Source organism: Drosophila simulans, chromosome 3L, assembly GCF_016746395.2.
Source record: "Drosophila simulans strain w501 chromosome 3L, Prin_Dsim_3.1, whole genome shotgun sequence".
NCBI lineage: Eukaryota > Metazoa > Arthropoda > Insecta > Diptera > Drosophilidae > Drosophila > Drosophila simulans.
In genome coordinates this window covers 14,027,990-14,141,189 of record NC_052522.2, presented here as the reverse complement: position 1 = coordinate 14,141,189, position 113,200 = coordinate 14,027,990, and the positions used below count along the sequence as shown (strand labels likewise).

The 113,200-nt window shown below is 39.5% G+C and overlaps 3 protein-coding genes across 3 annotated transcripts; 1 reads left to right on the top strand and 2 right to left on the bottom strand.

Moving 5' to 3' along the window:
• The first annotated feature begins 10,976 nt into the window (after positions 1–10,976).
• LOC27206228 (putative RING-H2 finger protein ATL21A) lies at positions 10,977–11,911 on the top strand. The gene has a single exon (XM_016169566.3). The coding sequence runs from the start codon at positions 11,125–11,127 to the stop codon at positions 11,653–11,655; it is 531 nt and encodes a 176-aa protein (XP_016031846.1). The 5' UTR covers positions 10,977–11,124; the 3' UTR covers positions 11,656–11,911.
• A 234-nt stretch (positions 11,912–12,145) lies between these two features.
• Positions 12,146–100,818, bottom strand: LOC6738031 (frizzled). Its single transcript, XM_016171478.2, has 5 exons — positions 99,411–100,818; positions 70,858–70,977; positions 63,776–63,970; positions 63,256–63,481; positions 12,146–14,016 (listed from the first exon to the last, which is right to left on the bottom strand). The coding sequence occupies exons 1-5, from the start codon at positions 100,080–100,082 to the stop codon at positions 13,484–13,486; spliced, it is 1,746 nt and encodes a 581-aa protein (XP_016031844.2). The 5' UTR covers positions 100,083–100,818; the 3' UTR covers positions 12,146–13,483.
• LOC27207942 (histidine-rich glycoprotein) lies at positions 50,796–51,329 on the bottom strand. Its single transcript, XM_016183568.3, has one exon. It carries the CDS (start codon positions 51,220–51,222, stop codon positions 50,941–50,943), a length of 282 nt encoding a protein of 93 aa, XP_016031845.1. The 5' UTR covers positions 51,223–51,329; the 3' UTR covers positions 50,796–50,940.
• Positions 100,819–113,200: the final 12,382 nt, after the last annotated feature.

The window sequence follows — 113,200 nt, the reverse complement described above, 5'->3', positions numbered from 1 at the left end:
GGCGTTGACAATGTTTGTCAGCCGGGCAGGCAACTTTGACATGGCGTCAACAAATGCAGACAGACAGCAGCCACGCCCCCTTCTGTAACCCACTATAACCTACTTCCCACTGGCCCCTAATCCAGCTGGGATCGGGATTGAAGTGGATGGGATGGGGCGTCTAAGTTTGAAAGAATCCTTCAAGTGGCACTTTTTTCTCTTTTGCCTGTAATGAGCTCCTCTTGGACTACGCTTAATTGTGGTTCACTCTAAAAAGGGGGACGCTGTTAATTTGCGAAGTATACTTATATCACAGAATATAAAATAATTTAATCTTAGCCTATTTTATTATGTATATTAAAAAAATTTTAATTTATCTTAATATGCGAAATATTTACCTCTTTTATTTTTTATAATTTTATTTTCAGTGCATCCCACAGATAAGTTTGCGGAGATCTGAGGAACCGCTCGTATTGTTTGCAACTAAACCTAAAACTCCAACGGCCAAGTTCCGAGTACTTGCAATGAAAATCAAACGATAAGCGGCAGTTTTTCCCGCACAGTTTTCCCAGTCTGTTGGAGCAATTAAAAGAAAAGTTCGTTTCAATTGGAAAAGGGGCTAAGAGGAAGACAACTTCTGCGGAAGTAGTAAACTGGGTGGATTAAGTGTTTAGAAGAGAGCTTTTCAATGCAAGCAAGATCCACTTGACGGTCAGGGCCAACATTGTTGTAGTCGATTTAAACTTAATTTTTATCAAATGAAAAATAATGACAGCGATAAGTTATGTGCGAATTTCATTACGAAACCTTTAATGTATGCCACAAAATTTAATTCTTTACTGTTAACCCATATGGACAACTTTTCCATATGCATTTCCAGTCACGTCCAGTGAGTTTTCCCCCTTTCTCTATTCCCCCCAAAACTTCACAGACCCTACTTGGCTCCACTTTGCAGTTTTCAGGCCACACAATTAGCAAATGGAGGAGGGTTCATAACTCAAGTCGAAGGGGAAACTATTTAGCATGTTACTACATATTTTAAATATATTCCCGTCACAGTGCCTAGTTCTGAGCCACCAGGGTGACCCGCATTTGGAAGCCAAGTTGGACCTAAAATCGGACTTGGATCCAGGCACGTGCCAGGGAAAAGTTGCCAACGCAGGCAGAAAGAAGTAACTTTTCCTTGCCTCATTAGCATGCGACACCAAAGGGCATTAAATCACATTTTGCATTTGACGCAGCAGCAACTTGCAATTGCAACCGTGCGGCACTAAAAAATAGGGTGTTTTCTGCAAGATATACAAAAAAAAGACAACCTATGAATTCTGATGACTTGCTCGAGTTTTCATGTGAGGCGCATGCCGGATAACAGCAGTTCGAGATGAAGCCGTGAAGTAAGAGCCTGGGGATCAAACACTTAAAAAAATTTTACATAACTTTTTCTGTTAGATTGTTTATGTTTTTTAATTGGAAATTTATAATTAGTATAGTCTTTGCATGCATAAGAATGTAAACAGAATTTGCAAATATGAAGATATATAATGGATATATATATAAAGGTTTCTGGCCTTATTAGCTGTTTTTGCAATGGTTTCGTTGAAAGTCCTCTTCCCCATCCCGCGAGTCACGTATCTATCTCGCCACCGCACATCCTTCTCCCTTTCTCCGCTCCATTGAATATCTCTTCTGCGGCTTGTTTGTTTTTGTTTGGTCTCCGTGTTTGCTCGTGTATCGCTCCTTTTATCTGGTCCCCACTGCCGCGTGCAGGATGCATTTGGAATCCGTCCGTCCCGGCGGATCCCGGATCCTTGTGCACGTTCCTAGCTACATTCCCGCCTATATTCGCCCCGCAGGAGTAATTCCAGTCTGCAGTTGGCAATGAAAACGTCTTGCATGTGAAATTGACAAAAAGCAAGGAAACGGGCTAAAAACATGTGAGCGGGTTTTGCCGCCGTTTGCGACTTGCAGATACCCGCTATGGAATTATTGGTTTCTCTTTTGTGAGTTCTCGAGGTTTTTTGTTGAGCTATGAGTTGCAAAAACGTATTCGAAGATTGGATAATAGCAAACCGAGTAGATGTTTTTATGCTGAGTGATAAAAACAAGGAATTATTTCTTAAGTTTAATTAATTACAAAGATAGAAAGTCTAGAGTTTTTTCATTTCGTTTGAGAAAAGATAATATCGAAAGTACTACAGGTACAATAATTCCAGGGTAATATAAAGAAGCTGGCGAACTCATCCACCGCTAACCTGAAACTCAGAGTTCGCCCTTGAGCTATGAAAACATAAATATAACTCCCCGTTCATGAAATTCTTTCTCCTCGGCTTTCCTTTGGGGCAGAAGTTGTTAAGTTGTTGGGAGCGGCATTGAAAGTGGCCAAAGGATCGACAGAATGGAGCCTGTTCAGGACGAACCCGAAGGGCCAAGGACCGGACTCAGCCCCGATCCGAAAAATAAACTTCCTGGCCAGGCACTTTAATTTCTTTAATGCAGCCGTACTTTGCTTGATTTTGCGGTGCACTCCAGCTTTTTGCCATTCACTCTGCTCCATTGGGAATTTATTTTCCTTGGTTTTCCATTTAGTTATTTGCCCTTTCGCTGGCTGTTGTCCTTTCGTTGTGATTGCAAATATTTTATGGTTTTAATTTGTGCTCGTGCATGGCTTGAAAGTCTTCAGTTATTTGCCAGGCATTTCTTGTTCGGAACTTGTATTTCATTTTGAGGTTAGCCTGAACAACTCATCGAGTGTTTGCCGCTTCCTTGAGGTTCATTTCTTGCAGTTGATAAAATAATAAATTTGTTTTGTTTATGCTGTGGTCTGTTTGTATGAATATGAAATAAGCATAATATCAAAACAAGTAAAGAAGCGCAGTTGAGTGAATGGATTTAGAAGGTTTGCTTTTGATAGAGTGATTGGTTAACAATTTTTACTCTTAATTCTTTTGGGTTTTTTTATATACTAAAAAAAATAATTGGCCAAGTTCTTTCTCGTTCGTATACATTTTGTTTAATTAGCTCTTCTTTGAGATTTGACCTTTGCCCCAAAATCATTTATCTTGTGTTGCCATCTCTGATTCCCGGTAGAAAGTCTTGTAGCCATAACTAAAACGAATTCAATTAATATGCAAAGTGGGTTTGTCAAAAACAAAAAGCTGGACAGCCAGTAAAGTGAACTTTAGTTCATTCCAGCTCAGACCAGCGATTCAATAATTAAAGCGTAGCCATGAAAATTTACCCACACGCACTTGCAGGGAAAAATCCGCCCGAAGAGACCGGTCTTCTCGTCAAGAAAATCTTCAGGTAAGCCAAACTGATAATCACTCAATTTGCTTGAGGGCACAAAACTATGAAGTTAACTCAGCTTGTCGAAAGTTCCACGCAGTGGAAGTTGTGTTTTTAAGGAGGGCAGGCACTTACAAAACTGTTGATACTTCCAAATTTATTGGGATAGAATATTTTTAAAAATTATAATAAAAAGTATATTATTAAAGAAACACAATATTTTTAATTTTGAAAATCTGGAAATGTACAGAATAATATTTTTTTCGTAAATCAAATATATATCATTAATTAGATTAATACATATTTATAATCTTTTATTTTATTATCTCATAAAATAAGGACAGGAAACTCTTTTTTTTTTGTAGTGCTGGCAGTGTTATCAAGCCAAGCAAAACCAAACCAAGGCGAAAAGCGAGGCAGAGGCATCCGCAGAAGCCAACGCCTGCGAGCCATTCGAGAAGAGCAAGTGGAGTGCACCAAATTGGCATTACCCACTCAGAGGACAAGAGCTTGCGGGACGGGATGGAGCGGATTGCCATGAAAAGTAAATGTGGCAAGCGTAAACATTGCTCGGCGCTGGGGAACAATGGTAAAATCCCCGCCCCCGCTCATTTCTGCCAGAAAGATGCATAATGCAAAGGCAAAGCAGCCGAAAAGAGCCGTAGAAAAAGCCAAGAAAACACAGGAGAAAAATTAGTTACGCCAAAAGCAGAAAACGGGAGGGCAGTTTAGGGGTACCGACTTGATGATGCTATGCTAAATGCTTGCGGGACACGAATATCATGCTAGTAAAAAGGTGATGGCCAAACGGGGTCGGGGGCTTTCGTGGGCTAAGAGGGCCCTCAGGTTCTTTAAACCAAGCTGTCATACAACAAGAGAAGCGCTTGAAGTTGTAAGTTATTTAAAACTTATACTAAAAGAGTGAAATAACAAAGGTAGAACTATATGCGAAATGTGGATTAGCAAGAGGATTCATTTCTAAAATAAAATATTACTAGTTTCTTAATAAATTAACTGTCTGCTTATTAAAGTCAGTCAGCCCCAACTTCTGTTTTAAAAACTCGAGAAAGCTACCCTATTTTCCAAGTGTATTTTCTATTTTGGGGCACTATCGTTATAGTGGGATTTTTATTCTGAGTGCACAAACTGTTTCTCTGGGGAACATCGAAATATCAGGCTTGCTGCTTTTTGTAGCATTCAGCGAGAGATGGAAAGTCGTGAAGCCGAGTGGCAGCCAAAATGTGACCAGAAATAGTGCGACACATGCTAAATAAGCCGGGTGGCCCAAAGGGGCGGAAGAGGGCGTGGCCGTGAAGGGGTTTAGCGGACGGATTTCGCGCCTAAGCTGCGTTTGATGGCTGTTGGTGGCTGATATTTGCCAACTTGGTCGCCGACGACTTCTGGATGCCACCAAAATGGCAGAACCGAGTGGCTTAGAGGATCCAGAGGCTCCGATGGCTGAGTGGATGCAACAATGTTGCCTCGTGTTGCCAGTCGCAACACTTGGCCGCGGATTTGGCGACAATGTCTCTCGTATGCTCCGCAGATTTCTAGCTGGCGACAAGTTATCAAGACGAACGTGACTGGCAAATAGTTTCGGTTTAACTTCTGTTTCCAGCAACGAAAGTTTTGACAAGGGTCTTAGCAATGTTAGTGGTCCAAAAGGGGCGGAGTGCTGCAGGGGTACAGCATTGGAATTGAGGTGGAAAAACTTCTGTGGCTACATTGGACACACATTGAAGGTGGAGCCATGAAAATCGGCAGACATAAATGTGCATAAAATTTGGGGACATTTAAGTAACAGCGTTGGTAAAGCAAGGGTTTCTTGTAACAATAATTCCCTAAACATGTTATAAAAACAAATGAAGTCAATTAAAATACACAAGTAAGTACAGAAGCACAGACACCTACAAATGATGGCTTTCAAATCGATTTTATTCAATCGAACTGAATTAAGTATCGTCCTATTCTTGACGGTTGAAGTTGTAACGTTTAATCTTATCAACGAATATTTATTTTCTGCAAAAATCCAATTAACTGCGTCTTGCATTTGCTAAATGCCCTATTGACAGGAGACCCCTTTCCCACATTTTCTGGGTTCTTGCTCCACTATTTTCCTTGCGTTCCTTGATTCGTTTTCCCCTGCCTTCTCTCTACAATGAATTTAGCAGTCGGCCCTGTTCGACATAATTTATTTTTGTTGCTGCTGACCTCCTCAAAATGAAACCATGAAATTTGTAAGTGTCGCCAGAACTGCCTGCCCGCCTCCTCCAAAGTCCCAGCTCCACTTTGCACTTACAGAACCCTAAGCTCGAACTCGAGTCGAGCGTGGCTAATGAAAAGAAATATTAAATTCTCACGTTCCAAGGCAAATGGAAAAAGCAGCGAGAAACGAAAATCCCTGCAAGCATATTCTACAAAATAAACCATAAGCAGATGGGTGGAGGGAGGGTTGGAGGGTAAAATCGCCAGAAGAATAGAACCAAGTTGTTCTCATACACAAAAGGTAAATAAAAATTGCAGGAAACCTCGACTCTAGACACTCGGCTCTGACCTTTCAGCCAACTCGAAGACGAAGTCAGTCAGCCATTGAGCCAGTCTGGAGTTGACTTGCCCAGCCCGACGCTCCACTGCATCGTTAAAGTCCAAAGGCAAAATAAAACGTGATTCATGTTACTTATCACCCGCACAGCATCGACCATCAAGAATGGCCAAGGGAACAGTCGAGCACAATGGTTTCCTGGTCTGCGTCTTTGGCGTCGCTTCCTTTTGCACTCAAAAAAAGGTTACAGGTTCTTCATATTATAAATAATATTATAAAATAATAATATATCATTTCGAAGGGACCAACTTGCATTAAATTAGTTCTAACTCTAAATATTTATATGACCCAGTTATTAGATTCTGTTTGTCTGTAAGGTATTTCTTCAAGTGCAGCCTCTTCCCGACTCTATTTCACTGTGGCACTCCAATCTGCACCTTTCTTGGCCATAAGTTGCCCTGTGGCATATGAGGCTCCCCAGTTCTGCTCCCCGCCCATCGCCATGTACTTCATCAATGCCGCGCGCCGAGGCCAAGAAACAATTTTGAAATTTATGCTCACGACCCTTACTGTTCGTCCGCGATGGCGTCTTCGCCTCCCCTTTCCCCCGTTACCCCACTGCACCAATGGAAATTATTTTCATATTTTTCTCCTCCACCCCCTTTTATTATTTATTTGCGCTGGCCGCGCATAATTCCGTCGGGCAGGAGAAGTATTTCTATATTCTTAAGATCGTTAATGAGTCTCCATTGTTTGGGCGATCAACTCGATTGGTGGCGACCTCTGACAGCTGGCTTCGACATGAGATCACTCCGCAGCTCAATGGGTTTTCATTAGGTTTTTTGGCCAGATTGGGCGGAGACCGACAACGGATCTCTATGGAGTACGTGGAGCGAAAGGCATTTAATTATTTGGCCGCCTTGTGGTGCTTTCGTGAGCCTTTAAAAATAATGAATGCTGCAGGTCATGCCATAAACGCTAATGCTTTTGCTAATTGATCCCTTGAACAGTATTTAATGTTACAACTTGTACGGATTTTTATAGTTCATTTCTTATAGTTCAGGCCATTAACGGCTTATAAAGCTAAGTGAAAAAATCCTTGCCTTAAATTTATTAATAACAAAATTTACAATTTTGATTTTCCTTTTATTTACTTGTTTTTCACAATTCATCATAATCTAAGCGCCTTAAGCAATTTCTGTCTTACAGCCTTATACATTTAAAAGTTCCTAATTGGAAAAACTCCTTATCACTTTCCTCTTCTTTCATGTACCATGTATTTTTGACACATTTGGAAGGCGCGAAAGGCGCGAAAAAGAAATTATGACAATTAAGGCAAGCTCCTTCGGCTTTCGCAGTGTAAATCTGATTAGAACCCCCCCACTTCATCTTTTTGGCCACATGCTGTTTCGGCATTTGTGGCTCTTTTGTCGCAATTGCTTTAATTACTCAAAGGAAAAGCCTTATGAGTGCCACCTGCTGCATAGTTTATGTCCCATTGGAGACTCACCTCCCAGCAACCACTCAGCAGGAGTTCTTGGCCCAAACTGATTTATGGCCAAAAGAGGAGAGGAGACAAAAAAAGAATAGGTGGAACTTTATCAATAAGCCACACAAAAGTTGGCCAAAAAGGGTTTTATCGCACAGAAATGTTTTCGAATGTGCAGCCAACCCCAAATAACTATAAAATTTGACAACTTTTTGGCACAACCCCCACCAATGAGCAAAACTATTCATTCTGATAAACAACTCGATTCGATTATTTGCGATGCCATTAGAATCGATTTTCGGCCAAAACTTTTCGACAACTGTCATTAGGCATTGTTGGATTAGCCGAGTGTGGGGTGGCCGGTGTGTGCGAAGCGGGGAAACTTTATCAATTTGTGGGTGTGGCTGCCGCATAATGTATGCCACCCCCTGGAACTAATGAAAGCTGGTTTTCCCGCCCCAATGACTCATCTCGATTTTGGTTTAATTCCGGCTTCCATCCACGTTTCTCCCAGCTTCGATCCCTTTCGATTGTTTGTCTTCATTTTGCAGTGCTTAACTTTGATTGACATTCATGCTCTATCATTTATTCATTTTCGGCGCCGAAAAGTTTTTCTGCCTTCGCCGCCATTCCTTTTGAAAATTTAATTGACTTTTCCCGGCGAAAAATTAGCAGCTACTTCATGGCCACAAAGGCAAATATTGAACCAACACCCCCCGTATCCACCCTTTTCTCATCGAGATTTGTGTGGCATGGAGGGGTGCCGACTTGTTATTTGGCCCGGCAATTAACTTTCTTTTGTTTGCGGTGGACTTGCAGCCTTTTGTGTGATTTCAGCTAGTCGAAAATGGCGTCGGTTGGTTGGCAAAGGGGGTTCTTGGGGGCTAAATCCCCCCTATGGCAATAAAATTTCATTGCTAGTTGAGCGCAGCTGTCGAAATTTTTGTACGGTTTGAAAATAGGTTGGTGTGTGTGTCGCAACAAACTGAAACCCATTAAATTCTATTTGATATTCAAAGAAAAATTCATCTTGCTAATATCTTAAATACAAATTCCATCTATTTAGGAGTACACAAATAATACATACAAGTTTTTATTTTAATTTTAAATATTTAGTCATTTGCGAAAAAGTAAATAGTATGAAATGTGTTCATTAAACATGTTGTACATGTAGGTAGTATTAAATTTTGGTATTCATTAATTTCCCATTCTTGAGAAGAAATTTTATCTGAACATGGTTGATCGCTTTTGGAAGCCTGTTCTTGTATTAGTTAATTATGTTAATCCCATTGAATCAATTTCCTGTCGAACCAATTCCATTGCATACTTTTCGGGTCTCGTTTTTGTGTCGCCCAACGTTGGGGAATCGCCTTAAGCTCTCGCCAGCAAAACATTAATTAAGTAAACTATACTCCGCCCTCCAGCGTATTCTTCGTGGGTCCATTTGTGCAGTTGCCTAATTGAAAATTGCAATTAAATTGCAAACTCCCCCAGGCGTTCACAAAGCGGCTTCCGTTCAGGCCAATTTTTTTCGTCCTCAGTTGTGTCGCAACGAATTTGGCAATTAATTAAGTGTAACTTCTGTTTGGTCTTTTTAAAAGCTGTGTCGATTTGGTGCAACTGACTTTGCCACCAATAATTGAGCATAAATATAGCATTCTTATGCACAGATCGATTCCCTGTTATATACTTGTTTAATACTTCATTCTTAACCATTTAAATAAAAGCGTGGTAATTCTTTTGCAGATATTCCTTGGGTTTGTTCACCATGATGATTGTGAAACTGCTGGAATCGAATTCAAAATGATGTGTGTTGAAATTACAGGCGACTTGATTAATTCGACTTCTGTGAAAGATGATAATCTCTAATTATTCCTTGGTTTCAAACAAATGTTGTAAACGCGCGGCCGCATAAATGTTGTATATCGCATTCCGAAATTCCTAGCAGTGACGATTATTTTGTTAAACCATTTCCACGGCCTCAAGTTCTTTTTTTTATGGTTCCTTTTTTAGTAACTTCACATCTACTCATATGTTTTGCTTTATGATTTTCACGCCCGCATTTTGCGGTAACAACTGCACTGCAAATAATAAAACTCGGATGAACTGGAACTTGAAACAAATAACGGAGAGCAGATACACTACTCATTGCGAAAATAATAAATAAACAAAAATATGCCTAAACAATTTTTGCTGTTCTTATTTATTCAATACGACAAAGTTTTTCATCGGTATTTTAAGATGTAAAGATAGTTTAAGTAATATAGCAAGCCCTCATTATTCTTTTTCTATTCTGAGAATAAGTTCATTAAAATTTAATATTTTATCACAGAATCGAGTGTATTCGAGTCGGCGAGCAAAAGATTCGTCCTGGTTCAGAAACATTTTTTGCCACATTAACGCCTGCACACGCCCGCGCCATTTTGTGGCCGTGTGCAGCCAGCTTTTCCTATTCCCTCCATTCGGCTTTTCCCGCCCCCAAGCAGCTAACGCTAACACACATACTCACATTCGCGAAACCCACACATTAATAACTTTTTTATGGTGGTCGCATAAAAACGCAACAAAACTCACCGCCGAACATTGGATTCCATTTTCGTGTGCAGTTTTCTGTTCTTTTTCGCCGTGTTGCTAAAAAAGTTTTCTGTGTGGCTGTTGTAGTTGTTAAATCGCACACGTGTTTCGTACAACATTGCCATATCCTTCATATCCTTTAATACATGTCCCTCTGCGTGGGCGGCCAGAGTGATTTCCCCCAACTACTTTCCCAAATTTTAACTGCAATTTGTTGCCAAGGAGCTTAGCGTCTATATATAGTCCACGACGGAAAAAATGTTGTCCAATTCTAGTTTGCAGGAAAAAATAGAACCCGATCACAGTTTGCTTACGTGGAATTAGAATTAAATATTTAAAAAAAATAATACAGGATAAAGTGGTTCAAAATCAAATGGAAATATTAGTATTTAAATCTATAGCTTGTTTAATCCAAAATTTTTATTATAAATCTATTGATTTTATTTAGGGTACTTACTTTTATTATTTCAAATTATTAAAAGTACAATGTATCTTTTCATTTCAAGCTTGTATTATTTTTTTGCTGTGTGACATCAGCATCCCCCCAGAAAGTACAGTCTTTAGTTTAGATTTTATTTTGGCCTTTTCACCGTACACATGTGTTTCGAATGCTTTTGTTTTTGTCTGTTAGTTTTTCTTTTTTCAATGTTTTTCATGCCTTTTTGCGGTTTCTATGGGAGAGTATTTAGAAAACAAGTGTAATCAAAATTATATGGGCGTGGATTTCTCGTTGCGACTCGTAAATTTCAAGGCTTACGGCCATGTGTTTCAAGTGTTTGGTGGTGGGAGGTGTAGAAAAAGTCGTGCAACTTGGCCAGCGGGTGTTGGCAAGTTATGATTGAATTCGAGCTGCTTTTGTGGCCATGGTTTGTCTGCCCGCTTACATGTGTAGTTGCTTCTAATGGGAAAAGTTTTATACCAACAAAATAGAGGTGAGAAGAATCGGGATTTTTCGAGAACTCTTAGAGGTGAATGGGTAACTTTATTTCGAAAAATGTGCTGGCTGTTGAAACCTGAAGCCTTGGCTTAATATTGTCGGAAATATACATCAGCAGAAACTTGTAAGGGTTGCTTGAAAAGTTATCCAAAATTATATGTTTGGAAATACACTTCAAATTTAAAAACAACTTTGTTATCACACATTCTATGAATTCAACCGCTTGACTAAAAGTTTTTATATCATCCTGACAAAGTTTTAAAAGTAACAACTTAGTAATCTAGCTTGCAAGAAAGATTTTTGCCATCACAATACACAATGTCGTCGAACAGCTCGGAGTCCCTGAACGAGATTAAGTCTCTTGTGGGAAAGATGATCTTCATGCAAGTCACCGAACATCTTTTCCTAAGGGCGCAGCAGTTGCTGGATTCTGAAGCCACCATAGAAGAACGTGTCCGCAGAATGGAGGTCCTTAACAACAACATGAAGTGGTTCAATTCCGAGCGTACACGCATCCTAGAGCAGTTGCAGCTGAAAATATCCGGTCAGATTTCGGTAGAGCATCTTAATGCGATGAACATGAGTGAGAATGTGTTTGAGCTGCGCGAGGGACTAGACGGACTCAGCCGTAGGATGGACAGTATGCAAGAGGACATTAAGTGCCCGATTTGCCTCTCACCCTGGTCTTCCAATGGCAGACATCGCGTGGTCTCTCTCCGATGTGGACACCTATTCGGGAATAGCTGCATCAGAACTGCCATCCGCAGATCCCATCGGTGCCCGATATGCAGGCGTAGGGCTCTACACGCTGATGTGCGCAGGATATTCAGTCGACGAATAATGCATTAACACTGGAAACCACTGCGTTCTAGTTCAATGTTTTTCATGTTTGGTTCTACAATATTTATACATTCAAAATGTTTCAATTACTTTTTTAACAAATAGCTTCGATAAAAAATCAAACAGCAAAAGCGATATTAGAAATGATCCAGAGTAAGGAAACGCCTTTCTATCAGAATGCTATTTAAGACTTGTTCATCTTACAGCTAGAATGAAATTATAGTATTTCCACAAATAAATAATAAATAGAAATTAAATTACAAAACGTTAAGTTTAGTTTTATGTCTTAGTGAAAAAAGTAAAAGCTCTTAATTTCCTTTTTAAATATGAACGAATTTAAATAAAAAAAAACTTAAATCAAGCCTTGGGGATACTTAATTCTCATCAGGCGTTGTGCTACGCAAATAACTTAAGTAATTGAAAAACCGCGAAAAGGTTGCTTTGGTCAACACCAGCAATTGCATAAACATTTTCCCAGTCAAATTAAAAACACTTCATATTTCAGTCTTTAACAATAAAATAAAGTTTTATTTTTGCATTTTCCGTTTGTGTTTGCCATTGAATGCTTCAATGATGTTCTGCATGTTTTTATTTGTTTTATACACTTATAATTGTTCGCTTGCCGCTGGGCATTCGCTATGTTACACCGACTATCGATAATTGCTATAATTAATATGCATTTCCATCAGCTTAAATGCTACACAAATCTGGCTTGGACATAATTTCACGTATTACTAGTGCCAATTTAAATTGAGGACTCAATTAAATGCGCAGAAAACAAATGCTCAACAGTTGGCAAACATCTTCCATTCGGTGATTTTTCATGTGTCTACAAATATTTAAATGGCAGTTTCAACTCTTATTTAGTTGGGGTGAAGGGAAAAATTTCCATAAAGTGGCAACAAAATTTTTGCGTGTTTTGTTTGTTTGTTCGCTTAAGTGCTATGACTACAACGTCATTTAAAAATTGAATTAAAAATTATTCCATTACGCGTTTAGAATTAATTAGTTCAACAAATATACAATTACAGTTAGAATTACAAATACAGTTAGAGTTATAGTTAAAATTATAATAATCATATTTGCAGTAAGTTTAGCACATGGAGGACATTTATTGCTACATAATACATTTATATAGTTTATGGTTTCCTTTTTGTTTATACATAGATGAAGCATAGATGTGAGCACCAAACTGCATGGTTATATGTACGGATTGTGTGCTCTATATGCATAATTATTATGTTTGGGTGGAAAATAATTTCTTCTGTGACTAATAAATGAAATCTGAAGCCTTGGCTTATAAAATCTACTGCAGAGCAGCCGGGGCTCACATCCATTTAATGCCTGACGTTCATACCGTTATCGTAATACTCTATTTATAGCTACATTCTCATTAATTGTAGGGCACATTTAAAGCTTTCAAAAAATCGGAACCTAACTTAAAACTTGCGTCAAAAATGAAATATCATAGGTGCTACAGGTTCGTATACCGCGATAGCAATGAAATCCTACAAAATACAACTCGACTTAGAGCTAGAGTCTCAACTTATACGCGTAGTTTTGGTTCAACAAGCTTGCTTTCGTATCAACTAATGTACTTTTAATTCAAACAATAGCCTAGGGTCAACTTTTGATTTTCTCTTTTCATGGATTTTCGGGGACATATGCAGATGATGAACTTTATACAAAGCCACTAAGAACTACGACTGCGTGTTATTTTTTTTGTTTTGGGCATAGGGAACGTCTATGTGCTAAACTCTAAGTAACTCTCGTTGGCCGCCTCCGGATCGGGAGTAAGGGGCGTGGACTTGGCCCCGCCCGCCGGACCCGTCTCATACTAGACGTACGCCTGCGCCCGGGTCCGGGGCTCCTTGCCCTGCAACCTCTCCACGAAGTTCCGCCAGCTGACCATCGTCTTGCTGGAATACAGCCAAACGCTGGAAGTGACCCCCACCAGCATGGAGCAAAGGTACTTGACCATAAAGATCTGAAAGATGGGGCGGGCTTCTGGAGATCCCGGCGCCCTGGCTGCCGGGCACGGGATTGAGAAGGGCTTGCAGATGTCCCTGTGCCATTGGATCATCCACTCGTCAAAGTTGTAGTACTCGTAGAACAAGCAGCCCAGTAATCCCACGGCGGGCAGGATGAAAAGTCCAGAGAAGAAACCTATTCGCAACATCAGGCGCTCCAGTTTGTCTGTCCTCTTTCCGTCCGTTTTCATGACTGTCCGGATTCGGAAAAGCGAAATAAATCCGGCCAGCAGGAATAGTGCTCCGATCGAAAGATAAATGCAGAGTGGAAGGATCAGGAAAGCGCCCAGGGAGTGCGTGTCCAGCTGACCCACGAAACAAACGCCAGAAAGGATGTCACCTGAAAGTTGGATAAAACGAAAAAATGTACTATAGTATTTAATGTATCTATATAAAAGTATCGTATTTTAGGTATTTTATTAAAAATTATTAATAGTGCACACTCTTTTATAAGTAAATATGAATTAGTCACTTATTCTAGCTTTCAAACAGTTTTTTACCTTTCCAGGCTTGCAAATGATGTCAGCCAAAGTGATAATTCATTATTTATTAAGACAACATGTAAACTCTCTTATTGGGACACTTCCAACGAAACCCATTGACCTTTTAAGCTAAACATTAATTAATGTCAACAATTGCGAGGGATATGAGTTGAAAATACCCGTTGATTGCCAAAGGGGGAAAAGCGGGAGATAAACAATGTTTAATTTTACCATTTCATGTACCTCTTTCGGGGTAAATATTTACTCAACGATAACCCCAAACAGCAGCGTCTGTGGGGCCACTCCACCCCTTTTTTAGTTCAAAGTCAATGCGCCGCTTTTTTAAACATTTTACGAGCGGTTAGGTTGCACCACCTCTTGCCACCAACCGATCTCCCCCGCTCATTAGCGTTATTTATAAACATGTTACAATATACCCAGCTCACACCTGCCCCCCGATTTCCGTACCCCAAATTAATCCATCATTCGTTCGGCGTGCCATATTTCCGCTCATAAATTATCGATTAGCCCCTCGTCAAAGCTTCTGCCTTTTCGCTCTTTTTCTCCTTATAGGTGACATGTTAATTTCGGTTTCCCTGTGAAAACTGGTCGCGCCTTTCCACGCTGCGGCGGCTGGGAAATTCGCCACGCTTCGTTGAGTTGAAAATGTTTTCAATTAAAGCGTCTCGCACTCTTGTTTTAATGTATTAGTAATCAACATTTTTTGAGATATGTTTTATATAGAAGTTTTTAAACTAATTAAAAACCCTTCACAAGTTGCAACCAATTTTTACATTTGTGGTTTTTACATTTTTTATTTAACTTTTCTAAGCGGATTCCGTGCCAAGTAATCGTTTTCCAAGCCCCAAACATTATAGCCCCGATATAATGGTACCGCCTATAGCATAAATCCCTAACCCATCGATGCTCTGACATTTATAGCCATTGAATTCGCATTCTCAACGCCAGATGGCGCCTTTACAAATCGCCAGCCTTTGAAGTTATCTACGAGTGGAAGCCTGAAATATAACTTTATACCATAAAAGTCATGTCATGCTGACAAACCAAGAGCCTGCCTTTGATAGAAAGAGAAAAAATAGCTAAATAGAACAAGAGAGGGATACTTGGGACTGGACCGGGCAAATTAAGCGAGTTGGAAACCGGGAAAACGCCGATAAACGAATACAATAAATAACAGCAGGCAGTCGGCAATATCCTCTGTGAAAAAGAATTTACGAAGAAGAATTCTTCGCCAGTGAAAATTTAACCAAATGAAATAAACGAGCTAATCCCACGTATACAACTATTGAATATAAATCACAATTCTGGGTCCGAATGTGAATCGGGATCATATCCCGAGCTCCGATACGAAATGCCACCTGCCGTTGGCTTCTTTCGATTTCCACCAACTCAATCGCAGTTCCAGTTTCCCTTCCGATATGGATCTTAATTTATATCTGAGCCTGAGAATGGTTTGCAATCCGAATGAAATAAAATCAAATGAAATGCACCAGCCAGGGAAACCGGACTTTCGGTCTCCGATCAAGTATTGATAAATGAAGAGCAGGGCCTATACACAGAACCAGTTCTATTCGTGTCCTTATTGCTAAAAGTATCACTGAGAGAAATTTCAGAGTTCCCAACAATCAATTAGTTACGTCTACTGATAAAAATCATGTTTTTGATATTTAAAAAAGCGAAATGTATGTCTTGACTTTTGCGTTATGATTTTAGTTCTGATTCCTTATCAAGTGCTCATGTCATTGTGTTGTTTTTTTTTCTGTCTGCACCTTTTGAAACCAGTTTTGTACTTTTTCACTTAATTCAGCTTCATTTTGGAAAATTGTGCGCGGCACAAGTTGCTGTGACAATTTCTGGGGTTCTGCAGTTGAGAGGCTGCCAGGAACTGAGAGATGCAGCAACATCGCAGCAGCAAGAGCAACATGCCAGTAGCAGCAGCAACAATGCATGTCAATTGTTTTGTATGGCATGAGGAATGCATGTTGCACTGAGAGAAACGGGTTCCTCCGGGGAAAAGACGGGATTGAGGTGACTTTTTCAGCTGTCAGCCAGTCTGTCAGGTGTTCTTCGCCCTCATCTCCTTTTCCTTCTCTTGATGAAGTGCATGCAGCAGAATTCCATTTTTAGCCAATACCCCATTGCATTTCATTATGAGAAGAAGCCGCATTTGTTGCCATTGTTCTGGTTGATAATACTATTTAGCTTTGGCAAGACAATAATCACAAAAGGTGTTAATATGTTGGCCCAAAACTGGAATTCAGACACCAACAATGTTATACCATTGTTCAAGTAAGATATTAGGCACTACTTCTTCAGTAGAAGACTGGACTGCTTTCAGACAGAGAGTGACTTTTTGTAGCTTTATTTTCTGGTCTGGGTGACAATTCCACACAATTGAAGTACTTGTCTTGATGGATTTACTTGAAATTCAACACATTGTGCAGCAAGCAAGGTTCAGCTCATGGGATACTATTGACTTTAAGAATAGTTGAATAGTCCTTTCAGATACATGAAAGCACTATTCAATTTGACGAAATCAATTGACATTAGAATATGAATTTTAAACATTTTTCCCGAAACTAATATTAATTCCACCCGACACATACAATTCACGATACAGATAACTGAGAAGCATTTGCATATTTTGCGCTTCTTCTCATCAGGTGCCCTCTTTCTGGTTTTCAGTTTCCGCAGCAAAGTCGATCTCATATGACATTTCACCTGCTCACCAGTTCCTGTCGCCGTCAGCCCCCGGAACTCCCTGAAAGGCACTATCTGCCTCATATCTATGTAAAACTCTTGTACACATGCTGATGATGAAACTGTCAACTGTCATTTAAAATTTTAATCGCATGTTCTGTCCGTCCCCCTGTGCCCGTTTGTGTGTCTCTTTTCCACACACAGTCGGCGATTATTGTCGCCAGCAGAAGACAGCAGAAACAACGAGAGCTGAAGATTTTTAATTACTATGGCACCACAGCCCCTTTTGCTCCCTTTAGCCCCTTTGGCCCCCATTGCACCGACTGACAGTTGCTTATCGCGGAGCTTTATAAAAATAATATGGGGAGACGGAGCAGGCGTCATTGGCTCTTTGCTTTCATTGCTTTTGCTCGGCTGCTCCATTTAGATAAATGACACATAAATTAAGCAATTTTCCTTTTATGCTACCCGCTACTCGGTTGCCAACTGCTCGGGCATGCTGGTAAACTCAAAAAGCAAAAATGCTTGATTATTCGTCAATGAAAGCCGAAGATTTATTAAAAAAATCATCTACTTGTGGAGTAATATCAAATGCAATTGGCTGTATTTTAAATATTTCTTATATATTTTTTATTATTTGGCAATGATACCCAAAGTGATACGCTATAGTCATTAGTAGTTATGCAGTTTTAGACATGTTCAATAGCCAATCAATTTGTATTTAAGTAACTTGCTAACTTATGAATTGATATTCTTTCACACATATATTTTATTCAGCATATTTCATAATGTACTGCAGGGTATTTTCTACACAATGTTGTGTTTCTTATTCACTTACTTCTTTCTCCTTTGTTCATGATAAAATAATTATAAAACAATTGTCGAGCTGTTATGTTGGTTCCCCTACTCTTCGTATATATGTGTATAGTCCACCCTCTTTAACCCCCCTTATGATCGTTCGTTGGCTATTTGCTTTTTGTTGGCGTTGACCCATCCGTCGATGGGTTTGTGGGCCTCCAGGGGTGTTGAAGGGGAAGGGAGGGCTAAAGCTGGGGCACATCTGTTTTAGTAACGAGAATTCTATCTCAATAAAAGTTTATTTGCTCTCTTAATGCGTTTTCTTTCATTATTTTATGGACAATGCTTCTCAAGTGTTAGATAAACATTTTGACAACAAAGTCATAAAATTGCAATGGGTAATAATGACCCCACTTTGTGGGGTTAAGGAAAAAGATGTCTGTTATGCAATTTGTACTTTTACAGTCGCGTTTAATTTGAACTTATATGGAGGTTTTTAAATAGTGGATATATACATGAATCATTATTTAAGAAATCGTTCACGTAATGGACATTTTGATTACATCTTAAACTCACTTAAATATTTCGGCGAAGTACAAGAATAAACCTTTGCCAAAAATATAAGTTCAACAACCTGTTGCACAACCGCTAAATTTAAGGAAAAAACTGTAACCAAGACGCAGAAAAACGAAAAAAAAAAACAACTAAAACCTGCGACACGCGACATTAAAAACGTGGCAGGCAATAAAAATTGAGGTCAACAGCAACGGCAGCTAATGAATAACAAAGAAAACGCTAACTGGCGGGTGGAAAAAAAAAAAAACAGCAAGGGGGAAAAAGAGTTGCCGTGTCGCATAATTTCGCATTGAAAATGTCAACAGCAAAACGTTGTTGTTGCAAAAACGTGGCATAGTGGAAGGGGGAGTCACTCTTATCAAGATGCGCAATTAAATATGGAAATGTGCAACGGAGAAGCGAAACATACAAAATGGAAAATGCAGAGTAAAAACAGCAAGAACATTAAATCCGCACACGCGACAAGTGTCATTAGCAACCCACTGCCCCTAAAAAAGGCACAAGTTATTATTTTTTTTTACAATTTCATGTCATTTGGTCACACATTTTATTTAGTAAAAGTTCATGAGGCAACCGCAGAGGTGGTGTTAAAAAAAAGGTGCACATTAAAAAAAGCAAAAAATATATAAATTTAAAATTTGCTGGATACTATCGCGAATTTTAAAATGTTGAAATCGGCTTGGAATAATTCTATATTTTAATAAATAGGTATTGAACAATTATTAAATTAATGAAACTATGAACAAAATATATTTTCAATTTAATTCATTTCGAATTTTCATAATATATTATTTCTTATGTGTACACATAACGTCTTCCTTGAGTTACATTAAGTGGTGTTGTTTTCTGTTTGGTGTCTCTCATTTATAGTTGCTGCAAATATTTGAAAGTTAAACATTGTACGGCTAGGGAGGGGTACTATAAATGTTTGTCCCAAAATTCGTTGGGAATTTATATAACGTGTCGACACCGGCGACACCATCAACAACTAAACCAGCAACAACAGCGACAATTAGGAACAACAACAGCTGGCGGCAACAACATTGGCCAAGGTTCAATTCGGTTCACACACTGAGACAAGGCAAACAATTTCAATTTGCATGTAGAGGAAGCCCCAAACACAAGTACTAACTCACACACACCAGCACAATTGGATGTCGAAAGTTCAAAGTTGTAAGCAAGTATGCTCAAAGTGGGGCGGAGCCTCCCAGAGTCGAAAGAAAATCTTTGTGGGATCAAAGTCAAAGGAAAAAATTCCTAATATGTATCTGTCAAAGTTTAATAATCAATAATTAAATAATAATATTATTAGGAATAATAATAAAATTTCAACAATTTGAATAAAGTCACCCTTATTTAGTTGAGTGTAAGCAGATTTAGTTATTAATTGACTAGTAGAATGGCTGCGTTATTGTGGTAACACTGTGGCTTTGAAGTGTTCTGAAGTGGACCAAGTTTTGCGCTAGGTTGTGCGGCATGCAACATATGGAATGTTGCTGATTGTTGAATGAACATGTTTTGTTAGTCGTGTTAAGAGAGGAAATTGTAGTGGTTCAAGTGGGGTAGAGCCTTATAATTGCATACAGAAATGCACCAGCATCCCTTCCACCTGCCATCATACGGATCTTTATCTTTTCAGCTGACAGTAAAAAAAGTACTTCTCCATTCGTTGTCCTCGGTTTTCCATTCTTCAAATTGCACTTCGAAGCAATAAAAGAAGAGATTTGCCTTTTGTTGGGACACCCTACTTTTAAACATAGATCTTGCCCTCCGCCCCAATGCACAAAGCTAATGAAATACGAATGGGTTTATGGACACAAGTGTATACAAATGACATAAAAATTAAATTAAAATCAAATTAGTTAAATGTTTTAGTTCAAAGTTTATGAAGTATAATATTCCCGCCAAAATTTATTCCCTGGCCATTTCCGGTACACATGGCGTATACTTATTTTAGTTCAGTGTGGACTCTGCACCTATACCTCGCTCATTCGCACTGACAGCGCTTTTCAGCGCCGTAAGCACACTGACACCCAATCTCACACTCGCGTCATATCATCCCATTCGTTTTGTGTTTCAGCATTCCTTTATTTCGTTTTTCTCTTTTGCGTCATATTTAAATGAAAGCGAGCAGGTTAGGAAAAAAAGAAGAGCTGCTGGAGCGATAGAAAGGGGAGACAAAGCTTAGATAGAGACAGATAGAGGTAACCGCAGGCAGTGAGCTTGGGGCATATGCTTGACATTAAGTGCGGCGCCCCCTGTCGGCGAGCACTCGCATTCTCATAATGCGCTGAAGGTGGCAAAGTAATTAGTGAGCAGCCGAAAGAGCTCTACTTTCCCATCCCTTCTAGCTTAGCCCTTCTTTCTCCAGTCTTTTCCAGTAATTGTGGACGTGGTCATGCACTTGCTGTACACATTAAACAAAATCGTACAAGTTTTTAATTTTTTCAGTATTTGAAAATTCTAAAGTGTCAATCGTACACTGTTAAAAATGAATACGCTTTTGTGAACTGCGTGGAGTGCTTCCTAAGTTTAAATTTTTACAACATTAAGCAGGCTATAAAAGTTTGATTCTTAAATTATAAAATTGGACCTTAAAAATTATATACCAAAGTTTTAATAAAGTGTTAAAAATTCTTTCTTTGTGTGCATTTTTTTAGGGGTTAAGCACAGTTTTTCATTCCCCCTTCAGCAGAAGAGTGTCCCCTTTAACAGCCCCCTTAACATTTTCCTGGCGCACGTGCTGCGGAAATGAGTTTTGTGTATTTCACTTTCCATTTTCCGCGTCTTCTTCCACTCCGTGCTACCTGGGCAATAAAAAAGGATTAAAATTTATGAAATTACTTCGGTTTTTGGTATTTGTGGTTGGTCGAGAGGGGAAATAGAATTGGAACGTGCTTGTGGGTTAACTTTGGGTTAAGCTCAAGAATGTGTGATCCATAAATAAGGGTGTGGCTTAAAGAAGTGGGGGTCATATGACATAAATCGTGATATATGGTGAGTTCTTTTATCAAGTTCCAGATATGCTAGGTAACAGAAATGCTCTTCATCTTTTTTACTTAAAACAAATTTTGAGGTGACTCCACAAAAACTTTCAAAAATATATATACAATAAAATCATTTAGATATTTGATAAGCAAATGCACAGCGGAAGTAACGAGAAAACCAAAATCTCTGTTTTTAATTGGAAAGCTAGTGAGACCGGAAACTGATATCCAAATCCTTTATTTGCAGATTGTTGTCCCTGAAATAACTCCTAAATATCCTTTTATTTTCTCCACCTTCTGCAGATTTATTTTCTTAACTCTACTTGGCATTTTAATTTTTAGCTTTCCATTTTCCGGACAAGAAAACAGGGCAAAATAAATCTCCTCGCTCGTTTTCTTATTACTGGCCCACGTTCGCGTGCGGTTCCTGCGGCTGACCCATAAAACCCTTTTCCGCATCCTTAACCCGCTGGCCCCTAAGCCAAACTTAACCCTTTCGTGCCGACTGTCGCGTGCTGGCTGTGAGCTTCAGCTCAATTATCCAGCGACACGACCACGCATAAAAAATCAGGCAGCGCAAAGAGCAGCAGAAAAATGTTCATTAGGGGAAATTCCATTTAACGAAATTGTTTTGGGCTCGAGTTTACTCTGTTGGCGGTACAAACACTTGGCTCCCTCGTTCAACTTGAGTGCTAAAAATGTTAAATGTGATTTTTAAGGTGATGCTGTAGAGAGGAGATTGTAACGATTATTGTTAGGGCGAGAAAATCGTACAGCTAAGGCAGTAGGAAATGCATGCAGATTTGTCGGTTAACTTGGATAAGTACTGGCACATTTTCTAGCAACATAAAACATTTTAATTTAATAATATCATTTATTAAACATATATAAGCTACATATTAGTAGAAATAAAAAACCTCTTGCCTTAATCAGATTTTCCCCTTAAACTCTATACCAAGCGGCCACAAAGTAGGCGGGTCACAAAAAGAGGACCTAAAGCCGGCAACATATCTCCGGAGAAAAGCTTTCTTTTAGCCACAGCAGTCAACACCAGCGGTGTTGAGACCCACGAGGAACCAACCAACCAACCCATCGAGGTAAGCGGTGTCTTCCGCTTTTCACAGCCCACTCCGCTTGGAAAACAGTTGGGAAACTTTCCGGGAGTTTTCCCCAAGAGTTTTGCTTACATTTGCCGCCACATCCTGAGCGCAGGTCTTAGAACAAAAGGCGCCGAAATTCCCGAAGTGCGGAAAGAAAAGCGCAACGCAGGGCAGGTCCAAAGAAAAATATCAAGTATTATATAATATGTATTAACACGGGCAAGAGACGCATATGGAAAATAAATTAGAAAAGTTCCAGTTTGCTCTCGCCTCTCACAAAAGCGCAGACAAAACTTTTGCCCATCCACACAGAAAATCTCTATAGGAAATTTATTAATATTTTATCAGGGCTCCGAAGAACAAGGGCTCTTGTATACATTCAATTAAAAGTTGCTTGGGCAACATTTGTTTACCATTTAGTGTCCAAAAAAAACGAAGGGGAAATCAAAGTTTATGAAGGCGTCAGATGCGTAAACATAAATAGAAATAAATTCAAATCAAAACAAGTAACGTTGAAAGGTCAAAGCCCAAACCACCAATTTGTTTTCTGCTTCCTGACTGAACAAAAACATTGTATGGCTCCTGCATTTGTAATGAGACTTTTTCACTGGTTAAAAAAAGGTTTTGGGTATCAATGCAGTATATTTGTTTTGGCCGGAAGGCCACAACTCTGATTGATAGCAAACAAATTTGGGGGGTTAGACCTATTCTTGTTTTTTTGGTTTCTTCTTTTGCATTGGTTTCTAATCCTATTTTGTGGATCTTGAAATTAAGGAAAATTAACGAGCACAATAAATCTATATCTTTTAATTTATATCCCATAGCACAAGTGTATTATATATAAACCATAACTCTTTTCTATGCAAACATACTTAATAACTTGGCTATTAGATTAAACAATTAAATCTCTCTTTAAGCAATATATTACCATTATGACTATCATACATAAAAAGTTTTATTTCCCGTTTTCAATTATTCGGAAAATTTGTAGCTTGCATTATTGCCCATTTAAAACTCGTCCACACTGCAATTTGCTGCTCTTTTTCTTGTTGTTAGGGCCTTCTCACCCTTGAGTCTGGAGGGATGCGCAGCACAAATTATTAAGAAACATTCTAGCAAACTGCAGGCAAAGTTGGCAACAAAAGGCAGCCCGCTTAATTATACACACCATTAATAACTAAAACCAATTTGTATGCTCTGCAAGGGCAAAGTGGTAAATGGGTTGCGCAGGGGGTGGGGAGAGAGGATGTGCTCCTAGAACTGAAGCTCATGAACCACCAACTGCACCCAGTCGCCGCCACCCACACACATGCAATGCATGCCGTATAGACCATAAATCAACGCACAAAGGAACAATAACAAAGAGTGGGGAAGCAAGCAGCGACACATGAAGAAGATGCACTGAGGGCGAAGCAGTGCGGCCAAGCAGTGCAGGATAAGAGAAAGAAGAAGCACCGCAACAAGTGAATGCAATTTGTACTGCGGGACTTCCCCTGAATGGATGACAAAGGGAGGAAGAAGAGGCACTGCACTGCACAAAAAATTAAGCAGCAAAGATTGTTTGTAAATTTAGCTTAAGGTAGATCGCATATATTATTTTATTAGTAAATTGAAACTGTTTAAGAAATTGCATACCTTCCTATTGCTGAGAAACAAATTAAATATAAATATATTAAAATTAAATTCTGCCAGAAGGATATTGTATGAATCTAAAACAACGAATTTTCGTTTTCAAATGCCTTTCAGTGTAATAGTTAAAAGCGGCAGCATCAGCAAGTACAATAACTGCCAAACAACAATAACCGAGAAAAAACCCGTGTTGCAAATAAGCAATATTGATGGGTGAAACGCCCGCCAGGGGGCGCCAAGACAATGCCAAGGCGGTTGTGGGGCAAAAACGGGTGAAAGGAAGCCAAAAGTCGGGCCAAAAAGGCAAGAAAATGCAAAATGTGCAACTAACGCGGTAGTAGCTGGCACACACACACACACACACCAAGACTAAGACAAAGGTAAACAAAGTTCCAACAATGGATGGTGGGGAATCCTCCCAAATTCTAAGCAGCTTTTGTCGTAACTATAAACCGCTCCGCAGGGCAAAAAGTTTCTCTTCTTGACCGCCCACAGCCCTCCGAAAATCTCCTTGCTAGTTTAGGTCGTCCTCTTTTCTTTTTTATGTGATTTTATAGTATTTTCGGGTTTTCCGTTTCTTGTTTTCCATTGCGGCATCATTATAGGGTAGCATTCCAAAACTGGACAGCACAAAAGCGGAAAATCCCGGAAAAAGAAAGGAAAATTGTGGGGGAAATCGCTCTAGTCGGGCAGCTGAGCTCATTAAGTTCAAGTGAAGCCGGGCTCAAGCGGAGCTAGCTCCCTCTCTCTCGCACTGTGCTTCCGTCTCTGTCGCACCCGGTGCTCCTGAAATGTTTTGAGGATTTCCTTTTCGCCTTCACGCTTTTGTGAGTTGTTCCTGTAACGTGTAATTAACATCTGAAGTGTTTGTTGTTCTGCTTTGTCTGAATGGTGAAAACTGGGCTGGCGGAAAGGGGAAGGCACAAAGAGGAAATTGTTGCCATTTGAAGGAGTTTTGAGTACCGGGGGAGACGCTTTTCCTTTGACAGGCTTTCGAGGGGCTCCATGTTTGCAGTTCGCCACTTTAGCTTAGAAGCATTAGTTTTGAAATTAAAGTTTTAAGGCTGAGCCCCAATCAACAATTTGAGTTGAAGTTTTGTTTTTTTCATTATGATTTATTTAAATACTCAAGAATAAAATCAAAATTTAAATATTCGTTTGACTCTCTCCAACATTTATAATTCCCCTCACATTGCACGACCATCTCGGGCCAACTGCATTTAGTCTATTTCAAACTATTCTGTGAACTATCAAAATGCACTTAACACAATTGGCAGACTCAAAAGTTCAAAGCTGTAAAACTAACTGAGGGACTTAGTGCCCATTCCCTGACACATTTACAACTTTCACCCTACTTTTCTAGTTAACTATTACCAACAGGTGCTGTTCCTCTTCCGTTTTGTCGATAGTTTGACACAAAAGTTTTCGGCTCATTTGCGTAAAAGTTATTAAAAGGAAGAAAAGGGAAAAGTCGGAATTGAAAAGCTCTCGTGAGATATACACTTAATTACAAGGCGTGGCATCTTGATAATCAGATAAAAATGTTCTTACATTTTAGGAATAACAATTAATTCGCTTTATATTAAGTATTTAAAAAAAAAAAAATAAAATATTCTATTCACATTAATATTCATATTGTAATTACATTCAGAAACTTTTTTAGGTTTTCTCCCAGTGCGCTTAAGTTGATTATGCAATTTGTCTCGCTGTCAAAAGACGACTTTAGCCCGCATTGATGAGAGAGATAGTCGCTGTGTCACCGACCTGCCACGCCTTCTACGGCCCTCACATCCTCTTATGTTGGCTTCCCGATTGGCAAATGATTAATAATCGAAATGTCAACGCTGTCCCTCCGTTTGTCTGTCAGTTAGAAAGTCAGTTGACAGTTTAATCAATTTGTGTGTTTCGACTTTTCCAGCTGAAATCTCCATGCGGGTACAAAATTAACTTAAGTGGCAGACAGAGCGGCTGAAAAGCAGGATAAATACATAGAAAATTTATATAAAATGTTGACCAAACAAACAGTTTTGAAAAGTTTACCCAGCAAACAATGGGAATTGTCGGGCATTGTTAGTTTGGCGAGATGAGCAAATCGCACAAAGGCATTCGACATAAGGAAGAGTATAACAGCTGTGCAGGGTCTGGAGATATATCCCACATAAGCTCCGTCCCCGAAAAACCCCTCTATTAGCTTTGTTTTCTCAACAAACAAACGACGAAAGACGGCGGGTGGCAAAGAAAATAAACAAAAATTATGACAAACCAAAGCGAAGCGAAGGAAGGAAAAAATAATAAAAATGCTCAAGAAAAATAGCAAACCGGAGTTGAAAAGCCTCGTATTTATATTTGTGAGTGCACAGCAACATTTTATCTTCAACGGGTGTTTTCAAGATATATAATACCGAAATGGAAGTGTGCAAACTAAAGTACCTATCACTTATAAAGGGGTAAGAAAGAAATGTCTTATTATATTTCGATTCGGTGATCTAGTAATTGCATAAGAGCAACTTTAAAATATTACTATTTTTTTACGTGTCTTTGGGCTTCCAGTGGGTGGGCAACTGCTAATAAACCGGCCCCTGTATGAGGGGACAAAAAATGGAGGGGAAAAAGTCAGCCCTCTGCATGCATTAGACATAAAAATTCCAAGACATAAAGCCAACTAACATGTAACCAGGTTAAGACCGAGGGTGACAAGGGAACTGAGCATTAAGCACATAAATATGAGGACTTAATGTCTGTCGGGGCAGGGTTTTGATATGGGGAACTCGGGGGTGTTATTTTGTGTTGGCGTATGTGCCAAACGATAGCTTTCGAATTTTAAGCATTTTACAGACTTATTAAAAAACGTGCACAACTGTCTTAACAAGCCGCTAAAGCAAATGCTAACAAGAAATATAAATTTTTATTTAATTAGGATTCCTTAATGGCTTCTGATTTTTATTTAGAAAAACAACAGTTTAGTAGGCATATGCCAAATATTTTGCAACATTTCCAAGGATAGAAGAAGCCAACATTTTCTTTCCATTGTTATTCATACAGATGTTCCATAATGTTGCATTTAACTGCTATAGACAGCTTTTCACCTGTAGGAAGTCGGTGTTCGTCCAGATCAGGAAACCACCCAATACTAAGCCCAAAGACAACAAATTTTCCCATTGCCTGCTGTTATACACACTGTTATACATCGCCCATCAGCGTCCAGTGCAGATGCTACTTGAGTTTCCCACCTCCGAGCCTCAGATCTCTCCACCCATCTTACTAGCTGATGACGTTGTCCTTGCATGCAAATTTCTCGGACTGCTGCTGTTTCCACGACCCTGCCTTCGAGCCCTCTTCCCCAATCAAGCCGTAATGCCCTTCTATGGAGAAGTTATGACCCCTACCTGACTACTGGCAAACATACGTTTATGACTGCATACCTGTGGTCAAGACACTAGTGCTCGCATATTTTTTCTAGACCCTCCTAATTAATTACAATCGCCTGTTTTATATGTTACTCTAATGATATTAAATTTCATGTCGCAGATCGCAAGGTTACGATATTTAATATAATAATATTTACAATATTTTTTCTTGGACCTGGGTATTTAATATCTTAACTAAGAAATATTTCTGGAACGAACTGGAAATCTTTGGACTTTTTCGTGAGCTTATACTTTTTGCCCCCTGCTGTTAGCCTGTTTGTCGAGGGACATCTTTGCATTCGTGAGACGCCCCCTCATCAATGCCCCGAACTCTCCGAAAAATGTTACGTTTTGGCAGGCGGAAGCTGACAGTTTTGCTGGGTTTACGGGGGGTCCGGGAGGAGGTGTTCACAGAAGGGGACAAACAGGACCGGAGTGCACACATGTAAAATGGCCAGCCCTGACTAAACATTCACATCAGACCCAGAGTCGCAGGCAGAGTCAGACACATATGGCCAAAACGGTATGGGGAAAAAAGCACAGACAATAGATACAAGAGCTGGCTGGCTGAGGGGCAGGAGGGAACGCGTGGAGGAGCTACATATATCGGGCGATTTCGGGGGGTTTTACGGGGTATAACTCAGTGAACAGCCGTTGACCATTGCCTGACATTTGAGCCATGTTGTCAACGTTCGTACGATTGTTGCTGCAGAAGTTGTTTGCTGTTGTTGCTTGCATCCATTATGGCTATTTGCTACTAACCCTGTGTTCCCCCAACCGCCTTCCTATTCCCCTTTAGCCCACCATATGTTTGCTTTTTGCCAGTTTTGTCTCGTTTCATTGGAAATTTTGTTGGCTCTTGTTTGAAGCTTATGTGGACATCTCTTTCTCACCCCCAAAAATCTTCTTCAACGTTTTACCTCTTCCTTTGCCCCTCCCTTTGATAGCAACTCATCATGAAAACAATTTAGCATATGCCTGGCTCACTTAGTTGTCTGTAATAAGCTACTACTCAGCAAGTAGTTCCCTCTTTTTCCACGGCTCTAGTGCCATCTCTTTCCACTACCGTGAAGTACATCAAGTATGAGCAAAAATAGCAACAGCAGCTGGCTTGTTTGTTTTATCTTTCCACAAAATTAGTTACAGACGACAACGACGACATCGCAAAACACTGTCCACTGCGAATGTCGTCCGTCATCTTCAAACAGCTGTCACCGAGTACCTCTCTTTCTAGCCCCCATCTCTCTCACTCTTTCTGGCTGATTGGTGCTCTATATGGCTATGGCCTAATGGCCAACCTAATAAGTGCCCAAACATACTCGACTTGGCCATGTTTTGGCCATTTCCCATGTGCCTCATTGGCAAATTATCAACTTGACCACACAAAAGCGGAGAAAGGAAGATATTTGCGGTCTGCGAATGACATCCACGTCGGTTTGTTCGCCTGATGGAACGGAAATTAACCGATAGATTGCTTAGCTAACCTCGGCGGTCTTTAATTTTTTAATTAATTGCTTGCCACGATAGTCCAACCAAATGGGAAATAGAGCGCGAAATTAAATGGAAAGAGAAACTACAGGGGGAAAAATGGATAAATCAAAAATTTGTATATTTAAAAGGAAATTAAATTTTCCGTTGCTTGGGGAAAATATAATATCGTGAAAGGATCCTCCGAAAACATAGAATTCGGTAATTTTGTATGATTTCACTTGTAAATAAAGAAATTTTGAAATTAAAGCACCAGAAGATGCCTGGCCATTAAAATTCCTAAGTTATTTACAACTTTTATTGGTCATCACTAAAGTAAAAGAACTTTAAAGTGATTTTTTTAACGTCTGTGCCTGCTTTTTTTTATGTCTGCGTCAGCGAAAGGCGGTTGCAAATTAATTGTTGCCTCATCGCTGCACGTTGCTTAAAATAATAGTTATAAGTGGCGGCTAGTCTGCGGTTCCACCGCCCTCCTTTCCACCGATTTTTTCCCCAGCGACAGAGTCTCGAATGAAAAGCCATAAAAAGTGCCCCAGCCAGACGACACTTCTCTTCGAAAAGGGGAAGTGAAAAAAAAAGGGAAGACGAAGGCTGAGATATCCTATAACAATGGCAGGAGACTGCGCTGGCCAGGAAGCCTCTGCAGTGGCAATAATTGTCATCATCATCATCTTCATCTTCTGGTCAGTGGCAAGTGGGCGGCTCTCTTCCACATCCCCAGTCCACGTTACAGATCCAACTGCAAGACGACAATCAAAGTCCATGACAGAACCGCAGGAAAGAAAAGCAAAGTAAACTGAAAGCAAGTTAACCAGCGACATTTTTGAGATGCCGCAACGAAGGCAAAAGCCTCCAAGAACAAGCAACTAAATGGCAAATCGCTGGGACTTGCAGTGGGCTAAGTAAAACCGGGAGAGGCGCAAAAAGAATGACCAAACATGGGTAAAAGTGCCGGCCAGGGGCGGAGGCATCGGGATTCGGGGGCTCTGTGTTCGCGTTAAGTGGAATGCGATTGACAATAGTTGTAGAACAGCTTTAGTAACAGCTTGTAATACTATTTGTATATCAGTGTTGCATAAGAGATTGTTAAATACCTGAGTCCTAATACCCTGTTAGGTGAACCCTTGACTATCAGTGAGCTAAGTACGATAACTTGATTCATTATTGGATTTTTATCGTATTTCCCTTTTGCAGCAGTAATGCTTTAACTACGCCCTTGTCTTAGCTCCCCACTGGACTGCGCCCACAGTTTTCTAGTTGTCCAGTCCTCGGCGGTGTGTTGTGGGCAATCAAAGCAATTGCAGAGCCCCAACTCAACGCGAATCCCATCTGATTCCCAATCCCATCCCGATTCAGATCCCAATTGCAAGTGTCGCTGGCAGAGAAGCAGAATAAAGCAACTGATGCGATGAGATGACAACGGCAGAAGCTAAACCAGCTCAAGATGGATTTCGGGGAGGTGGACGGGGCAAAAATAATGAGCAGTGTAACCCTTTTGGTCCAGCTAAGAGGCGGCAAAAGGAAAATTAATTAAGGCAAGGGGCCGAGCGATTGAGGCGTCGCACTCAACGTTGTCCACGCTGACACCGAAAAAAATAAGGTCACATTGGTAAACGTGATTTCATTTAAATTTTCCCAAAGCTTCTAGTATCTATTTGTAAACATTTAAACTTAATAGAGGTCTAAAATGATACTCTTCTGGTATCAATATTCAATCAGTTTTCTATCAGTACTATCTAGTTTCTCATATTTTTGTAAGAATGGAGATTTTTCTTCGCCTGCACTCAGAACTGGAAGTCCAAGTTGATGGCGTCGTCGGGTGGGTTGTTTGATTTCTGCACGACCTTCGTATGCGGCTATCGCGAGCCTCACATCTCGGACTCTTTCAATCTCAGGCCTAATAAATCTTCAGCTCAATCTTGGTCCACGCCTTATACTTCGGAATTGAGGGCCATGCCATGAAGTGGCTTCTGTTCTACTCTAATTTTTATGCATGACAAGGCCCACAAAAGTCTTTTGACCAAAATGTTTGGCCCACCTCAGCCCCTCCATATCCTTGGTCATCGGCGTTTTAAGTCTCCTGCTCTCCACGTTTTGTTGAATTTTTCATGCGTTGCTCTTTGCAGACCGCCTCCTTTTGGGGCGGGAGAGTTTTCATTAAAATTTGATTAAAAATAAATTATTGGTTATTAAAAATGATTAGTTTTGGCCAGAACTTCCTCCGTTGGGAAAATTGTTAAAGGAATGGGTAGGGGACTTGGCTCTCCTTTAAATTCAGACAAAAGCAATAATGAAACTGTTAATGTGCTTGCAAAATTAATGAAGCGCTGCGGAAGTTGGCAGCAAGTTGAGCAAGATAAGCGAGGGGCGATTGATGCCATCCAGGAGAAGATTTTCCAGAGCCATTCCTCGGAGTCCTTTGGTAAATCAACAAAGGTCCTCTGGGAGGGTGGGGATAATTGAAAATTATTTGGACCCTAATGTTGTGGACAAGAAAGGTCGGCTTAATTATGCATAACTTTAAAATTTGATTAAAAGATTGTTGCTTCTTACGGGCAAGGATTTTCAGAGTATTTTCAAGAATCTCGAGAAAATATTGCGAAAAATTAATAAAATTTTAAACTTAAGAGTTTCATGAATACACTTGTAATGTATTTATGAAATCGTTTTAAAATATGTGTAAAGGAATTAATACCTACTACTTTTCAAAATTAAAAGCGTATTTCAATGACAATAAAAACCTCGTTTATCTTTATATAACACTTTAACAACCTCGAGTTAAGTGACAATTGCAAAATGCAGTTAATCAGCAAGCTTTTCCCGTTGTCAGGTGGGCCGGTTTACCTTTTGACAGGTTGACAGGTGGGCCAAAGTGAGCGTATAACAGTTACGGCTCCCTGACCACTTCGCCATCTTGGCCACGTCAAAAGCCAAACTCAAAAGCCAGCGCCGAATTGCACTTGAAATGGCCGCGTCAAAATGTCGCTCACAAAAACAGGAGGGAGATGGCTACAGCGGGATAACTGCATCCCGGCGAACGAGTGAGAGGGACAAGTGATAGACAACTGCAGATGCAGATGGAAAGATGGCAGCCCTGCAGATAAAGATACTAACTTTTATCACTGAGGGAAATATGGGCATACATACTGAGTTGGTCAATATAACATTCATAAAATGACGTAATAAAGACGGTTTATATTCGAATTACTTTTGATTTGATTACATTAAAAATTCAACAAGGGTGTTCACACTCTGACTTATCGCCGGATGGGTACTTATGATTTCAGTGCATTTTGCTATGGAAAAATGGCTCAGTAGATCGGAACAGAGCAAACAAATGGAGTAAGCCAAGCCTGGGATTGGGCAATTTTTCACACACCAAAAAAAAATTGAAGAAAACACGAAATCGGGAAAATAAGGAAAGCGGCGAAACTTTGTACGCGCAGCGTTGTACAACGATTTGTTATCTCGGCATTTGTATCTAAGCGTTGCAGTTAACGGTACTCAGACACACTCAGACGCAGCCACGCACCAACTACAAGTTGTTTTAGCAGTTTTTGCAAGTGCTGCCAAAACATATTGGGGCAGAAAAACACTTTGCCAAAAAGGCAAAACGATGTCATGCACATATTTTTAACTGCAGTGGAAAACTTATCTAAATTTGCAAATCAACAGTGTTTCGAAGAATCCGACAGATGACTTCCCGGCTGTACACCGAACCGGATCTTATAACGGGATCCAACCTAAGGATCCTGCCATATCATAACCCTACACATGTTTAACATGCACAGTATCAGTGTGAAAGGGAGACAATCAAGGGCCCTCAACTCTCATGCATCTGGCCATTAAAAATGATTTATATGCGGCAGCGCAAAAAATGAATCGTATGCATATATATCCCGTATTCATAAGCCGAGTTTAGTTTGTGCTGCTGCTTTATTGATGTTAATTTATGTATGTTTCACTTGGCTTTCTTGCCACGCATGTCTTTTGAGCTCTCGAGAGCTGCAAAGTTGATTTACAGCTGCAGTTTGGGTTGGGTTGAAGTTGGGATTGGATTCGGATTCGTAATGGGTTGGGTTAGTCCCGGGTCTACGGAGTCTAGAGTCTAGAGTCCACAGTCTAGGTGGGTAGTCGCTTAATTGGTCGCCACCTAGCCACATGTTGCGCCATCTATGTATGCCGTGGAGTTTCGATTTCAGTTTTGGCCCGGTAATGCGAGACGCACTTTCAAAGCACACAAAAACAAATGCAACAAAATATTTATGATTTATTTGAATAGGCGTCTTAATGGACGGCTTTGCATCGGCAATAAATGGCCTATTGATAAAGTTGTGTGAATTATTTTCCATAATTTGGCTGCACAACGGCATCTAATGTTAATGTTTTTCTGTTCCACTTCTTAATCATGATTTTTTAAAGTTCAATTTGAAATTTATTGCTTTAAATCACATATGAAGTCGAATCTTATAAGAAACTACTATTTTTGGCATCTAATGGATACATTATCATGATTGATTCTAAGAATGCCATTCTTTCTAATAAATGGCTTAAAATATACTCTACATTCTATTCTCCATTAATATAAAAATTTAACACAAGTAAATACTATCCACTTGACAGGGCAACATAAATAAAGTTCTGAACCAGTAAGCGATCCCATCAGGCAATTTATGTGTGTCCGAAGCCAATTCAATATGACTAATGGAGCCAAGATCATTTTAGATCTCTTCGGATCACCAAATTCAGCTCACACACAGAGTGGCCTTTTATTTCATATACACAATCATTTCAGTGGTGCCAGTGCTTATCTTTTATGTAAATTTATGAACCAGTCCGGGGCCACTCAAAAAAGTTGACTGGCAATAATTATGATTTCTTCAAGTGTGCACAAGCAACTAAACATACAGACCGTATATACGCGTCAATATAGTGTTGCATATATTTTTTGTGGATATATATTTTACACAAGTCATCATGGCAAGATGTCTATTGACAGCCCAGCCACACAGAGACACTTGACGGGCAGCTCGAGTGGCTTTTTGAGAAACCAGTCTCGAGTGCGTTAGAATACCAGCTTAAGTGGGCAGTGGAGGAGTGGCGAGAATCGGGGCGAATGCCACAGGAGGGATATGACCAGGGATCAAGAGGAGCTCTGGTCTTGTGCTGAGCCATCGGGAGATATTCCCATTGGCAAGCGCCGTACTTCAGATGCCGTCAGTCCGCAAATGGAACTGAGACTCAAACCGAGACCGAGATTGATATTGCCCAGAAACCGAGGATGATACAAACACTCAGAAAAAATAGTGCTAATAGAGAGAGAGATATATATATTCTTGTATATAAATATATGTTTTTATGATTGCTTTCTTCTTATCCTTCTTCTTATTCTTATCAATCCCAAGACCTAAACACATTGCATTTCTTACAGTGAAGTACACACCTAACCGGTTTCGTTTACAAGAAGATCCTCTCGGGCTCCTAAATAGCTATGATTAAATTTATATAGTTATAGTAGCAGGGCCTTCGGCTGTCCAGCAAAATCAAAGTAAAATTAACTTTATGGCATAATTGCAGGGGAAACAAAGTGAGCTTCTGCGTCCCCAATTGCACTTTAAACTAATTCATAAATCCGACCGGAGTCGAGACCTCAAGAGCAGGCCTAATTGCCACCATTTGTGGTCCCATGTGCCATGTGCGATGTCAAGTGAGTGCCGGCTGAGAGGAACTCGAGTGCAAATCGATGTTGGTAATCTAGCCAGTAAATATATATATACATATATAAATATTTAGTGCCCTCTGCTGCCAGAGTTTGTGTGTTTATCGTGTCTAATTATGGCAAATTAGCCAGAGTAGTGCCATAAATCAATGCGGGTCTCCTGGGAGGAGTAGCTCTACTCACTCGTTCGGGGACATAGGGGTCAATCAACGGGTAACTCCTGGAATTTACATACCTGAAATTAAAAGAATTTACAGAACATGGAGTTAGAGATTTCACAAATACATGGATTTTAGTTTTTAAATATTATTGGATAAACTATAATGCTTTATTTCGAGTGTGTTCATTTTATGTTCATTCTCTATTCAACTTATTTACCACAATCTTTTTTCTAAATGCCGATTCTTCATGGTCACTAGAAAAACCCCTCATCCCGGTGAGGGGTTAAGACGTGTAAGTTGGACAGTGGGGGTTAAAGTTGGGGAGAACAACAAAAATGCAGCGAGCCAAATTTGCTTGACATTTACAACTGGCCAAGTTGGCCAACTCGCATTGGGTATTTACTGCCTGATGTACTCAGTCGACTCACCGGTGAGGAGGAGCTGTGCCATTTTAAGTGTTTATAGGTATTTATTTTTATTGTTTTTATGCTTAACGATTTTTTAAGTGGAGTGCAGAAGGAACGTGAAACAGCAGCCAAACGAGACTTGTATGCAAAGTGCTCTGGACTCCGCTTTTCCCCATCTTTTCAACCGAACAGTGTTCGCTTGAATTGTTGTACTTTTTTTTGGCCTTGTTGGTCGGTTGGCATTTTCTGTGGCTCTTCTTGGTCGAGTTAACAAGGCGCAACAAGCAGGCGGCATAGTTAAAGCCGGTGGCCAAAGTCGCCAAGTCCCCAAAGCCAGGGGGCAATTTAAATGACCAAAACCAGAACCAAAACTGAAAAGAATACGGCGCATTCCTTGGCGGGCAGCAGATTTATGTGTCCTTTGTTCTGGCGATTACAATGCTCTCGCGTAGCCGCAACAAATTTTCCCTTTCAATCGGCGCACCATCGCCCCGGCAATATTTCAATTAATTCGTGGAAAATGCGCTTACAAAGAAATATCATTAATGGGCCTTTTGTCAGGATTCTGCAGACACTGGTGGGAATGGAAAATTAATGAGCTTCGATATCGTCCTAGATTCTTGTAACAATAAGACCTTGTTTAATCATTTCAACGAATGCTTAAACATTTTAAATGTTGCATAACCAAGGCTGCAAAAATTAATTTTCTCTATAAGAAGCATTTTATAGAAATCATGATGACGCTCATTAGCAATTTTTCCTCACATTTAACACTTTCAATTCGATGTCATCTTGCCTCTGGCCTTTAACTCTCACCTTTTATTTCACATCTATTTTTTCAACATGGCCAAAGCATTTTAATTAGTTGACGCATTTTCACTTTTTATTATTTCATGATTCATCTTAATTTATGAGAGCCAAAAGAGCAACAGCGACGGCAAAGAATTGTAAATTATGCAAGTAAAGTTGCCATCCAGGTGAAGCCCTCAGACTTTGCAGCTTAACTTTTATTTCCACCCAGAAGTGGCGAAAAAGTGACAGAAAAAAGAACGTGAAAAGAAAATTATTTAATTATGTGTATAAAGTTCCACTTGTCATCCTGTCAAAGGCGTCGTGCTGTAATTTGACATTCGAAATTAATTATAACCGAAAAAACGAGGCAACAAAAAAAAAGAACCTGTTTCTGAGGTTAAAGTTTGGCAAATTTTCCGGGCCATAAGGAAAATGGTACGAAATTAAATTTCTCCATTAAACCGACTGATAATCTGCAAATAAAGACGAGGGTAGACATTTCCTTGGCCCTGTCCTGACCGCTCCAACTGATGACCCCTTGTTAACGCACTAATCTAGCAGATTTTTATTTTATTTCTTTTTCTGCCTTTGCTGCCATACTTTCAGCTGGGCACAGTGGACATAAAAGCTTAAGGAATAATAATGGAGGAGTGCAGATACATATCCCATGTCAACATTAATTAGGGTCCGGTATTATTCGCATCTAATGCCGGGCAATATTGTCCAGGGTCCAGATAAACATATGACTCCCAACCAGGTTGGTTTTGGGGACAGCGCAATTAAGATGTTTAGCATTCAGAATATTTTTTGGAAATGAGAGGAGACAAAGGGTTTAGCTATGCCAACCAACTAAGTCGAGGGATTTGTTTTGACAAGCATTTTTTGCTAATTATCTGTTAAGTATGCCTTTTGTTTAATTCCTTGTCATTAATTGTTTACGGTCACTTTACAGGAGGTTAAGACTTCCGGGAATAGTTTAGGAACAATAATATTTGTATTACTCTTAACTTTAAATTCACTTTTGCGTTTTAATTGACTTGATTATTTAGCCTTGCGAGTTATATGTTAAGTACACACTTTGCTCAAGTCGTAGGCAAATTAAAGCCCAGTTCCTCTTTAGTCCCAAATGTAAACAGCTTAATAATAATAATGAAAAGACAATTTCTGCTCATTCCACGTCAGTTTCCATCCCATTCTTCCATAGCCATTCATAATTTAAGCCGATTTAAAAAGTGGCGCCAGTTAAGTCGACCGTGGGCGTTCAGACGACACAGAGTGGGCGTGGCATTGGCTTGCATCACGGCTCACAAACACAATAGGGAAAAGATAAGGCGCTTTAGATGCGACAGCTTTTTGCCCAACTGGACAGATGAATATATGGCTACACATAGAGAAAAATTACTAAATATATTCACGTTCAATTTGGCGTTGTTAATATCATATATATTTATTTATTAATCTTTAAAATTTATTCTAAAATATTTACTTTCCTTTAATGCGGTGGTAGCTTTCTGCACAAGTTCTTGAAGTGTAATTAACATGTTTAAATGATAGGATGAGTTTTGCAAAATGAATATGCTTTACTTTAAGTGCTTTATCCAAAAACGGGCCAGAATATGTTGGAGTAATTTCATCCGATTATTACATTTGAATGAATGTTTTCACATCAATGTGAAATCTGTTTTTCTTTTGTAAGTCCGTTGGAGGGAAAAGTCAAGTGATTAGGCAGAGAAGGAAGTTGGCCGCGCTTTAGTGTGATTTTCCATTCCACCCAGATAGTCCCGTTCCCAGGGTGGAAGATATAACTTTTTGTTCACACATCGCCGAGATCGGAGGAGAAATGGGAGGGGCTTTCTGGCGGTACTCGGCAGTCGGCTAAGTAACCACCATAAATAATGCCAAGAGCAACAATCGAAGCTGAAGCAGCTGAAACTAACCCAGACAATGGCAAAGCTTTTTTGGCCATTACCGTTGGATGTCTCTTGTTTTTTCCCACTTCCCCGGTGCTTTTCGCTTTTTGATATATGGTAAGGCATTGATTTTGCCTATATAAGAGTATGCGATATAATGTCCAATTAAATTCTAAAAAAAGAGCCAAAAACAAGAAGCAAACATCGATGGCAGTTAGGACTACCAAACTGGGTCTCCTCATAAATTTATACAATTTTATGCCTCCTCCACTCTCGCGTTCTGTCTGTTTTATTTATTTTATTGTATAAAAAAGGCGCTCGACTTCTGCATAAAACTTTTCGCCTCTTTGGCTTTATGGGGCTTCTCGGTTGTTGCTGCTGCTTCTTTTTTTTATACCCCTCCCAAATCCGCTGCCTCTTTCCATGTACGTATAGTATACCAATCGTCGAGGCTGAGGGCATAAATCTTGACTTAAGGCGCCATAGATCATTACACGACTGCAACCAAATCGTATAGAAGGAAGGCCTGGACCTTGGTGAACCCAAAGGTGTGGGGGGCAACTGGGCTGGATAATTCCGTCTGTGCACTCAAGCGGATTATTAAATATTAAACTTTATTTGAACTGTCCTTTGACAAAAGGTCAAATATGACAACGACCGGCCATAAATGGTTTCATGCTTGATTTTCAAAAGCAATTTAAAACTGACACGTGTTTTAATAAGATGAAAACTTTAGGAATGGTAGGGCTTTAGAAGCTTGACATTTGTGGGAACAACAACATTTTTTGGTAGATAATTATGGCCATTTTGGTTATTTAAGCCAATGAAGATCTATGTTGAGTTAGGTCCAGGCAAAATGTAATTTTGCAAAAATATGCAGTCTAATGTGAAACTGTTTAATAATTATTAGGGGGGATTCCTTTGAAAACCCACTTTACCCAGGCTGAATAAACTTTTCTAATATGCACGCCCCAGCAGAGCGGAATTATGCCTGCGTACTCACCCACAAAAATCGTGTAAGCTTGTCAGCAAACTGTCTCCTCCCACTATTCATGAATCGACCCTCTCTTTCTTCACCGACGTCGCTGTCTCTCTCTTTTTTTTGCATATTTCGTTCTCCTCGGGCCAACTCAAATATTCACCGTCGTCTGCAACTACATCGAAGCAATTAAAAAGTTCTGCACAAGTTTAATCAACAAATTTCCCACACACTTCCATGAAAACTAAGTGAAAAAGCGCGTGCGTGGCCTTTCCCTCTTCGCAGTTCTCATGTTCGTGCATTTCATTTCACACATGAGCAATTTCGAGAGAGCAAAAGTTTAACAAGTTGATTGGCAAATTCAGAGGCGGAGGATATTGCTTAGCAACTTTGTGGCATGCTCCAAATGCTCCCAGCATGGGCAACATATTTACAATTCGTCAAAAGTCAACGGGAGCGGGAAAAAAAATGGCAGGAAATTAGCTTGAAAGGGGCCTTTGACTGTTGCAGAGAAAAAATAAGGTTTAGATCAGTTACATTTGCACTGTCATTTTGCCATCCAACTACTTAACTTTCAATAAAAATTTTGTTTAATTATTATATGTAATAAACCTTAAACTTTAAGCAACCATTTTTAATTATATTTGTTGTCATTTGGTTCTATCTTTTTTTTTTGCTACATGTAAGAAGCTGAGGCGCATAGGAAAATGCTGGAAATTAATTTGCATTGGGCGCATGCGCAACTTGTCTGCGAAATCTGAATGTTGAGTGTTGTAGTTGCATGCTACGCCGCGAAAGGGAGGGCCTTCTATGCCCCATCTCCCTCTCTTACGACCACTACATTTCCCAGTTGGCTTCCTCATTTGCCTGATGCTGTTGTAACATTTTAATTATGCCTGGCCGTTAGTTGTTGCTGTAGATTCTGTTGCACTCCGTCTCGAGTGGTTCTACCTCTTTCTGCCGCCTCCTTTCCGTCTCTTTCTTTCATGATAGAAGAGCCTCGTAAATTGCAGGCGCAAATAAATTTGTTTGAAATATGTTAAAGGAGTTTCAAGCGAGACGCCCGTGAGCTGTTCTCTTGGCCAAATGAGCAGTTTAATAGCTTGCAGCTTGTTCTCGGTGTTCAGTAAGTTGCTAAGATTACAGTTATCGAGAAATCGAGGGACGGAAGAACTATAAGCGAGCATATTTGGCAATTTTTATACTAAATTCTAATATATAAAGTAGCATACAAAGTTAACTTCGTATTTAAATTAATCAAAATATATGGAGTAAGTGTAACTTGTACGTACGTTGTTAAGGCTACTTACTCATAGCCCTTATTTATTTCTATAAAATTTTACTCCGCTGACAGCAAAATATTTGTGTGCCATAAAATAATTAGTTGTGATAAACTTTGATTAAAGTTCACCCCATGCCCCTGTACCTTTTCCCTGCCACCTTCGGTAGTCCTGCAACTAACTAACTGCCTTTCCCACAACGTTTTTCCGCTGACTTTTTAAACTATTCCCACAAATTCCACCATCCCCCTAGCCCGGGAAAACACTTTGAAAAGTCGCAGTTACCCGAGGCATCGCTGGATCCCTGGATCTTGGCCATGATGGGATGCTTTTGGCCAGGGGCGTGGGGGTGTTAATGCCAAATGCAGTGGCACCCGCAACTGAGCCGCTTGTTGGCCAGGTTGGCTGGCAGCTTTTGCCATTGGAGTCGCAGTTGCTGCAGCTGCAGGCCACTCTGCCAAAGGCTGAAAGAGTTGGCTAAAACAGGGGTGGGGTGTCGAAGAGGGGCCTAAAGTCCCCGGGCCAGGCCAAAACCGCTTGTCAATCGTGTGGCACGTTTCGCTGTTGCGCTGGCTGGGTGCTCGATAGAATTGCAGCATTATTTCTGCATCTCCCCTGTCCAGGCACGTTTTCTATTTTTTTATCATTTTCCTTCTCTCTGTTTTTCAAGCCTTTTCCGCACAGAGTTCAAGATCGCTGTGGGCCGATAATGTCGTCCGATTCTTCGTGGTTTCTTCGCTAACAAGTCTCCGACTTGTTGCCGTTGTTGTTTCATTAAAAATGATTGATTGCCAATTAATTGAACTTTGCCGATATGTTAATTAACAAGCAATCGAATACATTCAACTGCTTTTGCTCAATTTTCGTTCATGATTTATTAATAAACTTTGATTAAATCACAATACACTCTTCGATATTATTTACTTAATGCACTGCCAACATATTTGCACGAATTGGATTTTTATTTTTAATTTTGATTACGATTGAATCTTTTCTCTGTGACTTTACTTAAACAAATATTTTTATAAAACGAAATCATATTTATTAAATTGCAAAGTCAATGCAATTATTTATTACCTATTTGAATTATATATTTAAACTTAGAATCAACAAAAACCGACATTTATAATTAATAATATAAAAATGTCACAGAATCTTGAGTGAATAGTTTGCTCGTCTTGATTTTATTCATGTTTTCATTTAATTGCAGCTAAAAACACGCCAAAATGGAGCCACTTCTTTTCTCACTTTTAATTAAAACATTTCACCCGCCAGATAAAATAAACTATTTTATTTCCCATCTCGCAAAGCATCTTAGGTATGTATATATCACACAAGAAAAGACCACGCTTCGTATGAACAATTTCGTATGCAGTTTCCTCAGCAAATCCTCCTCTTCTTGTTGCCAAAAACTTAAACATTTTTATGTGTGCCGAAAACTTTTCGGTAAAACTAAAAGTGCAAAAAATATTTTCACACGCGATAAACAAAGCGTTGACGATGAAGAGGACGCTGGGGTGGCAGAGCAAACAGCGCTGAGGTAAACCGGGCAAAATATCACTAGAGCAGCAGCAGAAAATAAGGAGAGTATCAGGCAGCGCAGTTCACCGGGAAAAAATACGGAAGATGACAACTTGCAACAATATTTGATTATCCAAGTAATTCAGTTAATTTGTATATTTTTTGTGCGCTAGGTATTTAAGAATGGTGTGGTATAGGTGTGGATTGGATGAGGCGATAGCATAAATAATCAAGTGTTTAATTGGTGATTTTCTTTCAGTGAAGTTAGAGCAGCGGAGCTTGGTTTACCTGAAGTGAACCTCAGACAAACATGTCGAAGTGGCCGACCGACAACAACAGCAACCTAAGCAACAACAATAACAAGGCGACACTGCCAACAAATTGTGTCATGTCATGTAAAAGAGGTTTTTTTTATAGTGCAGAAAGTTGGCTTTTATGTATAGATTTTGCTTAAGCGCGCGGCATTTCTTATGTCTTTTCACACTTTCCCGGCCCAAAGGCATTTTACAGGGGTGGTGGGAAAAGGTGTGAGGGGGTTGTTGAAAAAGAGCAAAAGAACGAAAAAGCCAATACAACGCAAAAACAACACAAAAGCTGTAAGCGAACACCTTTAAGTGGTTAACTGTATGAGTTACTTAGACACTTTTCTAGGTTGGTTAGACTTGGGTGTAACTAAATTTCTAAGATGCCAACATCCAACAAAGGTGTGTGTGAGTTTTTGGGGTTGTGCGGCTTCGACTTGGAAATATGATATTATCTTGGGGTCGGACCCGAGACTCGGAAAATGTGGTCATAAGGTTAAGCTGCGATTGGAAAAGTGGGCTAATGCGATGGGAACTGAACGAGAACTAAAACTAAAGTTTCGTATTTATTTAAAGGTATAACAAATTCTTTAATACTGAACTGCTAAACGATGGATACGTTTTTTCTACATAGACTTTATTTTATGTTTTCCTCATAGAAAGTATCTATTTTGGTATTGTCTTCGTAATAATTTCAGACTAAATTAAATGTTCAGGCATCAACCGAGTTCATCAACCATATACAATTCACAAACAATTTTCTAGTCACAACTGATCTTTTCCAATCTACATCACGAAACTTCAAACGAACAATTAAGACTTCTCAGAGCTGTTATAGTATGTGTATGCAAATTGTGGCCCGAAACCAAATTAGTGGCAATGAGCTAATGAACAAAAAGCACTTCAACTTCAAAGACACATCACAGACCATCTGCCATTCATCTTCATCTTTCAGTTTCCAGAGCTGTCCGCGATCATTTCCATTTCAAATGTTCTGAGTTCCATGCATGAGCTCTACGTTCAGTATTTCCTCATTTGCCCCTAAACAATTTCTAAGAAAAGCCGAGACGATGGCGGCATATCAAAAGGGCAGACCAGACTAACCTGGCTCCTCCCATCCCCCCCACCAATCCAAATTTTTGCTCTCATTTGTTAATGTGGCATAAAATGTATTTTGCATGGTCTGATGAGGATAGCAAATAGTTGGATGGATGGAAAGATGAATGAACGACGGTTGTGTCATCGCTTGTCTGGGATTCATTAGAAAACAGTGGGAATCCTAAACCAAAATCATTAGTTTAATATGCTTTTAGTGCGAACACTTACGGAAATATTTTAACACACCTACAAATTCACATATCTTATAACTCGTTTTTAGTTACATGCACGAGAAAAGTTGGATATGACTTTTAAATTCAATAATTATTTTTACTTGAAAAGTTTAATGCGATTATATTTAATATTTTTTACTAATATAAATATCCACTACAAAAAGGTCTTTTCCAATTCTTCCCACACTGAAAATCCCATTCAGTTCCTAAAAAGTGCCTTTGCTTGTATATAGATCGTAAAGTTCATTCTTTCATTTCCTTTATAAATCCCACTGTCCATCACGATTGCTTTGATCTTACTTAATGGACAGCAACGTTTGCATCTCATTCAAACGAAATTTATGATCAGCAACTAGGGGAAAAGTGCAAGTGAAAACGAAAACGAGCGGAGGAGATCGGTGGTGAGATCGAACATTCCGATTCAACGGAAGCCCCGAGCACTTGAGTAATCAGTAGGCAGTTAACACAACAAGCCAATTAATTGAAAACAAATTGCCCATTAACTTGGCCAAAAAACAAACGAAAAGTAAAACGATAGTCAAGTGAGAAACGAGCGTGCGATCGGTAAACGAAACCAAAATCACTTGGCGATCGCTTCGATTACAGACCTGGTCATACTATATACGTATATAAAGAGTGGTGGAATGGGAAGGGGGGATGTTATGAGTGGCACAAGATCGCTTGATCAAAAATCGGACCAACATCAAACAGACGGCCGCTTCAATGGCTTGATTAATGTGGCCCACATCAATCAGAGTGTACTGGAACTGAATAAAAAAGGGGGGAAAGGGGTTTTCCTTCTACATAAATACACAAATCTTTTTCTGAGGCGGCGCCGCACAAACAGTTAAAAAGAGACGGATATAGGCTGGTTAAAAGGAGACAGCCATTGGAACACCCACACAATGTTGTTTGGGTCGAAAAAGAGCCAAAGGCTTTGTCAAAATAAATGAACAAACATAAATCGGGTAACACCACAAGAAACCACAAGAAACTTTAAAGTTTTGTTCAAAGGAAGTCTCCTCCAGTATTTCTTTCTGTACCAAAGTGACGACTGATCGAGTCAGCAACAGCACTAAAAAATAGAAACAAAAAAGTAGCAGAGAAAACAATGCAAAGACAAAGCCTTAGAGCCACGGAGTTGCTTAGTTTAAAGATCACGATCTTCCACAGTCGCTCGAACATTTGCCAAAATGAGCAAAAAGCTTAAGCCACGGCAACAACAAATCACGTTTGTGATCTTGACTTTAGACATCAGAGTTGGGCCAGAAAAGAGCACAGTGCATAAGAAAAACAAAATTAAAAAAATAAAATAAGGCTAAGCGAAACTGAACCGGCAAATAAAGCCAAAGAAAAGTCATTTAAATGGCCTGGAGGCATAAAGCCAAAGCTGGAGTCTCCTTATTTCTAGAAACCAATACAATGAAATCCCCAGAGAAACATTTGTTGGTCGTGCAAGAAATGATCAGAGGTGGAGGTGGAAACAGGGTTAAAAGGGTTGCAACTATGGGAAAAAGTCTTTAAAGCATAAGTGTATATTCAGACAAAATGCTACCAATTAACTAGGTTATATTTTATATAAAATGTTTGGAAATTTTAAAATAGGTAATATTGTACATCAGATGTGCATAATTGTGAATCCCCTTTTAGAATCTAAGCCGCTGAACTTAGGCCTAGACAAGTTCTACTTGTTTGGACTGCTCTTGTCTTCCTCGCCTCCCTATGTTTTTTTTTTTTATTTTGGGTTGTTTGTTTGTTGCTACTCTGGTTGTTTGTGTGGCAGTGTTCTAGGTTTGGGGAACCTCGGCTACACATGCAAAGTGTTGTTTGTGCTGTTTCCTATTGGTTCAAGTTGTCGTTGTCGTTGTTGGTTGTTGTAGTTGCTGATTGCCGGTTGTTGTAGTTTGTTGACTGTTGGAGCGATTTGAGCTACATGACAATGAGATATTGGGAACACTGCTCGCACAATGGCAATGAGTTCATTTAGGCTTTTTTGCTTTTGTCTAAATTTTAAGGTAAGTCTTGAATTCATGAACTTTTCAGTAAGCTTTGTAAGTCTTCTTGCCTACCATCAATCGCTAATGTTCAGCAATTGTCTGCTGGTTTATTGCCCTTTTGGATTCGTGCTCAAAATCATAATCAGTATTTGGTATTCAATTGAGTAACTCAAGTCTCCTTAATTAGAGACAGAGTCTATGGGGAGTTCCTCTTCCTCCTAACCGAAACGAAAAAGGGAAAATAATTTTCCAAACAAATGGCGAACAATCAAATGAAATGCTCATCCCAGCAACTCCCAGCCAAAGCAGGAAAATGGCAACTCATCAATTTTCCACATGTGATTTATTAACTAATTTGCCACAACCGCATTTAAATACGCTTTTCACACAGGCACGTACCGCATACAAAAATGAAGGCAGGCTTTCTCGGCTGAACACGAGTAAGAAATGGTGATGGCACGTGGAAATTCATTAGACAAAAATGCCTTTCATTTTCTTATTTTTCACATTATTAGCAGGGCGTTGAGAAGGGAAAATGGTGCGGGCATTCCAACCTCTTGAGAAATATGCGAAAATCATGAGCCGCAGGTAAGTGTTTGGGCATTAATTATAAGACTCGGAGCTCTCAGGGAAATGCAACCGATGCGAATTAATGAATGCCAATGAATTATTTTCCAAACTAATTCCTAAATGTAGAAAACTTATAAGGCATAAAGTATTTAATAAAACTACGGTAATGCTCATACAAAAATGCGTTGACTAGCACTGTACTTGCTACTTAATACATGTATGAATGCAATTTGTATGCCCATTAATATCGATATTTGGGTTTTTTCATATTTTTGCGGGACTTGCCCCCTCCCGTTGCCAGAGTTCCTCCCACTTTGGCTAATTTTATTTTTATGACTTTTATGCGCTCCGCTCTTGCGTTTTACCGATTTCCCTCTTTTCCTTGCAGATTTTCTTTTGTTTTTGGCCAGACTTCACTTGCATGATTTATGGGGGGGATTTCTTTGAATTTTTTTCGCCCTCTGTCTGCAGTTTCCCTACCCTTTGATCCCCTCAGCACCCAATGCTGTGCATTTGGCGTTAAAAATATTGCCAACTTGCCATAAATTTTATTGTATTTTGACAAGTAATAAAAATGCAGGCCACAAGCCGAAAAAATATGGAAAAATAAATAAAAAAAAGGCAAACAAGAAAATGCATTTCGAGGGAGATAAGAAAATATAATGCGCTGGATGGAGAAAATCTGAATAATGGATGGAGGTTTTGGAGGCTAAGAGATAACCCATTTTGAAGCTAATTTGCATTTTATATGCGAGAAGAGTCGTTGGGCTTTCGAAAGATTTTGACAAATCTCATGTTATGTAATTCGTCTTCGGATTGGTTTTGTTGAAAGATTTATTAGCAAAACGGCTGGCGTGGGGTAAAATATTTTTTTCTTCAGCCTTGTCTATATCCAAAGCTAATTAGCATCATAAATTTGGTTTCTTGTCATTACCATTTGAAGTTATCACTCAATCAAATTTATTGTGACTCAAACCGTATAAAGACAATAAAAGTTAAGTCAAAATTCGATTTTAAATTCAACTTGCTTACTTTGTGCTTAGTTTTTATGTATTCGAATTTGTATTTGCTTGGTTTCGTTTGGTCAAAAGTGGGACATTAATAGTCGGGCTTTGACTTTTAATGATTGCCCGTCGAGATCTTTATAGTTTTATGCATTAGTATTTGAGCAGAGTGGGTATAACGTTTTTTTTAGCTTCAAACTAACAATTTTATATGTCAGGTTCTGTTTACGACATCAAGTATTTAGAGAGGCATTGATCAAAGAAAATGTAAATCTATTACTATAAATAAGAGAGCCATAAGATATATGTTTTCCCGCTTTAGTACTTTAGCTTAACCGGCATGCAGTCATTACTTATGGGCACTTCATCATCCCGCAAATGGCTCTCATCCAATTAAAAGCCACAAAATCCATTAGCTTGTTTATATAAATAAACTTTCCATATCACCTCTTACATAATCGGCCATCTATTTTCCTGGCACACAAACACCGAAGCCTTCGAAAAGTTTTTCAATTTTCCTGGACAAAATCGTATAAAAACAAATCTCAACGCTGCGTGTAATTATCATAAAGCGGAATCTTGCAGCGCCAATACGATGCCCATAACTTGTTGGTTAGCTTGGGGTCTATTTGAGGGGGAGTTGTGGCGTTTTCCTCCTGATTTTCCCCATTTGCCGGCAACATAACGATGTAACTTTCAATTTGCGTAATTTTCAAAGTGATTGCGATGAAGAAGCGTGGCCAACTGATCCCTCACCTAATGACTTTTGCCGTGTGAGTCTATCAGATATGTTTGCCCAAAAGCCCAAGTGCCGAAAAAAATCAGTAGAGGCGCTGTCTAGGGGGCGTGGTCGCATGTCCGTGAGAGCGTGTCTGTGTGTAAGTGCGCTGAGGTGCACGCTTGTCATAAAATGCCGCTTATTATGTTGGCTATTAATTTTTACAGCCTGGACGCGACGGTCGGCATCCAATGGACTGTGGCCGAGTCGGTTTTTTTTCGGTCGGACCTGGGGGTCTTGACAAAATGTTAGAGATGGCTTGTAAAAGGTTTGGGGTACGGCAAAGTAAACTATTTAAAGTTTTTAAATGAAAGATTATTTGCATAAAGTTATTATTCTAATCAAAGTATATAGGTTATTTTTATGTACTACTCAAATATTTTCAGAAGAATGACAATTTCTGAAATGATTTACAATAACTGCTACAGGTAGAGAATACTAATCCGCAACACTTTTTGATAATCATTTAAGAAATTTTATTGTACTAAAGATCACGCTACCATCACTAGGAACTGGAAGAGGCCTAAAAGGCTCCAAGTCGAAGGAAACTTGTTGTTGGCGCTCCATGGCAATTTATGACAAGCAGGCGAAATGGGCAACGCTCTTTCATTCTTGGCCTTCCGAGGTCTTGGCCACGGCTTCCATATCGCGGCTTCTATCGCAGATGTACAAATTTATTTTTGCGCTTTCCCAGGGGCGGGGTATTCAAGAGGATATGGCTGAGGAACTGGGATCCAGCCCATCATTAGTACTAACAAGCGACATTACGCGGCCTTAGTTTGGGAGACTAGTTTTTCGGAATGCGTACTCGATATGGAATGGCCTTTGTCTTTGGTTCGGGTATGTTTGTTTATTTAATGAGAAGTTTTGGTGGGGAATTTTCATAGGACCGTGTGAGGGTAGGCCATAACCCCGTTGTCCCACCGTACTTATCGTATTTTTGACTTTTCATGGGTTTATTAAATTATTAGAAGTAATCCTGCGAACTGAATTCCAGAAATTGCCCTTGATTGTTATGTGAATGGGCTTATGATTAGTCCCTGCTGTTGGTACACGATGGACTGTGAGTACGGTAATGGGTTTATTCTCCCGATTTGATTGCGCTCTATGCCAGTCGTTCTTTGTGGCTTCATGTTATTGGCTTGTACTTTAGTTGGGTAAACTCATTAATGGACCATCAGGTCGAATTGGTGATCAGTGTATGAACATTTCATTACTTACACTCTGCATAATTCTAGTTTATGGTGTGGAACTGCCATAAGTACATACCTGAAAGAAGAGGAAATTAGGAAATTAGTACTTCGTCTGTCTGTTGGTGTGTGCATTAATAATTGGCAGTTTATTTTGTGAAAGACACGACAGAAGCCATTGTTTGAGAGCTTTGAACTGAGATTAAATTATGAATCAATTATAATCCCTTAAAATAAGAATACTTTCACTCATCTATAATAACAAATGCTACAATATTTCTCAAAAACAACCGAGTAATTATCATTATGACTCAATCATTCACAAATTTTTCACTTTTCTCGTGGTGTGCAATGTTTTTCCTGTTGCATAATCACTTAAAGTATCTGACGGATGCCCAAGCAACTCGTATTTCTATTGTTTTCTCTCATCTTTCAACTCGCTTTTTCACCGGCAGAGCCAACACTTGGCCAACTATGTAAAGTAAACATTTTAATTACGAAAAAAGCGAAGTAACTTTGACTTGACTTCTTTTCCTCACCCACTTGCTGTTGTTTTTCCAACATTTTCAACTTACGCGGCAAACTAGAGTCGACTTGCCATATAATTAAATACAAATAACAATTAAGATATACGAAGTTGGCAGGCGGCTCCATTTGGGGCTAAAGCATGGATCAGGCTAGGCCTGTGGCATAGTTTAAGTTTTTTAATTAAAAGCAAGCCACGCGGTTTGAGGAATGGTTTCTTTTCAGACGCAACATTTATGAATTGAGACGTTAATTGTCATCTAGTCAATTTAAGGGGGAGGGGCACTTTACCATCAAGCCTGTCAATTTTCAAGCTGTCCCATGAAATTGTCAAAAAATCGTTGATAGCCAGACCCCGAAAATGTTCATATTTAATTGACAGTCTTGGACCAAAAACCTGAAGAGAGTGCTCGAGTGTCACTTACTGCTACCAATTCCATTAGCGCGACATGTCAATGAGAGAGCTATAGTATACTAAAAACAATTTGGGGTATGTACATTAAGTAAACACTCCACATTCTATTTAATATTTAACATTGAAAGAATTTGTTAAAAGTTGTTGAGAAAAAGCTTTTGAAACATTTTAAAATTACTAGATCACTTAAGTCCTAATATTTTGAAGTTAATTCTTCAGCTTGTAAATTATGTATAGGGTATTTTCCTACCACTTAATCATTTTTCTAATTTTTCCTGTTTTTTCAGTTTTTACCTTTGGGGCGTTTCGGCGTCGGTCGCTTGACTTAATGGCAACATGTTTTACAACATTATTAGACAGGCCAAAATGGAAGCGGTTTTTTTCGGATTTCTGGTCGACAACTGGCAAATTTTAATTACCAATATTTTCCAGGTGTCGATACCCATACGACCCACGCCGGGGGCAGCATTTTACATTTTATGACAGGCCATAACCCACAGACAAATAAATATGAGCGGGTATTGAGAGACCCACTCTATATGGTAGCTGCTGTCTAATTAGCGTTTTGTGACAACCGCAGAAAAATAAAAGCACTTCGAAATGGGTTTGTAATTGGCAAACATTTTGTTTGACCCACCCGAAGCGAATCTAAGCCGTACTAAAATTATATTTAATTTCATTTGTATTTATCGGCTTACAAAATTGTTTTCGTGGGTGGTCTTGTTTTGTGTTTGTGGTTGCCAATAATCTTCTTATTGGATTAGAATTTCTTGAATTATTGAGTTTTAAAATTATTCTTGATTCCTTTGGCTTTAAAATCAGCTTTATATGTATAGAGCATTGTTCAATTACGTTTTGCTGAAATCTTTGCGTCATGTCAATCAAGATAAGATTAGTTGTTTTTATTTTAACTAAGTGCGCAGTACAGGTATTTTTGCAATGCAAAAAATATAAATAATATAAAAGATTCGTACATTAATTGTCATGTGTAAAGCTAACTAATTGAATGCATTATTTACCCGTCTTCAAATAAAACAGCAGGCGAAAATAATTGTCTTTGTAAGTCTAAGTGGTTTTAATAATTTTTTTTTAGTTTTTCTTTTTGTACACTTTATGTAATAAATTAAATTCGCTTATAAACACTTTCATTATTTCGCCGCCTGATGGCGAAAGATCTTCCTTCCATTCCATTGGACTAGCAGTGGTGATGATGATGTCCATGGTGAGGACCATGATGATGGTCAAAGTGGCTGCCGTGGTGGTGATGATGATGATCGAAGTGGGGCGGCGGTGGCGGAGGTCCATAGTGGTGGTGGTGGTGCGGCGGGGGTCCGTGGTGGTGCATTGGAGGTCCGTGGTGGTGATGGTGGTGCACCGGAGGCGGTGGGTGATGGTGGTGGTGATGATGTCCACCTCCACCCAAATTCAGGCCAAGGTGGATTCCGAACAGGCGATTTTCGTGATGTGGCGGCGACATTTTGATTGTTTTTATTTAAATCCTTGTCAAAGTAATATATTCCTTTCGAAAACTGCTCTCGTTGCTTGTTGAATGCTAACTGCCTTTCCATCCGCAGATATGACCAGTTTATATACACATCCCACTTGAACAGCTTGACAATTTAGATAGCATTTTTGTTGTGCTGGTTTATCTTATCGAAAGGGGTGTGAATTCGACTGACTCACTGGGGATTCACTTCGATTCTATTGCTAATGCTCAAAGTGGGCTATAAAGATAGCAATGTTTTTGTGCCATCATGGATCGAGAATTACTCACCGGACTAATTAATAACTTTTAAGTGCTTTACTTCTTATCATTCTCAACGAATGTAATGACAGTAACAGCAGATGTAAGAAAAAAATAAATGAATTTCTCAGACAAAACAACAATTTGACATTGCAAAAAAATAATTTTGTAGAGGCAAGAAGATGCTGGAAAAATATATGTAAAAGGCTAAAATAAAACTTTAAGACCCCGCCAACAATAATTTCCGCCTTGTTTGCCAGACGCAGTCCCAAACAAAAAATAAGAAAATACAGTACGAAAGAAGAAAAGCGAGGAAAACCAAAAAGGCACTAAAGACACCCAACCCAAGCCCAGAGAAAGTGCGAGCAGGAAGGCAATAACCAGAAAGCTTTTGCATGAAGATTGGCATGGGTGGAGGTGTTTATATACCCGCTTTCGACCATTTCAATAAAAAAAAAATGCACAGAAAGAAACAATCTCATGATATCATTTCTTCTTATCAACACTTGCACACTATTTTCGTCTTTTGCGTGACAATCTTATCAGTGTATTGAGTATGAGTTATTTATCAGGGAGAGGGTATCTCTCAAAATGAGTACATGATTTTTAGGGATTCCCTGTAAACTAATGTTTACTTTTCATAATGTTGCTAAATAAAAGTACCTTTTTTTACTCATTATTAATAGATTATCTACCTCTGTAAGACTAGCGCCTGCGTAATGAGGTAATATAATTTTGTGCTGACTTATTAAAAACGAATGTTTTTCTCAGTGCACCACACAACTCCACATGAAGGCGACTTCAGTGCGTGACAATAACTTTTGCCTTTGAGCCGCCTTAATGGCATGGGAAGGATGACTTTTGGGGGTGTTGGAATTAAGGGATGAGGGGCCACGGGCTGCGGACGACTCTGATAAACTGCGTTAGAAGTTATAAAGCGATTAGAGTTTGTCTGGAGTGCGTCTTGGGAGCAAAAGAGAGGGGTAGACAGACCGTCGGCAAAGAGACGGAAACAACTTTATGCTGTATCAATTTAATGCTTATTTAAAGTGCGACCAGAGGTTTTGTCCTCCTGCAGTTCAGGGAGCAAAAACGATATAGGAAATGAGTAAAAAAGAAGCTGGAAAGTGGGGGCAGGCAAATGGAAGGGGGCAATGCAGGTAATACATAAATTTGATTTTATGGAGTTGCTTTTCAAAGAACTTCTGCAAAAGTTTGATAATACATTTTATTAGCTTTGTAAAGAAATCTTTTGGTGGGAGATAAGGCAACCTTGGAGGAAAATAAGAAAAAAAGGATATTTGAGAAAGTTTTAGAAAAAAAAACTTCCAAGCTTAATTGGAACAATAAATTGAATTTATTGGCAACTTTTTAGAAAATCATAATGAATAGTAATTTACAAGAAACCTCATGAAGTTTTAGAGACTTGCAATAAATCATTAGCAAATCATAATAAAATAACATATCCTTACAAATTCTTAAAATTCCTACTGTCAAAAAAAAAATCCATTAGCAAGGCCATAAAGCAGAGAATATCCTTTTAAAAACTCACTTTAGTAGTACCGTCAAAAAGCTTTTCAGACTTGATCATCTGGCTCATTTTCCCCCGCTGGTTTTGTTTACACATCCAATGAAAATTCCACTTTCAGTCTGGCACGTTTGGAAGGTTCCCTATGGTGAAGGGTTAGGCCACCCCATACATATTAACCCCCTTCTGCCGACGGCCACAATTATGGCCTTTAACCCCTTTGTCAACAACTTGAGTTTATTTGAGCTTTATGCGCACATGCTGAGTCTGATTTTTGGCCGAGTCCGAAATGCCTTTGAGCATTGTCCTCCCCTTTTCGCCCCACAACCCCCGATTTTCGCATCCCACGTTCCTCGTCACATAATAATTTTATGTGCTTTTTGGCTGCTGCATTTTTGCATAGTCAGACCCTGAATTCGATGGACCAAAGGCGGGTGTGGTGGGATGTGCACGGATCCTGTAGAAGATTGCGACAAAAGCAGAAAATGTTCAAAAAAATAAACGTTGAAATTATTATGGTCTGTTGCATTTTTTATGGTTTCGTTTTATATATACATATATATTCTACTGTCTGGGGTTGCTTTGGTTCCTTTTTCCACATCTGAGTTTGCAAACGGGTAAAATGCATAGAAAATATGCGATTTACGGGATTTGGCTGGCTCTGATTTTCTGGGGAATTTATTTGTTATGTCTGCTCGTGAGTCACCGATAGAGATTTTTGCACGAGATACCGATTTTCAGGACGTGGTCCAGCAAAATGATTTTCAATTTATAAAGTAAGCAAGCATTATTTTTCATATATCTATGTAAATAAATCCTTTTAGAAATATTGCATGTATAGAAATTATTTTACTTAGTAAAACTTGTGTAAGTTGTATTTTAAATTCACAATTATCAAAATATCTTCTGGAAATCTCCATATTTTTGCTATTTTTCCCTTCAACGCAGAACACTGCTCTGTAAGACAGCTCTGCCAATTAAGTTTTCAATTTCCGCAAGTCAACTTCAAAGACTCGAGGGAAGTCAAGCAACCACCGCTGAAAACAAAGAACATGTTCTGGCCCTATTTTATACTTATGCCAACTTCCCCCTTTTTGGTACATACATACATATGTATTTGTATTTGTTGACATTTCATTATGAAGAACTCACCCTGAAGACGACATTAAATTTTAGAGGGTGGCTCGAAATTCTTGATTTTTGTTTTGCCTACGCACGTAATAAAAATAATAATAATATTTGGATTCGGGCGCGTGTTCATAATTTACGATAATTGCCTCAGATCGTTGACATTTTCAATTAATTCGAAGTGGAGCTCTTTCAACAGTTGTCATAGATAAAAATCTCATATATTTAATGGCTAATGCTGGTTTTAGATTTAATAATGCGTGCCGTGTCGTAAACGCATGTCGTATTTTATTCCGTCAGTAGTTATCGCTCATAAAAGTCTTATAATTTAAAGAGATTTTACGATCGAAGAGGATAAGCTGAGGATGCCCAACCGGACACCCATATCATAAATGTGAGTAAGGCGAAGTTGGTAAATCATTGCTTATGCTTAATTCATTTCCCGTTGGCTTTTCAAAATTTCCTTCGCTTTCGACGCTTTTTCTACCATTTTCCCTTATTGACTTTATGGACTCGTACACGGATGTGGCGTTTCCGGCAAGGCGACTTCCTCCGTTTCCCACCCACGATCTAAAGCGCCAGAAAGGGGCCGTTGACCATAAAAGAGGCAGAATACACAACACAAAGTGGGACAGACCGGAGAATATAACAAAAGCCTCGGTTACAACAGTTTTTTTTTTAAGCGCCTTGGCCTGAGCTTGTAATGAACTTTTATTTGCATTGTACCCCACACGAGGGGGTGTTACCCAAAGGGGAGGGGATGGGGGTGGAAAATCCAGACAAGTGGGCCACAAGTCGATACAAACCACACACACTCGTCCGCACCCATTTCAATTCATTCATTTAGCCCATAAAGCCAGATGCATCCGCAGCCAAAGGAACCCATACACAGCGAGAAATGCATTAGCATTTTATATCCTATTACACCCAATAACAAATGTCTTGCTGTGGTTAGCGCTCTGGAGAAGTAAGAATATTCTCGAAACACGTTGACTCATTTGAAAGAAACTTTAGCAAATGAACTATTATATATTTTAAAAGGGAAATATATCTTTACAAAAATAAAATATTTAATGTTTACTAAATAATATTAGTACATTTATTATCATTTTTCGCACAGTGTAGGAACACACTGAAAACTCGTCTTACCCCTTATACGGACCAAGATCCAATCGATTTATGGGCATTTCCGGGTTGAAATCACTTAGAAGAGTTTGCTGATGGGGCGGAGTAGGTGGAATCGCTTGTTAGTTCCTTTGTGTTTCGGTTTTATATTTTTCCTTCCTTTCAACCAATTCTAATGCATTCTGCGGCTCCCCCAAAAATATTTTTTTTCACGAACTTGTAAGCTTCATAAAATAAATATTTGAAAGGGAGCTTCAGATTTATAAGGGATGGTTTTATAGGTTTCTTCGACATTTCCTTCGAATCTTATCAAGTGTGGGATACTGAGTCATCTTCTGGGTTTCTGCATCTTGGATTGAGTTATTGTACTTTAAGTAATTGAAACTTAAGGGGAGGCAATCTATTTGATGTATATATTGACCGATCGAAAGTCACCCTCAGATAAATGTTATATTGAGAAACTAAAGAAGAAAAGTGATTCTTAAGCTCACTATTTGTTAGATTTGTACTTGATAAAATTAGGTGGTATATTGCATCCTTCTTTTTGATATAAACGATAAAATAGTTATTTGACAAACATTAATAAACAATGTTTAGTGCGTATCTATTTAACCTAACATGTTTTTGCTTAAAGCAACCCGATATATGAATTTAAAAACCCTAAAATGTGGATGTCGCTGAATATTTCTCTTTTTAATCAATTTGGTCAGTGATTTTTTCCTCCAAATTTCATGCCACTTAATTAACCCTTGGTGGTCCAGACTGAGGGCTAATTAACCCATTACCGTGCACCTGGCACATGAACAAACAAAAAACTGCGAAAACTATTCAACGCGTCATGCAAGCTGGGAGCAAGAGAGATGGCTAAAGAGCGAAAGAGCGAGAGTGGCAATGATAGAGTGAGAAAGTTTTGGCACTTTTTTTTATTTTCTGGCGCTGCCAAAAACATGTTAAAGGTGTTGGCCCAGAACAAAGGCAAAGCAGAAATACTAAGTGGAAAATGGAAAGAAAACCCAAAAATGTGGAAAACTTTTTTGAAGTTGTGCCAATAAATTGTGCGGTACCACTGTGGGGTTAAGCGACAGTTCTCTGCACTTGACAAGAAAACAAACAAAAAAGTTTCGAAAATACCCAAAAAATTATGACTAAACGTAATTAAGAAAACTTTTGCTGCCGCACAATTGAAATCGAGTAAAATCAAAGAGGCTGGGTACGGAAATCTTTTGCCCACCAACGATTTTAGCACTTTAACCCACGCCACCCAACCAAAAAAAAAGGAAGAACCCAACAAAAAAACACAGAGCAAAAGCAATTTACACGCCGAAAGATTTCTTCCTATCGCTTATCAAATTAGACAAAGGGGAGAAATTTCGGGCGAAAAGCGTGGTGTTAATCCAGCAGGTCAAAGGTGTTGGCAAGCACCGCAGGAAGCATTTGAATTGCCCCCTGGCTGAGGGATATCCCATCGATATGGCGGCGTGCGAATTTTCGTGCCGAAAAGAGATTTTAATGACATCGGCTGCGCTTTATGGCAGCCGCAAAAGACAATTTCGTCCGCAAATTTCGTGTGGGCGTGTTTATTGTCGCTTTTCCCTCGCATTTACCCTCCCAAAAAAAAAGCAACTGACAGGATATTAGAAATAAACAGAACAGCAGGATGCCACCCGTAAGGCCGGTACTTTAGTGAGTTTATACAGGGTATGTGGCTGGTATTTATGTATGTAGGCATCACATCGATTCGCCGGAGGTGAAACAGTTTCAGAAATTCTTAGCTGCAACGGATCGATGGAAAGTCATCAACATTTTGGGGTGCTTATGGGAGACATTATCTTTCATTTTATTTTACACAATTGAAAATTAGGGGATAGATATCAAAGAGCCCCCAAATATATTGAACTTTCATTTCTTCAACCATTTAAGCCAAACGTACAAGAGAGTTACCCTATTTAAATACCCTTTAACCAATGTTGATTTCAGTATAGTAAATAAATCAATGCGGATTTTTCTCCTTAAATCAAATAATATTTTTTACTAGCTTTAATTTTGGCATAAAGACTGTAAGTTAACATATACCCTCTATTCATTCATTAGTCTCTTTTCGGCTGTTGGAGATTCATTAACTTGGCTGTCTTCACACTTAGCCCAGTCATTTTGAACGGTTTCCATTGTTTCCTTCTGGTCATTGGCCCTTGTGCCGCTTCTTCTCCTTTAACAGTTTGCTCGTTTTTTTTCCGCCCCCAGGCAACAAGATGCCTAACTCGGCTTTAATGCTTTTCGAATCATATTAATTTGAATTAATGATTTTAATTGCCGCAAATTAGTGGGCATGCTGGACCACCGGAGCCGACAAAAGTTTTATGACTTTATAATGATCTGAGCCGTTACGAGTTCTATATAATTATACGATAATTCATTCCAAGCTAAGGTCGCCAGCTAAATGCGAAAGAAGCCCTCTTTGAGTTTTGGCAAACACTTTGATGCCCAATCATCTAATAGGAAAATCCACAAAACGTAGGGCCAGACATGACAATCAAATTATGGCACAAAACGGAATAAAAACTCATAAAAATGACATTAGCCAAATGGAGCACGTACTGGATCCCGCTAAGATAAATGATGCCAAAAGCATTCATATAAACAAAATATAAAAATGAAATCAAACAAATAATCTCCGAGTCCAGGGTAAAAGAAACAGAAGCCGCACAAATGATGCGCGAAGCGAAAAAAGTGAAACCTTGGCATGCTCAATTGTTTCGAATAAATGTCGCACCTATCATACCCTGCAATCGTTTCTTCAATGGTATTTATACGAAATGAGTAGCTAAACTTCTGATAAAATAGATTAGTAATACCTATTTGCATGATATATTGTAACAATGATGTTTTGCACTTAACCTTTAAACTCAAATGAATTAAATAGAATCCATGAGGCCAATACCCATCTTTTTTCTAATCTTTGTTAGGGTATCGCAGACTGCTCAGATTGTAAATGTAATCAAACGGATGACAGAAAAAGGCTCTCTCACCCCACCTGTCCCACCTTTCCTCTTATTTCTGAGAGCTATTGCGATGCCATTTCAGTAGCCATGACAACGAACAGCAATACCAAGTGAAGTTGAGGCCCGATGCCGTTTGGATATGCCCAGGGTAATAGCAACTTGTAGTCGTGTTGCCAATGTAGCAACAACGCCGCGGTATCTCAAACTGCGTATCAGTTGCTGCTGCTGTCGCCAATGTTGCTGCTGTTACTATTGCTGTTGTTGCTGCTGCTGCGACTCACGCACACGTTTCACGCTTTTTGCTGTTGTCTTCATCGCGTCTTGCCGTTCCCCCCAAAACACCATTCCCCTTGCGTTGTTTCGGCCATTTTAGCTACCGGTTTTACGCGCCAAAGTCTCCATAACTTTTGCCACATGCCATTCAACGCACATTGTTCGTGTTGCTATGCTGCATGTTGCTGTTGCTGCAGTTGCTGCGGCTGTTGCTGCTTTTGCTGCTGCTGCGGTCAACAGCTATGGAGCTTCTTCATATGGATTGACTTTCAATCATTTCAAGGGGTATATAAACTTGGGAGCTATTGGCTTAAGACAGCTAACACGAATCAAATTTAAGAGTTATTTTCCCATTATTAAATAAGGATTTTATGGACCGTGGGATTATGGCAGCTAATATCTTTAAAAATATGGCATAAAAAATTGAAAATGGTTGCAGTAGATTCAATTGCTTTTTTACGCGTAAAAATTGAAATACATATGTAATTTAATTGTGATACCAGATCAGTTAATTTATGCTGAGCCAAGATCAGTACTTCTTTATAGAGTATCGCTTTGTTTAAGACATGTATTGAATTTATCGATTCCCACTGCTTGTGAATTCTTTAAAGACTGCGTTTTTGTCCCCAGAGCTGCATTCTTTCCATCTCTGTCTCTAGCGCACGCTCCGTCTCTTTCTATTTCTCGGAGGCTACGTCCGTCGATTGTCTTCGTCTGAATATGTGACTTGCATGCGAGAAAAGGTCTCCATTCCGTGAATCGACTTTAGCATTTCATTTGCTGCTGCTACTCACTCTAATTCTGCGCCGTTCATTTCATTTCGTTTCTGTGTGGGTTATGTTTGGCACGATTGCCATGGAAACTGCAAATGCCAAAGCGCATTATTTGATTATGCGGGGCCACTTGAGAAGAGTGAAAGAGATGGTTGGGAAGTAAAGGAAAGAGAAGGTACGTTAGGTCAAAGAGCTAGCCAACTCTTTTAGTATGATCCTTGAGCGAAAGTCCGCCTGCACTTGCATAACATTTCCAGCTGACTTCCACCTGACTGACAAATGCATTTCAAAGTGCATTTCCCCCACTGAAAGCCCCCCTCCGTTTTCCGCTTTTCCTTCAAAACCACTCTGTTTCATAAATCATTCATACGCCAGTATTTTTATGCCATTCGATAAGTGGCTCCCGATTGCTTACTTTTCTTTAGGAAAATCCCTTTAAATGGAGTACAGTGCTTCCAGACAGCAAACAGGTGTTTAAGAATTATTTTGTGATCCTGAAATGATGTTTCTAGCATCAAAAAACCTTAGGCTTGGGATTTTGCGTTATAAATTACTGATTTGTTAAAGTATTCCATTTACATGTGTAAATATTCAATTTTTCACATACATCAATTCTTTGTCACAAGGTTTTTTCACCATTTGAAGCTCTTTCTCTTGTAAGCAAAAATAAGTCCGCTTGGATAAATTATGTTAATTTAGTTCCAGCCCGCCTGCTCCACTCCACTTTGCTCTTTAATAACTTGACAAATGAAGAAAAGAAAAAGGCGGGCAGAGAAGTCTCTTCAACGGACTTACGACTGCCAGGCATATAATTTCGCAAAAGCGCAACAAATTGTTAATTTTCCTTTGCTCTGCGTCTCTTTCGGTTTATGTTAATTTGCATATTTTCTTCGTTGGTTCGTTTTTTTTTTTGCGTTCTTATAAATGAAAAATAATTGTTGAGCGTGTCTACAAAATGGTAATAAATTCTAGACAAGTAAAGCAAATTGTTGCCTTTGGGTTGGTCTTCTATTTAGGGGTATACTTAAGATTTTCGTGAGTTGAACAAAAATGAGCATTATAATCTAAAAAGCATGGTCTGCTGTACTATTAAAAGCCTTTTAAATATTGTAACACTTAATTTTTTAAGTTATTAATCTTATATTGTAATAACTAAATTAAAAAGCCGCACAATTACCAGTAGTCTGTTACATTCACCTGGGGCTTCTAATACTTTAAATTTTGTTCAATTTTACTAGCAGACTAGCAGTTCATGTTTGTCTGGACCAAAAATCAAAATGCAGACCCACTTGGCCCGTTTAATATTCGCAGCACAAAGCAAATGGAATCCCTCGGAACTGGACTTTAGCAGGTGGACAGGTTCAGGTGATTCATAGGTCTCTTTCTCCCATATTCCACTCTGAATTCCTGTCTGCGGAATAGGGGGAAATCCATCAAATGAGCTGCCAACGCGTTGTGGAGTCAATACAAATTGTTCGCTTCCCCTTTTGGCTCCCTCTACAGTGGATCCTCCCTGCCATTTACTTGGCCAGAAGTGTTTAAAGGGGAGTGCCAGTGGTTGGTTGGCCGAAGGGGGGATGGATTTTCTGCGGGTATATCTGTGAGCATTATTCAATGTTTGCAACGAACGTGCGCAAATTACGGATTCAATGCACGTAGCCGGCGGCCAAAGCTTCCAAGCTTCCCGCCTCGAGCGATTCAGACTTTGTTTACCCAAAAGCAGGCGATGTTGGTATATTGTTGTTGGCTCGGCGCGTAGTTGTTGTAGAAGTCTACCGCCATCATCAACGCCCAAGCAACAACTGTCCTATCCCTCTTTCGCCATCGCACTCAAACTGACGACACATTAAAATAATGTATTTTTAAATTTAACATTAATTGCCGCTGAATGGTTTCTGAATGGGCTGCAGCACCGCGAAAAATTGGAAGGTTTTATCATCAAATTTCTTTTTGAAAATATGTTTATATCAAACGCATCCACAAAGGTTTAAAGGTTTATACTACTATTTTTTACTAAATTTAAAATGATTTATCTCAGTGTAGAAACCTGCTGCGCCTGTTCCTTTCCATTTACTGTTATTTTCTTGGCGAAGCATCTCAAGGAGTGCCCCTTACAACAACGGCGATTTTCGCCAGTCGCTTGCAGTGCATTAAGTCATCATTTTATTTTACTTTTTTCGGAGACTTTTCCCATAAATCGTTTTTCTTTTGTCTGAGATTTTAATGTATTTATATAAGACACGATGAGGGGAAAATATGTTTTTTATGGCTTTTGGCATTTTGCATGCATTAGCGAGTGACTCTCGAGCATTTGTGTTTGCTTAGGCTAGAGTGAAAAAATGTTGATTATATTTATTAAGCAATTGAAAATTTGTTCATAGCTGGAAAGTATGACATCGGAATTGTATATTTAAAGTGATAAAAATGCATTTAAATATTTTAACATATTTTTACCATCTTCACCTATGAAAGTATAGCAAATGAATATTAAATGTGCTACTTTAACATTGTATTATAAAGTTTATGCAACAAATCCTCCAGTATTGCTTTGATTACCAAATCCTACAACTTATGTCCTGACACTTGCCAGGATATTCCGGCAAGTCGTCTAATTTCCAGCCCCGTTTACCACAATGCAGCAGTAATCCAGTGTTAAGCTGCCACCTAACCTCGCTCACTCCCTGAAATTACGTAACCGGGGCATCAAGTAGAGCCAGTTAATGCCGGGTCTATAAGTGCCCATCAGCGGGTATGCTCCACCTCCCACTCGGTAACCCCTCCAAATTGTCTATGACTTTCATTCGATTTGCCTAACAAGCCATAATCATGTGCTGCTGTATTTAATTACTAGCGTCTGGTCGTATTGGAAATTGTTCGGGCTCTAGAAAGAGAGGCACAGATATTGGACGAGAGAGACGGCGTACAGGAGCCTGGCCGGCAAACACAATTGAGTCATTAAGCCGCAATCTAATTAAGCCCAAAAATGTGAAATGAGCCCAGGAATGGGCAACAACGAGAAGGCCTCTAAGTTGGCTTAGTGGCTGCGCGTTAAGCGAATTAGTTTTGGTCTTGTTCTTTGACTTGAATCCCCCAAAAAAAGAAGGCAACTCATCTGAAGTCCACAAATTTTTACGGCACTTTAACGTGACCGTTTTTAGGCTACATTCTTTTTCCTCTCCGCATTTTACATTTTTGGTCGGTCGTCAAGATTTATTTCGTGTCTGTCCGCGACCACGTAGGTCATTAAATTGTTTAGAAATCGCGGACAACCGAATTAGAAGCCTCCAAAAGTATCTCAGTATCCAGACCCAAATGCCCCAGCCCAGCCCAAGACCCCATTCTCAAATGAACCACAAAATGACTGACAAACGGGTGGCACAAGATTCTTTACAGTGGTGAAGACTAGTTAAAAGTGGTTAAAAAAATTCTGTATCGCTGGCAGCAGTAATTATTAAAATACTAATAAATAAGGGTAGGTTTGGTGAAAACTTAAAAATATTTGTACGTTTGTATTAAGAAAGGGAAATAGAAGACATTTTGTAAAAACACTAAATATAAGGATTATATTTTTTGATTTGTCCTTCGTTCTGGCAATCGAAAATACTCATTTGTTTTTACAAGACTTCAGCCCCACTGTCTTCCTTTTTCATTTTTAATTTTTTGTTGGTTTTCCCAAGTTTTTTGTAACTCTTTTTGGCTGGTAGCAACCGGGCCACAGCCACGAGAAATAGATACAGTTAATGCCGCAAATGATGTCTAATGACGGTTTCGTCTTACGCGTTGAAATTGCCCTAACCGCAGCGATGGCTGAGTAAAGTTTTGGGCGGAGTGTGTGATAGAAATTGATGTGGATTCGGGGAGATTAATGAGCCACCGGATCAAGGTCGCATTGGTGGTTGATAATCGATAATAATCCAGCCGGGATTTCCACAGAACTTACCTTCAACTTTAGCCAGGGCCAGAACGGAGATGGTCTGAAGGGCGGGCACCGCCCAGGCAACCAGGTGGAATAAGTGCGACTTGTTCTCAATCGCCTCGTGGCCCCATTTGAGGCCAGCGGCCAAAAACCAGGCGAATGCCAGACACGACCACCACGCGAAGGCCGCCATGCAGCAGAAGTAGAGTGCCATGAATAAAACCGTGCAGGACGTGGTTTGTCGGTGGCCCTGTAGGAGAAAAGAAGAAAACTCGGTCAATAAAATAACAATTAAGTTAAGGCTTTGACCTGCCACAGTTTTAAAGTACTCATGCTGAGAAGAAATATTTTTTAAATTTATATAATCCTTTGAGATACTTTTTATTAACATTTTTATATTTATATTTTTATTATTGTCCTATATTTGTAGTTCTGTATTTCTGTTCAACTCCAGCAAATCAAATTTGCCCTTTCGGTGACATTAAAAATAATTGAGGACCGGTTTCCCAGTCACTGCAGACATGCTTCACTTGGGTCATCTCACCTGGGTGATGGTGGACATCATCTGCAGGCGGCCGAGTTTGACGGGCGGCGGAAATGGTTCGCGGCACGACACGGAGTCGCCCGCCCCCAGTCCCGCCACGTAGGCACATCCAACTACCAAGTAGCAGACGGCCAAGAAGACGATGGCCCTCTCCGGGTAGCGAAAACGCGACGAGTCAATCAAGAAGGTGAGCACCTGCAACGAGTCACAAAAGCGGAGAATGGATATTAAATATAAATTTGAATTTAATTACGTTCGCCTTAATTAACCCAAAATATGCTTTGATGTTCCCTTAAAAATGCATTAGTGTTTATATCAGTGCGGGGACATTAAAGGAGAGGAGAGCCTATTAGGAGATCCCGCATCTCTGCGCCTTTTGGTCATTAGGCTCTACACATTAGCTGATTGTGATTGTTGTGCCATTTACTCCAAAGGCCGAGGCTCATTTAATTCGCAAGGTTTCTTCTTTTCCCTCGGCCAGTTGGCCTTAATGGCTGAAATGTCCTTAACTGGAATGGCTTTTAGTAAGAGAGCTAAGACAAATGCAAGAATGGGCGGTGAAACCTTAATCGCTTTAATATGTACTTCTTTCCTAAATAATAAAAAAAAACAATATTTTCCTCAGGCTGCCTTATAATTATTAATATTGTAGGTCAAACTTTACTATCATAATTTTATCTATTTACTAATAATTTAATAGTTACAACTAGTAGTAGTAACTTGTCGCTTTAAGTTTATTACCCATACGCAGTGTTGCCTTTTGCAGAAATTGATAGAAATCGAAAGATATCTATCGTGGCTTAATTGAGACGCCGAGTATATTAAGTCATTTTACCAGCAATTGCCAGTTTGGCTAACCAACAATAAAGGGTTCTCCTTGGACGGACATAACTTCCGGTTTGCCAGAGGGCCCAATAGGATGTCTACATATATATGGGCAAATATAAAACCCTAGATAAGGCCAGCTTAATGGTTGACAATTCCTCAAAGCTCTAAAAGCAATTACAATCCACACACAGATACTGTATTCCCTGCTTATCCCCAGCCGCAAACTCACACATTAAACTTCACCATCCCTCTCTAAATTTCTCTGTTGCCTGTCTGATTACGCGCCATTTAAATAAATTCATTATCATTCCCACTAAGCCAGGCCAAGGAGTCTTTTGTCTTAGCCAGAAACCCCGAACCAGAAAACCCGACCAAACCCAAACCCAAGCAAAGTCATTTAATTTGATCATTACAAAACTATCAGAGAGAAACAGTTAGCTGGCAGTTAGGATTGTGTGGGTGGTGTGCTCGCATGTGTGTGTCCGTGAGAGTATCTGTGTGTGGGCTGTGTTTGCGTTTGAGTTGTTCGCATTGCATTAATGTGCCGAGTATTATTGTTGCCACGACGAAACCTCTGAATTATTCATAGATGCAGAACGCACTTCTCGGCTCTGAGTCGTGGCTAACATCAGTTCCCCTCAGAAAACCACACGGCTGCACTGAAAGAAATGCATCTTTGGGTGGTTACTTGATAATTTATAAATTATAATTCAGCAATGAAATCCAACTTTCCCTTTTAGACATGATTAATGATTGTTTTATATGTCATATTAATTTAAGCCCCAATCTTATGTTATTTGAGAAATAATTGTCGTTCGTACCACTTTTCCTTGATTATCTTACTAAAATATTGATTTGTTTCGGACTTTAAAACTTTAAATACATTATCCCATTTTATACAGATTTCTTTGCCATTTAATCAAATTTATGATCAAGTTACGAATAGATTTTCGTTCGACCCGTTTTCCTTGAAATCATAGTTCTCTTAGCCAAGCTTTCATCTAATTTCCACCTACGCATTGTCTTTTCTGCTCCAACCTAGCCTTCCATCCTCATTTAAATGCAAAATATATTCGTGCAAGCGGGGCAGGGAGGAGAAGGGTATAGGAAGTGAGTCAGTTTATAACTCCTTTTGTTGACTACGCTCCACTGCAGAAGAAACAAGCTGAGAAATTGAATAGAATTGTTTATTTATGCCAAAAACAACAAGAAAAAGGGGTGTTTCCACATCATCTCCCTCCACTTCCCGTAGCAATTTGTTATGCCACGCATGATGGGTGCAAAAAGGGGGGAGATTCGAGTAGGTGTGACTAGGTACAAATGAAACTAAATAAGCTGCAAATGCTGAAACATTTGGCACACAGCACAGACTCCTCCAAAATCTTCTGTCCCTCTGCCACGCTCGCCAAAGTTGACACGCCCACAAATTATGCGTCATCGGGGGCGGAAGTTTTCCAACTTGGCAAATAACATGCAGCGTTTTTTGGGCAACACCCACACGAAATTGTGAGGAAATTCGGTTCGGAGAAGAGCTTAGTTTGAGTGGCACTCGTAAATGGAAATATAGCAGGAAAATTGTTTAGATATTTATGAGCGAATTCTTTAAGAAAGTCTTAATTCTGTTTTAAGAGGAGTACAAGTGAAAATTGCGACAGGCTAATTCTAATTTATAATCAATGGATTAAGCAATTATAAATTAATTTTTATGAATAATGCTTTTACCTTAACACCACCAATGAATTTTCCATTTCCAAAATTGCCATTTCTTCAATTAAACTTCTTGCAAACATTCCGTCAACAAAAACCAAATAAATTATTTAACTCGAGCCGCCGCGCCTTTCATGGTCAGTTAAAAAAGTAATTTCAATTTTTAGCGCTCATAAATTTCGTGGAGTCGGGTCATTAAAATCAGCCCAAAAACTAAAGTGGTTACACCCACCTAACCTCCCGAAAACCGCGCCGCCCCCTCTTCTTCGCTGGAGTGTTGAAAACTAAAAGCCACAGAAAAGCTTTGAGAGCTCCGCCAGCGGTTGGCAGTTTTGAATTTTGCATAAATTAGATTTAACTCACAACTAACAAACTAAAAAAAAATCGTCCAAAAATGGTAAAAATTTGCATAGGGAAGCAACAACAATGGTTTTTTTTTTGGAGGGTGGATCGTCCATTAGAATAACTAACTATTAACATAAACATTTTAGTCAGGTTGGACAGAGATTGCGGCATAAATTTTGCGGCAAATGTTTGCGGCGAAGTTTTATATTTGCTGTTTTTGACATTTGATGTTTATGACATGTGTTTTTTATGCATATCAATGATTAAATATTTGGTGCATATTTAACAACTATTAATAACAATGTAGATATCCCATATTCGAAAAAAAAACTCAGCTGTCAAAACAGTCAAGCAAAAAAAGTTGGTCAGAAAGGGAAAATGCAGTAAGGGGTTGATTTTCGTTGGTTTTTGGATGCAGTCACCATGAGCTGTCATATTTGCTCGTATCTTCTTTAGTCGCAACTATCGAAATATGCGCCACACTGAACTTTCAGTTTCTGGTTTTCGATTTCCCCCTTTTCTGGTTTTTCACATCAGGTCTTGTAATTAAGAAAATGTCATCAAAGTCAACGACTAGACGATTATTTGCTCTTTCGGCAAACACACAATGTCATTTCCTCTTTTCGCTTTTCATTGGAAAACACATGTCAAGCAAAGGAGACTGAGGCAGGGGAAAAGCTCACTCATTGTCTCATCTCATCTAATGCGCTTAATGAAAAAGGTGTTGATTGTTGACAGTTGACGTGACACACAGAATCCCCCATTTCACATTTCTCATTTTCCGCACATAAGTTTACTTCTGTGAAAATTCCTTCAACAATTTCACCTGTCGCACAAGTAAAACTTTTTGTGGGTGCAAAAATATTTGCTTTAGTTCGCGAAAATTGAAATAAAATGTGCTTGTTTATAATTTCGCTTGATACTTGAAATGAAAAGCCCCAAAGGTTTTCCCAGGTTAGTAAAAGTTGGACTGTCGTAGGAAATTGGTTGGGGAAAAAGTTAAGATTACTTTCCTTCAGTAACTTTAACTTGGCTTGAAGTTTACGTTCTTATGCTGCCAGATATTGAAATAATTTTACCTTATCTGAAAAATGTCCTGCGGTCCATTTGATTACCTGTGTGTATAATTCAGGTTACATTTACCTCGTTCCACAAACATTGCTCTTTAAATATTTAACTTTTTTCATTACTTTTTCTATCAAAAACTATTTCAATATTTTCCTTGACACACATGTTTTCATTTCAATCAAGTAGCTCAGCACTTTATTTAATACCGAGACTTGTCATAGCAGAATCCATAAAAATTAGAAGCATTTCAAGCTCAAAGCCAAACATTCATCGTTGGACAAATATTTGTTGATATGTATTTTTTAGCATGCTCATCTAGACCAAAGGATAAACTGCAATTTTCTAATGCTCTCGTTTGTAATTTTTTGCTGTTTCCATTTTCATTGACATATTTCTATGTGCAATTTTTTATCCCCCCACACACACACATATGTGCAGTGAAAGAGAAAGTTTATTAAAAGCAACAAAAAACACAAACAAACATAACCCACATTTCATGGGGAATTTATTGAGATGTATTGAGCACTATTCGCATCCACACATAAACAGGGGAAAATAGCAAACGGAAGAGGAAGCCAAATAAAAAGCCATTCAAATATTTAATGTGTGTGCGCTAGAGGAAGAACATTTTCCAGGGTTTATGAAGGCTTATTTGGGTTAACTTTTTAAAGTCAGCCGAAAATGGGGAAAACACTTCACACAACAGCTTAAATATGAAAGCCAAGTGTATTGATGTCCCAAAGTACACAAAAAAAGACGGCTTTTCTTTCGAAGCTTGTAAAGTATTAATAAAGTTCATCCATAAATTTCATTCGAGCAGTAGAGTATTAGAGCAAAAATATAAATTTTCCCACCTTTTAGTGCACTTCAAATGCGTAAGTAGAAAATCCAATCAATTCCAATTAAATGATCTTCATGCATTGAAATCAATCAGAAAATTCCATAAAATAAACTGATGTAATGGAATGGGAACATTCCCATCATCATCATCATCGGAAAAATGTTGCACTTGACTAAATAACAAAACATAGGGGCGAAATTTGCATGAACTGAACCTGATGAATGCGTGGAAAATGCAAAAATCCAACGAATGAAAATGAAAATGAGATGGAAAACACTCAGAGAACATAATAATAATCGTAAAAACTAAGTAGAATGAGCTCCCAAATGAAAGTCTTCTTCGTTGGCCCTGGAAAAACAATTTCGGAATTTGCATATAATTTGTTGTTGCTTTGCTATTATGAGCTGCACTGATATGCCACGCCCACGAAGGCAGGCAATATCTGGCACTGACAATGGGCGACAAATTATATGCAATGGCAAAAATTTATCACAAACACGGAGGGAACTGAATCGGAGGAGACGCCATGCAAAACATGTCCCCATATGAGTGACAATGTTCTCAAGGGGTGAATTCCACCCCCAGACAACAGGACCCCAATCCCCCCCAAAAAAAGGTCCTTTTTTCTCTGGGGCTGATGGATGTAGCGCAACTTTATGATTGGTGTGTGTGTGTGTGCCAGTCAGTCAGAACCTCTCCAGTTTTGATAGATGTGCTTTTTCGGGTCGCCTATCCTTCATATGTATATATGTACCTACTTTTCGTTTTCCCCGCTTGATTGCTTGGGAATTATAAGCACGGTTATCATATTCATTTTTTGTTTTTTTCCTGTTGATTAGTGCCTGTCATGTGCTCGGTCCAGAGCACCTAAATTGATTTTTTATTCAAATTTTGTCAGTTTTTTTTTACTTGATGGATATGAGCAAAAGCAAACAAAGCGTATAAAAAGCGAACACATTTTACGATGGAAGAAAAATGCCTGACTAACAAGTTGATTTCCATATGTGAAAGTGACGGAGGAAGCGGAGTGAGAAATTGACAGAGAGCATCCCTTACAAGTCCTTTCACATGATGAATAGTTCCAGGGAGATGAGATAATTAGACAAGTCAATTGATTGATTTATTGTCATTGAACATATTCAAGCGAAGCGGGATAAATGGTATTGAAAATAAAAGGAAAAAATACGCAAAGCTCCTAAATAGTTTATACACTTTAAAAGAATTTATGTGGCCTATTAAGTTTATAAATGAATCTTGACACATGCCAGACTTGAAATTATTATAGCAATAACCCTTATCCCTTTCATCATCCTACTGATTTGATTTCTCTCGATTTATTCTCTCTAACCTTATCTGCAAACAGGCATAACTAATGTGTAGGCAATATTCCCTCCCACATTTCTGTCATATTTATTTTGACCCCTTTACCACGTTGACCTGTAACCTTTAACTCTTTAAATTCGTTCTCAATCTCACCTCCTTGCACCCAGACTGGCAAGGTATACAATGCGAAAACTATTTCCAATATTAGTTCAGAGCTGATCCATCCCGAAGGCATTCGAATATAGTCGAATCAAAAGGAGCAGAGGACATGGTATGCCCAGGACATTCCGAAATATCAAAGGGCAATTCTAATAATATTTGAAATTTACTTTTGTTCTGCCATTTGTCCTCCCACAGCCGCATTCACACATGCCACATGCCAAGGCGCGCATAGGAGCTTTCTTGTCCCTTTATTCCCCTATATGGGTATATCCGACATGCCAACAATATCCCTACCCCATCAAAGCTATCCTGCTTGCCAAGAAGGCCTTGGGGCTTTTGGCGGGTAGGTGTGGGTAGGGGTTCGTCCTTGATAGGATGGCTTCTGCATATGTTTTGCCAAGTTTATTGAAAAATATGCGCTGACAGGTAATATGTCAATGCGTGGGATTTGCTAAAGTGCCAACGCCTTCGTCCTGGCATCCTGCCTTATATGTAGTTCCTCCTTTCCACTGAATAATAGACCTGCTGAAGGAGCGGAGTTCACTCGTTTGGCCTCCATAAAAGATGTTTACTTTCAGCTCTAAAGAAAATATGGCAGCACTCAGGCACTCAAGGGTAAGCAAAAATGGTAGCGGGAACCAATAACGAACAATATCCTTAAGCACACTTGGAAAGAGCTCACTCATGAACATTATACGAAACTATTTTTTCGTATATATCAGATTAAACCGCATTTTTGTAAATTAATACAACTATTTAAAGTTGTTAATCTCATCCACTAAGTACAATTAAAGTAATAAACACTTACCGTAAACAAGCAGCTGGCAACGCAGACCGCTGCCCAGGATCCAACCCAGTATCGAAGAACAGTCCTTTCTCTCTCCGGGAAGAACATGGCATGACATGGGGCTCCGCAGTCATGGAGATCCTGCAAAGGAACAACGAACAGAGGCGAGTAAGTAAATTGTGTAGTGATGCGGGAAAGAGTGGGGGCAAGCCTTCAAAGGAGGAAATTCATTTGCAGGCAGATATATCTTAAATTAAATGTTGCTCAAATTGGATTGAGAGTTGTAATTAAAGTGGATTACCAGAGGAGGCTTATAAAGAAAGCACACAAATTCATGTAAGCAGATATGCATTGTAAGCTTAAGTTACAGACGGATTGATGAATAAAATAACTTAATCTTATTATAAGTGACTAATTAATAATCAGCAATTTCATATACAAGAATATACAATTTGTATAAGTTCTCTTAATTACATGAATCCATAAACTTTTAAGCAACATATAATACATTTACTTTTTTAATTACAACTGCAATTTACAAGAAGAGGTCAGATTATCATAGCTTTGGGAACACAATGTCAAAATTGTGCCTTCAGGAGACCGAATTACATAAATGACATCGTCGTCCTTTACAACGAACAACCCCATTTTGAAAAATCTCATCGGGTTGACAACTCTGCACATCCAAGTCCAAACTCCGGACTCAAACAATAACTGCAGTTTAATGAGATTTCCCGGTACAGAGATCCGAACTCAATCTGTACCCCAACTCAACCTTGAACTCCAAAAGGCAGAGGCGAAATCAACCCCCACTGAAACAATTGCATTACGAAGTGTGGCAACAATGCAAACGCACTCGCACACAAGAACACTTAAGGGCATAAACAGTAGTACCTCTTTAAGATGAATTTTACGTAGTCAGCATTTGCAATGCACTTTATTTATCTCACTTTCAATGTTTCAATGACACTGATGATATTGTTCCCAAAAAGCTCCAGAATTCTTTTGGTTTCTGTTCGTGATAGGCATTATTGACTGTACCCGACATCAGACAGTCCAAGGCAATTCCCCAGCGCGGGACAGCTGGAATGAAGTTCGGAGTTCTGGCGCATTGTAAACCACAAGAGATTTGAATTTTAGATAGCATAACACGCACGCACATAACACACTCAAACAAAAACCCCGAGGGCGGCAGAAAGTAAAGGAGGGGCTCTGGAGTGGCACGAAAAAATATTGTTGCATGGCTTCGCCGCAAAGAGTCTTTCAAAGTGAGCTCAAAAATCGGCTTGGAGATGAAGGAGAGCTCCGGACTGCAGCGAGACTTTTTGTCCCCCTTTCTCGCACCATAAAACATATGTACATCACACTGGAAAAAGGTTTAGTTAGGTTAGTTTGAACTAAGAAACTTATACTTCATTTGTACTCAATGTATACTTATAAATAAGCAAACTTTAAGATAATTAGAGAGATATACAAAAATTTGCTTGTGCAGTCAGTTCAAAGACAGGTAAAGTTCTTAGGTTTCAAAGAGCCAAACCCACGCATAGTGGTAACCAAAAGGTTACGCTAAATTACGCTAAATTCAAACTTTTTTTCCAGTGCAAAAACCCTTTGAAACATAGAAAAACAGAGAGATGGATCTAAAGCTTTGCTGCAGTCGTCAGCTTCTCTGTCAAAGAGCAAATTCCCCCGAAAGTGTTGAGTGTCGCTGCCCCAGCGACTGTTTCTGCCTCTGTCTCTGCTTTATTTCAAATTCCCATTAAAAATTTAAAATCCTCCCCCGGACACAGCAGCCCCTGGCTTTTCAACGTTTTTGGCAATCATCGTTAGGTTAGCGGCGCAAATTGCGTTTTTCTGCTGCTTTTGGGGAGCATCAAAATGGGAGAGATTTTGGGGGGGGGGGGGGGGGGGGTGGGGGAATCGATGCTGGCGATAAGCAAGTGCAGGCAGAGAGAGATGGAAAGCAGAGAACTGTTGACTGGGGCAATATTTACGCATATTTGGGGCGCATAAGGATACGGATCCGCAACAATAACATAAAGCACCAGATCCGTGGCTTTTTGAGGCAAATGGAGGGACTCCTCTAAATTGCCCTCAGTTTGCCTGTCCAGCCATATTTATCTGAAATTATTCTCCGAGCTTTTAAGCCACTTTAAGCCACGAAAGCGATGAAAATTTAAATTTTAATGAACTAATTTTGAGGGATTCGAATTGGCCAGCGGAAGAAAATGAGAGGGCGGAAATGGCAAACGGAGCTAGATTAAAAATTTAAGCGACCTTCCAGAAGTATTATTGGCATAAAAGTGTTTTTATAAAAAAGTAATTATTTTGCGATTCTGTGTTTGCAATACACATATATATAAATTCATTTATGTACTTCTCACCCAATTTTCGCAATAGGCAAATTATTCTCATTACAAAAATATAATTAAATTGTTAATCTAATCTTGAAATTGACTTTATATCATCATAAACTTATAAGGCTCGTTCCACTTAACATTTTATATCTTGGCTCGATTGGCAATCGCTTCCTGTCTCTCTGGTCGATAGATCTATTCGCCGATCCATCGATCTATCTTTATTACCGAACCAAAATCAAACAGACTGCCTCTTCTACGGGTAATTGTAGCCCTCTCCACTTTTCTTGTACCTTTACGAATAAAGTGCCCCTTGAGCAACCAGCAACAACAACTAGTTGCAACATTGACCACAACAAAAGGAGTCGAGAGACTTGCATTGTTAGTCCCTTCTATGTATATGTATATATATATATATATATATTTGGTCAGGGTCCCAGGCCGGGGTCCCATTGTCTTGCGATTTTTATGAGGCATGTATAAATAATTGCGCCCAAAGGCCGCCGACATAAGTTTTCATGCCGGCCGCGTGAGCATCCGAACGTCAGCAGCGGCTAAAAGCTGTGGAAACAGTAAAACAAGAACCGGACAGCGACTAAACTGCCCTGCAAGAGTCACTATAGTGACTATAGTCCGACTTATCCGCCTACCTCCTCCTTGAATTCCACATTTTGCCATGTACACAGAAAACAAATGACGTTAAAAGTGGGTACATTACTATACAATAATTTCATACATTTAATTCCTTTTATGTGCATTTAAAACTATGATGGGCTGATTAAAATTATGAAAATCAACTCACAATACCTAGATACATATAAGATTTCTGATAAGAATGTTTAATATCTTAAGTTTTTTCGGTACTTTCTAGTTTTCTTTCTTTGTGTAGTCTAAAAGTGGCAACATCGAGAGCGAAACAATATAGAAAATTTCGCTGTAGTTGTTTTTTTTTTTTGCGCCAAAGGCAACAAATAAAACACAAGAAATAAGAGGTGGGTAAGGAATTAAGAATGGGCAAGGGTTTCCGAGTGCAGGAGGGCCAGAACCATAAACCAAGTTTTGCCAACATTTAAGGAGTTTTTAATTTATTATAGATAAATTTTATGCCGTCGCGAGTTATGTGGTGCCAAAGGGTTGGAGGGAACGAGTTTGGACAGAGCTAAGGGAATCTTCCAGCTGGCCCTAACTTCGTGTTTTAGTTGGGGGCGTGTTGATGATGATGGTGGAAGCTGCAAATTATTACGATTCCACGAGATGAGGCAACAGACGGACAGTACAGGGAACAGTGGGTAAAAAATGTTCGGGTAATTTTTGGAATATCAATTATCAAATAAAGTACAAAACAAATTTGAATCAATATTGTCTATAGTCATTAGAATTTTAATTCATATCAAAGATTCAAAGATATACAATAGAATATATAGAATATATATACTGCTTTAATGCTTTCATATATATATATTATACCCTCTCATAGTTTACCACCGGTATCCACTTAAAATCTATTCCAACTCCACTGTGCGGCTAGAGTTAGAAAACTTTTTTAGAAGGTACTTCAGATCAGAGTTTTGTTTCCAGACATGCCCTACCTCCTTTCTTCTCCTGACATCAATTCCCCTTCTAGGACTTTTCAGTCAACCCTCGGACAGCGTTAATGATGACTCCTCTGGCCATATAGACGGAATATGTTAGCCTGTGTGCACATTTTGGGGGTGTTGCTGACGTTGTTAAAGTCAAAATAGACAGAGCAACAGACAGCAGGAAAGAGAGCAAACAGACAACAAAATGAGACAGAGGGTTTCGATGTCCTGGGGGTGGATTCGAACAGGACTCGAACAGGAAGATATAGGCACAACGATTCTGTCCCGAAGGAACGGCTGTGAACTCTTGGTCCTTCGCCTTGTTGTTTTTGTCCTTGCAAGCGAAACAGGCTGAAAAACCCATACAGACGGACAGGAACAACAATTTGAATTCAATAAGGAAGCGGCAAAAAGAAGAATCCAAGCAAATTTCCACTCGGGTCAAGAGTTCAAATGGTCAGAAATACCCAGAATTATATTAAAAAGGAGTCAAAGAGTCAGACACGAAACATCACAAAAAAAAAGAATAAAAAGCCAGTCACACATTTTACTTTGCTGACCGCAACACAAAAGAAGCCGCCGAAAAAATGCCTGCTCATAATTTATTAATATTATTGGTTGGGGGTCAGCCAAGTTGCCCCCCATGAAAAGCCCGCATGCCCCCTCACAAATTACACATGTCGACACTTTATTAAAAGGCAGGAGAAAAAAAGGGTTTAAGGACTTTGATTCGATATTGGAGGATTTTCAGCTCACCATTTTTTGGGGCTTGCGGTCTGCCAAAAAAATGAAACCGATCCGGAGGCTATAAAATGTCGACCCGTCCATATGTTGGTTGCGTTTATGGAAGGAGGAAGAACCGGGCGTTTTAGGAACCGGAGGCCCAACAACTTTTGGCGCGATTTCCTCCTTTTTACCCATTTGGGTTAACGCCTCCCTTTCGTTGTTGTCGGTGCTGCATTGAACCCTTTCAGGGCCAAAATAAGGGCACAAGGAGACAAACAGAAATTGCTGTTAAGGTCTACACTTGACTACATGCAAATTATGCCCAAAGCGAAAGCACAAAAGAGAAACCCGAGTAAAAGGGGGTGTGGTCGATGGGCTGAAGGACGAATGAGGTGGGTTAAATGGCATCGGCATCTCCTTAAAGCCTGTGGCTGACTGCGTCCACCCCTTGATTACAGCCCATGTAATTTTAATGGATATTTATAATGAGCATCTGTTTTAAATTTTTACTTATTTTCGTTCCTCTTCCATTTTTACTGCCTGGACAGAAAAGGTGACACAGCGCACAAGGTCCAAGGCCCGGGGACATGTGAATTGTTGTCGGGTCATTTTTAGGAACCGGAGTTGGGTTAAGGTACGTGCAGGAACAAAAACGACAAAACATGCAAGGTGTTAAGCTGGGGGAATTTTTTACGTTGCGTCGCTCATATGAATATAATATTTATAAAGGACCACAGGTGGGTAGCCCTTCCGCAATTCGCCTCACCTCCCTCAGAACCTACGTAATTAGCTTTTGAAAAAAAGGGTTCTGCATATGAATTAGGGCTGTTGAGGTGAGTGGCTGTCCGCCACATTTTCACTAATTACTTAAAATATTCATCATTAAATTAAAATGTATTAAAGGTTGTCATTGGGTCGCGAATGTAAGTGTCGTATATTACTCGTTATGACTGCTATACATTATCATTAATTTCTATATATGTACTTATTATTTCCAGATCGTTAAGCTTCTTTATTAATATTCAGAACTTTTTTTCGCACTGTAACGAAATTTAATCATATCTCTGATCAAACTAAATTTGGTAAATATATTCATACATCTATTCATATTTGCTTGTATTATTGGTTTACGTACCTAAGCAATTTAACAAACATTCCATCTATCATATTAATCCCATTTCGCTGCAGGCAAAGACATATTTTAGCCTCCCTTATCATCTGCGATATACAATCCCAGTCAAGTTTCTCTCCCCCTCGAGAATACAAATCCCAGTTAATGTCAACTAAATGCTTACAACTTAAAACCAACTTAAGCCCGAGTTAAAGCTTTTCCCACACAAAACTTTTACGCATATACACAGATATCCAACACCCCCGATTTGAGTATATAACAAATATTTATCGGCCATGCACATCACGTAGTTCCGAGTGGAGTGTAGAGTATGGGAAAGCGGATTGCTGGAGGAAAATGGAGAGGGGATGACAACGTGACACTGACACTCATTGACCAGCTGACGGCCTGGAATACACGTTAACCATGCTAACCGATATATACTCGTACACGTATAATGTGGGGAATGGGGGCGGATGGGGCGTGGCTGATCCGCAGACACATCATTCAGCATCACGGGGCATTAAGTCAAATGCAAATTGAAGCATTTGTTGTGAAAGCAGTTGCTGCCTGGAATGTTTGCACAGCTCGGAAAATGCGGAAAAGCTTGCAGACAAGAAAAAATTTCATAGAATCTAGTTGGGAAGAACAGGGACATAACATATTTTTAATACTTCTGAGATATCAAAAGCTTTTATTAAAAAATATAGATTTATTTAACTTCTCAATTGACACAAATAAGCTTAGATGTTAGAAATTTCTAATTTCTAAAAAAGCTTCTCAATAAATATTGGTCAATTTGGTGGCTAACTGTTTCTGAGGAGCTCTTGCTGCTAAAATTCAAGTGGGACTAGCAGGTGCAGCCTGAGAGAGATAGACATAAGTGGGAAGAAAGAGAGGGCGAGACGGAGAACATTCCCACTTTCTACCAAAACCTGTACCTGGCCAAGTATGCCCGTCTCTATCTCTTCTCCGCGCGCTATCTCTTTCTTGACATTGACATGCAGACAGCAGCAAACGCAGCAAATTTTTGGTTTGACATTTTGGCAGCCGTTTCAGCCGCTTCTTCTAATTGCACAAGGGGGCAAAAGTGCGGGAAAGCTCAGGAAAACTCCAAAGAGAAAGAGAGAGGTTAGGCACATCTTTGCATGCTGTCTCGACACGCTTCAGTTCGGTTTCCCACCCCATGTTTCACCGTCAATTTCCATTCCCGACTGCTGCATAATTTGACATATTAATTTTTAGTTGGTTGTCAAGCCTCTGAATGACAACAACTAATGAGCAGACCAGGCAGAAAAGAAAACCCATTGACTTTTCCCAACTCCCACTTTTCGTAGCATTACTGAAACCTCCTATTAGAAATGTTCCCCCCTGTTGAGTTGACTTTTTGTTCTCTAACCGATTGCACCGTCTCAGTTGGTGGCATTTTTCGCTGGGTTTTAATATACACACAAAAAAATTGATTGCAAGTATTAAATTTCATGAAATGCAATATATAGGAATATTGTTTTCCAGTAGCAGGAATTAACTCGAGTATATTAGAAACAAATGAGAGAAATGCTATAAAAATTAGTTCTGCCATACAAAAATGTCACAATGTAAGTTACATTGATTTTTGTAAGTGTAAACATTATTCTATATTTAAGCGACTTCATCGGGTATTCTGTTTTGTCTTCGTTTTTCTGGCGTTGAGCCCCGACGGTTGGGGCATAATTTAATAAATTTATGAAATTTAATAGAGAGGAACGTGTTTGCTGGCCACAAATTTGTGGTGGCCCTGCTCTTGAAATTTATATGCCTGTGATATCCCAGGGCGATTCTGAGGGGTGGCGTATAGCGGGGAACCTCTGTTAAAGTGGGCGTGACTGGTGCCGATGGAGGGGAGAGTTGGGTGCAATATCATGATGTTACTTACGACAAGACTTTGGAATATATCAAAGAATTTGTCCGTGAAATTGTGAAACATTTATCACATTTTTCAGATAATTTATTCAAACTTTTCGATTTTGATCAAATCCCTCAAAAATTTATCATTTAGGTTGGAAAAAGGAAACTTCGTTTTTATGAACACCGATTTTTTTTATTTGATGAGCGTTACTAATAAGCTTCGCCTTTCTAGACGATCATAGGAAGTATTTTTTATATTTGTAAGAGCTTCTCCCTCATATAGATTTCCATCTGTGACTAATCCCAAGCTTAACTCCGATCATTAACCATATATCAAAGTCGACTTTAAATAGTCCTCCGCACAGCGCAGAAAGTCGCAGCAATAAAGTGAGATGCCCAATGAGCTTTGTCAGATTCAAACTACCAAAACGGTAATTTGGTTTCATGGAGTGTCGCCTATAAGCCCATAACATCCAACGGTCCATTTGAAGTCTCGTCCCCACGCCACGCCACGCACCACACCTACCCCCCCAGTGCCTATCTTTGGTTACACGCAATAGGAACAAAATCATGGGTATTAAGTGTACACAGAGAAAAAATATTATCTACTTATTTATGATTATCGACATGAAGTCTTCAGGTATATAATCAATACATCCAGCAATTAAAGCAGTTTGCTTTAAATGTATGGTTTGTATACAATTATGACTTATATTTGTCCTATCATAATTCCATTTATTGTTTGCCGCAGTGTAGGAGATATCAACATAGAACACACAAAATATTACAACAATTTGCATAAAGCCTGTTACTGTTACGATTTCGAGACGACGGCGATTCCAACAGCGATGGGATGGCGATGGCGTCTGTGGCATGCAACATCCGAGATACAGATACGCCACAAGCCACGCGGCTAACGGCGAAAAGTGTGCGCTGGACGCTCTTGAAGTACATGCACGTACATCAAAGATGGAATGGAGATGGTATGGGGTAGGAGATGGTGCGGTGTTGTATATAGTGGGGATAGGATGGGATCTCGGATCGGGTCGGGATGCCAGGCTACACGTACAGTTAGACGAAGGCGTTTGCAGAGCCGGTTTCCTCGCTCCTGGACACCGGGCTGTACCATTATAATTACAAGAACAACAAGTTATGGCAGGTGCCAGGGATCCATGAAAACCAAACCAGCGAAATGTGAACAAAGACCGACCCGGCCTGTCAGCCGGGGATTTAATGCTGGAAATTATATATCATTTTAATAATAACGCATCAAATTACATCAACGAAATACTCGTGCCGAGACAAAACGTCTAGGAAATGAAAGATCAAACTGTGATTGGTGTTTCTTCAGGTGGGTTGTGCAAAATCACATCCCATTGTGTGCGATTTCCACGAAAAGGGAGACAACAGATGTCATTGCTCAAAGCGAATCAAAATGGGGTATTTTCTCAGCCATATACTTAGTGCATGAATTAGTTCCTTAATTATTAAGAATTTTATGGAAGCCTTTATTGCTGATGGGATGTTCAAATGGAGTGCTAGAGGCTGGTAATCGAGTGGAGGCAAATCGGCAGTTTTGGTCTTTATTTAAACAGACTAACTTTAAAAACTAGAGAGCAGAATGATATGAATATCAAACTATATACAATATTTAATATTTTTAATTTAACTTAAGTCCTCTGTTTAAACAAAGCCGTTACTGAAAACTCTTTGTTTGTTTCATACAACGTACCTATACGTATAGAACTTCCCCTCTTCTCTTTTAGTTTATCATATTCACCCTTTTTCGTTTGGAATAGTCTGCAAAACAGCGTTCCTTGCTTTTGCCAATTTCGTTTCGACTTTATTCAATTTCAATAAGCTTATCTCGAGCTTCGTGTTCTGTGATTGGTGAAAACAATCAATCAACATGGCTAGGTGGCTCCCTGCAGCCACCGTTTTACAGAATAGATAACTTTCAGTTATCATATCACGTACAAATTGAGAATACTGAATGCTTCACAGCGCGCACTGCAAACTGTCAGATACAAAACCTTCGCACTCGAAACGCGAATGCCAGGCACTTGTGCACTTCTCATCGACTGACATCGATCCCATCGATGCTAGCTGCATAATCTCTGCTCTCCAACATAAATCCCCATATTCCTCATTCCAGACCCGATAAACCAAAACCACTTGACGTTGGATGCTCTAAGCCGAGTGCGCATTAACTAAAAGCCGCCACTATCGACAGAGGAGGAGCGAAATAAAAAACATTTACGGAAAACTATTTGCAACAATTTTTCACAGTCAGCTGCCATAATTTTTCACACAAAACCCCAGCCAGATGAACAGGGTCCAGTGCTTTTTTTGCTTTTATTTTAACACTTTAAACGATGACGTTTAGACGGGGGGAAGGGGATTGAGGAATGAGGATGGGCTAGATGGGTTATACCGATGGGCTATAGTGGATTCGTGGATGCAACAGTGCATTTCCATTTCTCAGTACGCTGCCCAACGCTTTGTAATCAGCCATGGAGTGAGGGGTTTTGACTCTGCACACTAGAAAATTATTCGAAATGCTACGATGGCTCCAACCAAAAAAATATTGGATTTTTTTAAGTGAATAACCTATCATTTAAAACGTATTATTTTCAATCTTAATTTAATGGAATTTTTTACTTAAGCTCCATTTCATTTTGAGCAAAATTAACTGGTTTGATTTTGTATAATGTATAACTTTCTTTTTTGAAAATATAAGGGAATAGAGGCGGTTTTTTTTCAGTGCACGGCTCTGCATTTTACTGCAGATGCCTCGCTTGGATACAGATACAGATATACGCCACAATTTATCTCACAGTTTGCAGTCTAAACAAAACCGACTGGCCCGTGGGGAAGTTTTTAGCTGCTCAGCGGCAGGCTCATCGGAATCATCGGACTCATCTCTCCTGCCGGACCATTTGCCATGTCCGCATCCGCATTGTCCAGGTCCCTGGCCCTTTTCCCCAGACTGTCTAACCCAGCGACAGCGATAAATGTTTCAGCATGGCAAACACAAACTACGAAACTCCGGGAAATATACAAATGATTTCGTATTTATTTCAACCGTGTTCGGATCGATGACAGCCCAGCAGAATTCTCTGGATCAAGAGGCTATGCCGCTTCAACTCCCTACCAATTTTCCCCCTCCACCCGGCTCGCTTTTGCAAATTTCTGGTGAGGTTAGCCTAATTATCTATGCGGGCTTGCTCGGTTCCACCATTTGAACATGACTATCCATGGTACAAAAGTCCGTAATTGATGAGCTTAAGGGCAAAGCATTGATGTACGATATATGTTAGAGCTCACTAGTCGAATTCCTGAAACTGAATTTCATTAGGCTTTCATTAGACTCGCCTTGTGTTTCTGGACAATCAAATCAATTGCTGCTGCTTACTAATTTGGTTAAGCTAATATTACATTAGTTTTTATGCAGACAAAATCACAATTGCAATTATGCGAGATGAGATATGAGTACACAATATAAGTCATATAAAATAGACTTTAAAAATTTGTAATACAATCCAAGCTATTTAAATGGCGAATAACATACTATTTTAAATATTCATAAATCATTTAGCCAATTTATTGCTCTGTTCCGCTTAACCATTACATCGATTGACATTATTTTCTTAACTTTAGATTTCTTCCCGAAACCTTTTCCGACACACACGTCCAGCTTCTCTTTGAGTACCTTAAAAAGTTTAAGCCGATTCAATTTAGTGAATGCAATCCGGAGTTAAACCGAAATGCTTTGATTAATTTTCGGACTTGATATAATCGCATTGGTAATACGACTACCATTGAAAAGTTGTTTGTACAAAAGTTCTCCATTTTTTTTACCGCGATGCTGGACAATGACTGTGCCTCCCGTGGTGGGAGCACCAAACTAATATAAAGCCGCCGACTTTTTATGTAGCATTTATTTTAATTTATTATAAGAGTGTGTTTTTTGCACTGTGATAACTGGTAGGAAAACAGACAAAATTAAGTAAAACACACAACAAAATCTCCCATTGATTTCGCGTATTCCTCAGTGACCCATGCCTCATTTTTCAATTTCTTTTGTCCCGGCTGATAAATGATTTCAATATTATTCAATATAAAAAGGGAACACAAAATAAAATACAGAAACTGCGTCAAATTGCGTCAAAAGCCTGTCAGTCTCATTAATTTCCGCTTGAAAAGCAACAGCAGCGAATAAAGAGGGAAAATAAAAATCGTCGATATGCCGACCAACATTCAAATGCTTTGTGTGGCTCTCTGGATATTCAATTGCTGGAAAATGCTTTGCGTCCATGGAAAACTATCTGCTAATGAAGGCCCAACCTGCCGCTCGGACAGGAAACGCTTTTCAAGCCCTGCTCCTGATCCGGGAAATGCTGCTGGACCACGGGGAACGGGACTCGGAATGGAGTTCCTGGGGAAGTGATTCAGCATTTGGCATTGAATCCATTGTGAATGCCGCTCGCAGGCCACATTTATCAGTCATCGCTGGCGGGGCTTAAAGGTTCTGCTTTTCAATAAGATAGAGTACTGATAGACGATGAATAAATTGGCCTGAAAATAATGTTGGGAATGGCTAAAGGACTTCAATTTGGACGGGCGAGTGTTTAAATAAATCTGAAGCTATCGTCTTTGAGGTTTGATTAATTGCCTCATTTCTCTATCACATAAATTATTTATAATTGGAGAAGAAGAAAGAATGGGCGCTATTTTAAAATAGTTCTTCAAAATTTATAAACTAATATTTATGTTCTATTAAGAGACTGAAATTTGTTATCCTAATTTTTAAGTCCTCATTTTAAACATAGAAAACTTTATAAGAAAGTTACTCTAGCTAAGGCACATATTCAGTGCATACAAAAATACATGAAAACTCAGACGCACTTGTTTTTCACTTTTCTACTGAAGACATTAGTTTTCCTCGGTTCTCTTTTCTATGCTATCTTTTCTGGTCCCCCAAATTGCCTCAAATTAAAGGCAGCTTACCCTCGACGCGACCCATGACCGAAAACTTTAAGCCATTTGTCAACACATAGGATCGTGGGTTGGATGGGGGCGTGGTAGGTGTTTTTGGGGCGTGGCGGATGGAGCATGCAAAAATGCGTTGCCCAACGCACCTATACACGAAAGAGTGAACTGAGAAAACAGGGGTGGAAAAAAGCAGGAGAAGAATGGATGAACGGATGGCTGCTCCAAAAATGGCACCAAAAATACCGATACCGAAACCCCAAACACGCCTTCCCCTGCAAACACTAACTCAACCCGAAATCCCATTCATTCCCCGTAGACCGACGACCACAGGAAAATTTATAGGCAATAGCTAAAAACAACATCGCTTCACTTGAGCGTGAACAGTGCCAGCCAAAAGTACGAAACACAAAATGGCAGTAGAAAAACTTCAATTCGGCTCTTTTTCGATGAGGTTCGGGTTCTCCACATCTCTGGATATAAAAGTCAATGGTTCGCATAACAAAGCACAGGAAAATAAAAAAAGGAGACTGTGTTTTGTTTGCTTTGTGGATATTCCGTTCCATGAAAAGTAAATTAAGCCATTCCAACGAAAAAAAAAAAAAATAGGAAAATTAGAAGAGACAAAAATGGTTATTTTTCGCAATTCCACCAAAATTCCCGAAACTAGAACCGCGCATCACCTGCCACAATGGATGGTCGAAATACGCAAAAAGATATAAAATAGGGCTGCGGAAGTTCTGACAAAGAATCAAGAAAATGTTTGTTTCAAATTTGTTCAACCGAAGACAATCCCGAACAGATGAAAAACCTTTGCTATCTGACAACATGCATATATAGGGAAAGCCAAACTTTTGACAACTCGAAGAGAATTTTGGTTTTTGGTAATTGCTAGCCAAAATAAAAATACCAATTGTGCGTCTGGCTCATTGCAGATAATGGAAACCAAAAACTTTTGCCACAGGGTTCACTCTTCAAATCACCTGACAGGGGTTAAGTTAAGGGACTTACAGGTAAGACTCCATAAAACTTTTTATTAGGATTCCAACTAACTGAGTGCGACACTTGGCTCGTCGAATTATTTGCGTATTTATGGCTGACCCTTTTTCGGGCTCCGATCTCCACTCAACTTAGGTCCAAACCCTCTGGAGAAAACTTTTCGGCAATTGGCTTTAGGCGAAAGTTTTTGGCAGCTCTGATGCCCAGGACTTGGTGCTCAGAATTAGGGTTGAGTTAGTGTGCCTCACATGGATTTGAAAATAATTTCGTTACTCACACTTGATGAATGCTAAAGCTCTCGAGCTTGCAATTTGGGTTTAAAGTCGAAAATTCAGGACTTGTAGACTTACCTAAAAGAAACAGAGTAAAAAAGTAATTTACTAAGATATTCACATAGGCTTCAATTATATATAATTAAAAAATAATCAATATTATCACATCTTAATTGAAAAACTTTGAAATTAATAAACAAACAAATAATTTTTTAGGGTTGCACTTCAAGTTTTTTACACAGTTGGTGGAATACGAAATGCACTATCCGTCGCCATTGATCTCCCCTTCGAAAAAGCCTTAAACATTTTACGATTACACAGTCAAGCGAAGCTCTTGGCTCATCAGAATTCCGTGCACCTTGAGCAAGGGATACAATCACTCAAAAAGATTCCTGATTTCAGTTTGATGGCTTTTAATCAGCTTAAAAATTAGTAGCCATAAAAAGAACTCACTCCTCCCTCGGTGGAAGGTCCTACATCAGTGGCAGGATTATTATACTTAATGATGTACAACATAAAAATCCTTTTTTACGATATGCAAAAGCATTTTGATAATTTGCTTTAAATAATAAACAAGAGAAGAATTCTCCTCACAGTCCGTGAGAGTCATCACAGGATGCAGGCAGCCATAAAAAGTTTGAGCGTGCCGTAAAAAACACTTAAAGGAGCTGATTCAGAGGCGGTAGGGAAGTGAAGCGGTAGGAAAGCCCCTAATGGGTTGCTTAAGAACACGTTGCCACTTTGCTAGGGAGATGAGAAAAATCATTTTCATGTAAATTGACACGTTTCATTATGAAGATGGATCTGCAAAGTGGAAGTAGTGGTGGCGTATCTGCTGCTGAAGGGAAACGGGTACGGGTCCCACACGTTGGGCGCCATTCACTAACAGGGCTAAGATGATGAGCTGCACCACCAGGAGCTGAATGTGGTTGTCATTGCCAGGGTGACAACTAACCGAAGGGAGAAAATCTGAGAAGTGGAGAGCCCACGTATCATCATGGCACACATTGTGGTCGGGCTTGCCGGTTGCGAAACACGATATGATATGTGGTAAATAAACAGCCAGACACCAAGCTCACATTGTTCTTGTTTTAATTTTGTTTTTTGTGGGGTAAGGAGTGGTAAAGTGCGGGTTTGAAGTGGCAACAATTGGCCGGTAATCCCTTTTGATTTCGTAACAGGAAGCAGCCCAGCACGACAAGTTTTAAGTTTCCACATAATTAAGCGGTTCGATTTGTGTTTGTGTGTGCTCTAAAGAGGTGATGAAAAGTTATCACCCTTTGATAAAATGGTGATGCCAATAAAGAACACTGTATATTTTTAAACTTTTTTTATGCTTTATTAATATATAAAAAAGCAGAATACTTCAAATTTAATGGTTTAATCAGGAGAACATTTAAATATTCACAAAAGAATATACCCCGATTTTATATGGCAATTTTAGGTTTAAGCTAACCAAAGGCGTACAAAATTTCATCACGAAATCTAGAGCTCTCAAAGTTACGATCTGTTAACCAACCGACTTTCCTTCGCGGATCGAGAAACCTATCCTATCATTAGCATTTTAACCAGCTCGTTCAGTCAGACCGCCCCCCAATCCAGATGACCGGCAATTGCGGTGAAGCATTCTCGATGCTTTCACCCAGGTCTTAACCCACTGCTGGTGCCAGGGGGCATGAAGTGGACACTCCAACGGAGTCGACTGTAATTTTGTACACATGCTGATATCGCTGAACCAAATCACTTATTCAGGCGGTGGAGAAAAATAAAACGTGAGTTCGCTTCCCCGGCATCTGTTTTTCTTATGCTCACCTATTTACAACCGCTTTAACCTAATTTCATTAGAGGGTTGCCGGAGGGGATGGTGCTGGCTCCCCAGTCACCACCGACTCAATTAAGCCGGAGATAAAAAATCAAATGGTCCACTATGCTGGCTGCAGACCTCAACACTCTCATTTGCAGTTGAATGAGAAATGTGAAATGGGAGCGGAGAATTGAATGCTGCATGTGGTTGTGAACCTGGTGGCCACTCATCGTCACCAAGCATGTCAAGTGTTTTTAGCCGCAGCCCCTCTTGTATTTCGTATTCCCCCATCCTGCCGTCAACATAAAAATCCAATTTTCGTAATTAAAAAAAATAAAAGCCATGCAATACAGCTGCCTTGGGGCATTCGCAGCGCCAGGGTCCGAGTCTCATCTCATTAGAGCACTTCCCGTAGTGGCTGCAGGCTGCCTCATCATGGCCCTTTCCGCCCATTTAACGGTGGCATAAACACTAGAGACCAACAAAATTCTGAATATTGCGAAAATACTTTAAACTTAATTCGTTTCTTAAATAGATGCGGAAAATTATGTCTCTTATGATCGAAAATATTTAAAGGAAACTTTGCACATTTATTTTATTAGTTTAATTTTTACCTGCTTCTTTCAGTGTAAAAATTAACAAATCTGAAGCTGGAAATTCAGTTTTAAAACCATTGAAGAACGAAAATTAAAAAAAAAGGAAAAGAATGGATAATAAATAAACAAAAATGTAAGAAAGATGGAACAGCGTGAAAGAGATGGAACAACAAAACAGACAAAGAGGGCAGCACTGAATTGAACATTTATTCTATGCCCTGCTGGCTCTCATCGTGTGTATGAAGCACTTGAAACCAGCATATCATCGTTGGCTATAGACAAAAGTCGGGGCTACAGAAAGAGACGGAAAAGTTGAAAGGAAGGAGACAAAAGAAGGGTGCGGGAAAGGGACAGTAGATCGGCCATCAGTGTCCAAGAATCGTTAAAACGCTTAGCACGTTTTTAATTATGCCAGCGAATGGAATACAGCGCACTATTCGAGGAGTCAATGGGGGGCGGGTGGAGCTGTGGGCGTGTCTTGGGGGCCAGCGCCCTTTATTTTCGGCGAAACGCTTCAAGCGGCAGACTGCGATTTCCACTTAACTCCAGTCAGCTTTTTCATTGTCTGGCCATTCGTCAAATGCAAATTGCAGTTTTGTCTACAGGAAAACAACAGAAATTGTATGTAAATTTGCACACCGAGGTTCAAAATGGTTCCAAAATAAATCATTATATTTCAAATTTAGTCTGCTGAAGCTTTTTATCATGAAATAACATTTAAGTATAAATATTTTTCAATTCAATCTATTACACAAATATATCTTATAAGTTTTAAATAATTCAGTAAAGGTGAAAAATACGAACAGGTTTTTAAAATAAGATATAACTCGTTTTTCGTAATACGTACTATTCATGCGATTTAAACACTTTAAAGAACTTTTAGATTAAGTTTTTATTTAGCAAACGATCTATTAAGCTCCTCATAGCCTTTAGCTAACTAAAGAATACTTAAAGCCTTTTCATATTTATATGAAATATAACATTTCTAAAAATCCTGTCCAATCTATCTAAAATTTTAAGCCACTTTAACATAAAACACTGCCATTTTGCTTGCCATGAGCTTTGTCTGCAAAACAATAAAGAATAGACAAATATTTAGCAACAAACAGGAAAAATAGATATACAAAAAAATACAGTAAAATAATTTAGCGAGAACAGAAAAACTGCTGCAGGATATGAAAACTAAAAATAAAATCCAGACAAACTTGTTGGCTTGGCCTGAATATCTTTTTGTAAATTGTCCTGCGGCGATGAACTGAACAATAAAAAAAATTGATAAAATAAAAAACATTTCGGATAAATGGAAAAGAAAAACGCAGGCGATTTGTTTTTCTTTTTCGTTTTGGTATGGCAATTATTGAGTTGGCTTAGAATTTGCAATTTGGCGAGAAGTTCAACATGTTGCACAGTCGCTGATTTGCTGTTGCAAGTTGCCAGTTGCCTGTTGCTTTTTTGGCTGCCGCCCCAAACTGCCCGCTAGCAATTTTCACAGTTTGTCAAGGGGCTGTGGAGAATGGTAAAAAGAAGAAAAACTGCAGCCGAAATCGCCTCTTTTCCTCTCCAGACATCAGTCAAATGTCCAACTGCAGCAACTGTGGGTGCATCTCTCACCTCCATTCTGCCCCATTCCTGTTGGACTTGTTTGGCTGTTGTTTTTCCACCGTCTGGGCTTAAAAACTCTCGTCTATTGACAGTAGCCATAATTTGTTTGTCTAGCTAACGTGGCCAGGATGAGGTGAAGGGGTGGTCTTCGCTGAAGTCGAGTGGCAATTGCCGACTACGCTGATGGCTTAAATATTAGATGTGTGCAGTTTGCTTTTTTTCTGCATTTACTTGGCCCGTTTGGGCCACAAAAACTGTTGACAGTTATAAATGATGGGGCTGGCTTTCCGTGGGGCCAACGGCTCATAGGAAGTGGCTATCAGAGAAGTGGACTAGTGACTGCTAGCCAAGCCTTCAAGTGAGTACTTAAGTGTACCTAATCTGGATGTCAAGGAAAGCAGAACTGTACCGCGGAAGTATAAACCAGAAACATTCTGCTGCTAGCATATAATTTATTAAAATCACTTTAACTACAGTTGTTGCAGAAAATCACATTATTCTTTAATAATGGTAATTAAAAAAAAAATAAAAAAAGGTTTCAAAACAGTTTCTTAATTCAATTATCAGCGGTACCCGAATTGGCAAATCGATAAAAGGTAAGCAACTTCTGAAATGGCCTGATTACAACCATAAGCCATTATTTCTCAACAATAAAATAGTACGGGACCAAAATAAAAGCTCCTAAACACCTAAATCTAAAAGCCAGCCGAACCTAAAAAGCAATTTTCAACCATCAGGAGCTATTAAAGCGGCAATTTGCATTCATTTCACCTTCAAAGCGGATACCCATATTTTGAGCCATGCCATTATAACGGCACATAAATGTGCTAAATAACTGCTAGTGTTGTAATTCGATATCGCAAAAAATAGAAATCATGGCATTTAACCCATATTAGCCGTGGCAAATTGATTTGGTGGCCATGCCGCCCCTAACCGCCCACTTCGGACACACCAAAAGCAGTAAGCGCGCTTATCGTTTATCGTTTTATCGCCGAGCAAATTTCCTTTCAAGATAAACTCACAGGCAGAGCAATGGCCATAAATTACGCACTAAAAGTTACACTTACGAGCCAATGCCCAAGATAAATGTGCTCAGATCGATCTATCGGCTCAGATAGCCATCGATTGAGTTTGAGTCCGAGTCGGGGGCTTTCACTCTGCAAATAATATAATCGAAGCAAGGCATATTGGTAATCGAGGCAAGGCTATCGCAACAATTTAATCGCCAACTTTAATTGTAAATCTTTTCGCACAAAAAGTGGCACACCATATAGACCACAGCTATTAATGGCTCGATTCGGGTTGGCTTGCTTTTGGCTCGGCATTATAATAATGCTCTGGTAATAGTTCGATGGCCATAGGCGTTATGCCGGCCAGCCATATAAGGTCCTCGGCTCCCTGACATGGCCAGCAATTTTCACTCGATGCATTGACAGGTGGCCAACATGCAATGCTGGTTATGCATAAGCCCAAGGAGCTGCCGTTGCATTTAGCCAGGTGGGGGTACCCAGGTGAGAGCAGGTGGGGTACACACACACACACATATGCCAAAGCTGACCACAAAAATATGTCCAGTCTGCAACGGATGTTGGAAAAAAATCAGCATTCTGCTTGATTGTTTGCTCACCTGCTATGCAAGCGAAAGGGAAGTGAGTAAATGTGTGCTAGATTGACTGAGCTAGGGTTCTAGAATATCGAGGGTTTTGAATAAGAAAGGCTTTTATTGCACACAGATGGTCAGTTCTGAATACCCTAGTATATGTCAAAAATTAATTAAAATATATAAATGTATGGGTAAAATTAAATATAATATTTAATATAAATATTATATATAATTAAAAATATATATAAAAATGAATGCGCACACACTACAATAATTTTGTAATTTCAAAAATCATTAAATCCAGTTGAACTAAATATTATTTCGTTTTTTAAAAACTATATTTCTTTTTAGTGGTGTACATATTTCACAAGACATCTGTCCTATGTGATGTGTAACTGCCTTCAATCAAACAGCGCCAATATCGAACATTCCCACTTCACAACCTGAAGAACCAGTCAAAAGACCCTTAAAAGCTGTCATGCGGGCTAGTTTCTTTTTTTATCACACCGCACTTTAAGTATTTTTAAGCCCGAGATGGAACACTCAGCCCGATTTCCCAGATCCAGATACAGAGTCAGATGGATGCTGAGGCTGCAACTTCAACCAGTATCTGCAGGTGCTCTGATTGTGTTTGCTTGTCCGGTATGCGTGCTGCAGATGATCTGCAGGGGGACTCGGTCCCTGTGCCAATCTCCCTCGAAGTGAATACAGAGATTTTAATTAAATTAAACTTTACTTTGAGACACGTGTCAGACGGACTGGCCGGCATCTCGTGCTATCGACATCTCCCGATGGGCTGGGCCGTACGATTTTTACGACAATTTTTTGTGTGCTTCTGCAATTCTGTACTTGCTTGTGTTATTCAATTAAAGCTGGGACTCTGCTTCGCTTTTAATTGCATGAAAAATGATTTTTTTTTGCTATTCTCCTGCTTGGAAGAGGCATCTAATTGATTGCCAGAGATTGAGTTTTTGAGGCCCGTGTGGATGTGAATATTTCAATTGGTTTGCCTTGCCAAACAACCAGTTTGAGATTGCAGTGAGAAAAATCAGTTTCGTATCAAACACCTATTCATAATAATTTAAAACAAAAATTTGTATATTTTCCATAAAAACATGTTAGTCCCCTTCATTTTCATAATAGAGTCATTCAAAATCCACAACAAGAACTTCCGCATTTTCCCTGACTTATCCACCTTATTTTCTCCTTAGTCCTGACCCATATAACCATTTATTCTCAACTTTCATTTCGGCACATAAATAACCTTTTCCACATTTCATGGGGCTCGCAAAACATTTGACTTATTCACCCACTCCCCAAAAAAAAGCGAATCTTTCGTGTCTTGGGGTATTTTATCCAACAAAAACATGCACAAATGTGGATCCGTAGACCGTGCTCGTAAACCCAACACAATTTGGTCACGATTTAGACGACGCACACGCCAAAAATTCATCAACATGCAAAGCTCTATTTTCTCCTGCCACACAGCCAATCAACCAATTTGCCTGATAAGAAGTGTTTAGCTAAAAACATGCGCCAAATTACACCGAATTTCTCACTGTAATGTGAACAACGCCCCAGCTCCGCAGCTCCACATCCCGAAACCTTCGTTCTCCGGCAAAATGGGAACTAGTTTTTATGGCTCCGACATAAATCAAAAGAGACCTTCCCATGCCATTCGGAACAATCGAAGTTTTGTGACGCGTCACGCAAATCTCGATAGCAACGCACATACCCATGAAAATGGAGTCAAAAAAAAAAGAAATCAATTTCCACTTGTCAAAAAAGGGAAATTTCATTTGACGTAATGTCAGGAAGCCGAGGGAGAGTGTGTAAGGAAAGCTGCAAATTATCTCCCAAACGCAATTTCGCTCTGCCGTAAACATATATCCAGGCGTATTACAAATCATTGCTGGCCATGCGATTCGTCATAAGAGGGGAAATCAGGATGAATGCTCATCATCCTTCGCCTGTTCCCATTCCGATTCCCTCATTGTAATTAACGCGACAATCCAATTTGAGTCGCCAAATGTCGCATGATTGATCCGAACATCAGTCAGACATCAGATGTCCCAAAGCATAGCTGGCCAGCATTTGGCCGTATTCGTTGGGCCAACTTGACTCTTGGCTTTTAGTTGAACATCACACAGTTTTATAATTTTCTTTAGCAGCGTGGTGGTGCCCATCATCACCAAGGTTATCTATCTTTACTCTTAACAGTTGGAAATCTTAACCCTTGATCTAAACCTAAAGGCTCCTACAATAAAACCTAGATTACATAAAATACCGCATTTTTGTATTAGTTTTGATTATATACCAACCCACGCCTACGACCACATGGCTTTGTCTTCTCGAGGGTCTTAACTGATTGCTCCACATATGCACGCTCCACAAGTCCGAGATGATTTACAGTTATGACAATTTTAAGTTGGTTCATTAGTGGCACACACAGATACATAACTTCAAATGGCTGTGTGCGTGCCTGAATGTCTGTGTTATGATTGAAGATGATTACAGATGCCTTGTTATGGCTGCTGAAGACCCCGTTTCCCCCGCAGAAAACCCCGATCGTTATCCATTTGTAGTTGTCCCCGGTCTTCAGCTGCTCATCTGGATCTCCACACACAGTTCCGTGGTGTGTCTGCACTTTAATTAATAGCCACTGTCAGCATTTTTGAGTAAAGCATCCGCCAAGAGCCCCCGCACTGGCCCACAGATTTGAGTTGCATTTAAGTAGCTGCATTATGGCCATAACTACAGAGCTAAATTATATCTAACTAATGGCTGTTTGCGCAGTTTTCCAACATACTGTCATGCGAGTTTTTGGGGGCGGGAGCGGGTTTAACGTTAATTGAATGATTTTTGCTTGCTTGAGATTCCAGAATCGTTTTACTTTTTTCTTCCTACATGCCTGCAGTATGTTGCACAGAACTTTCTCTATTTGGATGTGTCGAGTTTTTCACAGAGGAGTGTTACCCAACTTAGAAAAAGTGGAGAATTTCAGATGATTATCGTTAATCGCGTGTTGAAGTGGGGGTTTTGATAAGTGAGCCACGTAGGCTGGGATATTTATTTCTTAATTGATATTGATCTATAGACGGCTGTTCTTACATCATATCAAATCATGTTTATCATATGTTTTTAAAAGAAATTGTATGCAATAAAAAGTAAAAGACTACAATCGAAACATAAATTCGGAAACTTGATTAGTTCCAATAATTTGCTTTAAAGCACTTGGTTTCGTTAGACGATCCAACTAACACAGATCTTAATTGTTTACTGCGGTTTTTTAATTTATACTTCCTGTTCCAAAGCCATTCCCATTTTATTGGCTCGTTTTATGAGTGTGTTTTGGCCATTGCGCAAAGGATTACAGCAGAACATTATCTTTATATCTTGAAACACGGCAATCCTTTCTAATGAATCCCTCTTTGATCATCCGATGCACCGTAAATATTTAACAACTTTGTTTTCTTCTCATTGCCATATATCCTATATAACATATATGACTTACATATAGGTACGATTCAACCTACATGCAAACAGGACGGGTTTGTGTGACTGCTCCTCCTTTCCTCACTCAGTTGGAGCATAAAATTTATGATTTGCCTTTTCGGTTTGCCCGGTTTATTTTTTGTCCCCAACAAACTCGTTTTCAGCCTTTCCATCTGTGGACTTTGAGCGCCTGCGTGGCTTCCTTTTTTTTGCCCATTTCAGTTGAGTTTTTAATTAAGTCTTGTGTCGGGTATGCGAGGTGTTAACTGACTTCCAACAGACGAAGCCAATTTGTAGCTCCAAGGAGTTCCATTTCCAATCTAAAAATATTGAGGTTTATTGGCCTCTGCGAAAGGGTCCACTTAGTATGTCAGTCAGCCATCTTTGGCGGGACCCAAATATTTCAGTTTATTTGCAAAGGAGTTATGGCTCCTTCGGTTTTACTTTTGTTTGCCCATTGTCTGGGCCCAAACAGACAATGGGCATTATAAATTCATCAGACAGACTGGCTTACATACGGCGGGCCCCAGTCCTGCATAATGTATCTGGATCTGAATCTGGGGGTATCTGAAGTATCTGTAAGATGCCTTTTGCCATCGCAAAATGGCGCAGCGCTTCACAGAACAATGCAAAACAGCAAAACAGACAGCAAACAACAGAAGACGAGGTTGACATTTGTGTTCGTTCTCCTTTTGTTTTTAATTGTGTCAAATTTTGTATGGCCTGAAGAGGGTGGACTTTTCGCAAAGTGGAGCACTGCGGTGCACATAGGTGCAAATGAAAGCCACTTCATTGAAAGAATCCTGTGGCAAGAGCCTAACAAAAAGATGTGAATGGCACCGATGTAGGTTCGCATTGAGGGGCTTTTGTGGGGGCTTAGTTCAGCACACGGGGCGTTAGTTCTCTGATTAAAAGGGACAAACAATATGGGCGAATATGTGTTTCAGTTTCATGCTCTAGTTCATCCGACAAATGCGGAAATCGCTCTAAGGGAACAGAAAAGTTTTGCGAAAATTAAAAAGCAAATACAAGTTTTTTCGGAAGAAACATTGTATACATATTTACATATAGATATTGTGCCTAACTATGATTTTCTTTGAAATGACGTTATGAAGAGATATAAAAACGAATAAACCAAACGAATTTCAACTAACTCACATTATTTTGAAACATGTAGCAATTTTCATTTCTTGTTTTACTTTAAAATTAGCCAGAAATAAAAACTGAACATTTCGTTGCCAGATACTTTTTGTGCTGCATTCAAATTGCAGCGAACACAAAATAGCCAACTGCACAACGTTTAGATTTAGTAGACGCAAAATAGAAACAAAAAAGTGCATTTTTGGGAGCCGTTAGAGGTGACAACTGAATTGTGAATTGCATTTTTGGGGTGCGGTTAGCCAGAGTTATTAAGGCAAATGGTAAATGGTAAAATGGCCGCCAAATGGACTGTCATTAAACGGCTAGCAGTAATTAAATATTTAAACATGTTTACTGGTCCGCTGTCAGGCGAAAGTCAAAGCGAAGCATTAGCATATTGTTAGCAGTTCCAAATCAAATTCAATGGATGGAGCTTGAAAATATATGTATATATATCAAATCAAAATCAACTTCTGTGGGCGGCTCAAAAGTTGTGTCATAAAAATCGGAGCACGGGGACTGTTGTCAATCTGCGATTTGTAACTTCAGCTCGAAAGCGTTTTCTGTGTGGGTCTGAAGTCTCAAGTGTACGAATGAATGAAAATATTTGTAGTTTCTTGGTAAATATTTTATTTTTAAGCTTTTACTTTCGTTCTTGGTTGTCACAGGGCTAACTGGTTTTCGCCTTGTCATCGCATACAGTTACAATGTCCTGCAGGACATTGGCTTGCGTTAGACAAAACGATTTTGTTGTCCTTATCGCTTTGGACCAGGCCAGCTAACAAAAGATGTGGCGGGCAGAAGAGCGTGTGGGGATAAATTGCTTGCGATTCTATGGTCATTTTTATGGATTTACAGGGACACGCTAGCTTTCCTGCCGCCCACTTCCTGTATCATTGTTTGTCTGTGCTTAAGTAGCCGGAAGTAGATTTTCCCTTCCCCCATCAAATTAATTGAGTTGAAAACGCTTTTGTTGCAATTTCTCCACGCATCGTTGGGGGGAAACGAGATACGTGTTAAAATAAATAAATAATCGTCATCGGCTTAACATTTATTGGTTATAAATTGAACAGCTCAAGCGTGAAATATAAAGTGGATTATAGTTTTAATGGAGAAAAACCGACATGGCAAAAACAACAAAAGCCTCTTCCATAGTTTGGTACATATATTAAGGCCCAAATTAAGGGATAAATTGCACAGATAGCAGAAGGAAATACAAGAAGGTTGGGTGGAAAACCCAATGAGAGATTATCCCACGGCTTAACGGTGAATTGTTGCTGATGAGCTGCTGGTAATGATGTCGATAACTGCCGGAGTATAAAAGTGGCCCTGACAATAAATATAAGTCCAGTAGTTTAGGGATTTCGTTAAGGCTTTTTTTAAAGAAAAAGGTTCTGTTTTTTTATGCAAGTTTGTTTTGTATTGATTTTTAATGTAGAACTGATATAAGACTCCACGCAAATATACTATGATCAACAAAAAAGTAAACGATTGATCCCTTCAGAAATCGTATTCTATCGTATCGTAAAAAACATTCTGATGTAACATACATATAGCGATGAAGTCTGTACTGATCCTTTAGATTTTTCTTCATTCTGTCAATTGTTTTGAAATTACTATTCAGCTCAGCTGTTTGAGTGTTTATATTTTCCCAACGAAAAATCGTTGGTATTTGTGTTCATGTCTTCAATATCCTACTGAGCTTCCCATTTACTTCCGGCCATCATTATCCCTTTTCCGTGTCGAATTCCACCGAAACGTATACCATTAGATGACGTCAAAACCTTTTCAGAGCAAACAGATTACCGTGGGGCAATGTCCGATTGATGGCTACATGTGTAGACAACTGGGCAACCAGACGAACGCCACCCAACGCCCACTTTGATCCGGAATGCCCGTGCCCCGATTGCAAACACCGCCTAACCCATGGCAGCCGAAAATAAATTAATCAAAGAGCGCGAAAGGACAACAGTTTAGTTTGCGGAAAGGCGGGAAGGATTTCAGTTTGGTTGTTTAGGAAATCGTAAATCCATTAAAAGCCTCATTTAGAACGCTTTCGACGCATTTAGAGGGGTGAAGTGAAAGAGAATCAGACCGATTTGGGGATTATTTGTAGGCCCTAAATTGATTCATCCGGAGCGGAGACTCGCCCCCGACCAGGACTTTTAATTGTGAACGAATCCGTAATTGATTGTGCCCTCTTATGACTGCTGGCTTTCCACTCAGTTTCCTTTCAGAAGGAAAACAGATTTTCCTACCCCGCACCACAGCCTTTGCATAATGGATTCGGGGCAAGAAAAGGCCAAGAAAAAGGACTGTGAAATGCGGCAAAAGGGTTGAGTTGTGTCATGCCCTACGGGTTTTCGCCTATGATTATTTCAGCACAGACTGAGGGAATTTTCAACTAATTCCATTCGGCATTTCTCACTCTAATTCATCCGGCTGTGTTTTGCCCGTTGGTTTGGGTAATTGATTTGCGAAATTACATATTTTGTATGCCAGATTTTTGTTGGCACGAATTTCAACGAGAGTGACTGGTTAATTTAGTCAAAAAGGTCTGGCTGACAAGCCAATCGGGAAATATCAAAGAGGAAAATTGAAAAATTAGCCTAGATGAATGGAATTAATATTTAATATACTCTGCTGACTTTAGGGAACATGTTAGGAGTTGCCTTTGGGTTAAATCGTTCAAAGGTGTCGGGCAATAATGTTATTTTAGGCATTCGAGATGAAATCGACAACTTAATGGTTTTATTCTATAGCGCAAAACAAATATTATTTTGTTTTAACAGCTCGGTTCGAAAGGGTTTCTTTTAGTAAAAGTCTCTTTTAATATCAATCAACAATATTTCTCTGGGTACAAATATAATTCTTTGTCCATTAATCATAAAGATTAAAAGTGTGATTTCGACTAATTTCTTATCTGAAAATAACTTTAACTCGTACCTGTAGAGCCGTTGTGAAACGCTTGTAAATACCACTAGTTTCTAACATGGCTATTATATGTTTATATGGTTGGATCATTATCTATCCAATAAGCATTAATTCACGCTCTCACACGGCGCCATTATCATTAGCAGACAAAGAGACCTATCTAGCTCATAAAGCACGGCAAACAGGGCCAAAACACACAGAGATACAGATACGGATTCATTTGCAGATACTCTTACAGACAATCGTGATGTGGGCCAAATGCAATCCAGGCAAACAAGCTGCTAAATTTCGCACGCAGCTCTCAAAAGGCATTTAAGCACGGGGTCTGGGGACTCCGGCTAAACCAAAGATGCTGACAGCCATGATGATATGGGGATGGAAAGAAGGCAGCAAGGCCAAGAGGAACTGATGACACACAGCCAAGGAAAAACGAGACCAATCAAGAAAAAGCGAGTGAGACGAAAGAAAAAAAAACAACGAGGAATCGCAATGCTAAAGTAGCTAAGAGATACACATGTATCCGCCAGATATCCAGACACTAAGGGAAGTGTGAATTATCCTGCCTCGAAGTATTTAATGCGCTTTACTTATGGCAGCCGGCAACAACAGAGTGACGGCTAAAAATAGCAAGAGATAAACACATTGGAAACACATACATATACGATGATCATCACTCATCCAAAACCAACAGAAAATAAATCGTGGAAAATCAGTCTGCTGAGGGGCTTAATAACCCGAAAAAAAGCTGCTAAGGGAAACGGGTGGAAAATTAATTAAAGAACGTGAAAATGCAACAGGCTGACCCTCAGTTCAAGTTATTAAACATTCTATGGTTCATGTTACATTTTTTTTTACTTCTTTTCGGGAATACTTTTAAGCAGGCATTACAAATTACACAACTCCAAAAAGAACTGGTTTACCTTTCCTCAACCGAAGCCAAAAAAAACGATCTACCTGCCGCTGTTAACCATCTTTTGTGAGCTGCGGGCAGGTAGAATGCGGGCTCGTCGGTCTTCTCTCCTTCTTCTCGTTATTCCTGGCCTGCCAAGGACCTCCTGCTGTTTTCCCTGGTGGTTGGAAATTGTTTTCTCGGCGCAACAGGATATGCATTTTTTCCCTACTTCTACGCTGCTCTACAAATTGAGTCTGGAGTTCAAATGAAGACATAAAAAAATCATTGACCTACATGGGGCCAACAAAAATGTGGCATATTAAGTTCCACAAATAAACGAAATACTCACTAAAAGGTTTGGGGTACATAAAGCATACATTTAGTACATTTTAGCATAAGCATTCTAAAAACATTCGTGTGTAACTTCGTTTTTAGTTTTGTCATGGTCAAAAGTTTGTGCTCACCCGACGGATGATTATCAAACTTTTTTTTAACTTTTGTCATGATCATAATATATTTAACAATAATACTTAATGCATAAATTCGGAGCTTTTTAGTGATTTTATTTTTATTAAAGAACTTACCTTTCCGCCAACTTTTAGTTCGTAGCCCATGCCCAGCGGCGTTTTCAGTTGCACGGGGCACACGAATCCGATGTTTCGGTGCGGACTTTCTACGCCCGTCTGGTGTTTACGGGTGGTGACCTTAGCCACACTTCTTGTGGGCGTGGCCGCCGTGGAGGCCGAGGATGTGGTATTCTCCGCCACGCACAAATCCTCGCCTCCATGGACGGGAAACTTGGAGCACTCCAGATTTTCCGGCCAGTTGAAGTTGTAGGTTTTCATCAACTTTTCACATACCCGCGCCGATTCGCACAGAGATCGACAGGGCGGAATGGGTCGCTCCAAAATTGTGCAGACCGGAACGTACAGGGAACAGAGGAATAACTGGAGGTCATCACTGCAGCCGATCTTCACGAGCGGAGCAAACTGATGGACCTCCAGACCCGCCTCCTCCTGCTTGGTATGGCCAATAAGATTCGGCATAATGGTCATGTTATAGGGTATGTTCTTGCAGATCGATATGGTGATGGGTTCGCAGCGATTGTGATGGGGCAGTCCATCCAGTTCGGTCCCAGAACTGGCCATTAGTCCCCCGCCGCTGCGATAGTACGGACTCGCATCGAGGGGGCTCAGATCGTAGCGCTGGACCCCCTGTATCAGGGTGGGTAAAATAAACAGGATCTGACGCCACATTTTGGAATTTTTCGATATCGCTGTCAAAGAACTTTTGGGGCTTTTTCTCGATCTCTTTGAACACTTTAAAACACACACATGTTGCTCATCTACTTGCACTCACTTATACACCATTGAATATTTATTTGATTTATTTTTCCTGTTTAAAAACTTCACTCCCACGAAACACTTAACACCTTTTAAACATTTGCCGGCGGCAAATATTTAGTTTGGCCTTATAAGCAAATAATAAATATTTCTCTCTATTCTCTTATTTGCGTTTGCTTTTGCTCTTTATTTTTGTTTTAGGCTTATTTTCGTTATTTGCAGGCTTTCATTTTGTTTAACCGTTTGAATTCGACTTTCCTATTTGTTGTTGCCAAAATATTATTGTGTCAAAATTTAATTTTTGGTGGTCTTTAGGACTTATTGGCGTTGGCTTTTATCTGGCAAAGTACCGGGCTTTACTTTTCTAGCAGCCACATTTTTATCTTGCTGTTTGCACATAAATACCGTTAGCTATGTATCATATATGCCTCCCCCGCTTTTTGAATTTCTTTATTTCTTTCACTTTTTCGAAAAGCGCGCAAAAAATAACCGAACAAACGGAGTCGAATTCCACTTCCCTCGAACGGGACTTACGTTAAAACACGAAAACGGAGCCGGAGTTCGAGTCGAAATCAATCCGCGAGCACATCCGCATGGCAGGGCATACGCTGACAAACTGAGGAACTGAAAACATGGGGCTCTTTCCAAGCCGCTCTCTCGCAGTCTCGTTCTCCTGCTCACACGCTGAATATGCGCTCTTTCACTCGAATGGTGTGAGAGGAGGTTTTATTCAGCTATACGCTTTGTAGTATAGCACTGGGGGCGACCTTGAATTTGACGCTCTCGATGGGAGCGCCAGAGAGCCGGAGAGAGCGAAGTGAAAGACAGGGCTGTTATGCCTTTTGTTTGGATGCTGTCCCGCTCGCACTCTGTCTCCTCTTAACTTCTTGGCCTCCTGTTGATTAGTAGACAGGAAAAAGAAAGCATCAACAAACAACTAAATAAGGGACCATTTAATTAATTAGAATTCAAGATGATTATGCAATCGACAGGGCTAATAGGAAATTAGGGCCGGAAGCTGTGCCCAATTCTAGGTGTTGCTCTCGGTCAATGGAAAATTGAACCTCGATATTTACTTTGTAATACGTAAATATTTGTAGATTCCGATTTAAATAATAATTAAATTAACCATTTTTTCGATATTATAAATGAGGAACAATCTGATGCATATAAGATGAATAAAAGAAATAAGTGCTGCATCGAAAATTACTATAAAATAAATAGACTGGAATCAAATCATTTTGCCAAAATAAAATCCATATCAAAAAATGAAATGAGTATACAACCTTTCAGTCCGAATATGACAAATATCAGCTAAATATTTTCCAGTTTCTAAAATGTCACATTGCTTAGGTCACCGCACCTTCTTATCTTTTTATATCAATCCATCGATGTCCGTTACACTTCCCACTGTTCTTTGGTAATCTTCAGCTGTTGCAAGTGCCGTTAGAAGACATTAGCCCTCTACTGGAATAGACCTATAATAATTACTCTTCTCCGGCAAATACATATTTGCACGCGTTAATTTCCTTGATTTCTGCGACAATTTTTATCGCCGACCATTTCTCTGCGCACTTGCATTTACCATTTATCTTTATCTTTAGTTTTTGCTGTTGTTTGTTTACTTGCTCGCCTTTTCCCGGCAGTTAATTAAGTCATTAACTTGCGTTTAATCTGAGCTTTAGCATGAGTGAAGAGAACTTATTGCGGGAATTTGTCTAATGACCCTGTGGTGGGTTCGTCAAGAGGGGGTGTGGGGGGTTCGGCATCTGCTGCCAGTCAATAAACTTGTTATATTGACAATAATGATGACATTAGAGGAGTCTTGCAGTCTTTTGTCTTTGTCACCTGTAGAACCCTTTTCTCCGATCAGGCTTTCTCTGTCTCTGTCGCTCTCTACTTAACATATCTCTTTCAGCACATAACTGGCTCTCCCGCACTCTCTTTTGCGTTAAACAAGTGTTACCGGTTTAGCCGGCAAAGTTCATTTTATGCTTTGCTCTTTTTGTCCGCTCTCTTCTTGGCTCCTTCTCTCCCAGCTCTGCCCCACCGCCATCTCCTCCTATTCTTCGCTTCTACACTTCGTCGGCTTGTTTAATAAAAAGCGCCAAAGTTGCGCCGCATAAAAAGGCTCTTTTTCTCGGTCTCCCCCTTGGTATCACTAGATACACTCAAAAAAGTAGATTAAAGTACAATTTTAGAAAAATAAGCAGTGCAGTTTGAAAATCACTTATATACAATAATAATAAATACATATATATAATTTATAATTTATGGAATTTATGCAAGATAATAATTTATGGAAAATGTTAAACTCATGATTTTAAAATGTCTAAGAACTTTCGCATTTCTTCCCTTTAAGATAAAATTTCGAATCTATTCATTATTTATATGATAATACTTATGAGTAGATTTTCAGTACGATATGTGTTTACAAATCAAAAATTTGTTTTTAATATTGATATTAATTTTTTCCAGTGCACGTATGTCTTGGCTTCTGGGTCTGCATTGTTGTTGTTCAGTCGGTTTCCGTTTGCCGCTTGTTGTTGGTATTGCTGCTGTTTTGCAGTTGCCGCTCATTTTATGTTTACAAGTGAACGAACTTTGACGTTTTGCTCTGTGCCTCTCTTTCTCTGTCCGTCTGTGCTCCTCTTCCGCTCCCACTCCTTTGTTGGAAAGTGATTCTGTTGTTGTTGTCATTCTGCCGTGTCTGTTTTTGGAATATGTAATTTAATGTAATTAAAATGGAATAAAGGGTAAAAATAGCACCCCGAATGCAGATGAACTTCATTAGATAAGCGAAAGGAAAATTGAATTAGCGACTTCTTTCTCACCTATTTTCATTTATGCTGTTTAGGGAATAATTGTTTTTAATGGCAGTTAATAAGGGTTTTAGGAAGAATGCTATTTATGGAAATTAGAACTTAGAATAAGCCTTTAACAAATTGCTTATTTCCTTTTTCTTTTACTATAAGCTTTGTAGTGAAACATATCATTCTCTCACATATCTTTACTTTAAATTCAAACTAATAAAATGCAAATAAATTATTTAAAAAATTCAGCGCTTGCAAAATACTTTGAATTTACGAGAACATAAGAATCCATATTTTTCTGAGTGCAGATAAGTAACGTTTTGTTGTGGCTAATTTGGCATTACGATAGCGTTTTCCTCGCTGATTTCCCCCTCCAATTAGACTGATTAGAGTGGCTCTTGTTACCCCTTCTTACGTAACCTCTCAAGCCTGTGATTATGGAGACCTTAGAGCCAAAAAGAAAAAGGGTAACCCAACTCATTTGTAGCCAACAAAATACAAGGGATAAACAAATCAATCCGCACAAGTTCAGTCATGTTTCGCATGGAAAGCCAAAAAATAAACAACCCCACGGACGCACATGTGGGCTAATGCAAAAGGGACTTGGCCCTAAGCCATAAAAAGGGTTTTCCGTTACTTACATAGAAAAATACAAGTATTTACTTTTCGTTTGACCCTCTTAGAACCGCAGCCCCTTCGAGTTGAGTGGGCGTCTCGAGTCACATTAGTGGAAACCCCGCAAAGGTCACGTGGCAGTCAAAAACTTTGGCCAAGAGTCACACTTGGGCTTCTATCCCAAGGAAAATGTCAACTTCTAGCATAGACGCCCCAAATTGTGCTGGAAAGTATCTAGGTACAGTTTTCCATTAGCAATAGTACCTATTTAAAAAGTCATAGCATGCATTTTAGATGCGCCAATAAGTATGCAAGCCTTATTCAAACAATTATCCTTTCAATAAAAATGATAAATATATCCGGCTAAGTTAAGATTGAAATATTTTTCCTCCACTTTGACATCTTGTTTTGAAAGTTCAATTTGTACCTAGTATTGCTTTCTTTAGACAGTATAATACCCATCACTGACCTCTAACAACCCCAACAACCTACTTCTTCATCCCCTTTGCGAGCTCACTTCCCCTCTAATTAGATGTAAAAGCTCTCGGAAAAGCCCCTCAAGGGTATCTCTTGATTAAAAGTTTACAAGTATTTGGTTTGGTTTTTGGACTCGGATTTTCACAGATCATTTGTTGCCATTTGGGCAATCACAACGCCTGCAGCGAAATTCTGCAACTCCCCCATTTATCCTCCTTTTTTTCCAATGACCATCCCGGCTGTTCTCATAAATAAAACATTTATTTACTTAAAAACAGCCGACGGCGGAAAGCTCAATTAAATTTTTTGAAAAATTGCCAGCGTATCCAGGCCTGGAAAAAGGGCCAGGGTGGCGGTAAACAAGAGTTCGCGTTTTCCAACTGGACGTTGGTCAAGCATCGTTTGCAGCAATCAATCAAAATGAGAAACGGAATCTCATTAAGTTCGCCGGTCGCGTTCAATGCCCCACCAACTGTTGAATGACATGGTTGGATTTCTGGGCGCCCGGCAGGTCTCGCAAAGAGTTAAAGGATCATATTAAATTATTTTAAAAATTGGATAGCCAAGCCAGTTGTGCTGGAAATACCCTTAATGGAACATACTCACACACCTTCATAGAAGATTGGGTGAAATTCCTAGGAAATGCTTGAAATTAAATATCTCCTGCGAAATTCTCAAGAAAATCACTTTAAACGCCACCCCAAACTACCAATAAACACTTCCTGCCACATTTGATTTGCCTGGCATGAATTATAGCGCAATTCTTATGGACAGTTGCCCACCTCCAAGCCTCAGATGGCCCAGAAGTAGATTTCATAGCTCAACCAACTTTATGACCTCTCCGACCGCGCGCATAATTAATTGCACACCCCGCCCACCGACCGACGCCCACTTCCCGCCGTCGCCCCCCGGGGCTAAAGGTCACGAATACCGGAGTTGGCTGTGGTTCTATTTGGTTAAGGCTGCCCCTTGACTGCCTCGTTGGCTTGGGGTCGGGGTTTGGCTTTTGGGCTGCGGAAATTTGCAATTCGCTGGGCGCAGGCAATGCAATATCGCCCGTTTTCCCATTCTCCCCCCCAGGGGGAAAATCTGGCAAACCAGCATACGCTGCGTATGCGTGATAAATGGGCCCCGGTGTAGGCGGAGCGATTGATGCACTCAAAGGAAAGGATTCAAGGTACTGAATCCCGGCAATAGTACAGTAGTAAAGTGTTTGCAGAACATATGTATGTTCTGTTATATATATATTTTTATATATTATCTAAAAAATTTAAGGGCCTAACAGATTTGGTGATAATGAATATAAGTCTTAGTTGCTCGAACTTTGTTGTTGTAGTGTTAGTAGTTCGACCATACACGTATTATTAAATTCTAGTCCTGTACTTCAAGTCATGAACACCATTCTCAAAAATAGTTTACTTTTCGGTAGTTAATACAACCTCTTCGGTAACTAAATAACTAATAACAGTATTTATTTAAGTGTAGAGAGAAAGAGCTGCGGAAATGTGTGTGCCGTCGCCACCTACGCGTGCTCCTCTCCACCAACGAAGAGCCGACTGACAGGGGCGGTGGGGAAAGTTGAGGAAAGAGGGGGCTTGGTTCTGGCCCAGGGCGTTATTTATGCGATTTGGCTTACGACTTTTGCCGACATTTCGTGGGGAAGAACGTAGAGAGGCGAACGGGCTAGTTGCGGCCAAGATTTGATCAACTTTTGCTGTGGGAGTCAAAGATTTTTCGCTTGTTGTTCGTCGGCGCATTTTCAACTTTGAACTGCATTTGATTTACATGCAATGCAAGCCCATCCTCGATGATTTGGAGAGGGTGGCAACTACATGGAAACAGAGGTACCAAAGGGGCCATATGACAGGCAAAATGGAGTGGAGTTCAGGCGGAGTTGGAAGCTGTGCAAAGTTGTCGACAAGCTGGTTAATTGGGCGTTACAGACTTTTTGGCTGGTTGGGCTCTGATGTTCGGTCTGGTTAGATTTACAATGGCTTCAGCGTTTCAATAGAATTCGAATGGTATGTACATCGTTATTCTTCTTAATAAACTACATTGTTTTTGGTTATGAATTTAAGAATGGGGTAACTAATGTTTCTTGTTTGCGTAACTTAGTAAATTATGAAATTAATTCTTTTAAAACATGCTCTCAAACTGACAAAAAATCAGTTCATACACAAACATTGTTTAAAAAAAATCCATTTCCCTATCTAGCAAAGTGTTAGCGCTCCTCAGGGACAGTAAAATACTTTCCCTATTTAGATACACCATGAGCAAATTTGATTAGCATTCCCTTGACCAATTAACACAACTGACCCAAGTTGATTCTTTAACCGGACCCGAAAAACCCAAATGCCTAACCCGAAACCTGAGCTGAGCCACTTCAATTAGATTAAATTCATTTGCCTCGTAAACAGAAACTGCCCTTAGTTTTCCCTTCAGATTTTTTATGGCCCTCTGTTGAGAATTTGCCACACGACTAATTTATGGCCGAAAGAGATTTCGTTGTTGTGATGCATTTGCCACCTCGAAACAGGGGCAAAGCCACATCTGATGGCAGCAAAAAAAAAAGAAAAGATGAAAAATAAAAGGTAACATTGTAAAACGGAAGCCATGCCGCCAACCCTTCATATGAAAGTGTAACCCCACTTGAGCCTCCAGCAAGTTGCAACAAATTAAATATGGCGGCGGCAACATATCGTCTGGAAAAATGGCAGACCAAAACACAAACTAGCAACAGAGGCAGGCAAAAAAGCCAGGAACTTTTGCCAAAGGGTCAGGACGTGTGCTGACTGCGAAATTAACGCCACCTGATGGCCGAAACGTGTGGAAAGAGTCAAACAAAGGGGTCGGACCTTGGCCGAGGGTTGCGTTGCGCATACGCCACGTGGCCCAGGAAAACATCAAAACAGCGACTCGAGATATGCGATGGGGTACTTCCCGAAAATTCGAGGCACAGGCTGCTCCTAAGCGGAAGCAGTCATCCTCATGAAGAGCGAAAACAGTTGAGGTTAAATGAAATTTCAGACAAATAAATACTCTTCATTGAAAATGCTGAAAATTCCATCTAAATATTGGTAGTTTAATAATGGATTATGGTTTTAGAAAAAACTATAAAAATTAATTCTGGCTTATAAAATTGTTTTAATTGATTCTCATAGCAGAGTTCGGTTTTAAATTTATTATGTTTTGAGTCTTTCAACCAATTCCATCTGCCGAAATTAACAATACAAATATTAAAACCTTATTGAAATTAATAAATCAAAATATTTTCGTATATGTATGAACGCTCTGCAGCCCCCATTAATTGTAAAATAATAACCATAAATTGTAGGCATACCAAAGTCACCCCTAAATCATGTAAAAAATTCCTATGCTAAAGAAGTTTACCTTTTTTTTTCGGCTAGGCAGGACAATCCCTTTGGATATTCCCGAAGGACTCTGAAGGTCCCAGCACTGGTTAGGGCATAATCATAACAAGCTCAAATACTTTTGGGGTAGCCCTGCAACACGAGACGCGTTTTGGGTTCGTTTCGCTTTTCCCGTCTGGCTTTGGCGTCTGGCAACTTTCGCCAAGGGGCTGCAGCGGGTTAGGGGTGCAAAAAAATTGAGGTGAGTTAAGGAGGCGATGCAAAGCAGCCGCAGACACACGCACACAAGCATAAACACACTTCCGCTTCCGCCGGAAAGTTTCCTTATGTGTATGCGGCGAAATACCTAAACATAATCGAGGGGTGAAATACCGTGCGAGAGGAGGAGGAAAGTGTAAATGCGACAGGGGAGGATGTGATGTTCCGGCATTTTCCACCTACAGAGGAAAAATAGGTTGGACTTTTAAAATTACTTGAATTTAAGCATGGACGTAGATATTGATGCCTGACTTTCCTTTAAGTTCTTGCTTATCTACTTAAAAATTAAACTAATACCTTTAATTTTTACAATTAAATCCTTGACTTAATTATACTCACTAATTTTTAAAACTTTAATACAGAATACCAACATTAAAATTGTCATATAAAAGCACCAAAAAACATTTAATGTTAAAAAATATATTGATTTCTGATTAAATTTGCCTTGCGTGAGCTTTAGCTCGGAAACTCAGAAAGGGGGCGGTGGCGCGAGGCGGGGGCGTGGCCAGGCTATCTAGGAATTTGTTGCGTAATTAAAAGCGCAACAGGGAGATTGTGGCGTCAGCCGCGGGTGACGTACATTTACACATATATATATACAGGATAGGTAGCCATAACATTTGGAGCAGAAAATTAAATAAATTTGCATGTCAAATGCGCATTAAGAGCAGCGCGGGAAAAGGAATTTTCCCCACGTCGCTGATTTTCCCACCTTTTTCCTTTCTTTTTCACCCATTGTATTTGTTGTACCTTTTCCTGATTGTGACAACGGGCAAAAAAGGATTTGCCACAGGACGAGACATGCAATCCAAAAAAGCCAGAGAAATGCCAACGAGAGGAGTGAAAACAAAGGAATATGCAAACGAGAGATACCCCACCCCACAATACGGACCCACCGAAAACCGCCCACCAATCTCTGGAGGAAAAACAACAAACAAATGTCAACAGAGACTCAGATGAAAAAAATGTACAATTTTTTGTTGTGCGAAATTAAATTAAAATGTTAAGTCAGGAGGGAGGAGGATTAGCACTGCAATTTTGTTGCTAATGATTTTGGCTTGTTTGGGGATTTTCAGTTTTCGCCAACAGCAAACAGTCAACGAGAAATAAAACCAAAATAAAGCTGAAAAATACAAAATTCTAAGGAAATGTTAAGCCGGCTGGGGAAATGTATTCCCCAGTATTTCCGCCCACTGCAAAACCACATTCAACGTAAACAATGCAATTTTCCCTCAACCAAATTAGTTATTTGCTGGAGGGAGAAAGCGTAAGGAAATGGCTACAAAACTATTGGCGAATTTGTACAAAAGTGAGCATTAATTGGCCACGAAAAACTTTGCGGAAACAGGCAAAAAGAAAAACGGATAACAAAGTTTATTATTGAGATGTGATAATAGATCCGAAACTTGTAATAAACTTAAACTATTGTTTACACATTTCCAAAATTAATGCCTAAGTCTGTTTATTAACTACTACATACCTACTAAAGGCAAGCCTTAAGATAAAATAAAATATATCATCAACTATTTAAAAACCGCTCTCATTTCATAGTAAATTTAAATTAATTTCCGTTAGCACCACCAAAATGTTTCGTCATTATCCAAATCCATAATCTGAATTGATTGCCATTTCACGATTGATATTTTTCCACCGTAATAAGTAGGTGAGCTCAACTATTAACCAACCATAATTCAGTCATTGAAAATGAATTACATTTAATTGCATACATAAATATTCCCTATTGGCCCCCAATTGACTTGTCGAAATAAAAACAATATCAGGAGGAGGCATTGCAAATACCGTGAATAAACAATATTAAATAATAAACAAAGCTGCAAAAAGAAGCGCACATGACAAATAAAATAACGAAATACATATGTTAATACGCAGCCCATCAATCAAACCAATCCAATTCCAACTCAAAGGGAAACGAGAAGAGTGCAAATATCTGTGAGCGAAAAAATATGCAAAGTATTTTTATGTGGAAGGTATTTTTATATTTTGCAAACATTATAAATCAATAAACGGTAGCATAAAAACTCAATGGCGGGCACCATAAAATTGTGCAGGATATTCAGCAATAAGCAAAAAGGAGTGCCTGCGATAAAAATTGTAAACAAATTTTGATGGAGGGCGAAAAAGTGAATCAAAGCTCGAGTTTGAACAAATATTTATGAGCCAGAAAATTGAGTTTTTCCCTTGGTACAAAATAACTACTTGACACTCGCCCCCTTTCGGCTGCTTGAGGGACAATAAAAAGCCCATTCCACATTGAGCCATTGACATGGCCGTGTGTCTGTTGCCATGTTGCATTGATAGACTCCAACGTTGTCATGTTCTGGTGGCCCAATTTAATGTGCCATCAATTTTTACCATCTCAGCCGACTTCCCTTGCCCACTGTCTGATGCCTATCACATCATGGACCCCGGGCTGCTGTAAAAAAAAGGAGACAGCCCAGGAGATGGCTGCTCCTTACAATGCTCCGAGGATCCCTTCCCTCCGTGTCGCCTAAAATGCCATCAGCAAAATTGGAAAAATTCCCCCACATATGTATGTAATATATATATATATAAACAGGCTGAGAATACGACAACTTCGATTGCGACTGCGATTCTTGGCTATAAATAGCACTGTCATCTCGTTCCCCCGCAACGATCTAATATTGAAGGACTGAGCATATTGAAAATGGGTAGCCAAATGCCTGGCAGTTTGAATCGAGGATATTGAGGCCTTATCTCCGTCTATATTGGCGAATAAAACTGCGTGCGTGCTAGTCAGGTTAGATGGGAATGCCTCGGGCACAATTGTTGATGAGCATAATAAAAACCAGACCAAGGTGATGCGTATTGGATAATGTATATGCTAGTCAACCTAGCTGAGCTCACAATATCTTTTGGTATTTCGAAAATCGTTTAAGTAGACATTTTCGCTGGGAGCCAAAATGCACTTGTTTTGTACACCGCAGGGAAAAAATAAGGTTAATAAAAACTAAAATAAATTTCTAAATTATTCGAATGTTTTCGATCATACGAATTTACTAGCAGCATAAAATAGACATGAAGCCCAAAAGAAAATGTGAAATAGTGACACCACCCTGAATGGACTTCCTTTGAGCTTTAGCGATAAGGTTCGACACCTCTCCACCCTTTGAATTTTCCCTATCAACTTACACTTGGCTGAAACGCAAAGTAACTCGACGAGCAGGAACTAACTGAGAGCCAACAAATTCTACCTATATACACAACACACTCCCTTGGTAATCTACTTTAAGTGTAAAAGACAACCCCCACTGCTCAACCCCCAAGTGACAAATTCTTTTTACACCGTGCGTGCCAATGGCCTCTGGCTAAATAAAAGACGTTGCCTCAAGTTGAGCATTTGACGCTTTTTAGGCCTGACTACTTTGTCACAGAACCCACCCGCTTGCCAAAATACACACTAAATGCACATAAAAAACCAGGACTTTCTCGCCGGCTTTCACCCAAAATTCCCTTTCGGCCTGCAACTCAACCAATTTGCGATAAAAATAAAACATATTGCTCAATAGACAACAGCCAGCCGAAGGCCAAAAGTGACTTTCGAGGCGGAGGAGATCGGAAGGCATGGCTGAGCGTCGAGGGATTTCCCACTGTGCCACACGTCGTATACGCGATGCGGGTGAAGCGTCGGCAGAGGGCGGGAAAAACTTTCGCAGTTGCAGTTGTCACGTGCCGCATTTGCTACCTAACAATTTTTGCTCGACTCGATTTGTATTTTCCGTTCTGCTACTGCTGTTTTCTTACATATTTCTCTTACTTCTCTAAAGGCAGTGGAGTAGGAAATGCCATCGTGACTTAGCTGGCGATATAAGGGATTTAGCTTAAATATAGTTTATTTTCTTAAATTCTAAAAAAAAAACTTCGTAAAAATATGAAACTGTAAGTCGACTTGTCTAGTAATTGTGACCAAGGATATATTCTTGTAACCATTATTAAATCTTTTATAAATTTATACCAAATTTTTTAGCAATTAATTGCATTAAACATATTGTAAATGAATTAGAATTGATGCTGAACTTAAATTTAGGAATTTTCCTTTTCCCTGCACCGAAAAAGCTAAATTGCCCTATATTTCTCGTGTTTTTAGATCCATGTAAGGAAAAGTTTTGGCGTGTAGCACAATTCCTACCCACTGAATGGATGGCTAAAAGTTTTCAGCAATGGGGCATGCATTTGCTGCACGGAGAATGTGTTTTTTTCGTAGCAGGGGAGGTGCATTAAAATTCATACAAAACACGAATGCATCTGCAGTTGCATCCGCATGGGGATTACATTTCATTTATCGATTGATTTGAAAGGCACTGCCAAAGTTGGCCCATAAACTTTTGTCTGCGTCAGGTGAGTTCCTAGTTAAATCATTTGATTGCATTTGCATTTGTACTGCGAGTTGCAGTTGGTACTTTTTTGCTTTCAATCTATTTTCGCATTAGACAGGCAATTTGATGCGCAAATCGGATAATTCAATAAGCCCCAAAATTCCTTGCGAAATCTGGGAAAAGCGATGTGAAGGATACTATAGTTACATATGTCAGACAGCTTACGGCACATTTGGATTTTTCCGAGTTCCTGTGTGTTTCACTTCGGTAAACATTTTTAGTTGGCAATTCATTTCCATCCTTTCATTGGCTTTCCACAGAACCAGGAAAATTCCCGGCTGAGCGTGAATAATTCATCTAGCCTGAGTTATAGGCACAGCTTGAGACCGATGCTAAAATATTAGTCGGACACATTCAGGTAGCTTCTGCCATAATCACTCAAAAGCATTAAACATGATAAATGACATCCACACAGGGATCCAACCTACTCCCTCTTTTGTCCACATCCACAACTCCACCTCGTTCAGTGTCCTTGGGCATCATAAATTTGGTTCGGTGTCTGACATATGATACATATAATATGTAAGAGTTTTGGACAGAATCTACCTGGCTTTTGGGTACATCAGAATTTGGCTTAAGTACCCTAGAAGATAAGTGGATCCTTGAGTGCTTTGAAAACTCTGCTCCTTAGGCTAATTATCTTTTATACATCTTAGTTTATTACATTAAATTTATATATATTTTTTTAAATACAACAACGGATTGTATTTTTCTTTAAGTCCATCGCTCTTTTGTGGCTTTGAGTTTTGCTGACTTTCGAAAATCTTATTAGTCCTGCAAATTGGATTTGATTTCCATAATTTGCTCGGCAGCTGTTGTTCTCTTTGGCAAACCCAATCAACGAGAACTTTATCCATAAAATGCCTCAAATACAACCCCAAAAGCTAGGACCCGAAAAGGAGCCACTTGTAACCCTTTTTCTACGTCTTTTTTCCGGACCCCAGCACACCAATTTATGGCTAAAAGCTGCCAACAAGCTAGAAGAAAAGGAGTCCGATGCACGAGGAACAGTGGCAGCCATATGTTCCAAATTGACCACAGCATCATAAATTTTGGGATTTAACATGTGAGGCGGCAGACTA

Coding starts and splice junctions, on each gene's coding strand:
- LOC27206228 (XM_016169566.3), top strand. CDS start 11,125: ATGTCGTCGAACAGCTCGGAGTCCCTGAACGAGATTAAGTCTCTTGTG.
- LOC27207942 (XM_016183568.3), bottom strand. CDS start 51,222: ATGTCGCCGCCACATCACGAAAATCGCCTGTTCGGAATCCACCTTGGC.
- LOC6738031 (XM_016171478.2), bottom strand. CDS start 100,082: ATGTGGCGTCAGATCCTGTTTATTTTACCCACCCTGATACAGGGGGTC. Junction 70,978..99,410: donor AACTAAAAGTTGGCGGAAAG/GTAAGTTCTTTA, acceptor GTTCCTTTGCAG/GATCTCCATGACTGCGGAGC. Junction 63,482..63,775: donor TGATGTCCACCATCACCCAG/GTGAGATGACCC, acceptor TTTCTCCTACAG/GGCCACCGACAAACCACGTC.